The sequence below is a fragment of the Spermophilus citellus genome (genome assembly GCF_964194105.1).
Source record: "Spermophilus citellus genome assembly, chromosome: 7".
NCBI classification, from domain to species: Eukaryota; Metazoa; Chordata; class Mammalia; order Rodentia; family Sciuridae; genus Spermophilus; species Spermophilus citellus.
In genome coordinates this window covers 160,606,389-160,750,567 of record NC_138188.1, presented here as the reverse complement: position 1 = coordinate 160,750,567, position 144,179 = coordinate 160,606,389, and the positions used below count along the sequence as shown (strand labels likewise).

General features: G+C 50.6%; 1 protein-coding gene across 1 annotated transcript; it reads right to left on the bottom strand.

Moving 5' to 3' along the window:
- Positions 1 to 50,209: 50,209 nt before the first annotated feature.
- On the bottom strand, positions 50,210 to 87,686 carry IGSF5 (immunoglobulin superfamily member 5; the record flags this gene model as incomplete). The annotated part of the gene is given in 12 exon segments (XM_081302254.1): positions 50,210 to 50,305; positions 57,644 to 57,717; positions 59,218 to 59,318; positions 62,859 to 62,883; positions 64,927 to 65,067; positions 74,476 to 74,775; positions 79,604 to 79,924; positions 87,381 to 87,394; positions 87,396 to 87,482; positions 87,550 to 87,623; positions 87,627 to 87,644; positions 87,648 to 87,686. Coding segments are annotated over 12 exon segments (1,290 nt in total).
- Between the last annotated feature and the right edge of the window lie 56,493 nt (positions 87,687 to 144,179).

Below are 144,179 nucleotides of genomic sequence, written 5' to 3'. Positions count from 1 at the left end.
CGAGGGTCTCTGACACCCTCCCCCATGTCCCTCCTCCCTGTGCAGAGCAGTGCCCCATGCTGACCCGTCACCTGCCTCCTCTCCCCAGACAGGAGCGTGGGAACTCAAAGCAGAAGCTGGGTCTCTCCTGCGGCTCCCGTGGGAGTCAGTCCTCCTAACTCAGAGTTGCTCGTGGGCACTGAGTCTGTGCCTGAGCTCTGAGAAGAGGAGGCCAGGACACAGAGGATGACCAATGAGCACACAGCAGGAAGATGTAATCTGCAAGCCACGGAGTGAGGCCAGGAGGAAGCAGCCCTGAGACCCTGTGACCTCCCCCGGTGTCCTTAGTAGGTCCATCACTCCTGCTGGGCATGGGGAGCTGAGTCTGTGCTCGAGAACACACAGCAACATCAAGGGCGGCCACACAGTGGAGCCACACTGCCACGGGAGGTTGGTGGTCTGGGGTTACCTGCGAGACTGAGTGTACACCCCATGGCCCCCCACTGTGCTCCCAGGCAGGCTCCACCTGCAGGCTGGCCCCCAGCACACCTCCACCAGCTCCCCCGGGGGCTCTCAGGGCTATGGTGCCCCTCAAGCCCAGCCCTCAGTCCAGGGAATGAAGGACTCCCCAGGGACAAGGACAACAAATGGCTTTTAACTCTCCCATGTGGTTCCAAGAGGTCGAGTCTCAGAAGCACAGATGGAAGCAATGCTGAGACATGCATGCACACACACACACACACACACACACACACACACACACACACAGAGCTTGCTTTGCTCCTCCGAGCTCCACAGGCGTCACTCTCCTCCTGCCTCCTGCCCACTCCCCATCTCCCACCTCTCTTGGAGTCCCTTGGTATTATTCACTTTATATGCTGTGGTCCTTCAGTGTCCCAGAGGGGTGGGTTCTAGGATCCCTGTGGATACTAAAATCCCTTATATAACCTCTACACGTCCTCCCATAGACTTTAAGTCACCTCAGGATGACTTACATCACCTAATAAGGTAAATGCTGTGGGAACAGTTGTCATACTGTACTGTTTAAGAAAGAAGGGAAAGTCCGTACATGTTCAGCATGGACAGAATTTTATTCGAATCTTTTCAAACCTCAGTTGATTGAATTTTCAAATTTGGAACTGGTAGGTATAAAGGGTGGACTGTGTGTGTATGTGTGTATGTGTGTGTGTGTGTGTGTGTATGTGTGTATGTGTGTGTGTGTGTGTGTGTTTAATTTAAACAACTTCAACATGCCCCATAATCTGACGCCCATCAGATCATGCAAACAGTGTTACAGCAGATGGGATCGAGAACCAGAAACCTAGACCAGACGCTCACACAGGCAGAGTCTTATGCCTGAATTGACGCAGTCTCTCCCTTGCCCGGTGTCTGATTTCCTCCACTGGTAATACAGAAATATTAAACCCTGCATCTGCCAACCTCAGCAAAATATATGCTCCAAATATATTAAGCTGGGGAATAAATGCCGAAGGAACTTCAGGAGAATCAGATCTACGACTTCATCCATTAGATCTCACAGAATGCTTCACCCTCATTGAATTGAAATATAGACCTGTGGTCCTATAATTTATGAAAAAAGGTATATATAATAGGGACAGATTCCTTTCCTTTTCTTGCAGGCACCACACTGCCACAAGGGGCAGAGTTGGACCAGGCAATCTCTGGGAGGATTTCCAGCGACACTGTGCACTGATGGTCTAGGGCTCTCTTAAGACTTCTGTGTCAAATGCATCGTTTGTACATAGTTTGGGGACTAGGGGTGAAAAAGAACCCGCCTCCTTCTTCCTTCCTCTGCTTTGGAGCTTCAGATCTTCCTGATTTGTGGCCCCAGGTGCCCACCATGCAAGTGCTCAGTGTTGTCTTGAACGTGAACCAGAAGCCTCAGCACAGAGGATGTGGTCATTTTCCCTAGAACAGAGATCACGTGGCCCACCTTCCTGACTGCCTTCTCCTTCCTGCCCTCACTGACCCACAGCTGAGGGAAGCAACCTCTGGGTACCTATGGACCCCAAGTCCCAGCCTCCCCAACCCTATGGTGGAGCTGTGAACCCCTATCTTTGATTCTTCATCTTTCCTGCTGCCTTGAACTTCACCCCTTCCCCTGCCACCCACGGGGTGTCCAGGTTTTGCCTGCAGATGTGGAGACACAAATGACTCTAGCAGCCTCTCCCGGAAGCATCTATTTTAACAGCGCACTGATGGGTGCAGTGGTTTTCTCAGCTCTTGTCTCCCCTCCTGGACTTTAAGCCCTTGAAAGACCTACAACCACCTACAACCCTGGTCACTCTTTCACTGCCCATACCTGGCATGGTGCCAGCACAGAATTGTCACCCAAAACTACCCAGGGAACAGCATCCCAGTGATCACTACCATGACACCACGGTAGGAAAAAGAGTTCTCCTGCTTTATGACATGAGATTCACTTCAAACCCAACATGCAAAAATTTTCTCTTTTGAAAATGAGGAAAAGCATCTTTCAAAAATCTCTGCTGTCAAATTTGAATCCAGCTTTCTAAAATGTCAAAAAAAAAATTCTAACAAAATGAACGTGTTTTAAACTGAGATGATGGGGTTTTACTGACATTTTGAAGGAAAACCAGATGAGCATAAAGGTTGAGCTATGGCCTGGCGGGGTGTTAGCAAATGACACTGCTCACAGACCAGCTGCCCCACTCCCTGCCCACCCCTGCAGAGCTGTTGGCCACCTCATATAATAGAGGTGAACGTCTTATGTTCCTTGAAGTCATCGAGGTCACTCTTTCTCTTCAAAGGTACCAGCCAACAGAAGAGAAGGAAATGATTTGGAGACAGATGCAAACAATTCAAATCTATCCCATGGCTGGGTGGACCTCAGCCTCGTCTCCTCTCCTAATTTTAATGTTATAATCTTACCTGAAGCTGCTGTGCGCTTAAGCTTTAAATTTGTCTGTGTTTCTGGATGAAAAGGTCATTTTATAACATGCAGTTCCTTTCAGCCCAATTAACTGTCCAGGCCGGTCCACTGATAGGACTGTCTGAACCTTGAGGAAAAGCCCCGTGGGCACTTGTAGGCAAAGCCTGCTGGTGCTGAAGGCCACGCTGAGTACCTGCTGATAGGGCTTTCCACTCCAGCAGCCCTGACAGCTTTCCGAACTGCGCTTTGTGGAGTTCCTTAATTATTTTTCCTGTTCCCACTTTCAAACAGGCGAAGTCCTCCAATCCACTCTCCTCAGTGCTTTCCAGAATTGCCAATCCATGAGCCTTTCGGCAGAGCCTGCCTTCTCCCCAGGTGTTGTGGACTAAATTGTTTCCCCAACATTTCACGTGTTGAAGTCCTGACCCAACCTCACAGTGTTTGTTGATAGGGCCTTTGGAGAGGTAGTCAAGGTCAAAAGAGTTCACGGGGCGAGTCCCGGCCCAAATGACTGGTGTACTTATGAGGAGTTCTGGACGTCAAGATGCACAAAGAGGGGTGTGAGGACATGGGGGACAGAGGCCACCTACAGGCTCAGAAGAGAGGAGAGGCCTCAGGATCAGCTACGTGACACCTGGATCTTGAACTTGCAGTCTCTGGAATCTGGAGACCACAAATCTCTGCTGTTCAGCGCGCCCGTGTGGCGAGCTCTCTTACTCACCCAGGCTGACTAAGGCATCTGGACCAGAGCCAAGGTCGGTTCCACAGTGGACACAGGGTAGACCACCAAACCCGTCCTCTCAGGACTGAGGGGCTCATTCTCTCAATGATGGAGAATGTTGCTCATGGACACAGACGGCAACTTGTTGATAGAGAGACTGTTCTCAGCCTGAGGGAGCTGCCTGGCCCCAAGGTAGAGTGTTCCCTGGTCCTCGTGCAGGGACACTCCACAGTCACCCACCCTGACTCCAGAGCTTGCACGGTCAGCAGGCTGATTCATCTGTGAGAACCAGGGCCCAGCTCCTCCGGCTGTCCTGCCCGTTCACTCCCACGCGGGTCCTGCACGGCCTTCTCCAGGTTCACCCCACGGCCTCGTCTCCATCTGCCTCCAGGTGCTCTGACCTGCCCCGTGAGGCCCAGACCAGAGGGAGAAGCACACCTGGAGCTGGGCCCTGCTGGGTGGCCGTCCCCCTGGAGGCACCGTGGAGCGCAGCAGCCTGCAGTGCTCCAGTGTTCGCCTGGGGGAGTGGGTGGCACACCCAAGCATGGAGGGAAAGGAGGCCACTCCTGGAGAAGTAGGCGGGAAGGAGGAGGTAGAGGACCATGGGAAAACAAAGGCTGTGGAGAGAAATAAGGCAAGGCTGGGGTGACCATGGAGAATTCAAGGCCGAGGATGAAGTCTGGGGCCTCCGAGCCAAAGGTCATTTGCTGTGAGCCACAGGCAGACAAAGCTGAGGAAGGGCCAGCGCTTCTCCGTGGGCTCAGCAGAACCCAGAGAAAGCTGGATACTCAGAGTGGGGGGCGCTCTGCACCGTCAGGGTCTGATGGACAGGACATGCCCTAAGCCTTGAGCTCCCTGTCTCCCTGGGGCCTGTAGGACAGGTTCCTCCTCCTGCTGCAGGCCAGGCTCCCGCTGCACCGCGCGAGAGAAATGAAGGCTTCTGTCGAGGAAGACCATAGCTGGCCCAGGAGCTGCCCATCTCCCCTCCCGGCCACCAGGCCATCAGGAGGTTAGACCACTACATGCACTGGCTAAGCCTGACAAGGGAAGCTCATCAAGGGCTGTGCCCAAAAGAGCCGCAGGACTCGGCCAACAGATCCTGGCAGAAGCCAGGAGAATGGGACGGGGCTGGATGGTCAGGGTACTGGGTAGAGGCGGGGAGGCACTGGCAGGAGAGAACATAAAGTTGAACAAGAGAATGTCAATCAGCAGGGAAATCCCCCAGGACACGGGCTCAACTCTCTTGGAAAACCCTGGGGGATTTTGAGACACCTGCTCACCTGCCCAACCCAAAGAATAGGCTGAGAGACACAGGGTACAGCAAAAAGTTAGACTTTACTGACAGCATTGCAAGATCAGGTGTCCGGGGAGCGAGCACACCCCAGAGTGGTTACAATCAGTTTTATCCCCTAGAGCACAGCCCCCCCCCCCAGTTCCTCACTGACTGAGTACCATGGGGTGCATCTTCCCAAACATCACTTGGGCTTTACTGCCTCCTATTGGATTATTTAAAGTTGTGCACCTTCAGATTATTTAAAGTTGTATACCCCCCTCCCTTGCTCTCCTGGATTGAGAGCCTGTTGGTGCAGAGCAATGGTCCGGTGGGCCCTTCCCCCTCCCCTCCTTTTTATCAAGGGGATGTGAATTGTTCCCACTCTGGTGTTAACCTGCTTGTAACCTTCCTCTCTGCTCTCCCTTCCTGCTGCCTTCCCCAAGTAATTTTGCATTTTAGGCTAAATTCTGTTGGCTGAAATGGACTGTCTATTTCTCACAGAGATGACACCCACAATTGCCGCAGTGGCATTTGATCTCCCCGTGGTTGGGACAGGCCGAGGTAGCAATGGCTGCGGTAGAATTGCCAGAACCGCTATGGCGTGAAGTGAAGAGGGCTGAGGAAGGCGTGCTCCGGCACAGGCACACTCTGGGCCGTCGCAGGGAGGGCTTGGCCTGGGCTGAAGCAGTAAGGGGGCGTGCTGATGAGGGCCCAGCGTCCCTGAGAGGCCCCTTGTGTCTGCGCTCTGCAGCCAGGACTGGGGCGGGGGAAGGCATCACACAACTGGCTTCCTGAGAGCAACTGGACAGTAGGATCCAGAAATGACATCCAACCATCAAAAGGGAAGGTGAGGGCAATCACCAGGAAGAGCAGAAAGCACCGACAGAAGCCAGCAGGCTCACCTGCACAGCGCCATGGGCACAGGTGTGGTGAGCCATGGCACCACGGAGGAAAGCCAGAGGGTAAGCAGCACGGAGAGCCCTCCCTCCACTTGGTGGTTCTCCAAGAAGGAGCAGGGTGACGCCCTGTCCCCACCCCAGGAGACACCTAGGCAGATCAGGAGTCTTATGTAGGTCTAAGGCATCGAGACCAGGGGCGCTGCTAAACAGGCCACAGGGGGTAAGACTGCCCCTCATAGTACAGACTTATCTGGCTCAAAATGTAAGTTGTGCCAAGGTTGAGAAACCCTGGTCTATATAATCTCATCTACAGAGGAACCCATCTATCCTACACCAACACTGAAGTAGGATGATCAACGGGGTGGGTGCAGCCCTGTCAGTAGTAAGTCAAGGTTCCTTGCCCGGTTCTCAGAGTGGAGCTAGTTTTCAGACCCAGAAGCAGTTGACAGAAAGGGCAGCCAGGTCCCCAGGAGCAAGGATCTACCTCCATGAAGGCCACTGTGTGCAGTTATTTTCCCAGTTATTCCCCACGAGGACGCCTAACCATTAGCGTGAGTGTCAGTTACTGGGAAAGGAGAGCACCCGGATATTTTGAAAGTTGCTGATTACAGAGTCCCTGTGGAAACCGGGGACCCAAAGCATCAGCCTGTTGGGATGCAGGAGTGCAGAGGCCAGGTTCACCACACAAAGGGTCCACTGGAAATGGACACACTGGGCCATGGGCCAAGCCTCCACACTGGGTCCTTGGCCTGAGAGCTCACAGAGGGGAAGGTCGAGCAGAAGTTCTAAAACTGCCTCACTTCCATTGCAATCATCAATTTTAAAAATCAAGTCACATTCCAGTGGATGGGCAGAAAATAGTGCCATGCTCCAAGACCTAGAGGATGCTGGGGGTGGGAACGTCACTGACTTCTTTCACTCACTGTCTGCTCTCTACCTAACCCTAGAAGGCCCTGGAAGACATCCACAGGGAGCTTCACACTCAACCGAGTAGCAGCCCCCATTCACCTCCTGTGCCCGATGTGGTATCTCTTAGAGGAAAGCGACATGGAACACGCTCTGTGGTCACTGATCTGGGAAGTATCTCCTTCCCCTTCATCATCAGGGAGGACCAGAGGTGACCTGCTGATACAACTCCAGCCTCCAGGAGACCAGTGGGATACTGGGTTGCAAGATGAAGTCACTAGAACCCTTCGACCCAGAAGAGCATAATTCATCTTAACTGGAACTGACACATACTGTGGGTGAGCTCCTTTTCTTCTCCACCAGCTTCTGTCCATCCCATCCCTGAAGGCTTAGAGTATTTGGCCCACTGAAACAAGATATTGCGCAATATCACCTGGGACAAGGGCCCCATTTTGTGTCAACAGAAGTGTAACTGAGGCGGACATGCCATCTCATTCTGGAAGACGCAGCCAAGGAGTCACCCACACCTGGGCACCAGGGAGACTCAGGTCTGCAAGACTGAAGGGCGGAGGAAGGAGCTACAGAGAAAATTGCAGAGGCCTGTGAAGGAAGAATTCCCTGGAGTCTTTGGATACTGATCTATACAAGAAAATTCCCTGAAGCTAAAACCTCCCCAGGCCAGGAAAAAGTCCTGAATAATTTCCAGAGCTCCCATGGATCTGAAAATAATTCACAATGAAGCAACCTCGAAACACTCAGGCATTGAGTAAAGGCCCACATGCCCTGGTAACAGGAGCAATGATTCCCAGAATTAAGGCTGCTCTTGACTCAGCAAAACAAGGCCTAAGAGCAAGGCTTACCAGAACCGAACAGGTTCACAGGTCACTTGATGGCCTGCCAGAAAAATAAGCCAACCCCCTTTAAAGAAGAGCAATGAAGTGTAGCACCCAACAATATGACATTCACAATGTCTGACATCCAAAAACTGCCAGGCATGCAAAAAAAAAAAAAAAAAAAAAAAAGCAGGAAAAGATGACCTGTTTGTTTCCTAGAAATTAACGGCAGAGATGATGGGTCTTGTAAAGTCTTCCTCCTGTGCTTCTGCTCTGTGATCCTGACTCTCAGACTCTACAAATTACATTTCAGCTTGGCCAGCCACTTCCAGGCTCCTAAGAGGGTCCAGGGTGGAAATCCAGAAGGCTGGAGGAGGAAGGAGAAGCATCATCCCCACTGAAACTAATTGTGGTTTTCCCCACATTCACAGAACCAGCAACAGCCAAGACACCCAAAGATATCAGCACCAGCCAAGCTGCACCTGACTCAGAATTGGGAATTTTAGCTCCCTATGTCTTTCTATTAGATTATAAACTTTAATAACCCCAGTTCTTTCCTTTGTTTCCCAGTACAAAAGATGGTAGCTGCTCCCTGCAGTTGCTGGCTATGATAGTCAGGTCTCTGTTACTGTAACAAAATGCTGGATATAATCCATTTAAAAAGAGAAGGGGTTTTGTCTCACAGCTGGAGAGGATTCTGTTGTCTCCTTTGCTTTGAGCCTATGATTAGCATCTTGGCAAGAGCACAGGCTGAGCAAACTCTTTACTTCATGACTTGGAAGCAAAAGAAAGAAGGGCGTGGTAATCTCACAAGTCCTTCCAAGGGCTTACACCAAGCCCTGAAGACCCCCCACTGGACCCCACCTCCTTAAGGGGCCATGGGAAGTGTTTTTCAACACATGGGCCTTTGAAGGACATTCCAGATATAAACTGTAGCACAACCTCCGTGGAACTTTGAAGTTCTCTGTATCCCTTTGATTAACTAGTGGACAACTTTATACTTCATTATCAGTGATGGCATTGAATTGTGTCTGGTCCAAAGCTGGGGTGGCCTCTGCCTCCTGGTGGGCCTGTACACACTCCTGCACACGTTACTCTGGTGAGTGCTCCCAGAGCCCAACGAGGAAGCTGGGCCTAGTAACCTCGTTTTACAAATATTTTTAAACTGTGGTTTAGAGCAGTTAGTAACGGTCCCCTGGTCCCAGAGGTTTCCGGGAAGTGTTGTTATGAGAGAGGAGGCTCGCTCAGCTCCTACAGAGGAGAGAGTAGCTATCAGAAGTGACCCATGGCCACACAGCTTCCAAGAGACAGCAGCATGGCCTTGAGAAGCGTGTGTACTACAATCTCTGTCATGTGAGAAGCCCAGTGCAGCAGGTGGTCAGTGGCCGCCACTTGCAACTCCTGGCTCGGCCCGGCTCTTCCCCAGGGAAGCAGTCTATGTGGTCACGATGCAAAAACACCTGGTCCGGTTTCACTTTCTTGGTGTGTGAATATGATGGGATTGCTTTCTTTCATACTCCATGGGGGAGTCTCTTCCCCATGTTAGGAGCTAAGCCAGACAAATAAACAAGGGTGTGTGTGTGGAGTGGGCTGGAGGGTGGGGTAGACAGAAAGCAAACAGCCACAGGCCTCCCCAGCGGCCCCTCTGACTCCACTGACCTGTGCATCATCTAAGAGGGTCACAAAAGAACTCTAAGTAGCTGCCACTCTCTGGTCCTGTGCGTATGCCAAAGAAATGCTGGGAAACTATGTTACCATCTTTCAAAACAAAAGCAAACATGACACCCAAACAGATGTCCTACCAAACAGTGGCATCTTTTTAATCATTTCAAGACTGTAAAACATTAACATAAAAAGTGGTGAAGTAATTCCATTTAACAAGAATACTTGCTTTAAACAATTCCAAATACTAAATCCTACTGAAGATCTTATTACCAACAGAGCAATTTCAGGAAAGAAAAAAAAAAACTCAGTCAATTAAATTCAGTGAACTAAAAGTCTTTAGAAAAATTTAATTCCCTAATTAAGCAGCCGAGAGGTGGGGACGCAGTGAGCCCTCCAGAGCAGCGTTGGGGCTGGGGGCCTCGGAGCAGAGATGCTTCAGCTCAGGCGTGATCATGGAAAATGTAACTGAAGAATGCACAAACGTCATCACACAATAGGGACCCCACAGCCAGGGCCACTGGATCCAGTGGAAGAGCTGGCATCCTTCCTCTGAAGAGAGCTTTTGCAGCCAGGTACACTTTGGGTGGGAGCATTCTGTCACTGTCCCGATTTTGGCCTGAACATTCTAAGGATCAGAAATTCACCAACAGCATCATTCCTACCCAGGACATCAAACTGCCAAAGAGCTCACCACCAACTCCGACAGAGATGCAGGTCCCTTAACTGATCACAAGGCCCTTAATAAGATCCATAGGGATGGGAATCCAGTCCCGTGTGTTCCTTGTCTCCAGGGCCGAGGAAAAACACCTCATACTCCATAAGGAGCTAGAATTCTGCAGGGCCAGACGCAGGAGAACACCTACCATCTAGAGTATCAGGGACTGGATGAACAGCTGCAGGCAGGGGCCGTGCCCTCAGGAGAAGGGAGGACCCAGCACTGGAGAGAGGGGAGGCTCTGGAGGTCACTGGTACCCACCCTCTCCAGGGTTTGCACTGGGAGGACCCAGGCCTAGTGGGGGCTGGTGGGAGGGCGGGGTCAAGACATGCAAATGGACAAGGGCCTTGCACCTGTGCACAGAGACCACAGAAATGGAGGATGAGTCAAGAAACAGCTGTGGACAGATTGAGCATGTTTCTGGAAGGAAACGAAGTCGTTTCTTGAGAAGAACTTAAAGAAGGGCTTGACTTTCTTAGAGAAAGAAACAACAGAAAGTAAGTGAGAAGGTAAAGACATACAAGAACACCGCGAAGAGTCTCTCAGGAGTGTCTCATCAAAGACAGGTGAAGAGAGGAGTCAGGGGGTATCGAGAATGTGGGTGTGATTACAAATGCAATGTTCAGAAAGGGCCAGCGACTTCTTGATATCTACCAGGATGCAATGTCCTCTTGGACAGGGTTTTGCTTCATCCAATAAGTTTTGGCAAAAAAAAAAAAAAGAGGATACGCACACCGTGGCATGTATGAGATGACATGTGCATTGGGGCACTTTATTGAATACTTCCCTGAGAGTGGGTCTGGCCAGGTCAATCTGAGTGTGACCGACAGCTCCATCAGAATCTCTCTTCCTGATAATCAATCTTGCTGTCATCAGAATGTGGAACATATGTGCAGAGAGGACGAAAACAAAAACTAACCCAAAGCCAAGCCAAGCCAGGGACAGGCGGGAATGCCTGGGGCTCGGATAGTCTCCCTCACTTTCCCTCTCTAGTGTTCTATTTTGGAAGCAACATGATGGCTCGAGAGAAAGAGTCGTGGGAAGTGAAGAGCCCAGGGAGATTCCCAGGAAGGTGTCCCCAAGAACCACTGAGTGTAGGGGACGGAAAGCAGCCTGCAGATACGTTCCTCTCCAGTGTCCTGGGGCTCATGGCAGTGCCCTTGGTTGATGAGAAGTGAACTGTGCTTCAAGTGAGAGGCGTGGGCAGGGCTCAGCAGCACCAGGTCAGGAACCAGGCTGCATTGGAAGAGGGGAGCTGGAGGGAGGGGGGCAACTCTCTTCCAAGAAGTAAAGACCCTGGGCCATCCTCTAGGGCATGGAGAATTCTCACAGGAGAAAACTGGGCCCAAGGAGCAGGTTAACTGGGAGAGTACTCATGGGCACCACTACAGAGAGTTGCCCAGGGCCATCTGCCAGGATGAGTGGTCTGCAGCTGACCACCAGGTCTCTCTGGGTGTGGCATGGTGTGGCTATTGCATTGTGGTAGGACAGCTCTGGGTCCTCAGCCAGGAGCTCAGGAGAACCAGGGAGCAGACCAAGGGCAACCTCACTGGAGGAGCGGCCAGTGCCTAGCCATCTCAGTCCCTGCCTCCCTCTCAACAGGGCTTCATTTGTTCCCTTGTGTGTGCGGAGGGCCTGGGATTGAAGCTCAGGGGAATGAGGCCTTTTGTAGGGAAGAGGAAGAGAGGGTCCAGGAAAGCAGCTGGGATGTGAGTCTGTCCCTCTCTGGTCCCACACAGCTCTGATGGTCAGGGTGTGAGAACCAGGTACCCAGGGAGCTGTGCTGTCCTCCCCATGAGCTCGTGAAAGGATGTCCTGACCCTGGGCGAGTGGGAAGAACAGATTCTACTCAGCAGCTACCAGGGCAACGGGAAAGAGGGTCCGGCACGAACTCAGCTCCGTTTTGCCGACAGGATCACCAGGGGACTTCTCCAAGCCTGGAGTGTGCTAAGATGGGCTTTTCCGTGTGACTGGGCTGTGTGCGTGGGCTAACTGGTGCTTGTCCAGAGGTCAGATGAGCTCCTGGTGTCTTGATGACAGGAAGCAGTGGTAGGAGTCAGAGCAAGCCTCCAGGTCAGGCCTCAGCTCTGCCCCTGGTCCACTCTTCAAGCTGCAGCCCCCAGGGACTTACCCACCTAGCAACCTCGTCTTGCCTACTTGAGTTCTGACTGCAGAGGGAGCTAAGCCGGACAACAGCTCGGGCATCAGATACCAGGCCCTCAAAGCCACAGATTGGGCATCACGGTGACGCCTGATGGCCCCTGAGGCATCAAGGGAGAGGGGCTGTGGGGGTTCTGGTGGGCACACATCTTGCTTTTGTTTCTGAAACACATTCACATTTTGCCACTTGACATTTATCCTACCGTGATGGAGGCATAATTAGCCCATTTTAAATAGGAAAACCCCGTGAGGTTTCATGAACTGTCTCTGTCTGCGTTTCATAGGGCAACTCTAACAAACCAGCACGACTTAGGGTTTTAAAACACACAGATCTGTCATCATGCCGTCGGGGGTGTCGGAGGCTAACGTGGGTCGGCAAGGCTGCGTTCTGGAGGGCGCAGAACGGGACTCCTTTCCTGCCTCCCCAGCCTTTTGAGGCTGTCTGAGTTCTTCATCTGGTGCCCTTTGTCACCGCAACCTCGGCTTCTGCTGCCTCCTCTCCTCTCCTGACCCTCCTGCCCCCTCTTCTGTCTCTTAATAACACTCTTAATGACCCTGTACCCACCTCAAAATCCTTAATTGCACCTGCAAAGTCCCTTCTCACATGTATACCACGTTCGCGGGCTCTGAGGACTGGGACGTACAGGGGAAACCTTACTCCACTGACCACATGCCTGAGTCCCACAACTCAGAAGCAAGAGTGGGGGCCACTGTACCCGGGCTGGACACCTGGCTCTGGAGGGGAGATCTGCACTGGGATGTCTGCTGACAGGAGCTCAGGCAGCCCACCCGCCCTTCTCCTGTCTTTCTCCCCCCAGCTACACATGCATGTTCACCAACAGGTAGCTTTGGGTCATAGTTGGTTGAAAAGGAAAAATAAATGAATAAAGTGGATTCCTTCCCACATGAAAAATTCAGACCAAGGCCTGGGGTAGGCTGGGGCCTCTGCAGAAGCAGGTTAGGGTTCCAAAGCACTGTAAGTTATCCAGAATGTGGATGACTCACCTTGAAAGTCAACTCCGGCAAGAAAGTTTCTGGAAATTCTGCCATCTCAAAGAATTTCCCCAAGTGCCTAATGAGTTGAGAATCGGATTCTCATTGTGTAGCAGACACAATCCGTTTTTTTCCTAATAAATTAAGTGTATTATTTTTTCATAATGATGGGATCTAATACTTATAAAAATAAAAAGAGAGAAGCAGAGATGTCTAAAGCTGTCATGACTCCTTTTAGCTTCAGAGGATGGAACTTTTTTCATGTATAATTCTATTAGTCGATGCCAAAACTATCATTTTCAAATAATTCTGTAACTTTTATGAAGATAAAACCTTGAAGGTAATTAGACTGGGATAGTTAAGCAGTGACAATTCAAATACAAGAAAAATAGCTGCTCTCATTACCTTTGAAAAATACAGGGTATGAAAAGCAGTCCTGGTTATAGTTATTTGATGTAGAAAGTTCTCATGTTCTTACTTTAAAATATAGTTCAATTATGATAATGCATTTTCATTTTATTAGAATTAGCTGTACAATAAATAAGTAGATACCCGTTAGGTTTCAAGACAAATGACAAGACCAATTTCAAAGTAGGATCACAAGAAAAAGACTTGAAAAGTTGAGAAACCGGGAAACATTCCTACAGAAATTACTTTTAATTAACAAGACTTCCAGTTTCACAGACAACTTGCTTTTTTAATTACGGAAAATTGACCTTGAACAATGAAGCTCTGTTCTTCTGCTCTAAAAGCATTCATCCCCTGTGGAGTCAAATTGAGAGGGGCATCTCTACATTTGCACTAGGTTGGGTTTTCAGAGGAGGGTGGAAGCTCGCTCCCTCTCCGCACTCTCTCAAGGGCAAGGAGGAGGAGAGCTCAGGGTCTGCTTGGTGAACTCCTGTTCTAGTTTCAAAAACAACCCGCACACCCAGTTAGATGAAGCCAAAGAGAAGAGGGAGGTGGCCGGGGAGGCAGGGCAGCCTCCTGGAGGCCAAGGACAGGAAGCAGGTGGCCCTGGGAGGCCCTGGTGACCCTTCCCCATCACTCAGGCCACATGGCAGGTGACCACCCTCAACCCCTAAGTTTACGGCCGTGGATTCTGCATGCACACGTGGTCAGATTTCTCAGGAATCAGCCTAGCGTGGCGAGCTGCCCAGGGCCAGGTGACAGAGTATACCTGGGGTATGGGCACACGAGCATCCTAGACCAGGAGCAGGTCCTGAGCCTGAGGGGCCAAGCACAGCCTCCAGAAGGGCCACTCAGTGACCCATAGAAATAAGGTCCCACATTGGCTAGGAGCTGAGTGACAACTCTGGGCAATTCACTTCTACTGAAGACCATGAACCATGGTTCTAGAGAGGAAGAAACAGGCCCTTGAAACAGAGCCATGTTCTCACAGGACATCGCACACACTCCACAAGACACTCAGCACTGGTGCCCACATGGGGACGCCCACCAGCTCTCCCTCTCCATGTGCCCTCAGAGCACTGTGCTGCATCCTGGGGAAACGCACCCGGTTCTAGACCCACATGGGGTAGGCCCCAAGGCACAGAGCAAGGTGCCAGCCCACCAACCCGCCACCTTAGCAAACACCGCCACCTGCTGAACCTGGCTCCTCCCCATCCAGGAAAGGAGCAGAATGATCCTTCCCCAGAGACTGGGAGGAGGAGGTGAAGTCTACGAGCAGAGTGAACCACAAGAACGTCTGCTGTTGCAGGTAAACAGTTGACGGCCTTCAAGTTCACCCAGGTCAAGCTGGTACCCGTGGCTCTCCCACGGTGCCTGGTACCTAGTGAGAGCTCAGGAGTGGAGGTAGGCAGCACAGGATGTGAACAAGCCTGGGATGTGCAGAATACAATGCAAAAAACAGCTTCCACCTCAGAGTGCTGCGGCCCAGCACACCCTGACCTTGGACAGGAGACCACAGGCCACACCAAGACACAGGCAACGTGGGAGGAAGCTGTCCTTTGGGGAGATTTTAATTGCATGCCATCTGTGGCGGCTCAGAGAGAAGTTGCTGAATGATAACAGGAAGGGCGAAGAGGGGGTGTCCCTCCTGGGGAGCTGTGGAGCTGGGGAGCTGGAGAGCCGGTGGCCAAGCTGCCTTGGGCTGGCGGAAGGTGCTGGAGAAAGCCATCCTGTGCTGTGACTCACATCATCCCCGGGGAGAAGCAGCCTCACTCTTTAGCGAGGAATTGGAGGTGGGGACAGGGATCCAGCTGGAGGAGAGGTCCACTGTGGGGGTAATGGCTCTTAATTGCTTCAACTTTGCCTTTTGCATAAGAGAGATGGCTCTTACCCAAGCTCCCCAGGGCCCTGCGGCCACTTGTGCACAGGGCCACCCTCTGGTCCCACCTGGCTGGGTGCTGAACCCCTGCAGGCCTGGGAGGCACAGGGAGGGGAGCTGCCTGGGCACGGCACCGGCTCCGTCCTCAGTACTTTCCTCTGGCAGTTAACTTTTAATTAAAAGGGGAAAAAAGACATTAATTATCAGTTAACGAATTTCCATCTCTATGCAGACATGGGAATTAGTGTGTTTAAAAAAGGCCTCAATAATTATTTCTTAAAGTTTAGAAACTGGGTGGAGATGAAAGTACTTCTCTTCCCTCCACGCTCTTCTGTTTGGGGAAACAGGTGTGGGCACCAGCAACCCCAGCTCCCATGTGACAGGGCTCCCAGTGAAGGGCCACTTTATAAAGAACTCTAAAAGGAAGGGCATGTGGCCCTGCCCGAGGGAAGGGGTTTGCAGGCCAGTCACCTTGGAAGCCAGGGACCCACCCAAGACCCCCTCTGCAGTACACTCCTGCCTTGTCCCCCACAGACCTCCCAAGCACAGACAGCAGCTGCTCACCTCCAAGCCAAGATGGCTCTTCACACCCAAACTATGACAAACTGTAGTAATCCAGGGGCCGGATGCAGCTCAGTGGTAGGGCACTTGCCCAGCCCTGGCCCGGGCTTCCATCACCAGCACCACAAAAAGAAAGAAAGCAAGAAATGACAATGCATTGTATGTCTTCAAAGAGTCAGCAGCAGGATTCTGAATGTACTCACCAAAGAGCAATGATAAAGCCTAAAGGTGAGGAGTACACTAATCACCCTGTCAATACACGAATCAAAACACCATGCGGTATTTCATATATATGTCCACATATCATGTGTCAATCAAAAATTAAAATAATAAAACCAAACAAAAAGTCATTAGGGCTCAGAGAAAAATGTCCCCAAAAGGTGGGGACAGAGTCTCCCACCGCAGTCTAAGGCAGGTCATGTTAGTGGACGTTCTCAGCCACCCTCCGCCCCACCCCCGGCTTCTCCCGCTCTCGCCGGCTTATTTATACCCCACGAGATCTTTCTCCCCGAGACCTCATTCTCAGATATTCTCCCACTTTTTCCAGGACAGTCATTTTCTTTCTTTCCTTCCTTTCCTCAGAAAGAAAATTGAACTGGTGGTGCCTGCTTGAATTATTCAGCCACTGAGAGTGGAAAGTGGAGCAGATCAAGAGGCGGTAAACTCCAGGGATTAAGTCCTGCCCCAGACATCTGCGCCAGATGTGCTCTCCGGAGGGCAGCAGAGCGCACCGAAACCCGCGGCAAGCGGAGCAAGGAAAGCTTGTTTGTTTATTTCGGGGTTTTATTTTTATTTACTTATTTATTTATGTGTGTGTGTGTGTGTGTGTGTGTGTGTGTGTGTGTGTGTTTTCAGCCAAAAGACCCCAAAGTTGCTCTTCCAAAGATGCCACTGACCAAAAAAAAAAAAAAGATTCCACTGGCCATGAGCATCTTCTAAGGTCACACAGCCAAGGACTCACCAGGGCTCAAACCCTACAGGACAGAGAAGGTTACAGAACGCAGAGATAGTACTGACCCCTATCATCAAAGACACTCTGGCCTCACAAGGGGTGGGGGGCTGGCATTCCGAACTGCCCAGGGCCCTGTGGACACGAGGGCCTCCCGCAGCCTGGGGCTACTCTACCACGTGGCCTGCGCAGTGGTTTCATTAATGAGGTTCTAGGCATAAAGTTAGTTAGAAGAGATCAAAATAAAACACACAGACTAGTTACCTTATTTCTATTGCTAGGTCCGAGACGGCTCCCCTCTCTGGTTCCCACCTCTAGCCCCAGCAGGGCAGCGAGGATTACTCAGGGCTAGCAGGAGAGAGAGAGAGCGAACACGCCTGGGAGTAGCCTTTTATTGGGGAACAAGAGATTCAGGGGAGAATTCCATCCAATGAAGGTTGAGGGGGGGCTGCACTCCAAGGTCAGGGTCAGTGATTGGGTCCCCAGGGTCAGTGGTCAGGCACACCCCCACACGGATGGGCTCTCTCATCAGGAAAGGGTCGGGAAAGCTTCGACAGAGCCAAAGCACCTCAGGCCCTTAACGGGAGTCACCCAATCACGTGTTAGAATGGCTTCCCACAGGCTACCCTGGCCTGGTCCAGCTGTCCTCAAAACCTGCTGAGTGTCCTCCTGCCCCTCCCTAGCCACTGCCACCTCCTGGGAGGAGCCTGTACTGGGCCACCTTGCTGGGGCTCGAATCTGTGCCAGCCATCACCAGAGAGGCTTGCTTTCTGGGTTATAGACCTTCTCATGCTTTTACCCACACACTGCTGACCATGCTGTCCCCAGGAAGAGGGAGGATCAAACCTGGGCTCTGGGCTCTGTGTGACCTCTCTGAGCTCCAACTCCCTGTTCATATCAACCAGGACCAGAAATAGTGACCTCAAAGGAGAATCAATGGCTCCTCCGTGTGGGTGGTAAACACGGAGTGCCCTTCTTGCAAGACTCAGTCAAAGACTCGATGCTGAATATTTGATGCTGAGCGGGTCCCCTTGCCTCCGAGCATGTGGCCCATGATGTCAGCTTCTCCAGTCACCATGACGCCGACCAATGGCTGCACTGAGTGTCCCCAGACCTCTCCATCGAGAGGAGGAACTTCCGTTGTAATCAGTTCATAACCTGGGGACCCTGTGAGACTTGGGACCGTCCTGCTCCCCATGAGCTTCGCCCATCCCAGGCACAGGACGGTTTTCTCCTTCCTCATTTTCCATCTAATCCCATCTCTTCCTTTTGCCTTTGCCACTTGGACGTGAGGGAAGGGGAGGCTGTGTCTCCAGCAGAAGCCATGAAGGAAGCCGCAAGGAGGAGGGGGCCCTGGAGACGCACCAGACCCACCCTCCAGCTACACCCTACTTGCCCACTGATTGGGTCAGGGCTCTCAGAACCCAGGCGCTTCCCCTCTACAGTTTCTCACATTGTCTCCTGCATGAGCTTTGGGGGACATCCAATATGGAAATGGATGTCCACAAGGTGTCCTGACTGGGCTAGGCTTAGGTGGCCTTTGGTCCCCAGGTGTTTATTCATACCTGCTAGTTTGTGTGGATACCTGTGGGGAGTCACCCAGGAAGACACTAGGACTAGAATTGTGCCCACAGTTGAACCCACAGTCGGCTAGTGCCTGAGCAGCCCTGGTGTTCACCCTCACTCACGGGGTGCTTGATAAGCCTAGCGCTAAGTCTCATCCCTTGACACCACAGTGCTCATCTGGACGAGGGCCCCGTGTTGCTCAGACACAGAGCTGCTGGGTGAATGTGCTTGATCCCGCATCCCAGGGCACTGATATTCCTGAAGATAGATATTCTATAACAAAATAAGTAGAAATACAATCAGGATGCAAATTTCAGACAAAATGTGATGTAGAACTGTAAATTTCACAAGAATTTTGAGCATTTGGTAGGTCATTCTGGGCATTAGTGAGCACCCAGTAGCCCAGGGAAAGACACCGTCTACAGCAAAGAACACCCTGAGAATAACTTTGGAATAACACTGTCCAGAGCCAATGAGAGGTTGAGTGATCCACCAGCAGAAGACAGGAAAACAGATGACCACCTGGGACTGCACACAGGGCTGTGGAAAGGGGACTGGGTACTGACTTCCTGGGAATCAACAGGATAGCCAGGTGAAGGGAGAATGCTGGTGTAGATCTTCAAGAATGTCTCGTCTTATGCCGTCCTATTGATAGGCTTCTTAATGATCTCATTGACCACATTCCTATGGATAACCAGATACATGGGGTATGTTAGTAAAGCGAACCCAGAGTCTCTTTGTTAGAGTCTTTATTTGAGGGTTCAAATTCTATATTTTGCAAAGAAAGAAAGAGGGAGATTGAGATTCAATCTCATACAGTAAGAATTCCAGGGTCTTATCAGGGTTTGAAATCTGGCCCATCATTTCATTAAACATCAGAGAAAAATCGAGCCTTTAGATGGACAATAAAATCATTATTTTGATGGAATTTATAAAAATCCAAGCTCTGAAGGCTTGGCTTGAGTTGAGCCATTGGTAAACACAGCAGAAGAAACTAGAAACCAAAAAACCCTATAAATACACATTTTTCCAACTCATACTGTCAATTTTAATTCTGGGATCTCTTAAATATTTCCTTTATTGCCTCTTTGGAACCAAAGTCTCAGCAGCTGAAATTTTAATGATGTTGGAAAGTACATCCCGGGACGCCACACAGGCTGCAGTGACATGGTCAGAGGACACCAGGCACCCCTGGAGAGCAGCCTTCTGTAAGAACCGGGTCCTCTAATTCAGCGTGCAGAGCACTCAGCTGCTCAGGTCCTTCCCACCAGGGAGGGTGTCAGGGCGGTGCACCTCGAGGGGCTGCAGGGCAGTGATGCACCGTTCCACCCCCTCTTCACCCTCCAGTCCTTAAACCAGACTCGCGGCATCTGGGCACAGAGAGGAGCATGTGGTCTGACTGCGCCCCCGAGTCTCCCGCTCTCTCTCTCCCCACAGCACAGACATTGGTGGAGATGCCTGAAGTGCTCCTACCCAGAGTCCTTCAGCAGCCAAAGCAGCAAATGGGTTTAAATTCCAATGCCTCCTCTTGACTGGCTCCGTCCTCCTGAGTCCTGGGCCATGTGGGGAAAGGCCATCATCAATCAGAGATGTCCTCCAAGGTTCCTTATTCCATACTTTTGACAACCCTCCCTGTGGCGTTCCTCGAGACAAAGACACTCGGGGTCACTCCAGGGGAGCTGGGCTGCATGAAATAACCACACAAAAGACAGAGAGACCTTTTCCTTTGGGGTCCTGTGACGGCTCCTCTGACCTTAAGGGTCTGCAGAAAGAGAGAGAGAGAGTGTGTTAACCCCTTTTATTGAGGAGAGGCCATTCCAATGAGGGGTCAGGTTTCAGGGGGATGAGTCTAGCTTCATGATGTCCACTGTCAGCAGGTTGACTGACATCGAGGAAGGCCACACCCAAGGGCAGAGCAAGAGAAGGGGACACACAAAGAGCGTTTCCATGGAACATTCTATCCCAAACAGGGCAAGGGGTAATATCACAAAGGAGCAGGTGAGCGTAGCTCCATCCATGGGGCTACACACCTACGTCTGAAGATGCGTCCTCAACCTCCGGACCAGGCAATGTCCAGGTCACTATGTAGTGGTGGCCAGAGCCTCTCCACTCCAGGAAAGGGAATGCACATCGTTCAGACTGGCTCCCACACCTCCCTATGAGGGGGACATGGAGGTCGGGGGCCACTCCGTGCCTTCCTGTCACAATATTGGGCTTGCCGTGGGCGCTCAATCTGATTAGATGGACCAGTGGTGATGTCCACCTCATGAGGTTCGCACCATGCCCTCTGTCCACTCCGAGGCTTCTAAGGGAGGGCAATCACTTTGGGATGAGACATGCAGGACAAATGGCATCATGATTTGGATGTGAAGTGTCCCCCAAAAGCTCACGCGTGAGACAATGCAAGAAGGCTCAGAGGAGAAATGATGGCGTTTTAAGAGCCTTAACCCCATCAGTGAATTAATCCCTGATAGGGAGTAACTGAGTGGTAACTGAAGTGGTGGGTGGCTGGAGGAGGGGGGTCCCTGGGAGTGTGGCCTTGGGTACATATGTGTATCTGGAGAGTGGCGTCTCTCTCTGCTTCCTGATCATCGTGTGAGCTGCTTCCCTCTGCCACACTCTTCCACCATGATGTCCTGTCTCACCTCTGGTCCCGAGGAGTGGGACCTGCGGTCTATGGACTAAGATCTCTGAAACTGTGAGCCCCTAAATAAACTTTTCCTCCTCTACAATTGCTCTGCTCAGGTCCTTTACTCACAGCAGCAAAAAGCTGGCTGAAACAAATGGGCTTTTATCTGATTCTAACTAGTGACAATCCGACAGAGCAACTGCTGCAGAAGGTCCCCACAAAACTCAAGTGGAAGTGACCCCTACTGTAAGGGGTCAGGAGTCAAGGAGAAGTGGGACCTTGAAGAAGCGATTCACTTTGGAGGACTGTCCTCCACTCAATAGGTTAATGGAGCAACTAGAGAGTGGAGCAGTAATTAAAGTGAGTTTGACGCCGTCTCTTGCAGGAGCTCCTATTGCATGTAGTGCCCTGTGCCACCTCAGGACTCTGAAGAAGGTACCTGCCAGCAAGAAGACCCTGACTAGATGCATCCTCTTGACCTTGGACCTCCCAGCCTCCAGAACCATGACTGAATAAACCTTAATCCTTATAAACTGCTCATTCTCAGGTATTCTGTTTTAGCAACAAAAAACAGATCAATACACTGACATTTGTACGAGTCTTCTGATTTATGCAGTGCAGTCCAAGACATTTCTGACTTAAGTTATACCCAGTATTTTCTGTGCTCCCATAACCCACAGCCCTTACACACTGTTAGGATTATGCATTCATTCATTTGCAAGTTCTGTTAGGTCAGTGGTGATTTCTAACTCATGCTTTTCATTCACCCCAAGAACAGTGCTTGCTATATGAAATGTTCTTGTTAAATGCTAATTAAATAAATGAACTGGAAATCTTACACCAAGAAAATGGAAATGTTGACTTAACAATAGCAATTGCCAGATATTTGAGCCATGACTGACACCTTGGTTTTTCTGTATGTTCCAAAGTAGTAGAATTACTGAATTTGAAGAAAATGATAGGTTCGGCAAAAGAGAAAAGTGGTCAACTTTTCTCCAAAAATACCTCATTGTATACTTAAAAATTAATATTTTTCACTATAAGTGAAATGTATAGAAATTTTTACAGCCATGTATGCTCCTTTACCGCCCTTCCTATCTTTATGTTGAAGTTGCCACTTATTTCATATCTACATACATTGAAACCCCATTGGGCAGTTTTACGAGTTTTGCTTTCAGCATATTTTAAATAACTTAACAAAAATCTATTATTTTTGCCAAGGCATTTACCATTTCTCTTTCTCTATCTTCATTGCAAAGTTTCTGAGCGTCCCTCTGGGATCATTTCCTCTGCCTAAGACTTTCTTTTAGAGCATGCCTGCTGGGGACTTATTTCCTTTCACCTGAATATCTGTATATTTCTTTCATTGGTGAGAAATAATCTTGCTGGATATAGAATTCTGGGCTGACAGTTCTTCTCTTTGAGCATTTATAAAATGTTCCTTCATTGTCTCTGTCCCCCACGGTTTCTGATGAGAAATTTGCAGTTCACGCAGCTCTTCTGTGTGGAGTATGTCTTTGTTTTACTGAAGATTCCAAGACATTTTCTTTATCTTTAGTTCTCAGTAGTTTGAAAATGATGTATGTAAGTTCGATTTCCTTCAAGTGTATCCTTTTTGACATTCACAGAGCTTCTTGAATCTGTACATTTGTATTTTTACCACATATGGGAAGAATTTTTACCTTTGCATTTATTTCAAGAGTGCCGTCTCTGCTTCATGGCCATGTTCACAGCCGATTCAGACAGTGAGAGCATTTTTACACATGGGTCATCTGCATGTGGGTGTCTGTCGGTCATCTTTTCTCTCACAGGCCTCTGGGTTTTCTCTGTCGTTGTTGGAACAGTCCTAACTTGTGGTCTGGGCACTCTGGACGTCATTCAACCAGACTGGTCATCAGGATCCTCTGGACGGCATCGATCGTTCTGTTCTTGCAATCAGTCTGGTTAGGCTGGGCCACAGGTCCAGACCTGCCTCTCATGGGCGGTGATTCAGGGTGAGTTCAGAGCCTGGCAGGGTGTCTGTGTCCACCTCACACTTGAATCCCTCGGGTGCAGTCTTCGACCCTGGCGGAGGCCCGCCCCACAGCAGTTCTCAAAGCTCTTGGGTGGTTTCCACACCTGCCAGCTCAGGACGAGCCTGGAACTTGTACACAGCCTTCTGGATTCCCTCTCCTGGTCTCCTCCTTACCACCTTCCCTACACTCCTGGGGATCTGAGCACCCTTGCCCTGTCCTCCGCCCACAACGCAGGGCGTGAGCCTCCTTGCCCTTCTTCCTGTAACTGGTTCACCTCTGGGACAAAGCGACTCTTGCTGTCACTTCTGCTGCTGGAGCTGTTGCTGCTGCCACCTTGGAAGAGCAGCTGTGGGTCAGGATTCTGCCTTGGGGTCGACCAGGAGAAGGAAACTAAGATGGGGGCTTCGCCCATGCACTCCAGCCTCAGGGACCCTCTGGCCGCCCTGGTCAGGAAGGAGGGCCTCTCTTGGCTCTGCCTGAGGTGCTGCCCCAGGTTCTGGCTGCTTTGAGTCTAAGCAGGAGACACAGGAGGGGAAACAGGAACTCACCATGCATCTGTCCCTCCTCAAGCTTTGATTTCCCTTCAATCTGTCCGTTATCTTACTCTGGGTTCAGCGATGGGGTGAACTGAGGCCACTCTTGCTCTCTGTGCCGTTAGCCCTCCATATCCCAGGACTGACCAGCCAGAGCCCCTCAAAGAGCCAGCTCAGGGGTGCACTGACTAGACCTGGGCCAAAGCAGGCCGGGTGAGGACAGCTGCAGGTGGGTGGCGGGAGGTGGGCAGGAGGCAGGGAGCAGGTCCTGGTAGGAGGTCCTGGTTAAGTTCCAGTTTCAGGTAAGAAAGCAAACCATTTTTGGTGTATGTATGTCCCACATATCACACGGTGTCTTAGCTGGGGCTGCTGTGACAAGACCCTGTGGATTGGTGGCTTATCAACCGTGGGAACTTATTTCTGACAGTGCTGGAGACTGGAGTCCAGGGCTGGGCGCTGTGGGGCCAGTCCTGGTGAGGCCTCCTTCAGCCGCCTTCTCCCCGAGCACTGGCAAGAAGAGGGTGAGAGAGCTCTCTGGAGTCCCTTTTCAGGGATCCCCCCGCCCCCGCATGCCCTTATTATCTCCCAAAGGACCCCTAATACATGAACTTGGGGGTGAGAGTCCAACCTGTGAATCTCAGGGGACACAGACATTCAGTGCACAGCAGATGGACATTCTTGTTCTGGGAAGTCTGTGTCCTTTGCCTGAATTCAAGTCTACCTGGGCATCTGTGTGTCATCCAGAGCCCCCACGCGAGAGAGGAAATTGGGGGACAGGGGTTGGTGGCTTCTGGAGAGGGTCATCCACACAAGGCCTGCTCCGCCCTGTGCCTGAAGGCACCCTGCACAGCCCCGCAGTGTCACTCCTTCTCTTCGGCCCCACCAACAGGTCAAGCATCTACATTCAACATGACCTTCCAGCAGACCCAAGGCCAGCCGGTGACCTCTGCCTCCTCATGGCCCCTTCTGACTCCTTGCTCAGCAACACCACCAACCTCCAGACGCAGGGTGGCAACCTGCTCTAGGTCCCCCGTAGATCACCAAGTCCGGCCACATTGGTGAGTCCCATGGCCACCTCGCCAACCTGCCACCCACACACAGGGGCTCTAGACACAGTGATCACCTCCAGGCACATGGCGGGAGTCACGTCTGCATCCTACCAGTGGCCCTGTGGGATCCTGGGCCCTGGAGACGGGCAGACATCATCCCGCCCTCCACCTAGCTTCCTCTTCCTTCTTCCTCCTTCTTTTATCTTTTGATATATTTAAAATACAAAAGTCTTGAAGTGCTATTAAAAATTAAAGAACATAAAAGTACGTAGAAGGCACAGTAATCGTAGCATTAAACAAATAGTGACTGTCACATTCCACCACTAAAACACTCAGGGTCACTCCAGGTGAACTGGGCTGCATGAAATAATCACACAGAGACAGAGAAATACCTTTTTCTTTGGGTCCTGTAATGGCTCCTCTGACCTGAGAGGTCTGTGGAAAGAGAGAGGAGCACATGCTGAACTCTTTTATTGGGAAGAAGCCATTCAAATGAGGCAAGAGGTAGGATTACAAGGGAACAGGTGAGTGTAGCTCAGCACCTCTGGGTGCCACCTACTCCTAGGGCCACTCCCAGGGCTACACCTTATTATCTCAGGAAGGGAAAAGACTGAGTCACGAGTCACGAGTCATGGCACTACCTCGCCAGACTACAGTGATCTTTCAGCCCACCTGGTGCATCAGGACTTAAAGGTGCGTGCATTTGGAGTGTCTCCCCACAAGTGACAGCGGACGCAGCAGCCCAGGAGCCTTGGCACTTGACAGTCACCAATGTGCTGACAACAGCCTTGGCTACAAGGACAGGGAAAGAGGCACACCCCCACTCGGGCACTCTGCCTCTCCTTGCACAGTGATGCACACCCACACTCGAACAGGCTGCACACTCTCACGAGCACACACACACCTGACTGCCCAGTGGACCAGGTATGTCCACACCTGAACATGCTCACATGCATACACAGGGGCACATGTGCATATGCACGCTCTCACATCACACCATCACACACCCACACACGCACCCCCTTACTTTCTCCCTCACTGCGCTATGAGACCTGGAAACCAAGGCTCTGCCTCACACCACAGGCTCGCTGTCCTGTTGGGCTGCCAGCCTACACCTCCTGCCACCCTGGACTCCCCAGTCCCACATGTGTCCCTCCAGCTTGGGGTCCATCATGAACAAGACCTCCAGGCATGTGCTGCAACTGACCAGTAACCCCAACCAGTTTCAGAAGGAACTTGGGAAGAGCTGATTTCTGGAAATCTGGACACCACCAGGGGCAGCCTGGACACACGATGCAGGTCACCACCTGCATGGTGAGGCCATCGCCATGGTAGTGGCATCTCCCAACTCTCCAATCCTGGAAGCCCAGCAAGTTCTACAGGGCCATTCACTCTGGACACTGCGGGGCTGTGCAGGGTGCCTTCAGGCACAGGGCGGAGCAGGCCTTGTGTGGATGACCCTCTCCAGAAGCCACCAACCCCTGTCCCCCAGTTTCCTCTCTCGCGTGGGGGCTCTGGGTGACACACAGATGCCCAGGTAGACTTGAATTCAGGCAAAGGACACAGACTTCCCAGAACAAGAATGTCCATCTGCCGTGCACTGAATGTCTGTGTCCCCTGAGATTCACAGGTTGGACTCTCACCCCCAAGTTCATGTATTAGGGGTCCTTTGGGAGATAATAAGGGCATGCGGGGGCGGGGGGATCCCTGAAAAGGGACTCCAGAGAGCTCTCTCACCTTCTTGCCAATGCACAGGGAGAAGGCAGCTGAAGGAGGCCTCACCAGGACTGGCCCCACAGCGCCCAGCCCTGGACTCCAGTCTCCAGCACTGTCAGAAATAAGTCCCCACGGTTGATAAGCCACCAATCCACAGGGTCTTGTCACAGCAGCCCCAGCTAAGACACCGTGTGATATGTGGGACATACATACACCAAAAATGGTTTGCTTTCTTTTTTTTTTTTTTTTTTTTTTTTTAGAGAGAGTGAGAGGAGGGAGGGAGGGAGGGGGAGAGAGAGAGAGAGAGGGAGAGAGAGAGAGAGAGAGAGAGAGAGAGAGAGAATTTTTAATATTTATTTTTAGTTCTCAGCGGACACAACATCTTTGTTGGTATGTGGTGCTGAGGATCGAACCCGGGCCGCACGCATGCCAGGCGAGCGTGCTACCACTTGAGCCTCATCCCCAGCCCCATGGTTTGCTTTCTTACCTGAAACTGGAACTTAACCAGGACCTCCTGGTCCTGTCGGGGACTTGAAATGGCGGCCTCACCCTGCCCCACTTAGCCGCCCCTGTTGGCCTAGGCCTGGGAAGAGCCACCCTCAACCATCTAGGGTGGGGTGCAAGGGTGGCTGGGAGAGAGGGGAGCAGGCAGGGCTGGAGGGATGGAAATGGGCCTGAACATCACCCAGGACTGCACGGTTGCCTGGTGGCTCTGGACAAGGTCCGAGAAGCCTGAACGTTATGCAGGGGCCCAGTGTTGAGCAGACCACACAGCGGCCCAGTCCTGGGGGTTCCTGAAGTGGACCCCCCTCCTCCCCCCAGGCCACACAGCAGCACCCCAGCTCAGGTGACTCCTTGCCCACGACCCTGCCCCCAGGTCCCGGGACTGGATCCACAATGTCTGCTCCACAGCACAGACTCCCAGCAATCAGAGCCTGCCTTGGCCGTGGGCTCCCAGCTCTCCACTCCCCGGGGCCCAGGCACACTTTGCACACGTGTGCAGGAACATGGTCGACAACAGGCGTGACCTGAGCGTGTGCCCCACCTAGGGACGTCCCGGGGCTGCCTGGGCTCCTGTGGGCTGTCCCTTGAATCCTGCTCCTGTATTCTGTATTGCCATCACATTCCTGCAGGACTGTCCCCTGGGGTTATTTCCTGGGGGTTCCCTCCAAGGTCTGGGGTGATGAGCTACAAGAACTCGTCTCTGTTTAAATGTGGGCCTGCACCCCAGCCCCCTCACCCCACGCTGACATCCTAACACTCTCCTGGGGCTCTGGTCCCCTCTTCCCCCATGAAAACCAGGAAGGGAGTGGGCCGCAGCTCCAGCCAGCAGGAAGCCCTGCCCAGATCTGGGAGGGCCAGCTGGGGAAACTGAGGCAGTGCCCGGCCTCCTCCTCAGGGGGAAATTGGCTGCTGCAATGTCACTCACTGCTGGTCTTTGCCCTGACAGCAGCTTCCACTTGGCTGGGCCCAGGAAGCTCGGTGCCGACCTGACTTCCCGCGATGACCATGTCACCTGGAGGACAGTGCGTACAGTATCAGTGAGGAATCCTGGAGCACCCTCCTGCCTCAAGCGTCCTCTGAGGCCCCAGTCCTGTCAGGATGAGGGACAGGGACTCATAGAGAGGAAGCAGGTGTGGCCACAGGATGGGAGGCTTGGAGAGTGGCCACAGGATGGGAGGCTGGGAGAGTGGCCGCAGGATGGGAGGCTGGGAGAGTGGCCGCAGGATGGGAGGCTGGGGGAGTGGCCGCAGGATGGGAGGCTGGGGGAGTGGCTGCAGGACAGGGAGGCTGGGAGAGTGGCCACAGGACAGGGAGGCTGGGGGAGTGGCCGCAGGATGGGAGGCTGGGAGAGTGGCCGCAGGACAGGGAGGGCTGGGAGAGCGGCCGCAGGACAGGGAGGCTGGGAGAGTGGCTGCAGGATGGGAGGCTGGGAGAGTGGCCACAGGATGGGAGGCTGGGGGAGTGGCCACAGGACAGGGAGGCTGGCAGAGCATGAGGCAGGGCACGTATGGGCCCCTTTGCCAGCGTCTGGGTGCTTCCTTCCAACCTAAGTAACACTCAGGAGGAAACTTCCCGAAGCCCAGAACAGCAGGTTAGGTCTCTGGGGACCTGTGAGTGGTCAAGTTCCCCCCCCCTACAAACACAAGGATCCTGCAGGTGCCATCTCCCCATGCCCACCTGCCAGGCCTGTGACTGGGGCTGCACTCCTGCCCTGAGTCCCCTCTCTGCAGCCCCCTACCCAGGGCAGCTGGGCCCCGCCTGCCTTCCCCAGGGAGACTCACCAGGTTCAGGGTCCTTGTCCTGGACACAGACCCACCTCAGGGCCCATCTCCTGTCCAGGGCTCCATGTTCCCCCAATCACCCCAGTGTGGCTTCCCCTCCGCTCCCCTCCTCTCCTCTCCGACAGGCCCCTCCCTGCTGCCAGGGTCCCTCCTAGGGACGACCAGGGGCTGCTGAGAGAGAGGCCACAGAAACCAAGAGAAAAGCAGAGCTGGGGAGGCTGGAAGGGGCCAGCCCCGCTCTTCCTCCCTCCCGCAGGGGCCAGGTGCCTGGTCTGGGTCCCAGCCCTTCCACGGGTCTGAGTGATGAGCTAAGGACTCAGCTCTTTCTAAATCCTCAGCAGCGATGCTGAGGGTTTCTGGAGTCCTAAAATTTGGGGTGCTACCAAGATTTTAGTACAACTCAGGGGACCCCCAGCTGGAGCTCACAGACTCTGGGGCAGTCGGTAGGTAGAATTCAGGCGTCCTGAATAGGAAAGAGTGACATCTTAGGATCATGTGCTGTGCCTGAAACTGAGTGTCCCTCAGCTGTGCAAGTAGGTGCCACCATGGTGCACAGTGTGTCCCAGACCCTGCCCCCACTGGAGATCCCAGGTGTCCCCCAGCTCCACGTGGTGTGGACGCCCTCTGGGAGGGATCTCTTGCCACATGATCTCTTTGCCAGTGATTGACAAGAAGAGTGACACAACTGTATTGTTTTCTTAACTGTATCTCAATATAATTGGTTTTCCACATAATTCTGTCACTCTGTTCACTCACAAACCTTGTTCAGAGAAGGCTTTGTCCATGAGGATGGGCAGGGCCTGGGCTAGCACAGCACCCTTGGGGTCCAGGTCACTTGCCTCTACCAGGTTGCCTGAAGAGCTTGTCCCCAGCCTTGGGGGCCAGCTGTCTGACTGGACGCCCCTCTCCCCAGGACTACCCTACGGTGGCCCAGCTGGTACACACACCAGCTGAAAATAACATCCAGCCCATCTTTGCAGTGACCAAGAGGCTGGTGCAAACTTTTGAGGTCAGTGGGGCTGGGTCCTGGGCCACATGGGGTGAGGCACAGGCCATGTCAACAAGAGGATGACAGCCCAGCACTGCCACAGCGTCCCTGTGTCCTGCCTGTGCATGCTGATGTGGGGACAGGTGGCCTGGCTGGTGGCCACGGCTCCCTGGCCATGAACATGTCAGGGGAGGAACCTGGGCTCTGTCCTGGACACTGGGTATCAGAACCAGCAGACGTGGTGGTGGTTTCCTTTGTCCCCGGAACCCGAGGAGTCTCTCTGGTCTGCAGATCCAGTTCTTTACTTTGGGGGCTCTTCCTTGCTTTACAGCCACACGTGTGAACGTGTGTGAGACACGGCAGGAAAGGGGGAGACCTTGAGCACACAGTGTGGTGACCTCAGGAAGCATGGAGGACCAGGAGCCCCTGGAGAGCCCCGCCTGTCCCCCTGGGAGGTCCTCCTCCCTCCTGCTGGTCTCCGCTTCAGGGCCCCCATGTGTCCACGCTGGATGGCTCAATCCGTGGCCAGCGCCTCACTCTTGTGGGGGCTCCTTCTGTTCCTGGAGCCCTCTTCTCCGGTCTCTCCTTCCTCCCCTCTTGGCTACCCTGTGGGCCGCCTGAGTTCATTTGCTCCAGTTGAACCTGGGGGACCTGTGGGTGTGGACGGGGCGCATTCTCCTACTGTACCTCCTCTGAGTCCTGAGTCACCTTCTGCCTGTGGGGTGGCGCTCTTGCTGGGGAGGAGGCGCCCTCTGGGCCTTGGGCTTTTGCTTCATGCCCATGGCTTCCCCCTGAGCATACACCAGCACGACCCTGTCCCCCAGTGTGGCCCACAGCCAGGCCTGCCATCTGACACTAGGTGACTTGGAGGTGGAGCCTGGTTTCTGAGCCACTGGGCAGTTCGAGCCCACAGACCCGAGTGAGCTGGTGCTGCTTCTGTTGAGTTGTTTTCCATTTGGGGACAGGATTCTTCCTATAAAGTGCAAAGGTCAAATGATGTCACCAGGAAGCTCTTCCTTGCTCTGTGGTTCCAAGCTGGCCCCCGAGGGTCCAGAGCCCCTTGATGAAGCCTCCACATATAGCTCCAACCCTCACAGGGGTGAGGTCGGTGTGCCAGTAAATAGCAATGACTTGCCAGACCCTCTGCCAGGCTCCACAGAGCCGCACCGGCACCCTCAGGTACCCACCTGCATTGGGATGAGGATGCTAAGGTCGCAGGCAGAGCCGTTTGTTCCAGGACATGTCCCTGGTGGTCAGCAGAGCCAGGATTAGAGCCCTGAGCTGCTGTGGCTGTGACCAAAGCACTAGCAACTTCTTCCCCCCATGTCCCCCATCTGGGAGCAGCCAGCCTCTGATCAAGAGCTTTCCATGAAAATGACCGCTGTAGGTGGGCCTGGTCGAGGCAGGACCCATGGTGGTATTTCTTCCCTCAGTGGACACGCCACGTCTCTGGGGAGTTTGCCATTAACTTGGACTCCTCCACCAAGACAGGGTGGCAGAACTGAGGTGAGAGGTGACACAGCCACAAGCAGGTGGCTTCCAGGGATGACTGAATCAGGGCTGGGGACAGCCTTTCCACAAATGCCTCCATGAGCAGGAGCTCAAAACAAACAAACAGGAGACCCTGGGGCTTGGCATTGGCTTTGCAGCGGCCCACCCAGCCTGGGGAAGAAGCAGCCTTCCTGTCGACACCCTGTGTTTTTGCAGGTGCCTTGGAATCAGGCTTGATTTCTGCACCTAGCGAGTTCATTTCCACTCTACCAACACGGAAACCGAGGCCTTGGGAGGAAGATAGAATCTGACTCTTGTCATCAGGTGTCCTGGGCTCCTTCAGTGCACAAAGCAGTGACCTTGCCTCTGTCCACTCATCTTTGAAGAGAGTAACAAATTGATCTAGTGGTGTCCCAGCAAGAAGTGGCTGGGCTGCAGGACTGGACAGCTTCTCCAGTGGTCAGGGTGGCTCCCTGCAGTCCTCTCTGCTCTGCCTGTTGGCCTGTTCTGTCGGTACAGCAATCTGGCACTGGCCTTGCCAGGCTGACCAGTTCCCCATCCCACATTCCACTGCTGGAAATGTGGCTGGGTGCAGCCTGGCTTGAGAAGGCAGATGCACACCGGGGTGGCATCTCCAGGAGCCCAGCCAGTCCATGCAAGATGCCCAGGGGTTGCTGGGGCTCCCAGTTCAGGGATTTGGTAGATGGACTGCAAGAACTAGACTCACAGCCAACCTGTTGACTGCAGGATGCAGACTGAAACCAGCCCAGGTGAGAGGCGCACGGGGTGGAGTCTAGGAGACACCAGCAAGCTTCCAAGGCTCCCTCCCCACACAGGCGTGGGCAGTATTCAGTGCTCCCAGCAGCAGCATGTGACCACACACAGGGGGCCTTGCCACGCAGCCTAGTGCTCCCCAGAATTTTTATTCAGGTTGATTTTGATGACTGATGACTGACCTCCAGCCCCTTGGGAAACCAAGCCGATCCAACCTGGCCCAAGGTGCCCCTAAATCACACTGTTGGGCTGCCTGGAGTGGCCCCAGCCCAGACAAGACATTCTGGGGTCACCTCCCGGGGCCAGCCCTCTCCACAGTGTGCAGGGCGTGGGCAGCCCAGGCTCATGGAGGCAGAACTTCACCCCGAAGCAGGGATTGGGTACAAGGGGAAGTGCTGCACCTCACCCCTAGAGGCGCGCTCTGCTCCCAGCAGCTGCCCAGCACCTGGTCCTGAGGCCAGAAGGAGACGGTGCAGGAGCCTGAGCAGAGGAAGGTGGTCATCATACTTATACCGCCTAATGACCAGTTCTTCAGAGCGGACAGGCCCGGACGGCCGGCCTCAGATCGCAGCTCCGTTACCGCTGGGCCACCTGGGCCTGTTTGTTAGCATGAATCCTCAGCTTCCTCCCTGAGGGGTGATGATACCCACCTGGGAGGACCCTCACAGTCCTGAGCTCCCTCACCTATTGTCGACCTTATTAAGAACCTATCCTCGTAAGCAACCCGCTAAATTACCCAAAGTGTGTGTTCTTCCTGGGGAAAAAGCGCCCAGAACATTCTGTTGACCACAGTTCCATCCCCAAGCAGTCCTTGGGGTTCCAGGCTGCCCCTTTCAACCCTCTATCTCATCACCATCCCTTGCTGAATTTAAGCAGTCCTGGAAATGAGTTTCTTCTCAAGAACTTTCTACTCTATAAAAACAGTGGCCAAATCTCCCAGTCTGCAGAGTGACTCTTCATCTCACTTCCTCGATACCTGGTAATGATGAAGCTAAAAGTCTGCTTTTAACATCACTTAAATGTTTGCACAGTCTCTCGCTTCAGTAATCTGCTCTGTATTTTAGGCTTGAAAGAAGCCATAATTTACAGCTTTATTTTATATTGTGTCACACTAGGCAGATGTTACCATTTTTGTTTTTATGATGAAATAAAACATTGATGCTCTCCGTAAACATGGTCAGTGGTAGTCAGTGCCCTGACCACAATGTGCTTTGGTCTGCAGAGCAGGGAGTTGTGCTTTTTCCAAAGAGCAGACCTAAAGTTTGCATTGGGCAGATCCCTCTTGCACCTGCCCACATTTGCCCTGAGAAGATGAAGAATGTCAAGCACACGGCACACATTAACTTTAAGGCTGGTCGTTTCTGAGGGTCTGTAAGAGAAGAACCCCTTGGACCCCAGAGACAGTGGAAGAATGCTCCTCCGTCCCGTGGCTTCTTCATTAACTTGCTCTCCTAATTTATAAGCCAATTTCAAGAGCAGCTGCGAACACTACAGTTTCCCCACAGTTTGCCTGTAAACCAGGAAGATGTGGTCAATTCATGATGTCAGAGGTGGTTGCACTGCATCTGGGCTGTCAAATCTTCCTCTCTTCCCCTGACATGTTCCTGAACATGGAGTCAAGTAGGAAAAGGAAAAAGGAGGTGACATTCCCTGAAGCAGATGCCACGGACGCCCTGGGTCCACTCTGCGTTTGTCCACAGAGGCGGTGCAGGGTCCACAGAGAGAGACCCCTTTGCCCAGCGTAGCATCCCTCCCAGGCAGACACCGCCATCTTTCCTACTTGGCTGTGGGATCCTCTCTGTTATGGGGATATTACTCTTCCCCATCAGCGGAAGTGGGAGAAGGTGGGTAAACACTGCAGCCTCCCGTCCTTCAGCATGCCTTCAGGGGGCCCATGTTCCTAGCAGGGCCCTTCCTGTCCACAGCAGCAGCCCTGAGGCCTTACATCCTGCCCTATGACTTAGGCACTCTGCCATCGGCTCTTCCTTTCCCGTCTCTGTCTCCTGCTCCCTGGCTTCCTGGAATCACTCTTCTTTGTGAGGGAAGAAGCTCAAGCTAAAGCCCTCCCTACCCCCATCAGGGCTGCTGCTACTGGATCCTTGTCTAATCAGGACATTGGGAGGGGGGAACTGAATTTATAAGACAATTTCAATTTTAAGTGACAATTTGGGATCCTCTGAACATGTCACTAATATCTCAAAAAGACCTGACCTGTTCATTGACTGCAATATAACCAGACTTTGAATAAATGTACACAGACCCGAGAACCAAGGCTCATCAACCTTCCGGTAACAGTAGCTCCCATGAGACCTCAAAGACAAGTTCACGGGGGAGGGATTGGAAGTGTCATGGTTTGGATGTAAGGTGTCCCCAGAAGCTCACATGTGAAACAATACAAGAAGGTCAGAGGAGAAATGGTTGGGTTATAGGAGCCTTCACCCAATCCGTGAATTAACCCCCGATGGGTATTAACCCAGTGGTAACTGAAGATGGTGGGGTGTGGCTGGAGGAGGGGGGCCCCTGGGGACGTGGCCTTGGGGTATATATTGTATCTGGACAGAGGAGTCTGTCTGCTTTCCGATCATCACGTGAGCTGCTTCCCTCCGCCACACTCTTCTGCCATGATGTGCAGCCCCACTCGAGCCCCAAGGGATGGGCCTGTTGAGATATTAGTGACATGTTCAGATGGGCTGTCTATGGACGGGGACCTCTGAAACCGTGAGTCCCCAAATAAACTTTTCCTCCTCTGCAGTCGTCCTGGTCAGGATTTTAATCCCAGCTGCCAAAAAGCTGACTGAAACAGTAAGCCACAGTTAACCTTGAAACAGTTCAGACAGCGCCACAACTGAGAAGCTGTAAGGACAGAGCGTGCTACAAATGAGAAACAACTTGGTAAGGACAGAGCGTGTTCTTCACATCCTGAGGGACTTGGAAGACCAACAAGTGCTCATTGGCTGACTTCAAAGCCCCTACACCATCACAGAGCAGGGTCTGAAGCAAACTCGGCCTCCGTGAGCACGAGGCTTCTGTGGTCCCAGCAGGGCCACCCCCACCCTGGGCCAGACCCCCCAGCTGCAGCAGCCCCCTTCTTTGTTTTTGATTTTTTATAGCTTTTATCACAGAATTTGCTGACTCACATGACAGAAAGGCCCTTTATTGTAGTTTTCCTCTCTATTTTCTATTTCTAAGCCACACAAATCATCCACCGGCAGGTATTCATAGAACACTCCTGTCTATTAAGATACATGATAAAAATGCTCTGGGAAATGTATTTAAAGGGGTTTGGCGTGAATTTCTATAGGTTCTGGAGGTGTTTTTAGCTGGGGTCTTGGTTTTGGTTGATTGGGGTTTGTTATTGCTTGGTCATTTTTACTTTGTGTTTCCTGATACGTGAGGGATAACTTTTTAAAAACTGTCTGTGTTATTGACAGGCTTAAAGACACAAAATTCATGATTTTGCATTACTAGATATCAGTGCTAGGATCTGACATGTAGCTTCATAAATTATTGAAGTGAGAGTACAGTGGAATCTCTTAAGTTTACAGATGAGAGAAAAATCGATTTAGAAAGGGCAGGCACAGAAAAGCTTATATAAGCATCCAGAAAAAAGGCTGTGTGCCTTTACCCCTGGCACAGAAGGCTGATGCCCTCATGGGTAGTCAAAGCATGAGCATCACAGGGTACACGGGTCTGCTCCTCGGCCATACAAAATACTGTGGACGGGGCAGCTTAACAATAGAAATGTGTTTTCTCACAGTCAAGTTCAACAGCAAGATGTCATCAAACTCAGTTCCTGGTGAGGGCCCTCCTGGCCTGAAGAGGGCACCTTCTTGCTGCATTCTCATGTGGTAACAGGAACTCTGGGGGGCACCTCCCCCTCCTCTTATAAGGACATCAGTTCCATTGAATTAGCCACTGCGCCCCTCTCCCCTGCCACTCACTAAACTCTAATTGCCTTCCAAAGCCCCCCAACTCCAAATACCATCACACTGGGGGCTAGGGCTTCAGCATACAAATGTTGCAAGGGAGACATTTTAGCCCATAAAGGGAACATACTCTTAGATGCAAGCATTTCTCTTTTTAGCATCTATTTTTAGAGAATATTCCCAACCATGAAACAACATGTGCATAAAGATTTTTCCTTGCAGGAAAAGAAAACAATGAAACCTGAAATGTGCAACAATAGGAAAGGCATAAGTAAAATATGATAAATTCACTTAAATAAATATTATATGGTCATTAAAAATGGCAGCTGTGAGGACTATGCATCAATAGGAAAGATACTTACAATGATAGGTGATATTTAAAGGGGGCAAATTGAGTAAATCTGGTTAGGATCAAACTGGTTTGGGGTTTTTGTCTAGCTATGTGTTATCGTTAATTAGAATTGCCAACTTGATTTTGAATTGTCAACAATAAGAGATGCCAAGGATTAGAGGATTATGGTTTTGTCAATGAGGCCGTGTCTAGGAGTGATTGGCATCTGTGATAGCGAACTGAAGTGGAGACTCTCCCTAAATGTGGGCAGCACTGGCCAATAGGATGGTGGCTTGGATGGAATAAATGGTGGAAGAACAAGGGAGCGGCAGCAGATGCAAGCTCCATTCTTCTTGAACGGGTCCTTGATTGCTGCTGTGATCCTCTGAGGATGTAGGACTTTCCCTTCTTCTCTTCCAAAGGGGACTCTTCAGTGATTCTCTAGGAGGCTTAGGTCACAGACAAGTGGCACCATTGATCCCTCCTGTTCTGGGGCTTCAGCCTCTTGGACTGCGCAGCTACTGGTTCCTCCAGCTCTCCAGCCTGCAGACGGCCACTGTGGACTGTCCAGCTTCTGGTCACGTGAGCCAGCCTAATAAGTCCCCCTGCTATAATCATCCTTCCTGTTGATCTCTCCCTCTAGAGAGCCCTGACCCATACACTATGGTTTCTGTTATGGACTGAATTATGTCTGTTCAAGTCGCATGTCAAAGCCTTGAGCAACAAACTGGCTACATCTGAGATGGAATCGCTAAAGGTTCAGTGAGGCCATAAGGGCGGGGCCTTCATCCCACCCAACAAGGATGTTTTTAATAAGAGGCGAGGCCGCAGAGATGAACAAGGCATCCCCGGCCCAGAAAAGCCACATAAGGACATAGCTAGAGGGTGGCCATCTGCAAGCCCAGGAGAGAGGCCTCAGAGGAAATCAACCCCACTGACAAGTGCTGTCTCCAGAACTGCAAAACAACGGGCGTCCATTGTTTAAGCTCCCGTGGTTCTTCAGTACGGCAGCCCTAGAAAAGGATTTCAGTGGCCTTTACTGAACCAAAGGCTGCACCTCCCACTACTGATGCTGTGACTCAGAGTGGGAGGTGCAGGGCCCAGAGACCTTCCTCAAAGCTCCTGCTCCACCTCGGCTGTTTCTCAGAGCTTGGCCCCTGACTCCATAGGATGCTTCCACCAGCTCTTCTCCCTCCCCAGCCATAGAGGCTGAGCTTAGTACTCAGTGCTTCCTAGGCTGGTGGGAGTTTGTATGCAGACTCTGTTTTCATGGGCCAGGATCTGCCTTAGGTTGTCCTCATGTGCTTGGGACTTAAGGGTTGAAAAAATAAAGGTTGAAAAGGGGGTTGAAGTGTGGTTTGGTGGTAGAGTACTTGCCTTGCAGATACTAGGCCCTGGGTTTGATCCAATACCAAATAATTATGATGATGATGGTGTCAAATAGGTGCATAAGATAAAATTGAAAAGAGCAAAAAACCTTTCCCAACCCTTAGAGATTTACGGACAGGAGTCAAATTGCCATGAAGAAATAATGTTACTGGATCCAACTCCACCTGCTCACCACGCAAAAGCCTATACCAGAGAGATGAGAATGAGAAGCAAATCAGCTTGTTCAAGAGCTGGAATCCTGAAAAATGGGAGGGAAGCTATTGTCCACAAAACAAAGAGCAGCTTGGGGGCTCAGGCAGGCAAAAGGCTTTTGTGGGAAGAAAAGTAGCAGCCCGGTTCATTGAGCAGAAAGGGCACTTGCTTTATCATCCTGGGTCTGAGTTTTTCTTTCTCCTCTGCCAGAATAGCCAAAAGATACGCAAATCCATGGCCCACACCTCAATGTCATCTGAAAACCATCAGGTGACCCAGGCTAGGGGAGGATTACCAGCTGGGGCTCTGGGGCCACTGTTTACCTAGCTCCTCTGCCTGCAATAGTTGACTCCAACAGTTAGTGTCTCAATCATTCAAAGATAGTTTTTTTTTTTTTGGTTTTTTGTTTGTTTGTTTTTAAATTTACAGCACTGGGAAAGAGGGTGGGGTGCAGATAAAGAATAACTTTTCAAGGGACAATATGCAAAGTAGAGCTCATCTAAACAGGCAGCACCAGACACATGGGTGCTGCCATGATTTGTGTTAAAATCTTGCCAGGAACTGGATCCACCAGAGGGAACAATTTCCTGTGACTTAACAGTACCTTGCAAGGTTTGAGAAATATGAGAGTCACCGAGTTTGCCACTTGACCCGGACAATCCAATGGATGTACAGAAGTGACCATCACCCTTATGGGCAGCAGTTTCTCACCACTGGCCTTGGTGCATCGCAAGTTGCTTTCACCTGACTGAATTCTGCTCAACTGCTTCAGCCCCACCACGCCTGTGTTTCCTGTAGCAAGTCTGTACACCCACAAGATCTTCCCTTGCTTTTATTTTAACCTCTTTTTTTTTTTATCTCTTTGCTTATGGAAGAATCTTCCCTAGATTCAACAGCTGGACCTTAAGAATGGAACGGACAAAAGACAAATTAACAAGAGAAAAGGATTAATTCCAAAAGCATGCACAGGAGTTCACAAAGAGTGTGTGGAGCCTCAAGGAAGAGGCAGCCAGATGGCTGTGGTTTAGAAAAAGTGGTCTGGAGCTTCTGGGGGGGCAGGAGGCAGCAAGTTCAAGGAAGGTGCCCAAGAGGAGCACAGCAAATAAGGGCTACTGCGCAGATCTGTGAGGGAGAGTCAGGCAGCGCCTCCCCCATTGACAGGGGCCCTTGAGCATCCTCCTCTGCAGGGTGTGATGTGGGAGGGAGAGGGAAACACCTTCACAGATGGAAATTTCCTTTACCAACGTCAATTTTCTTTAGAAAAGGAGGCTTTGCTATGTTCAGAGTTTTTTCTGCATCTTCTGGTTCTTCTTAGTCCTTAACCCCCCAAAATCCATGTGCTGAAGAGGCAAGTTTGGGGTGACATACTCGGGTCCCCCGGGATCTCCCCGAGAGCCTGCCCCTCCGGCCTGTGAAAGCCCTGTGCTCAGTGAGGTTTCCTCCGCAGGGACAGGACGTCCAAGCAGCCATGCTGCAGGATTCTGACCCTGGGCCTTGTCGCCCTCTCCAGGGAGGAGGGTTTTCTTCTGGCCACCATAGGGTGTATGCCTGCGCCTTGCTGGGGACACATTCTGCAGCACCTCTCCCAGCAGTTTGAGCTTTTCCTATGCAGGAAGGAACAGATGAGTGGGCTTCCTGATCCATCCTCCCCACCAGCCTCACCCCCATCACGGCCCCCAGACCTACACTGACCAGGACGCTCCCCCAGCCTCCCACTGGGTCTTCCTGGTGGGCTCCTGGGAGAATCCACAGAAGAGTCTGTGAGTGAGTGGGAATCCCCGTGCCAGACTGTCCCCCTAGGCCTTTGCCGCTTGAGGAAACTGTGGCTGGTTTCTTCAAAGCCCTTTCATGGCAAGGCACCTCCCTGTGGTGCTGGTGCTGTCACTCCCTCCCCACTTAGATTTCCTGCTCGCTGATTGCTGCATGATCTCAGCTCTCTGAGGGTCAAGAAAAACCACGGTTGGGTAGTTTATCCTCAAAGTCTGTGACGTTCCTTCCAGCTTCCCACATTAGGCGGAAGCGGAACCCATCTCCCTTCTTAAATGACGAGTTTGTTTGTGTGTAAATGCTGAATCCAGCCCAAATGTATTCTGCAACCCATTCGAGGCCCAGCACAGTGCTGCAGTCCCCGTGCCACTTGGTGTCACGGATCCTCCTCACTAAACCACCAGGAGCCACAGAAGAAAAGAGGAGAGACCTGAACCCGCTGTGAGTCATTTCTTCTCCTCCCTGTTTGCCAGGCCTCTTGTTCAGGTCAGATGGGGCATTGAGGAAGGAGAAAATGCAGAAATGTTTTAAAGCTCAAAGGACATTTGCAATTGGATGGTCTCTGGGCCCCAAACCCTTTCCGTTTTGAATGACGATTAACTTTCAATGCTCATTTTACTAACCCAAAATTAAATTCACAGATCATTTAACTTACCTATACATCCAAACTTCAAGAGAAAAACGTCATCGGAATACCCTGCGTGTGATCTGAAGAAGTTGTTTTTGAGGTAGTACTCTGCGAACGCAGTACTCTGCAGGACCACAGCACAGGACACGAGAAGTCATCGAATCTGCACTGAGAATCACCGGAAATGCAGCAGGAAAGGACCCAGTGAACCTCTGCGTCTCCTGTAGCCACTCAGGGACTGTGAGGGGTAGGGGTGTTGGTCACCATTTCCCAAAATGTCCTTGTTGCAGTTCCTAACAAAACGAGCTTCCATCTTTCAAGACAGTCACGTTCATGGAAACTTCAGAGCTCCTTACATACATGACCAGCAGACTGTCTATTTCATATATAGTGAAATAATTATAGTGACACGTAGGGCAGGTGACGTGTAGGACAGGTGACCAGGCTCATCCTTTACATCTATGTCTCTGGGACTTTTGGAAGATTCCCAGGCCTTTTCCAGGTATGGTGGGACATCAGCTTGGAGTCAATAGCGCACCTTAACCTTTGAGAAACGTGAGCACTCACAGGCACCCTGGGAAGAGAATCAGAGCTCTCACTCACGAGCGCCTTGCTCATATGAGTCAGGTGACCCACCTTCATGAGACCACACAGCAAGTCGGGCCCAGGCTCTGAGTCTTCTTTCCAGGATTTTCCCTCCACAACATGTTTCTGGGGCTTCCAGACTCCAAACCAGGAAAAATCCAACTCTGCAGTGACCCCCGTCCAGAAAAACCTCAAGGTGATTACCCTAAGGGGCGTCTTCCAGGCACAGGTGGATGCTCCTGTACCCTGGCTTGAGATGCTTGGCACCGAGGGCAGCCAACAAGTGGAAATTGGCCACTGCTGGACTTTGGTCAACAGGCCTGGACAGCCCAGAGATCCTGAAAACAATGTTAGCAGCCGTCTAGAAGCGAAATCCGTCTTCATGTCTCGTCTCTGCTTTTGCCATAAACCATTCGTTCTACAAGTATTCACTGAGCATGAGGAACGTGCCTGTCCCCATCTGAGTAGCGTCCGGCAGGCAGAGCTGGCCCCCTTTCCCAGACTCAAATGGGAAACAGGCACCAAAGACCTACTGAGACAACAGCTAGCTCACTAGTGGCAGCTCGTGAGGGAGAAGTCCCAGGGGACATTAACACAGCAGAGGCACGAAGCCAGCCTGGGAGCTGGCAGGGCACAGGGAGGGTGTGATGTTAGGGTCCCCTTAGGGAAGTGATACAAGTGGCCCTTTTATAGGAATTAGACGTCACCCCATCAAGTCACCCCATTCAAGGACACGCTGGGAAATAAAGTATCAGAGGGAAGGACCAGAGGTCAATGAAAAGTCTCTAACCAGGAGGTAGGACGGGCGGCTGATGGGAAGCGCAGGCTGTTCCCACCTCTGATCTAGAGAGGGGCCTGTCGTCACTGGTGGCCACAAAGGAACACTGAGCACAAAGCAGGAACCTCAAACTGGAGCCCCTGCATTTGTCCCAGATTTCCTAACCCTGGTGACACAAGCAGTGGCAGAGTCAGCACCCCGCCACTGAGCTGCCCTCCCAACCGCCCAGGTCCCAGTCCAGCAGAGGAGCTCAGGCGAGCCAGCGGGTTGGCCACCTGCACACAGGAGCAGCACTGTGTCTGGTGCTGCACGACCCTCCGTGCGTAAAGTCGGGAGGCCTCAGCTCTGCCTCTTGGCTTTACTTCACCACAGCCAACTCCCACCCAGAACCACAGGGGAAAGAGCAGCCCATGTAGAGGAGAAACTTCCAGATGTCTTCGCCCAACAGAATCTGAAAGTCCCCAGCTGGTGCTGGGCAGAGTAGTCAGGAAGGGCCACGTCGTGGTGTTCTGAGCAGGAGCCAGCACGTGCCAAGGCCCTGGGAGAGCAGGGCGGCAGACCCTCCCGCCCCCCAGGACTAGAGTGGGATTCATAAGGAGGGAGCCGCGCATGGCCCATGGAGGGTGGGCCAGTGTCACTGTGTGAGGAAGAAGACACACCCTGCTCTGGAGTCAGAAAGACCCGTCAGAAGATCTGCCACAGCTGCAGGCTCCACAGCTCACCTGTTCCCAGGCCAAGTGGAGACGGAGCCATCGCTGCACTGGGTGAGAATTCAGTGAGAACCCATGAAAGGGGGCCGTGGGGGATCCCAGGGCTCAGCACACTTTTGTTCTACAAAAGGCACAGTCATCAATATTTTAGACTTTATGGGCCACACGGTCTCTGTCAATCGTGTTGCAAGACAGTAGCCACGGGCATCCGTGAGTGAGCTCTTCCTGCCTCCAGTGACCTCACCTGTGGGGCGCTGCATGAGAACTCCATCCCATTTCCACATCTTGAAACAGTCTTCACTCAATATTTTTCCACCACTTAAAAATGCAAAATCCACTCTCAGTTGGCAAGTCATAAAATATGAACAGCAGACTGGATTCGGTTCACAGCCTATAGTTTGCTATTCCTGAAGAGCCAACCCCCTTCCTGCACTCTTTACCCAAGCACAAATCTGTGGATGCACACAGTGCACACAGACATCAGCTCTGGCAAACATACACACACATCCTCCAAATAAACACACACCGTATACGTAGGCATGTTCACACACACACACACACACACACACACACGCATAACCACGCAGCACACATGGCACATGGAGATTCACACACAACATGCCAGACATGCCATAGGCACACGCTAGTGCACACCCCCGGCACATACCTGTGAAGAGGCAGAGGGCAGCGGAACCTTCCATTGGCTGCTACTGCCCAACAGGAGCCTCCAGTGCACCTAACCTGTCCAATTTGCACTTCCTGAGAAAATAAAGTACTCCATCGACTGTAGTGTTCAAAATTAGTTTTTTATTTAGACAATAATTTGTAATTATTTGAACCACCACAGCCTTTATTACCCATGAAATTGAAGCATATTATCCAATTGTTCCCAAATTAAGTTACCTGGTGAAATACCATACGTTCTTAAGGTTTCTAAAGAGAAATGGAATCAATATATTCTGCGCTCCATTTCATCAAAGAACCTACTGGAACCCTACCAACTTTCTGCTGTGTCAACTCCATATTATCACAAGGCAGGCATAAATCCCTCCGCCTGCAGCCATGGGTCTATCCCTTTTACCAACCCTGCCTGTCCCTGCAGGCTCAGGGTTCTCTGTGTTTTTAGAAATGACGGGCACCTCCCAGGAGAGGGAAGGTGACCCTGGGCTGCCGCGACCTCTGTGTTCAGAAGGAGCACCTGCTTCATAAATATTGCAGAGTGAGGTCCCCAAGGCCATCACCGCCTGTGGCGTGAATTACAGGCTGTGCCGGGTGAGAATTAAATATTTACCATCTGCAAAAACACAGCTCCCTCCATGCTGCAGGCCTGAGGGGTGGCCGCACATCCGCAGATGGAGCAGTGCAGTCCTGAGCACTGGCCACACTGGTGAGGGCACAGGCAGACTGTGCCCGTACACATGCATGAGCAGCTCTGCAGAGACCTCAGCGGTCTGCCATTTGGACCCTGCATCCTATTGATTTGGAAATGGGCACCAAAGCTCTGAGCGGCTCAAGCTCAAGGCAGCCCAATTCCTCCTCCCAATAATGTCCTCTCTGTGTAGGTGGCCTCACCCATCAGGCAGGGAAGTGGGGGACCGCCACCAGGCGGAATGTCTTCCCCTCTGACCCGCAAACATGCCCTCCTTGCCGGGAACCTGCTTCCTAATGTCCTGCCTGCCCCTCCACATCCACTGTCCACCCTTCATCCGCTAGCTGCTCTCCAGGACTGACCCCTGCAGGCCACATCAGCGGACTCTGGGGGCGTCTGGCTTCTGGTCAGGTCTGGTCAGGGGGAGGCACCAGCCGGAGACTGAGAGGAGAGACTGGGAGGCTGGAGTCCACGCACTCTGGCTCCCTCCCTGCAAGGTCTCCAAGACTTGGCTGTGTCCCTACTTAGCAACGGCTGGGAGTCTGCTCCATAGGGGTCCAACCTCTGCCCACCCTGTCAGCCTGAGGGTGGCAACAGCTTTTCCACCTACGATACTGCTGCAGTGTTGTGCATCAGCCTTGTCTCGACTGTCCTCGCAGTGCACCTTGTCCTGGGCCCTGCCAGCTGGCTCCTTGCTTAATGGGACCTTGCTTACCTGGGTCCTTGCTGACCTGGACCTTTGCTTACCTGGGTCTTTACTTAACTGGACTCTAATTCCCTGTGTCCTTGCTTCCCTGAGCTTTTGCTCACCTGGATCCTTGCTCACCTGGGTCCTTGCTCACCTGGGTCCTTGCCCACCTGGGTCCTTGCCCACCTGGGTCCTTGCTCACCTGGATCCTTGCTCACCTGGGTCCTTGCCCACCTGGGTCCTTGCCCACCTGGGTCCTTGCCCACCTGGATCCTTGCTCACCTGGGGCCTTGTCCACCTGGGTCCTTGCTCACCTGGGTCCTTGCTCACCTGGGTCCTTGCCCACCTGGGTCCTTGCTCACCTGGGTCCTTGCTCACCTGGGTCCTTGCCCACCTGGGTCCTTGCCCACCTGGGTTCTTGCTCACCTGGATCCTTGCTCACCTGGGTCCTTGCCCACCTGGGCCTTGCCCACCTGGATCCTTGCCCACCTGGATCCTTGCTCACCTGGGTCCTTGCTCACCTGGGTCCTTGCTCACCTGGATCCTTGCCCACCTGGGCCTTGCCCACCTGGGTCCTTGCCCACCTGGGTCCTTGCCCACCTGGATCCTTGCCCACCTGGATCCTTGCTCACCTGGGCCTTGCCCACATGGGTCCTTGCCCACCTGGGTCCTTGCCCACCTGGGTCCTTGCCCACCTGGGTCCTTGCTCACCTGGGTCCTTGCTCACCTGGATCCTTGCTCACCTGGGTCCTTGCTCACCTGGGTCCTTGCCCACCTGGGTCCTTGCCCACCTGGGCCTTGCCCACCTGGGTCCTTGCCCACCTGGGTCCTTGCCCACCTGGATCCTTGCCCACCTGGGCCTTGCCCACCTGGGTCCTTGCCCACCTGGGTCCTTGCCCACCTGGGTCCTTGCCCACCTGGGTCCTTGCCCACCTGGATCCTTGCTCACCTGGATCCTTGCTCACCTGGGGCCTTGCCCACCTGGGCCTTGCCCACCTGGGCCTTGCCCACCTGGATCCTTGCCCACCTGGATCCTTGCTCACCTGGGTCCTTGCTCACCTGGGTCCTTGCTCACCTGGATCCTTGCCCACCTGGGCCTTGCCCACCTGGGTCCTTGCCCACCTGGATCCTTGCTCACCTGGGGCCTTGCCCACCTGGGTCCTTGCTCACCTGGGTCCTTGCTCACCTGGGCCTTGCCCACCTGGGCCTTGCCCACCTGGGTCCTTGCCCACCTGGGTCCTTGCTCACCTGGATCCTTGCTCACCTGGATCCTTGCCCACCTGGGTCCTTGCCCACCTGGGTCCTTGCTCACCTGGGCCTTGCCCACCTGGGTCCTTGCCCACCTGGGTCCTTGCTCACCTGGGTCCTTGCTCACCTGGGCCTTGCCCACCTGGGTCCTTGCCCACCTGGGTCCTTGCCCACCTGGGTCCTTGCCCACCTGGGTCCTTGCTCACCTGGGTCCTTGCTCACCTGGATCCTTGCCCACCTGGATCCTTGCCCACCTGGGCCTTGCCCACCTGGGTCCTTGCCCACCTGGGTCCTTGCCCACCTGGGTCCTTGCCCACCTGGGTCCTTGCTCACCTGGATCCTTGCCCACCTGGATCCTTGCCCACCTGGATCCTTGCCCACCTGGGTCCTTGCTCACCTGGGTCCTTGCTCACCTGGGTCCTTGCCCACCTGGGCCTTGCTTCTCTGGGCCTTGCTTCCCTGGACCCTTGCTCACCATCTTGTTCTCATCTTCTTCCCCACTTGGGGTTCTCCAAGTTCTCACCTGGGTCACGGAGAGCATGCTCTCCATCTTTTCACAGGATGGACTCAGTCCCCAAGATATCATAGGCATCTAAACTGGAGCATGTCCCTGTGCCCCACGACCACCACGCACCTTTTATGCCATCCAACCCCTAGAAACATGCAGCCAGGCTCCCTGCCTGCATTAGCCCACTTTTCCTTGCTGTGACCAAAATACCCAAAAAGGACAGCTTAGAAGAGGGACTGGGTATTTGGGCCCATGGTGCGAGAGGTCTGGTCCACAGTGAGCCAGCTCCTTTGCTCTGGTCTGAGGTGAGGGAACATCGTGGAGGAAGGGCGTGACAGCAGAGTGCTGCTCCTCTCATGGAGGTCAGGGAGCAGAGGCGGGGAAGGGGTCACAGGGAGATGCACCCTCCAGGGCCTCCCCAGCAACCGCCCCTCCACACCCACTGCCTACAGCTACCACCCGGTCAGTCCATTCAAACTAGCGTGGACTGACTGGGTCACAGCCCTCACAGTCCGGTCCCTTCCCCTCTGAACATTCCTGCGTTAACACAGGGCTTTCAGGGGACACCTCGAATCTAAACCACACACTGCCCATGACAGTATTCCAAGGCCAGGAGGTCCCAGGGGGAAGGACTTCGCTCCAAGTTTCCCACTTACCTCCAGCATATTGACATGGACTTGAGTTCTACTCTAAATAAACCATAGACGATCCTCACTTGTGGGAAAGATTGGGAATCTGGCCGACTAGCCAGGAGGACAGATGGGGTGGCTTCCCTGGCTAGAATTTATGACTGGATTTGAGGGACATTTAAATAAATGTTGAGCCTCATCAGCCATTTATTAGGAGTGGCCCTCATCAATCTTTCTGAGAAACAACCTTGACCATAACGTTCTGCTGTGACTGAGTCACCTCAGCCCCCTGAGCCTGCCCCAGCTCTCAGTTTTGCAAAGTGAGAGATGATTTTACCACATCAGCAGAACACCAATTTCAGTTGAGAGCTGCCCTGGGGTTTGCAGAATTCCTAAATAGAAACTGGCGAGTGCCGTCATAATGCTGAAGAAAACACAGATTGTATGTTTGTGTAGCTGAGCCGTCCTTGACACATCAAGGTCACTCCCAAGGTGGTGTCTCCAGGTCAGAACTGTAGCAGAACTCTCAGAAACACTAGAAACCTATCATCTCCACTGTTCAACCAGTGCCCCCTGGCCACATGTGGTTATTGAGCACTTGAAACGTGGCTAACGCAACTTAGAAAATGGATCTTATATTTTATTTAGTCTAAATAATTTAAACTCAAATAGTCCCTTGTGGCTTTGATATGGTTTTAGAGAGTTCTATTCAAATAATATATCTATCTCTTGTGAAATAAAAGCTAGCCAGGGGACTCCTTTGAGAAACTCCACTCTTGGGATAAGAAGATAGAGTAAGAATGTGCTCCTGGGGACTGTACTAATCTGGTTTTTGTTGTTTTATTATTGTTGATGTTATAATAAAGTACATGTAGCTAGTTATTTTATAAAGAAAACAGGTTTATTTGCTCACAGTTTGGGAGGATAGAAATCCAAACAGCATGGCACAATCTCTGGCCAAGGTCATCCTTGGCTGCATCACGTCATGGAGGGAGTACATGTGTGTCTGTGTGGACTATTTCCCTCTTCTTAGCCACCAAGATTCAATCATGGAGACTCCGTTCTAATGACCTCATCTGATCTAATTACAACACAAAGGCCTTACTTCTAGACATTATGTAGGAATGAAGTTTTTACCCTCTTTATACCTTTAATATAAGAACCTGGGGATTAAGCTCCTGCATGATTTCAGGGGAACAAAACATCTTCAAGAAAGAGCAGTGATACTAACACAGCTCCCACAATCTGAGAAACTGGAAGATACTATGAGAACAAGACAACAAACAAGCTCAACATTGGAACAACGGCCGCACAAACCACTTGGCATCGTCCTCCTGAGTCAGAGCCTGAAGTTCGATTGTATTCTTGGGCGCAACCTCTCTGATTCCTAAAACAGCCACAGAAATGTGATTCGCAGGCTGGTGGGAGATGCTCACTATGGTCAAGATACTGCCCTTCTCAGTACTGACCCGTTGGTGTCCTAGTTACAGAACACTGTGTGTAGCAGGTGCTGCGGAAGCTTCAAAAGCCACAAAGCACAGGGGACTTGTTTTGTCTCTGGGGTCTGGATCCTAGGATGGCTTAGGGAGGGTAACTATTAGGTGATAAATACCAAGTTCACTCACTAGCTCTGCAGAAAGGGTCTCAAGACCTTTTTGTCTCTCTCTTCTCCTGAACCCATTCAAGAATGGTAGGGAGAGACCCAACCACACCAGCAAGGAGTAAATAAATCAGTATAATACACAGGAGCACCATTTTTAAGCAATTAAATCAGAAGTTTTTCCATAGAAAGGGTTCTTAGGAACATGCTAGAGCAATATTCAAGGATATTTGAGAGTTTGCATTCTAGTTCTACTCTCAAAAAATAGACATATTGTGTGCATGTGCAAATATGTAACAAATTCCACTATTATGTGTAATTATAATGTATACCAAAAAAAAGTTTTAAAAAATAGGCAGCCAATTCTCCCACATTGGGTCAGTATTGGAAGAGATGATGTTTTTCCAGAATCCTCTAAGCTATGGTAATATTTAAAAAAGATATCTGACAATTAGTAAGGTACTAACACCACCCAATCAGCATAGATACTGTACAGGCACTGATCAATCAGAATGGACCCTGTATGGACACCAGCCAATCAGAATGGAGCCTATATGGACACCAGCCAATCAAAATGAATCCTGTACAAGCAACAGCCAATCAGAACACAAACCTGCCATAGTGCTAGGGGATAGTTCTTGGGCTAATCTTTGGCTCATGGAAGAAGGTCCAGAGTAGGAGCTGAATGTGAGTTAAGATCATAAAAGTAATTAATAAATCATGAGGGTGTCATACTTGTCAGCCAATTACAGGATTAACAAGCAGAGTGTTGCGTGATGAGAAACCTCATCATGATGAATTTGCATCTTTTAGTAACTTTGAGGAACTTGCTAAAATCATGACGTACTTAAGAAGTCAAGTTCTACTTTAGCACTAACATTTGGGGGTATGGGAGCCTCCGAGCAGTGGCTAATTGCCAACTGGCATGGAAATCTGTACCGGCCAGTTCAGAGCTCAGGAAAATAGTAGTCCTGCCTCTAGGTTACATCTGAAGAGGCCGAGCAGGTGGTGACATTCACTGAACACCCCAGAGGGAAAGGGACCTCTGGGAAAGGCAGACCCTCCATTTCTAGTCACAACATTCCCGTTGACTTTGAGTGGGACAAAGACACAGAAGCAAAGGGCAAGCGTGAAGATGAGAATTCTTTCCAAAAGTCCCTGTGTTCCTTCTTGGAAAAGCTTAATTTCTAACTATGTGACTCTTTAAAACAGCACCCAAATAGTAAAGCTTCAAGAAAGGCAATACGAGATTTTGGTATTTTCTTTTTCGTTTATTAAAGAACACGTAATCACTTCCGTGATGGTTGCATGTGTGAGCTTTGCCCCCAACAGGCAGAATCCACATGTGACTCACTGGAGGAGTGGGAGGAGTCTTCAGAGAACAGACAGACAGGACCGCGGTCTTGTAACATTCAACCCTGAGAGACTTTCAAACCTACTGAGCTCCAGTGTGCCAGTGGATTCAGAGTTCTGAGTGATCCTAATCATTCTCTTCTTACTTCTCTGATCATTTGCAATAATTCCCTGCTAAACACACATAAATACCATCTTATGAACAATAAAAATATTTTAAAAGTTGTGGTACCTTCTGAATTATAAATAACGTATTATTGTAATCTTTAGATCTTATTAAAAATTCTATGATAAACAAAACAAAAAAATGTTGTGGTAGAATAGAGTCCAGTGCCATTTATTAGATGAGCAAGTGCAAGTGGGAGTGACAATAAATATTAACATGATACATTGAGGGTTTTGCTTGGAAACTTTAAGGCATTCGATAAAACCATGAAACATTTCAGAAGCCACATTCTCCATGGCATCTGGGAAAACAGACTGCTCCTGTCACCATAAGATACCCGCTCCAACTGTCCGACGGGGCCAGGTGATGCTGGCAGACGGATGGAGGCCCCGTGATGTCACTTGTCAGCAGGTACAAAACAGGTCCCAAGAGAAGCCTTCACTATACTAAAGTCGCGCTCCTGACCTTCTGAGGACTGGCAATATTAAAAGAAACCTGTGGACGGCTTGCTGGGGCTGGCTGTTGTTTTCTGGGTTCCTGGCAACAGAGGAAAAAGAATGGATTTAATCGGTTGAGTTCACTGTGAATGGAACCTTGAGAAGGAACCGCCGCTCCCCGAGGAGATGGCATTAGGCTGCAGAGGGGAGCACGGTGTGGAAACGTGCTCTTCCTTGACTCCGTTATTCCCCACAATACACACTCTAGGGAGTTTCCAAGTCCAGGGTCCAAGAGCAATCCCAAAATCCAAGATTCATTCAGTTGAAGGTAAATTATAAATGCAAAGATTGCCTGGTTTGTTTTATTTTTCCATCTTCCTATAGAAGTTCCTGCTTTACCAGATGGCTTTTTTATGAACACATAAAATATTTCTAAACTTCTTCAAATAACATACATCCCTTCTAAAAGAGAGGGGACAAGATTGAACTGACTCTAAATAGGTTCCCCCATCTGTCTCCCTTGGCAGTGGGTGTCACTGGCTCCTATCAGGAAGGAGCCCCCTCTTTGCTATTCATATTCAGAAACATTCACAAACAAATGGTGGAATCCTGCCTATGGGGGCCTGTGCCTGGTAGGATCGCCCTATAAAAATGCACTACCACGTGTTTCCCCTGCCAGCCGGAGGATGCTGGCTCAGATTCCAAGGCTCGGTAGCTGCATTTAACATCGTAAATAATGTAGCTGGGCAGGATAAATTATTCAGGCTGCATTGGGATGTGAGTGAGTCCTGAGCCTGCAGCCACTCTGGCTCCTGGCTTTAGTGTATGGACCCCCAACAGCAGGAGGAACCTGGGAACGGACGGGACTATTTCAGCAGAGCTCTCAGGATGGTGCCTTCAGCGAGAACACGCTGAGATGTTTATGGTCTATGGCCTTTGTCTCCACTGCTGGCTGCATAGATGTGTTGCTGTTTTCTAAATGTAGAGACTTCTCAGAAGAGGGTATACAACCAATCAACAAATATATTAAAAGATGTTCATCATCACTAGCAATTAGAGAAATGCAAATCAAAACCACTCTAAGATATCATCTCACTCCAGTCAGAATGGCAGCTATTATGAAGACAAACAGCAGTAAGTGTTGGCAAGGATGTGGGGGGGAAAGGCACACTCACACATTGCTGGTGGGACTGCAAATTGGTGCAGACAATATGGAAAGCAATATGGAGATTCCTTAGAAAACTTGGAATGGAACCACCATTTGAACCAGCTATCCCACTCCTCGGACTATACCCAAAGGACTTAAAAACAGCATACTCCAGGGACACAACCACATCAATGTTTATAGCAGCACAATTCACAATACCTAAACTGTGGAACCAACCTAGATGGCCTTCAATAGATGAATGGATAAAAAAAAGATGTAGCTTATACACACAATGGACTATTACTCAGCAATAAAAGGGAATAAAATCATGGCATTTGCAGGTAAATAGATGGAGTTAGAGAAGATAATGCTAAGTGAAGTTAGCCAATTCCCAAAAAACAAATGCTGAATGTTTTCTCTGATATAAGGAGGCTGATTCATCGTGGGGTAGGGAGAGAGAGCATAGGAGGAATAGATAACTCTAGATAGGGCAGAGGGGTGGGAGGGGAAGGAAGGGGGCAGGGGATTAGCAAGGATGGTAGAATGTGATAGACATCATTATCCAAAGTACCTGTATGAACACACGAAATGGTGTGTGAATATACTTTGTATACAACAGAGATATGAAAAATTGTGCTCTATATGTATAATAAGAATTGTAATGCATTCCACTGTCATATGTAAATTTTAAAAATTAATTAAAAAATAAATGTATCACCAGTTTATTTATTTATCTCAACAGGAGGAGGGATTGAGGGGAAGGCTTGATCTAAGCTTTGAGACAATTACATGTCACCCTCCAAAATGACAGAGAAAGAGAAAAAACATCTAATATAACCGGAAGAATTAACAGATCAGGAATGGAGGCAGAGAAAGGGGAGAGGAGAAGATAGGCACCTGTTTTAAAACCTCATCAAGATGCAAAACATTTTCACACCCCATGGCTTCATGTCAAAATGAAGAGAACTTGCCTTTCCTGTTAACAGCAAGTTTTATTAAAAATTTCAAATTTATTCACCATCTTTGTCCTAACACATTTCAGCCACAGTGATGTGGGCCACTCCACTTCAGCAGCAGAAAGTCCTGTCTAGAGAAGAGCGTTGGTCGGGTCTGGACCTCCCAATGGTGGATTCCGCCAGACCAGAAGCAGTCATAAAGCCATGTCCGTGGTTTGGTATCTGTTTTGAAATCAATCTCTATTTCCCTTCTGACCCTTCCTAGAATTTAATGCATGGCCTGAGGTCTCTATAGCCTAAAACCCCATTGTTTTTACTCACATTGGGTACAGTGTGCCTCAGGATCCACAGAAGGTTTAACGAGGGCACAGACTTGTGGAAGCGAAAGCATTTCAGTGTCATGACCTTGCACTTGGTCTTGTTCCCTGCACTCCTGAAAGCATCTCAAACTTCTTTGTGCTTTGGAGCAAGCTTGGTGCTATGGACACGTGAGGCTCAGTGATTCCAAATGCATTGTTCTAAGAAAATCCCAAGAATTCAGAGAGTCCTCTCCCTTAGAAATGATGCTACCCATGTCTATGAAAATATTTTCCTCAAAGTAGATCCCGGGGGAACATGATTTAAAATGCCAGAACATGATTAAGAATGTTGTCCAGAGAAAATGCCCACAAAGTCTGCAAGAGCCCCAAGAATTTGCACTTTAATAAATTCCCCAAATGCCTCTGCTGTATTGAGATGGTGCCAAGCCATATGCTACAGGGATGGAGAGGTGCCAGGGCACCCACATGGGCAGAGCACCATGTACCACAGGGATGGAGAAGTGCCAGGGCACCCACATGGGCAGAGCACCACGCACCACAGGGATGGAGAGGTGCCAGGGTGCACGTGCACACATGCACACATACCCACCTCTGTGGACCAAGCAATCTTTGGGAGGTCAGGCATCCAGCATCCAGGAAAACATGTCCCTGGTTTCTACCTGATCATGGAAGGAATAAGGTCGGCCCATCCCTCAAATAAAACTTCCTACATTCAGGGCAGACCCGGAAGGGAACAGGGGTAGCAGGGAGGGAGCCTTAGGAAGCCTGGGGGCCAGGCACCCTGGGAACCTGTGCCTTGTCCCACTGTCCTCACCCAGCATCGTCTGTGGCCCTGACCTACACCAGCCACCCTGCCCATGTGGCTTTGGGCCACCGTGGCTGACTTCTGTGGGGCAAATGTCCAGCCACAGCCTGTCACTTACAATGCTGTCCCTGAGACAAGCCCCCCACGTCTACAGTTTTCCAGGGATGGCCACATTGAAAGCATCAGGAGATACTATAGGTCTGACAAGACAGGGACCTTGCTATAGCTCGTCCTGCTCTTCTCCATGATGGCTTAGCTTCTGGCATTGTGGATCTCAACCCAAAGCAATGGGCAAGAGTTACAGGATGCTGGCGCCTACCCCTTCCCAAATAGCAACATTTTTAGTTAGCTGAGTAGAGGCTGTAACTGAAATTGGGCCTGAGGTCCATGACAAAGGGTCACGGGTCCCCAGCAACACCATCTGCTTCTTGTCCTGCTGTGTGCAGCCCTGAGCTGGGGACTCCAAACTCACGGACCCAGTGTTTAGACCCTCTTCTAGTTGCAGGGGTGTCCACATGACTCTTGGCAGAGAGGACAAGAGTACAAGCACCGTCAACCCCTGGGAGAGGTCACAGTTAGCACAGGGCACTGTGAACGCCTTGGGACAGTGAGCCAACCGTCAGGATGGAGCCCCCGACAGGCAGGGCCAAGTTACAAAGGGGGTGAGCTGGTGTTTGGCGACTGGCCGCTCTTCCCTTCCAGCCACCCTCTTCCCATGTTGCTGTAAGGTAACCAGGTAGGGTCTCCCTCAGCTGGTAGGAGCCACACCAGGCTGTTCTAGACAGCAGAGGTGCCCAGGTGCCTCCCCAGCCTTCTGAGCCAGGAGGCCCAGAGGTGGGACCAAGAGTTTGAGCTTCCCCAAGGCCTCACTGATGAGTCCTGTGGGTGACCTGGGCACTTCAGGCTGCTCCTGATTTAAATATGGGGTTCTCCAAAATAAATAAATAAATAGGGGGTTTTTGAAGAAAGCTGTAATGTCCCCGACCCCAGGAGAGTGGAGCAGCAATGTGACACGGAGTCATTGAACATCGGCAGTGACCCCAACCTTCATGTCACTTTTAAGGTGGGTCCTAGTGATGCTGCTTATCGCCACAGCTTGTGACTCACAGTGAAGGGACTGTCCCTGCACACATGCTCCTCATAGAGCCCTGCTGTGACAGTACAGAGCTGTTCTAGATAGGGTGGACCACAACCATCCCTCGGTTAACACCTGAAAATCCCAGGTCCACGGATCACCCAGGTGTGCAGAGGAAGGCACCGGCCTGAACAGAGAGGGCACTCGTAGTTGGGCAGCTGCTGCTGCTTACAAAGCCAGGCTCGCCCTGCCCCAGGCCTCCTAGAGCAGAGCAGGCGGCTCCACCCAGCGCTGGTGGGCACGCATCTCTCCATGGATGGGCCACTTATCTGGCCCAGTGAGCTCCCCAGTAGCTGCCATTAGGAAGAACTGAGGCTGCAGCCAGGTCACAGCTGGAGGTCTACAGCTGTTCAGGCTTAGTGAGGGTCTCTGCAAAGTAGTGCAATCTGCAGTCCACAACCCTGCACTGGGGCAGGAGGCTGCTGGGTGCCAGCAGGGGCCAGAGAGGGCCCACAGAAACGCCCAGCAGCACGGGAGCTCTGTGACAAATTGGAGTCACCCTGAGGAGGGCAGAGAGGAGGCTTAAAGGACACAGAGACAGGCTCTGGACTCTCCCGGCTGCCCATCCTGGCCCACAGAAAGATGGCTAGCTGCAGAATGGGGGAGGGCCTGGGGAAGAGGGCATGGGATGTGCTGTCTACAGTGGATTAAAGAGCTCTGAGGTCACCTCCACAGCAAGGACGCAGCCACAACCTGGGAGCTCTTACAGGGGCCTCTGTGCTCAGGACCACCTTGACCTGTGGCTGTAAGCTATGTCTCCGTCAAGTGGCAGCTCCCAAGTGACCCTGTGGACAACACTGAAGACTGTGTCTTCTCTGGACCAAGAAGGGAACTATGTGCTTCCAATTCCAGTCCCTCCAGTATGCATCTGGCACGCTCTCTCCTCCTGTAAGTGTGACTTAGCTCTTTAAAACACCTTCCCAGTTTCTAGCCCAGAGAAGACGGTCCCTCTGGGGTCCTGACTTGTTTCTAAGGACCACGATGCCCTCTGCTGAGGTGCTGGGCTCCCGAAGCCTTGTGCACACCTGGAAAACCTAAGGGCATGTTACCACCCACCCCCCTCCGCCGGCACAGCCCCTCCACAACTGCTGCTCTTTTTCCACCAGTTAATTATTTAGCTGGTTGCATGTCTCATTAGCAGAAACCTCTTAAATTTCTCTCCTGTGTATTCTCAAGACAGCACTTCAAGCTTGCAGAAACATCCACTCGGAACTCTGAAACTTCACTCTCCATTGCTGCTTCCAGACTTATCCGGAGTTCCCCTTTCCCTGTTCACACCACCTGCCTTTAGAGGAGAATTGTCTGGTGCAACCCAATCCTGATCTCCTCCCAAGCACCGGGCCTGGCAGTGCAGACGCGCTTGACAGAAGGTGGCCACAGGCAGCTGTGGAAATAATGGCTGCTGAAACGTGCTCTTGGAATGTCTGTGCCTGGCTCCGGGTGGTGGAGCCCCTCAGCAAGGCGTACCCCTTCACAGCCACTCCTCCCTGCCCTGGGGAGTCCACACAGCATCCCTCAGAGCCGACTCTTCCCTTACTGCCACCTCTCCATCGGCAGATTGGAGCTTCTAGAGGAAACCTGTGCGCAGCCCTTCCGGAGTCATCTCTCAGATTAAATGCATCAGCAGATACATGTGCCAAGGAGATGGACCTTGATGGAAAGAACTGACTTCTCTATTTTCCTGCCATGCAGCCAAGGACATCGCTAGAGCTGGTGCCGGGAACTAGCGGTCTGTCACTAGGCCCAGCATCTTTGGTGCCACGGCCCCCTCGTATGCCTTCCTGTGTGGCCACCTGGGTCACCACTAATGACATGGCTGAAGTCCTCCTGATACACAGGAGCATCTGTCAGCACTCCCTTCCTCCCCCAGGGCCTGGAAGGCGAGGTCCCCGGCAGGATGGATGTGGAGAGCTGAATCCTGATTGCAGGAGGAAAATTACAGCCTGGCTGCCTAGCAATCCAATAAGGAGCTACGCAGAAAAGAGTGATCCTCTGCCAGGGCCCACGCGGGCGCCATCCCTGCAGGCTAACGAACCCTCCGCTGCAGAACAAACCAGGACCGCTCAGTGCAGTGCACCGTCTGCAGCCCAGCCGTGGGGTCGCTCTCCCGAGAGCTGCAGGGGAGAACACCATGCGCCCTGGGCCCCGCGAGGAACACTCCAGACACTCCTCAGCTGAGGTTGCATTTGTCCAGGTCAGAGAAGGGCGCCGGTTACGCCCAACGTGATTTTAGAAATAAATCTCATTTTCTGCATATTAGCTCTAGTTCATTCATGGGAATAACAAGTGCCAAGGACTCTCCATCGGAGGTAGCTCACTGTGCTCCCTGGGTCCCAGCTGGCCCGTCCCGAGGATGCCATCCCAGCTGTGTTCAACATCCAACAGTAGCCTCAGCATGTGACGTGCCCTGGAAGCCACGCTTATGAATTCAGCTGCACACCCAACGGATTCTCATGCACATCTAAGTGAGACCTCAGAATCTGCAAGCTCTAAATGTCTGCTCTTTCCCCCCAAAACCCACTCTGCCAGCAACATCCCTCCTCTCAGTAAGAGCAGCTCGAGAGTCCTGTGGTCCTGGCTGGATTTATCGTAGCCCCTCTGCTCTCCCCTCAACCCTAGTCCCACCAGGGCCTCCCCAGCTCCCCAGCTCCTGTCACAGATCTCTCATGCACAGACAGACGCTTTTACTATGTCTTGCACCCAGCACCCAGCACCCAGCATCCTTCCGTGAGCCAAGTACCCTTGGTCCAAGTACAGATGTGCCTCCTGTGGGGCCAGGTAATCAGGTCAGCAGGGCTGACTTAAGTCCTGGGGAATGTGGCTCAACAAGAACGCAGGGCAAGCTGTGTGCATTTGTGATTTTGCTGGCCCTGCTGGTACGTCCCCCAGCCAAGTCACCTTCTCTCAAAACGGGCTCATGGACAACTGCACACATCAGCTTTGGTGTTGGAGCACTGCTGGAGGGACAGGAGATACTCAAGGTCGCCCCCCCGTTCCCTCCAGCATGGACGTTCAACAGGCTCCATTTTAGAATCTCACACTGCAGGGTGATAGAGAAAGAAACGTCCAGGTCACCTGGGGAGGAGGGCTGCTGCTCGGCTGTCCCTGGGCACGGGCTTCCCTGGACTTGGGAGGGAGAGGAGCCGTCTCTGCAATAGAAGAATGAGTTCAGTGTGTTTGGTGATTAAAAAATAAACCGAGTTACATGCACTGAAGGCTGTGATGTATAAGGAGATGTGCCTGCTCCTATGGAGAGCCCCAGAACCCAATAACCCTAGCCATTGCTACAGTTTCAGTCTGGGTGTGCCCTGGTGGCCCGTGTGTTAAAGGCCTGGTCCTCAGCATGGCTCTGTGGGGAGGTGGGAGAACCATTAAGAGACGGGGCCTTTGGAAGGAAGAGACATCATTAGAGATGGGTCCTTGAAGGGGATATTGAGACCCTGGCCCCTTTCTGTCTCTCTTGCTTCCTGGCTGCCATGAGATGAGGCACTGTGCTCTGTCATGTGCTCCCCTCCCAGATGTGCTGCTTCACCAAAGTGATAGGACAAATCCAATGTAGACTGAAGCTTCTGAAATTGTGAACAAAATTAAAACCTTTCCTCTTTATAAGCTTTTCATCTCGGGCATTTTGTTATAGTGACGGAAAGCTAATACAACCATAAATACTGTTTTTAAAAATTCCTTTGAGATTATATAATTTTAGAACTGTATTCTTTTAGTAAAATAAAAATATTTTAAAAACTGACTTAAAATCAATTCCTTTCTTGACATAATAGCCTCGTCTAGAGACAAGATGAATAGCTGACCAAGAAAAATATGCACAGGGCAAATGGGGGGAAAGAAACAGAGGTTTAGATTCCAGCCAAGATTTTCATCAAGATGCTTGATGAATGGCTCAAAGTACTAATGAATAAACATTCACAAGAAACTGCAGGAAGTTGTGGTTACACTATAAATGGAAGCTATTTGTGCTTTGTAGAATTAAATTTAAGATCTGAAGCCTACTATTTGGAATGGGGGTTTCTGAAGATAGAGTTCCAATTTTAGGAAAAAAGAATAAAAATCCTCATCGAGGGTTGATGGGCTGAAAATCTTCCCGTGGGATTTGTTCTGCTGGGTCTTCCTCGAAGACTGCTGGGGTGGGATTTGTTCTGACTTTCCTTATCATCAGCCTTACAAATCCTACTGTCCGGAGGCAGCCTTCAAAGATTCTGCCACCCATTAGCCTCTGTGAAAATGAGATAATCAGAAAGATGCTTCAGAAGTGGAGGGGGTCTCCCGTTCTCCAACACCCTGCCCAACCAACGGGCACAGATTACTTGCCAAGTGTCAGTGTGGCGGGGTCTGGTAGAGTTTGGAGAAAACTTCCTGCAAAGGATTAAAATGCCTCCCCACACTTTTTAAAGCAGAAGGCTTTATAGAAAAATCCTGGGGAAAGAACCCAAAAGACGAGTTACAGATAAACAGGTGGATTTTACTAATAACCGAGTCCTAGAATATTCCTGATTCTAGACTTTCTCCTTCTAAACATTATCCAAGAACTCGCTACCGCTATGGCTGCTGTCCTCCCCAGGAGCGGCGGCCGGCCGGCCAGCCCTACGTCAGCACGGTCTCCTGGCTGCCTCTCTCCTGCCCCACCAGCTACTCACGTGTGGTCCTTGGTTCATCTGAACTGAATGCATAGTTTTCATTTTCGTTTTTTAACTTTGTCTCAGAAGTTCCTTTCTTTGTGTTGTCCTTTTCAGAATTCCTAGAAGTAGAACATTTTACAAAGTCACATGTTAGTCGGCCACGGAGACCCGGGTTGCTTGGCTACCCCTCAGCCTCCCATGCGGTCCCGCCCCAGAAAAGCTTCAGCCAGGTGCCTAGCTCACAGTGCAGGTGTGCACGGTCCACAAGTTCACGTCCTCAGGACGGGAGGGATGGAACCTGTTCACCAGAGCCCCATGGGCCTCATGAGACCCACCTGGTGCTCCACTCTCAGGAACCACTGATCAAGCAGGGGTCAGTAACAGCAGTGACCAGCTGCTGTTATAAATGAAGTTTTGTTGGAACACGGCCACACCTGTGCACAGGCCACCGTGTGGTCTGGGGCTGCTCTCGTGTTACAACAGCAGAGTTGGATGTTGTGACAAAGACCAGATGGCTGGCAGAACCAAACCGCTTACAATGCAGCCCTTTATGGAAACCCTGCGCCAACCTCGGAAATACAGCAAGGGGGGGCAGCATGCTGGGAACGACGTCTGGCAAGGTTTAGAGGGAGAATTAGAAATACTGAGCTTCAGAAGTTTGGAATAAGTTACTCAATGTCTAAGAATTAGTTCTAGAAAGAGTATTCCTCGTGGGCTATGTATACTAGCAATACCCACAAACAGCCCAGGTGGCCAGCAGCAGGAACTTGGTAAAATGAATGACGAGTGTCTCTAGGACATGTCTCCACGCTGCTGCAAAACTCACGACAGATGAGGACATTCGAAAGCTGCTGGGGGCCCTATGCCCTGGAGCAGCTCCTTTGGAGACTGTGGCGGAAGTCAGGCCTACCCTGTGGCCCAGGGCTCTCTGCTAGAGGTGCGCCCGACAGAAGGACAAACAGGAGTGGGCACTTAGGTTCACAAAAGGACGTATGAGCAGCTCAGAGAGGGGCCATTCCATTCAGAACGGCCCCAACCTGGAAACTACCCAAACGCCCACTTAAAGCCATGAGGAAAAATAAATTGCACACCGTGACATTGTGGTGACATTGTGTAACTGTCACGCCATCAACATCTGCGTGCCAGTGTGGCTCAGCCCAAGTGAGGAGCTCAAGCAGGAAGACGTACATGAGTACACGTGACATGAGTCCACTCTGTGACAGTTACAGGAGTCTAGTGTCTGGGGATGTGGGGACAGGTGCCAGAGAATGCTGCCGTTGGTGACAAGGGGCAGACAACAATTTGATGGGGTCTGAGCTGCACTTTCGGGACACTGAGGATGTTCCAGCTCAGAATTTCAGCAGCCAAGCCCTGGCACAAGTGCCCTGTGAACACCAGCCAAGCCACACGAGCATGGTCTGTACCCTTTTCTGTAGTCATACGACCATTTAAGACTTCATCAAACAAACAAGAATGCTGTGGGCAAGCCCAGGGCAGAGGACACCCTGTAACCCTGCACCAGGAGGCTGGGGCAGGAGGATCATCACCCTCAGCAATTTAGTTAGGCCACAGAAGATTAGCAAGACCCTGCCTCAAAATAAAACATAAAAAGGGCTGGGGATGTGGCTCAGTGGTTAAGTGCCCTTAGGTTCAATCCCTGGTACAAAAATATAAATATATATAAATATAAATATATATATATATATATATATATATATATATATATATATATATGGTGGACAAATAATTGTTGATAGAAAATTGACTTCCGGACGGAGTCAAATGAAAAGAGCAAGTTATAAAATAACTGTGTGCGTGTGTGTGTGCGTGTGTGTGTGAACACACATGTGCATATGTGAACACGTGTGCCCGTAGGTACACACATGCGTAGAGGACATGATTACCCTGGGTCGTGGAGCTGTAAGGGATTTGAACACCAATTCTTATACCTATATTTAGAAAATTGACTTCCGGATGGAGTCAAATGAAAAGAACAAGTTATAAAATAACTGTGCGCGTGTGTGTGTGAACACACGTGTGCATATGTGAACACGTGTGCCCGTAGGTACACACATGCGTAGAGGACATGATTACCCTGGGTCATGGAGCTGTAAGGGATTTGAACACCAATTCTTATACCTATATTTGTTTAATTGTTGTCTACAATAAACGTGCACTGATTCTATTAAAAAATTTTTAAAACGCACATGTGATTTTGATGCAAAGGATGACGTGCATGGCAGGAGTCAGCCCCAGGGACAACTGGAAGGAGACCCAGGTCAGCGAGCGAGCTACCCTGTCCTCACCTCCGGACAGGGAGCCTGGTCCAGCACGGGAGCAGCACACACAGGACGGACCTGAGCCCTGAAACAGGCGGCCCTGTTCACATTCCCACCCTCCCCCGCCCACAGGGGACATGTCAGGAATTTTGCTTAACCTCTCTAGCTCAGGGTCCTCATTTATGAAATGGAAAAAAATGGCCTCATAAAGTCACTGTGAGAATCCAGACTGCAAAGCTCCACAGGGCTTAGGTCAGAAGCTGACGTGCGTGGGACGCCCTCAGCTAAGGCCAGCTGTCCCGTCAACCACGGTCACTGCACTGTGGCTGTTGCTGCTCTCTGCCCAGGACCCTCAATGGCTCTTGATCATCTTACTATGCTTTGAGGTCACCTAAGGTCCCCAAACAGACACCAAAGATGTGGCCATGGTCAACAACAGTGAAGCCAGCCTCCATGCTGTGGTCCTGCTGAGGGGTAGAGTCGAAAAGAGGCCAGAAAGGTTATCAGCGTGGTGTCCCTTCCTCCTCCCTCCCCTAAGTCAGGCCCCATGGGGACCTGTCTTCAGATGCTCCACAGTGGCATCCTCAGAAGACGGCGCCTCTCAGAACCGCATTATCACCAGCTGTGGGGGGAGATGGATATCACCTGTCCCTTCCTGAGGACACACATTTGTCCACTGTACTGAGTGTAGCCAGGGATAGTTTAGATCTTAGCATTTCAGATTAACAGGTGAATAGCGACAGCTAGCCATGGCCGTCAGGGCCCCCGCAGGGAAGCCACCCATGTCCACAGCGCCCCCCTCGGAGCACTGCTGCCTGCCCAAGTGCTGCGTCCACACTGGTGGGCACTGCTCTGGTGGGTCTCGACACGGCCACCTTTACAGTGCTTGCAGCTACTGCTGGACAGTGTGGGCAGGAGGGAGTCTCTGCCCTGCCTCCTGTGGTGCAAGGAGCGGCGAATGCTGCCTCCTCTGTCCTCCTGAGCAGGGCCTCCTGCAGCTCTTCGAGGCCTGGCTTTCCAACGCCCCAGAAATCCCAGCGTACCCTCTCTGGTGTCCCCATCCTCAGCAGAGAACAGGAGGGACAGTCCTGGTGCACAGTGTCCTCTTGTGGAAGGAGCTGCAAATGCCAGGCACCAACACATCTGCTCCAGCCCTAAGCAGCCAGAGCAAGTCAGGCAGCCGTCGTCCACCCTGGGCTAGTCCCCGAGGGCCACCCCGTGAGTCTGTGGCTGGCACATGTGCTCTGCAGTATCGCCTATTTTCAGGACTTAATTTTGAGTAACACAAACCCTCAAATGGCACAATTATGGGTATGTGTGCTGTTGGTGGTGGTGGTAGTTCGCTTGGTTTTCAAAAAACTGACATGATTTCAAACTTACCTTATTTTAATTTGATAAACAGACTCTGCAAAAAAAAAAAAACATTAGAAAAATCAAAATACTAGTTTTAAAAACAAAATCTCATTGATTGTTACAGATGCTCAGATTCTACTAACCCTCACATTAGTATTGGTGACCCAGCAGGTATTAAGAAGTGACCCCCACACCAAATCATCCAAAGGCTTCCAAGAATAAGGAAAGTAGAATTCACTCTTAACCAATAGAAAAATAAGTAAACCTAAGGAACCTAAAAGATAGTGGGTATCCAATTAGTATTTAGTGATTCTGAGTTTGATTACCAATATTATAAAAGACTCCTTCAACAAGAAGTGCTGGCACCGCCAATCACCACTGTCATTCATCAGTATTGACAGTGTATGAGCCCCAGGGCAGAACTGTACAAAGCATCACCTCATTTAATTGTTGCAACAACCCAAGAGTAGTTATTAGTGTCACCAAATTTAATAGACTAGATATTACCATAGTAGCATTACCCTCTCACGTTATTCTAAGATACATTTTCTATCAGTTTCATTTGTGCCAATGGTAGATACGGTTGGTATATACACACATACCCCCAAAGCTGTCATTAAATTGCTAATATCTCTAATCAATGGATCCTTGAACTACAGTGAATCCAGAATCTGAAGACGGGGAGTCACAAGCCACAGATCGAGTCCCCACGCCTGTCTCTCAAGCCTGTATTCTTTAGGACTCTGCTGGGTCCCTCTCAGTCACTCCACTGTCAACCACTTGGCACAGGGAGAATTCTGCAGGTACCAGTCGAGTACCAAAAAATACTTTTGGGGGGAAAAATTATATTTAGTCATTTGAAGCATTGAAATCATCCTCATGGGGAAATCCAGACTGTAACAGGAGACCTTATTTTTCTTTCTACCAATACATTAATATTTTCCTGCAAAGGGAAATTTAACTTCACACAACAGGAAACAACTTTCTGATGTGCCCAAAAGGGTAGGTTTTATCCTTAAAAAAACTACAGCATTCAATGACGCATCACAGTAGCTACATACCCTTTAAAATAAGCACAAAGTTCAAATAATCTGTGTCTGGTGAGAAAGGCACTGCCTCTTTGGCTTCCCGGCAGAGGGAAGACCCCACAGCTCCTACAGATCAGCTCCTTTCCAGACGACCCTCAGCTTCCCCGGGGATCTCTCCAGCTCCTTCCAAGGGCTTTGGAGTCAAGGGCTCTTCTGTTTTGGGTTTTGTCTCATTTTTTGTTACTGTTTTCCCAACTTTATTAAGTATAACTGATATCGATCTATTATAGATACATCGGTTTTATATGTGTTAAAATTGTACATACTTCCAGCGTGTGGTATGACGTTTTGACATGTGTGCATCGTGAACTGATTAAAGACTATTCAATACATCCATCGCCTCTTACGTTTAATCACCTTTTTATGGTGAGAACATTTGGAACCTCTTCTCGTAGTAATTTCCAAGCACACAATGCAGTATGATGAGCACAGACACCCTGCTTTGCAATGGATCTCCATAACTTATCCGTCCTGGCTGACTGAAACCTTGTCTGCTTGGACCTACGTGCCCCCATCCCCTCAGCCCCAACCTGGCAGCTGCCCTTTGACTCTGTGTAAGTTTGCGTGTGTGATAGCTCACACTTTCTTTCTCCATTCCTCAATGGATGGACATTTGGACGGTTTCCCCTTGGCTAACAATAGTGCTGCCATGAACGTGGAGAGCAGGCATCTCTTGGACATTCCGATTCCGCTTTCTTTGGGTACATACCCAGTAGTGGGGTTGCTGGATCACCCAGTGGCCCTGGGCTTCATTTTGTCTGAGCGCCCCCCCACTGTTCCGATAATGGCCCCTCCTATTTGCATTCCCACCAGTGGTCAAGGCCCCCTCTCTCCACACTTTCTCCAATACTGGCCATCTGTCTTTTTGACAATAGCCACTCTTGCAGGTGGGAAGCTCTATCCGCTCGCCCTCAGTGGGTCATTTAAAAGAGCTCACGAGCTCATCAGCTTCATCTGCTTACACCAAACTTCAAAACTACATAAAAATTTACACAGGAAAAAGTTACCTTTTTTCCTTCTCCGAGAGGAACAACAGCAACAGAAAACGATGATCAGAACAACTATCAGGATAAACACCGACGCGCATAACACTGCGAGCAGAGCGATGGCCCAGGTGGGCAACGATGCACCTGACTTTTCCTTGTTGTCTGCAGGGTTGAAAGGAAAGGAGACATTTGAGTAAGCTTTGCCTCGGATCGTGGACTCTGCCTCGCTCTATGTTACAGTCTGTTTTCCACTAATGCCAACAGGGAGCCTGCTGTGGCCGGGCACCAGAGGCCAGCATCCCTTCCGTGAGTTCAGTTAGTCAGCGCTGGTCAGCATCTCCATCCTCATATTTATTGTTATCCATAAATAACTGCTGAGGAACCCAGCCCAGGTGTGAGTCAGGAGCACCTGACGCCCTGAGAGGCGAAAGCCTGGGCCCGGGGCGGAGGACCCTCATCACACCCGCACCTTCTGTGTTCACCCAAGAATCATCCTCAAGCAGCTGCTGCCGGGCAAGACTGGAGAATGATGAGGGTCTCGCTCCTGGGGGCCTCTCTGAGGTTCCAGAGCCAACAGGAACAGAGCCGGTCACTGCTAAGGAAGCCAGGTGCAGGGCTTTCTCGGCAGCCCCACCCAGACCCCTGCAGGATCTAGTTCTCAGGCTGAAATTGCTTTCCCATAACTCTCAGGAGCCGCCCTCCTCGGGGACTGCTTTGCCCTCTGAGTGTACCAGGCAGTCAGGGGGTCACAAGAGAAAAATGGCCAGCCGAGGAGGAACGGGCAGGAAGTTAAAGGAAGCGGGCAGAGCAGGAAAGAGAGAAAAAGGCTATTTTGAGTTTTTGCTGCCGCGTTTCAGAGCTCTCCAATCCCGGCTTTTTATGTTGTTATTCAAATTCAAATTTTAATTAATTCAAATTAGGTGTATTAACTACTCAGTGCCTCTGTTACTGTCCCATTTTCAGTGCTTGGTTACCACAGCTATGGGATCCCTCTGTCATGACAGAAAGTCCTAATGGGCAGCATGGCCGGGCCATGGTTGGTGGGAACAACACTGGTGTTCCCAGGAGGGTCTCGTCCGGCATTTCGCTTCTCCCTGCCAAGCCACATGGAAGCCAAACCACCACTGTCCGACTGTGAATTGCTCTAGACAAACAATTGTCACTCAGCCCTGAGTGAGTGAGTTGCCTCTTGATGTAAACATGTGCTACTTTATTAGAGGCTAGACATCAGAAAATACTAAAACAGAGGCTTCCTCTGAAGGAACATGGAGTTGGCTTTGAAATTAATGGTCATTCAGCACTTTGGAACCAAAGGCCAGAGTTGAAAATCACTCTTGGATGTTCTTCCTTAGAGCTTTCCTTGAAAATTGACCTTGCAATTATAGTTTGCCATTCCCATGTCTGTGCCAAATGTTCAGAACGAGTGTGGCATTGCTAGAGATGATCACTTGTGCCTTGTGTCTAACACCTCAAACACCTGGAGGCTGACTCATGGGCAGGTCAGGATCCAGTATCTTGTCTAAAAACAAGAGCTGAAATTCTGGGAACTCTATACATTGAAGAATTATATAATATAAAAAAAATGTGTCTTGCCTTCCTACACAAAGATTCTCTGCTTTGTCTGTAAATGATTTTTTTAAATTTTTCTTCTAGGAAATTGAGAAATATTAAAATAATTTTGACAGTTTCTCTTTTGAACACCTCACATTTACTGTCATATCAAACATTGAGGAATTCAACTGTTGCTTCCATTTCTTCTTATATATCTTATGATGTCCAAACAGGACTTACCTTTCTCAAGGTCAAGGACTGACTTATTTTGATTATACTCCAAGCACTTGGAACATATGAGGCATGATGGATGGATGGATGGATGGATGGATGGCTAAGATGCTGAGTTCCCTTCTGTCTCCACACAGAGAAGTCAGGCAGCTGGCTGTAGCCAAGTCATACCTAGAACTCACCTTTCTGTCCATATTAGGATGCTCAGAACAGAATTGTAGGAATGTAGAGAAAGTCAACTATTTTTCTAATGTCATCTATCTCCACCTTACTCATTATCTTTCTGAAATGAGATAGGACAGAAAAAGACAAGAAAAGGGCCCCAAAAAATTGTGATGGGGAGAGAATAGAATTATAGCCTTTTCTACCATACCTCCCACCCCCAGACTTGGAACACTAACACAAGCTCCTCATTTTCAGAGAGCAAGCTTATTATCCCCTCGTTCCACAGATGGAAGAACCCCAAGAACCCTCTGTAATGCTTTTTGAATGTGCGGAATCAAGGGATTTGGAATAGTGTCCCAAGTGATTGAGATGCAGGTGGCTGAGGACCCACACTCTGAGAATCCCTGGTATGTGACAAAAATGTAAACACTGCCCAAGAGTAACTCCATTCATTAGAGGGTGCTCCCCTATGCCCCCTCCCACAAATCAATAAGAATAGGATTAAGTCAAGAACTTCATCAAGCTATTCTCAATCTGGAGTTGAAAATCAGCACTGTGGGGAAGGTTTATGACTGACAAGAGCTTCGGACTTCTCTTGGGGCCTGACTTAGGGTAGCCAGTCAGTCTCATGCCACTGTGTACCTGCTATGTCCCCTTTGGCCTCCATCTCACTCACCAGTAACAATTCTTGCCCAGAGACTCAAAAAATGTGTGGGAAAGTTCTGAGGAGGCTCTAAGTTCCAATGCACATGTCTGAGATTGCCACTGTCACCCTGCATCCAGTTTGATGGGCTCTTACAAAACTCAGCTTGCAAATATGACAAGTTTTCACAATAAGGGAGCTGGCTCAGGTTAAACAGTAAGGTCTGGCTCAGTATGTCAGCAATCGGCAGGATCCCTCACCTGCTAAGACATCATGCCGTGGCCTTTCCCACCCTCCTGCCAGCTCAGTCTTGACCTGACAGCCTTTCCTCTGACCTAGAAGCCACTGCCTGCTGTGTCCTTGGGAGTGCCCTTAGGCGTGCCTGTTTGCAGGAGGGGAAGCAGCCTTGCAGAGACTGGTGACAGAGTCAAGGAGGAGAGTGGACCATATTGGCATTACCCACTTCCTTGTTCCTTAACTCACCAGTCAGCCAGGCGATGCCTGCCCAAAAGCCCCCAACTCTGACCAAATGGCAACTGGCCCCAGGAACCAGAAGGCTCTTCCTCTGCTCTCTACTGGTGGTGACCACATGCTGTTGGAAGTCTACACCTGGGAGAGATTTGAGCTCTAGTCTCCCTCTAACTCAGGGGAGGACAAAGCCTTGTACATGAGCCAGGGTGGGGAGGATTTAGTCCTGGAGCTCCACAGGTTAACCTCTTTTGTTTTAATAATGATTTTATTTTTCATATGTTACACACATGTGTATACATATGTGTGTGTTTGTGTATGTACACATGTATCATATACACACTGGATATTTTTGTTCGGTATAAGGCCAATTTTTAAAATGGATACAATTATGGTAGATTGAAAAAACTAAATAATAACAGTCATATATTGATAAATCAAAAAATCATAAAGGTGCACAGAAAACACAGAGTCTTGGAATGGTCTTATCCAGGATAAGACACAGGAGAGCCTCGCCCTTCAGCCCGCACCCTGCCATGAGTTACCCCAATCCCCCTGGGGAGTCACCACCCAGGCCTGACGTGAAATAAACACGTCTTTAAGAAGTCTGGGGTGTGTCTGCTTCCAGGTGTGGTAGGTTCGCTGGCAGAGAGGTGCCATACCTGAGTGACCACAGATGGGGCCTGAGAGGCCATCTCCCGGTCAGCACCGCCTCCCTCCCTACGGTCTTCACACCACGGTGGGGGCTGCATAACTGACCTAAGGCGGGCTTTACTCAGCCTCAAGAGTGTCCTTTTCCTTTCTTTCCATCTTTGAAGACAAGGAAGATGTGTCCCCCAGGTGCTCTCAAAGGAAGGTGCAGTTGTAAAAGGCTGCGTAGAATTTCTTGAAGCCAACTGTGTTGGTACAAAATCTCACCACCACCATGTACAAAGCACGCTTCTTGGTGAACCGGAGGGACCCAGGGGATCACTGGACCAGTGAGACACCAGCCCTGGCTCTGCGTCCCGCCTGGGAAGGCCACCCCCGTGCTGCAGGCGCTTCAGCCCACCCCCTCTACCACCAACAGCAGCCACTTGTCTAGTGAGTGAGCCGGAGCAGCCCCTGTCTGATGATCAAACCTGCATGGATCACAACTCCTGAAGGCTAGGTGGAAGGTGGGGACCTGGAGATTTTTTTTTAGAACAGTGTCCCAAAATCCTAGCTGCCCAACAGATGGTTTGGGAACTTTAAAATCCTAATTTCCAGGCTCCAAGAAGACCAGTTAAACCAGAGCCTCTGGGGAGAGGCCTGAGCCTCAGTGTCTGCGTCCAGGCTCCTCTGGTGACCGACACACAGAGGAAGGGAGAACCGCTCTGCTCTTCTCCTGCCCTTGTCACAGGTGAGACAACGGAGCCAAGAATCACACCATTATTGCAGAGTGAAGGGACTGCCACGCCTACCACCCTTCTCTGCCCCTGAATTTCCGTGGACATGCACCGTGGACAGGAGTCACGCCCTCCTACGAGGGCGGTCAGGTGTCACCGCCATCCTTTCCCAAGCTGCATACAGACACATGCAAAGAAAACAGCCCAGAGATTCAAATGTATGACATGTCAAGATCATTGTACTGTAAAGTGTATCTAATTAAAACAAATTTAAAAAAAGAAAACAACCCAGAGTGGCATGAAGGCCCACAGCGTCTCAAGACAGGGGCGAGAGGGCTGTTGCTTGCTAGTCTCAGGGATGCCTGTGATCCTCTAAGTTTCTGTTTCTTCTGTCAGCAAGAAAATCAGCTTTTATAGAACAGTTCTGAAGGTGAGCCTTCACCCTGCAATTCACTTTTCTTGAGGAAGGCTTTTGGGCTACCCACCAGTAGGAAGAACTCCGTGCAATGTGGCCTGACCTGCTCCCACCTCCTCTGCTGCCACTGTCCTTCCCTCAGTGACTGACAGGGATCACTCCATGAATGAGAACAGATTTCTTGTGCTTTGGGAAGTGGCATCAGGACTGATGCCGACCAGATCCCTGAAGAGGCCTGACAGGCAGAGCTGATCCCTCTCGGCTCCCTGGAAACCTGGCTCTGCCACTTGCAGCCTCAGGCCAGCTGCACCAGCCAAGGCTGGGACGGAGACTTCCGCCAATAAAACTTGCACAAAACACACAACACACTGCCAGCACCAGCTGCTCCAGACCTGGATGAATAATTTAGAAACTAATGACCCTTTTCCAAATGAGTCCAACAAGGACAGACTCACTGCCGCCCACCCACTAAACCTCCTACCCAGCCGTCCTGCCTCTAGCCACTGAAGGTAAAGCACTCGTTTGGTCCCTGCAGAATTCCACTGAGTCAACCTACAAGGGACATTAAGTGCCCTCCCTCTGCCCTGCCCCTATAGCAGGAAAAAAACTGCTGGCTACCTAATCTCTAAAATCCCTTTCTATAGGGTCCTGCAAGAGCTCCTGGCTGCCCTGCTACCCTGCAAACTACGTGCTTCAACAGACACTTCTTTACAGAATACAGAAGGCTTATGCATTTTTTTCAGTCTTCCTTTCAAAGCCTGGACCAGACTTCATCATGTTTAAGTAGCGTAAAGGCAAGCTGGTCAGCTCCATGCCGACGTGGCCGATTCCAGGCTGGGACACAGAGGTGCAGAGTGAGTCTGGAACACTGACTGGACCAAGTGCTTAGAAAGTAAGAGAGAAACATCAAAAAGACACCAAGACAGCTTGAAAGGACTCCTGCAGGCCACCCTGGGACCAAGCTGAGCATCAAAAGGAAGAGTGGAATACAATGGATTGGGAAAAATGAGTCCATACCAAAACAGGAAGGAAAGGAGAGACGAAAGGAAGAAAAGAAGGTCTCTTCTTTACAAAAGAATGCCAACAACTAAATATAGAAAGGCTGGTTTGCAGCCAGCATAGAAATAACACATTCCAGCAGGGACTTAGCAGTAAATGCAAGAGTTATTAGGTGGAAGGCTGTAGAGAAACAGCGCCTTCCCACAGTGTGCATGGATCCGATGTGAATTATTAAGGCAAAAGGGTAGCTTTTCACTGGAGAGATCCAGGAGATGCCACAGACATACTCATTACCAATGATAGAGAACACTGTCCTCGTGTGCCCATGTGGCATTACCTACATCTTGCAAGATTATATTTAGCCTACTGCAAAGTATGCTGGGAAAAAAATAGGAAAAAAATTCAAATTGGGGAGAATCCTTCAGAAGTAGACTGAACCCTTCAAAAATGTTTAGACCCTGAGAGGCAAAAAGTTAGGGGAGCCATTTGAACTTCAAGGAGACTGAAGCCCTGACACCCAAAGCTAACTCCAGTTTGGGGGAAACCACTCACTACATATTACATTATCAGAGATACTGGAAGTACAGACCCCATCCTGTGCAATGGTCCTGGATGAAGGTTAAGCTTTCTGGTAGCCATCCATGTGGGGTCATGTGGGAGAGTGGCCTCCCTGTATGACAGACCTCTGAGGCATTTCAGGACACAGTGTCATCCCATCTCCAGGTGACTCTCAAATACTCTGGGGGAAGGTCGAGGGACAGAAAAGGAGGGAGGCGAGCATGACAAGCATCTAGGGAACATTTAGTGACCCAGATGAAGAAACATGGGTATTCCCTATACTGTCCTCACAACTGTTGTAAAGGTTTTATAATTGTTCAAAGTAAGGTGGAGAAAGAAAAGCAAACTAGGTTTGGATCCGAGCTTATCCTCACATACTGTCTTGGGAGGGAAAAGCTAGATCTCCTTGAATTTAATCAGATAGAATAAGCGAGCCTTGACTTAAGTTCCAAGAAACACAAGGTTCACGTCCCGGCCCTAACACTGCCTCCACCAGAACCAGGCCTAAGCAACCCAGAGTGACATCCCACAGCCAGCTCAGGAAGAGCTGGAGTGTGTGCACCAAAACAAGCAGGAGGGGAGACAGCTGCCCCAGTGAGCCGCTCTCCTGCTCTTTCTTATTCCAGAACCTTCTAGATGAGGGAAAAGGAGGAGGGATCTTTGTAATAGACTTCTGCTCCTTGGAATTTGGAAAATAAGAGCTACAAGTTAGTTCTCTTGGAGATAAATTTTGACTCTGCGGTACCATTTTCCTAGTCCACAGACCTCAGAGGGACAGAGTGAGGGCCTGTTTAAACAGGGAGACATCACACAGGGCTGGGGGATGGACAGCACAAGGCCCCTTACGGTTATTGTGTTTGCTTAGCCTACAGAGTTACAAAATGGTTTAAGAAGCTACAACATTCAAAAGCCACAGAAATTCACATAAAATTCCAGATTTCTACCTTGTCATGGATTACTTAGGGCTGGCAGTACTGGGTCCACATACCCTCAGCAACAATCAGCTGGAGCTGGTGTGAGCTGCTCTGTGTGGAGGGGGGAAGAATGATCTGGATCCCCCCTCCCCTACCACTCCATCCTCTAGCTGATGCATATATTCATTTCTGTGTTCATTTTTGTTGTCTGCCTGGTCTCTGGGGACAGCCGAATTGGAAACAAGAAGGCTTACATCAGGGAAGTGAGCAAACACTGCCCTGGGGATCAATCCACGTAGCATGGAGTACAGATGGTGGGTGCTTACAACAGGTTAGGCTCAGAAGAGTTTTTGATAGGTTCAGAGATTCCTGTTATGGGATGAACTGTGCCCCAAAATAGCTCACGTTGAATCCCTCAGAATGTGAACTTATTTTGAAAGAGAAGCATTGCAAATGTAAGTTGAGGTCATTCTGGAGTAAGACAACTCCCTGATCCAATATGACTGGGGGGTCTGGTCACAGGGAGAACACAATGGGAAGATGAAGGCAGAGTTCCATCAAGATGGCTAAAGACACATGGCCAAAGACCACCAGCCAACACCAGAAATGAAGGGAAAGCAGCAGAACAGATTCTCCCTCCCAGCCCTCAGGAGGAACACCTTGACCTGAGACTGCAGCCTCCAGAAGGACCAGACAGTGACTTCCTGCTTTTGGTCCTTCCAGCCCCCACCTGTCATCTGCAACACCTCATACAGCGGCCACAGGAAGCCCTTACACAATTCAGTGGCATCACACGGTGGTGGGTGGAGTGGGTGGTCAGATCCTAGGGACAGACTGCCAGGGCTGCCCTGCTGTCTACTGTCTCTATGGCCTGGTCAAAATCCTGTCAATACTGTCCCTGTCACCTCACCTTACAGCAACTAGGGTTGCTGTGCAGGTGAACCTGGTTCATATTTGATGTTCTGTTTGGATGTGAGGTGTCCCCCAAAAATGTATGAGAAAATGCAAGAAAGTTTGGAGGTGAAATGACCGGGTTAGAGAGCCTCCACCCAGTCAGTGAATCAATCCCCTGATAGTTCCCGGTGGGAACTGTAGGCAGACAGGGTATGGCTGGAGGAGCCGGGTCACTGAGAGCATGCCTTCGGGTATATATTTAGTCCTCTCTACTTCCTGATCACCACGTCCTGAGCCACTTTCCTCCACCACACATTTCCGCCGTGACGTTCTGCCTCCTCTTAGGCCCCAAGGAGTGGTATTGGACTTTTATGGACTGAGACTTCTGAAATCATGAGCCCCCAAATAAATTTTTCCTCCTCTAATTGTTCTTGTCAGGTCTTTTGGTCACAGTGGTGAAAATACTTGGGAAGTGCTTGGGACAGTGCCTCTTTATTTTGGTTGGAAAGTGTTGTTTATTATTGGATTGTTATTATTATTTTGCTTTGGCTAGAGCTTTGTTCTGACCTTTGAAAACCCTCAAGTAATGGTGGTTGCATGGTGGGAAAAGCTTTGGACCAAGAGAAAAACTCTCCTTAGCTTCCAGGACTCACTCTGCCCCACCCAGCTAGTGCTCCTGATGAGAGCAGAACACTTTTCCAGACCTCCCTGTCTTCTGTGAAACAAAGGCATTAAAGAGAATCTCCAGGCTGAGCACCCAAAACCCCACCGCCCCTGCACTCCCATCCACCCACAGCACTTGGAGCTCATAGGCTCTGCAAGTTGCTGGTTAGGGTCTCTGGCCTGTCAAGGACCCCATGTAGATCCCACTGAAGGATCTAGACTTGAAAGTCATATCCCTCAGTCCAGCTAAACAGTCGATGGAAACATGGCGCATCGTGGATTTGCTGGGCAAACTAGATCAAATTCTCCTAAGGCAACCCGAACACCCTCCCCAACACTGGGACCTGCTTCCTCTCCTCAGGAATGGGACCGACCTGGAACAGTGTCAGTAGAGGCTAGAGGAAATATTCAATCCATGTATCTGTCTCTGAATCCAATGCTCTTTTATGATCATTGATTAGCAAGACTTCTGAATGGTTTTCATGTGCAATTCAGGGGAAAAAAAAACTTAAGATGAATTTTAAGTGCAGAAGAGATCACAGGATCTTTAAGCCAACAGCACAAGATGTTTGTCTTCATTACCATCCCCAGCTAGAAACCAAGGTCCCCTGTGATTTTCTCAGGCATTATTTTAGCCCCACACAGAAAACAGAAGCTTGAAGGCACAATTCCCTGGACATGAAGCAGAAAGTCTTCACTCACCAGACGGAGACTGGACCACCGTGAGGTTGACAGCCACGGCCTTGTGGGCCTGCACACTCCTCAGGTTGGCCACACAAGTCAGGGTCCCGTTGCCCTGTGGCGTGAGAGCCAGGACGCTCACCGTACTGCGGGGCTCGCCGGGCTCCAGGAAGGAGTAATAGCTCGACTGGCTTACGGGGACGGCGACCTCCCAGGAAATATTCGGGAGTGGGCTCCAGCCCAGTGCGCGGCAAGTGACAGTACAAGGCTCGTCCTCAGTGACTACAATGCTGTCATTGGGAATGTACAGCGCTCCCATGACTGAGGAAGAGAAGAGAGAAAGTCGGAGAATCGGCAGTGGCTGTCAGTGCCAGCTCCTCTTCTCCTGCGGCAATTCGTGTTCCCAATCACAGGGCCGGAGACTTTCTTCCCAAAGCCCTGAGGCTGTGTCTGTCCTGGGAGACCCCAGCTCAGGTTTCACCTGTGTCCCTTTCTATACCTGCCAGATTCTCAAGAAAGGATGAGATCGCCCACGATGCTCTGGGGAACCGTTTTATGGGGAAGAGAAAACAGATGCATGGCCACAGAATCACTGCAGTGAGCCACAGGATTGTCCTGGGCCACCCCAGGAGCAAAAGCAGGAAGGGAAACAGCCTCCAGATTCTTTTTAAGGTGGCCCGATTCTGGAGCCTCCCGGGAAACAGGCCTCTCCTTGACGTAGGGTCAACCACATTTGTTTCATTTATTGTGGGGTTCACAAATGCTGAGACATTATTACTATCTTCAACATGGCCTTTAAAATATGATTGTAGCCATATGTTAAACAAAAAAATCAAATCTGAGGTAATGATAGAAATAATGAATCCAAATCATGTATCAAAATGGTTTACTCGGATAAATTATTTTTAAAATTTTATCGAGAACCCGTTTGCCTATACCAGCATTCACAATATAAATAATCCATGGGAAAATATTGCTTATTTTTGCTGATATTGCTAATACAACCTGAGTGTTGGCTCCAGCAAAGACACAGCCTTAGCAAAATACACATGCATTGAAATATTCAAATTGCACATGCTGAAACTCCCCTCCACGTAATGTAATGGAAAGAACACTGGACTAAGAATCAAAGGCTCTGCCCTCGCTCCTGGCTCTGCTGAAAAATTGCCATCACCTCAAAAAAAGACCGAAATCCTAGTGCTGTTTTCCTCCTGTCAATCAGATGATTTGACCAGGTCAGCGGTTCTCAGTTTGGTTTCAGTATCTTTTAACTCTTGAAAATCTCTGAGGACTCCAAAGACCTTTCATTTATATGGATTCTACTGATAGTTAACATATTTAAAATTTAGATTAAATATTTATTTTAACATATTTATTCAAAAATAATAGCCTATTCCATGCCAACATAGATCAACATATCTCATTAAAAATAACTTAATTTTTAAACCAATAAAAATTAGTAAGGGTGACGTTGTTTCCTACTTATACAAAATCTCGGTGTCTGGCCAGGAACTCACATCTGCTTCTTCCTTCCATCTGCTGCAATATATTGCTTTGTTTGAAAGATGTAAAGACTCTCTCACTTCACACTGAAATGTAATTGCAATAGTGCGGAGAACATCCTGCTCTTCTTTGATACCAGACCAAAGCTCAACAGCTGAGCTTTCTTCAAGGCTGGTGGCACCATGAACTCTGAAGCTGTACCAAGGGACTTTCCTCCTCTCCAGTGGGCACTTGGGGTCTTTTGTCCTCGCGTGACTTTGTACCATTGTCCCTATTCACTTGGGGAAAGCGCGGGCCTGCTGAGCCCTGTAGACCTTCCCAGTGCCCAGCCGAAAGCTCCCTGTGCACTTGCCAGACGGAAAGCAGAAATTCAGCCCCCATCTGGGAACTCTGAGAGCGCCAGTGGTTTCACTGACGCCCTGGAGAGGTCCTGGGTGCTGAGCAGTCCCAGGCCACACGAACCAGACCAGCTCTGCCTGACCCACCCACTCTGAGACTTCCAACTACTCCGTTCCTGAATATTCCCTGGAGTAAGGAGGCACCTTTGCTAATTCAAGGGCCATTGTAAATGCGATGAGAGCAGGGAAAGGACTTGTCCCTTATGTCCACAGGGTTTTGCACTTGTCCTGTGTCTGTCCGTTGTTTGTTTGATGGAGAGGGGTCTTAAGATGCAGACTCTGGAAGGAACAGTATTGCCTCAGACAAGATCAGAGGACCTTGAACTCTGGGCCAAGCGGTCCTCAAAACACCAGGGCCGTTTGGTAAGGGGTTAAGTGGTAGACGGCTGATGAAAGGACCCACACAGCAATCTGGAGCATTTTCTTTGTGCCCAGCTGGACTTCCACTTTCCCCGCTGGCTTCACGGAGCTTATCCAGCAGCAGGACACACTCTGTCCACAAGAGGATGACTACAGAGCTCCCACAGAGTTTGCATGACTCAAACTGGAGCTCCATCCACTCTTTGTGCTCCTTAATGATACGTGTAGGAAAAATGAGCATCGTTGGGTAATTGGTGGGCATATCCTCTCTTTTCTCAAGATGCCTTTCTCCCTCGAGGAGACCTTGTTGCTCAGAAAACATTTGTTCCTTCAACGACAAAGTGCCACCCAGATCCATGGAGCCATGGTGAAATGATGGCACGCAGCCCCAACCCTGTGGGTTCCCTCTGCACGACCCTGGAGAAAGTTCTGCCTCCCCTAGAAACTTCTTCTTTCATTTGTATTAAAACCAAAAATGACAGCAATTACCACACAGAACGATGTGCACTGGGCGTATTCAGACAACCCTGTGGACTTGCGGCTTTGGGAGAGGAGCCAGGCCTTCATGCTCCACTCCCCATCCAGACTCCCTCCTCCTCTCTCGCTCCTGCTTCCAGGTCCGCGGACCTCCCAGGCACACCTCTCAGACGAAGCTTTCTCTGGGAAGTTGCTCTGGGAGAGTGGCAGAGCCTGTCACCTCCTTCCCTGTGGGTCCCCAATCTTGTCCTCCTTCCCTCACAGCTGCCAGCACCTGTGTGGCCACTTGCCTCTCCCTGGTCTTGTCTGGCTCCTGAGGACAGGAACTGTGTCTTCCTCTTTTCATCTTGAGTCGCACAGAAACACCTGCTCTTTTTAGGAACCCAATAAATATGAAGCAAATGTCCTTGGGCCACGCTGAGCCCAGCGCTGTGCTGAAGACCTTCCACAGACCCCCCTTTGAGATGCCATGATGAAGCAGACTGGGTACCCCCACCCAAAAGACCCCACACACACACACCAGAATTAAGCTTCTCCTCTTGTCAGAAAGATTTTTACAAAGAGCGCCAACAGGATTTCACAGGAGATCTGCAGAGAGCTCACTGTGGTTCAAAGCTTCCTCTTTCTTGTAAATGCCAGGTTTGCAGACACAAGGCGTGAAGCCCCTGTCTAGCCTACAAGTATGAGACAAAGAGTAACTGTCATGTTCCCACTGATGCCACTGTCTAATCTAAAGGAATTTCCAGACTCTGGGAAATCCAGAGATTTATAGGCATGAGCCCCTCTGGACCACTGCAGCCTAAGTAAACCTGCTTCCTGAAAATTCCTTGGGTGTCCAGCCTTATCCATCCTACATCAATGACAGCCCTGTGGCAAAGGAACTAGGGCACAAGGTCACTGGACGCCATGTCCTGGGTCACACCAGGGGTTAGCCATAGAGCTGAACAGTGACCCCAGGCAGTGAGGCCTCAAGTCACAATAATGTGTGGCACTGTGGCCCTGGCTCTGCTGTCATCTATTGAAGGGAAGGGACTTTGGAGTCCCCAAACTATCCTGAGTCATTTGTGCACCTGGTCTTCACAGCAAGCCTAGGATGTGGGCAGGGAAGCCTCATCCTGGTTTTTAAAAGACGAGATAGCTGTCTCCTGGGAGACAAAGCCACGCAGGGCTCATGCCTTTGACGCTCTCCTCCTGTGTTCTTTCCATTATACCACAAGTCATCATCGCAAGAAGCTGGTCGTGCAAAAGGCCAGCGGTCCTAGGTGGCCTCAGAGGATCACTTACTTAGAAAATGTCATTGAACTCTCATTAAACCACACAAAATGAATGACACACTGCAGTAGCTCACCAATTTCTACAGTAAAAAAATCATTTAAAAAAGCAAATAGAAATAGACATGTCTCTCCATCGAATATTATGAAATCTGATATGTCAGCAACATGAACATAGACAGAATCTTTGGGAATTTCCCTGAGGCAAATATGTAAATGGATGTAGGAAATCATTTCAAAGATACGGCACAGTGTCTTGTAAGTAGTGCTAATGTGGAAACCCAGAACACCACTAGTTCCTGTGCCTCTATAAACAGTACATAAATATACTGCGAAAGACTACAAAGGGATTGAACTTGGATCAGAATATTCTAGATCCTTGGCAAAGCATCCCTTTACTTTTTTCCCCAGTATGTAACATGATCTTCAGAATCTCAGCATTACCTTTAAGAATAGAAAAGAAGTTATCATCATTACACATTATGTTTACGTCCCTTCTCTCTCAGAGGCTCGGTATATCTGATGAACACACACCTTTGACTGTAATAACCACTGCAGTAGGGGCGGGGAGAGGACGAGGTGGGGGAACTTCAGCCAGGAAGAAAAGGAACTTAAAGCATGTTCAAAGTTGGTCAATAATGTATGCAAAGAAAGACGGTGACGTAGGGAAAACCAGAGAAGGGACCGTGATCGTCACACATCTCCGCAGCAGAGAGAGCGCCTGTCCCTGATCCTGCAGGATGCAGGGATGGGGTCCAGAAAGGCCGGGAGATACAGGAAGGGACCAGAATGACAAAGCCCATCCCAACAGTCTTTTTTAAAAAGCAGAGGAAGGAGAAAGGGGAAGAAGAAGGAAAGGGAGAGGTGAGGGAGGGAGGAGAGAGACGAAGAACAAACAGTAAATATTAGTTCTGGGCGATTCTACACCCTGCAAACTGAAGGCCGGGCTGTATGGGACGGGGGAGGGAGGGAGGGAGGACAGTGACAAACACCACATTCTCCAAGGGCAAGGGTGACACCAGCCGAAGGCAGAACAGGGCCACCCTGTGTAGCCTCGACTTCATAAGGCCCCTTCTGACCCTCCGATGGCCAACCCAGTGGACCGCAGCTTCCCGGTGTGGGGGCCACCTGGACACACACCTTGGACAGCAAGGAAAGCCAGTCCTTCCCGGTCACTGTTCTGGAGGCTGCATTTGACCCACCCCGAGTCACTGGGCTGCGCGTCGTGGATTATCATCTCCGAGATGAAGTTCCCACCCCCGTCCTCGTAACTCTCGGAGGTGAAGCGGTCGTTGGTGATGATGGGCTCCCTGGGGGTGACGCTCAGGACCACCGTGCCTTTGAGAGCCCACATGATGAGCTTCCATCCCGGGGACACGGTGCAGTTGAAGCGAGCCTCCGAGCCCTCCAGGACGGTCGCATTGTGGGGACCTTCTATGATCTGATAACCGGATCCAGGAGCTGGAAAACAACCGATATTCAAGGTGGTAACCTAAGTCGACCCTGTAGTGTAACCCTCTATATTACCAGTTGTGCCCCCCAATGGACGTCCACCCAATAGCTCAGACCCCATCTTACTGGTCCTGACTCCAGGGTGCCCCCAGGAGACCAGGAGCTCCCCGTGGACACAAGGCCACCACCGCATCCTCCTTTCCAGTCTCCTCCCCTCCCCGGGCTGCACTGTGTGGAATACTGTCCCCTAAAAGTCCATGTCCACCTCAGAATGTGACCTTTTTAAATAAGGCCTTCACAGATGTAATGAGTTAAGGATCTCCAGATGAAATCAGCCTGGATTTAAGGCAGACCTTAAGTCCAATCATAGGTGCCCCTATAAGAGAAAGGACAGAGGGCCACCCAATGAAGATAGAGGCCGAAAATGGAGCCCTGGGCTTCCAAGCAAGAGACACCCATGGTCACTGGTACCCACTGGGAGCGGAGAGGTGTGAACAGGTCCTCCCTGACACTGCAGAGGAGCCAGCCCTGTCCACCAGCAACACCTCGGCACTCGCAGTCACAGTGGTGGACCTGGGCCAGCTCGGACCTTCCCACTCTGAATCCCCTGCTCTTTGCCTCTGAAGCCACTAGAGGAAGAGCCTGGCCCGGGGCGCACCCCAAACCCTAGTTTCTCTCCATCAAGACTTTCCTGTTGCCTTTTGGTGTCCTAGGAACCACCCCCAGTCAGCCAGGTGGCCTGCCGTGTGCACTGGGTGTCCCAGGTGGAGTGAGCTCCCCTCCTTCCTTCAGACGTGGTAAAGGTCAACTGTCGGGCAGGTTCTAGAGGAGTCTCCCTGCGGCCCTGCAGCTCCTGGGGAAGAGCCACACTGAAGGACACACGTTGCCACGGGCACCTCACTGAGCACCCAGAAGGCACTGTGGGGACAGCGCTGCCTCCTGCAAGAACCACGCGAGGGAGGGAAGCGCTGCAGGCCAGGCAAGGAGACCAGGAGGACCTGCTGGCCAAGGGCAGAGCTGGGGCAGAGCTGGGGCAGGTCAGGGCCCAGGAAGCTCATCCAGGGTCCGGGAAAACAGTCACCATTCTTTGTTTTGACGGGAGCATGACAGAAAAAGAGACAAAGCGTGACTTTAAACACTTAGGTCGGATCTCCTCCCTGACCTGGGCAAGACGCTCAGCCCACAGCTTTGATCTTCAGCTACAGAAGTGAAAAGCCACAAGAGCAGGAATCAGACATGAGTGCCAGGGAAGCCACGCGGGAGCCCACTGCTCCCCTGAGCCCTGAACCACACTTCAAGGACAGGCAGACTTACCCCAAGGGAAGAAGCAAGCTCAGCCCCAGCTCCACACTCTGATGACAGGCATCCTGACCTCACCTGGCCAGGTAGACGAGGGATGGACGTGCCCAGTGAGGCTAGGGATCCGAGCCTGCCCCCTCCCCGGGGAGCCCAGCAGGCAATTCCAAGCAAGCCCATCTGAACCCAGACCTCCTCCCAGCCCTGGGCCCGGGGTGAGCACATCATTTCACTCCAAAGTCAGCCTGCACCGCGATGAAGAACCCAGCACCCAGGGGTGAGGCTTCCGGTGCAGCTGGGGAGATGGGAGGGGGGAAGGGGATGGGGAGAGGGGGAAGGGGGTCTGTGTGGGATGGAAACCCCTTGGGTTTGATGGGCCTTTAAATCACAAACAGGAGGAACCAAATGCTCAGCACCAAATTCCCCTGACAGTTCCGCAGTCCTGCTAGAACCCTAAGCCACCACCCCGGGCCAGGCCTCCTGAGTCAGAAGCTGTTTTTCTGGTCATGGCCTCGTATCTTAACTGCAGCTGAGTGTGAGAGCCTGCCCCACGGGGATGAGTGGGAGAAAACTGTAAATAAGACCTTTAACCAACAGAACCTCTGCTCAGAACCTTCCCCTTCCCTTGGCTGGCCCTCTCCCCTAAGAGCAAAGAGAAACTGGGAAAGACCAGGCACCCGCCCGAGAGCCCAGCTGCGGCTGTTAGCAACGCCAGCTCCTGGCTCCGTCCGCAGCAGCTATCCTCCTGGAAGCTTCTCCCCTGGGCTCTTCAATTCCCAGCTCCCAGCCCCGGCCCCTTTGCTGCTCTCCTGCTCTGCTGCCACCCAAGAGTGACCTGATTCCCCGCCCTCTCACCCCGGCCTGGCACCCTCCAGGTGAAACACTCAGGGGCAGCACGCTCGCAGCCTCTGTGGCTCCCGCTTGTCCTCCACAAAGGGACGCTCAACTCCGCATCACTCCTGCGGAGGGAGGCCTTTCCTCGGCTCCCTGGAGGGGCCGTCAGCCCCCTCCCTGGCTCAGGTTGTGGGAGCCTGTGGACCTCCCTCCATCTTCCCAGGCTCCTCTTCTCTGGCTCTTTGCCACACCTGCAGCCCCTTCGTCCCCTCTTCTACTTAAAACGTGGGATGGATGGGAAAGCAGGGCTGGAGGTGGGGCTCCCCCCAGGAGGAGCAGGGGACAGACAGGGGCGGGCAGAGAGAGCGCTGCTTTGGGACGCAGCTCTGGAAGGCGAGAAAGGAGCCAGAACAAGGAGACGTGAAGGAGGGCCCCGGGCAGGTGAGCTCCCAGCTCAGTCCCTGGGATAGGTCCCCAGGAAGAGTCGAGATCACCCGTAGACCACCAGTCCCCGCAAAGCTGCTGTCCATGCTGCAGTCATGCATCTGATTGGGCAACCCTGCCCCACCTCCCACTCCACACCCCAGACTTGGTTTCAGTGATTCTCTCCTCTTAGGACAGACCAACTAATGCTGAAGACTGAACTCACAGTCCCACAGCAGCTTCAGTTCGCCCCAACTCCACCTCGGGCCACTGGACCTTCAGTTTATCAGACTCATCAATTCTTTCCAGCCCCAGGGCCTTCACACATGCTGACCACCCTGGAACACCAGTCTCACTTGCTCCTCAGTTCCACACCCAGATGTTACCTCCTCAGGGAAACCTTCAGAATACCCAATTTAGGCTAAATGATCCTATCACAGGATCTCAAACACTGTTCCTCTACTAGACTCTAAGCTCTGTGTTAACAAGGATTATGCCTGGCTATACCTGGCCATACTCCCAGTGCCTGAAACAAGTGGCACACAACAAAAGTTCTGCACATAGTTACTAGTGAATAAATCAAGTGGTCAAGTTCCGTATCAGGAGAGCTACCACAGGCAAGGTGGAGAGGGAGGATTGGGTGTCCCCAGTGGCTGCCCCCAGGTGTTCAGAGGTCTCTGCAGGTGAAGAGGACTGTACCCCAAGCCTAAGTGAAGCGTCGGCAACACATTTCCAAATTTTTTTTTTAAAGAGAGAGTGAGAGAGGAGAGAGAGAGAGAGAGAGAGAGAGAGAGAGAGAGAGAGAGAGAGAGAGAGAAAGTTTTTTAATATTTATTATTTTTTAGTTCTCGGCGGACACAACATCTTTGTTGGTATGTGGTGCTGAGGATCGAACCCGGGCCGCACGCATGCCAGGCGAGCGTGCTACCGCTTGAGCCACATCCCCAGCCCCACATTTCCAAATTTGTATTCATCACCAGTTTAAGGATGCCCCCCCCTCCCCAGGGCTCTAGAATTAGCCCACGATATTCGGCCCTCCTAGATAAGACATTAACCAGATTCCCCCGCCTCAACCCAGTGCACGAGGCTCAGCAACACCAGGAAAAAAATCTCTAAGAAAATCCAAACCAGAGTTCATCACTGCCTGACAAACCTTTGAAGAGTTTTGCGGCCATGGCTAGAAGAGGCCCACACAGTGCTGTGTCCCTGCAATGAGTCCTGAGGGTGGCTGGCCAGCCCTGGGCTCAGCCCGCAGGGGGCTTTCTTCCCCCCTCCACTCTGCAGACAAACGTCTAGCAAGCACCTTCCGACCAACTCACCCTCACGCCATAGGACAGGGTCTCCCGGTCCCTGTGCCCCGAGTACGTTCCCCACCACAGTCTGGAGCCCCTAGGCTTCACATGCAAATCATCCCCCAATCAAGCCTCTCGCAGTGCCCCTGCTGCGTGGAACACACCCGATGTTTCCTGTTCTGTTTTATCCCCCCCCCCCTTTTTTTTTTTTTTTTTTGATGCTGACATGACCAGATTTTTTGAAGGCTGTGTCTAGCATCCAAAATAGAGAACACAGGGACCTAAAAAACAGCCACAACTGTCCGTGCAGTGACAGGTCAGAACAGCGGCCACTTTGGGGAGGAGCGAAGGGAGGCCAGAGAGGGGGCTGCCCAGGGGAGGCCCCATTCCCAGCACGGACGGCACAGAGGCGCAAGCCCTGAAAGCCCTCGCTCTGCACCTGGACACGCACTGTCCTTCTGCATGACGCCTGCAAGTCCTGCAGTAGGGATGCCGAGGGACATCTGACCAGTCAGGGAGACAAGCTGAAGCCCTACGGGAGCCGCGGAGCCAGACAAGACCAGCTAGACCAAAGCGGAGCGTGCAGACTCAAGTGAGCAAGAGGGAGGCTGGGCCTCAACCCGAGTCCGCTCCACCTGGGCGTGTCCACCATGTCCCGGAGCAGCCACACCCAGGGGGCACTGTCACACAATGGACCTCACCTGGGGATGCGTGGCAGCCGGGGCACCCACCCTGGAAACCACAGGCACCCTGAGGCAGTGACACCTGGGCCCCCTTCCTTGAAAGCCAGGTAGACACTGACAGGGGTGAGAGAGACATCTCAGCAGTACCGTTGCTTCGGGAAGATCCCTGATGTGGTCCCCCACTCTCAGCCACAGCCCCGACGTGGGCCGTGATGTCAGTTCCCAGCAGGAACAGCATCCCACCGAGAGGGAGGCCCAGGGACAGCCGTACACTGGGAGGTGCCCTCGGGCAGCTGTGTGCCCGCAACCCTGCCTGCAACAGACAGTGACCAGTCCACAGCCCTGTGACCCCTACCTGCGAGCCCAGCCAGGACCACCAGCACAGCCAGCACCTCTTTCCAGCCGCCCTCCATCTCCGCATGCTCTTCCTCACCCTGGAATAGAAAGGCAAGTGGGTGACACCCCACGCCAAGAGGCACCTGCCACCCAGAGACAGCCTGAGCCCTAACAGCTCCTGGCGTCCATGCAGAAACAGAAGGCTCACAGGGGACTTGACAGGAAGGCACATTCTCGGGTCCACTCACCCCGCTGGACCAGCTGTTCAGGGGTGCCCCCAGCCACCTGCGTCCACACAAGCCCCCGGGGCTCTGACGCAGCTCAGGTTTGAGAGTCGCTGGATGAATAGAGCAACCCTACCCCAGCCCTCCCATAAATGATGGGGTGCAGATGGTGCAGCCTGAGCCCTGCACATCCCACTGAGAGGTACAGTGTGGCTTCCTACCCTCCCTGTCAGTCACTGAGAAAAAAGTCCTGCCCACCAGCAGCTTACACTCTCACAAAGGAAGAGAAGACAAAACAGATCAATCAACCGACTCATCTCCTGAAGGTGCAAGAGGTGAGGAGAAAACAGGATGGGCAGGGGTGTGCGGGGGGCGGGGTCTAGCTATCATCTTCGCCAGCTGCGCAGGCTCCGAAGAGGAGAGTGAGCAAGGCAACCTCTGTGTGCACTTCTGCAGGAGCAGCTCCCCTGACAGGGGGAACAGCAGGTACAAAGGCCCTGGGGTGGGCAGGGCCAGGCATGCTGAGAGAGAGCCTAGAGCTCTGTGGCTGAGTGAGGGGTACCTTCAGGGTCCAGGAGGTCAGGGTCGACTAAGCCGCACTCCAGGCCCCACATGTACACCCCTCGACCCTTCCTCCAAGTCCCCCTTCTCCCTGATGGCCTCCTTGTTCACCCCCCACCTGCTTCTTTGCCTTTGCTGTTTCCTTCTCCAGGCACCTGCCAGAACTGTGGGTCCCTCAGGGCAGTTGAAGGCTAGCACACCTGGGCAGGAATGCACCCTGCAGGAGCGTAACCCTGTGCCTGGGGCTAGGGTGTTCCCAGCCCTCCTCCCCACCCTCACAGGTGTTCGAGAGAGGCAGCTGGTTCTCACTCAGCTTTAGCACCCACGGGACTCCACAGCCTGTCCCTCCAAAACGTGAGGTGCCAGGTCCCACCAGAGACCCCGTGGTGGGACCTTGTAGTGTGTGGGCACAGCAGGCCAGGGCTGGCCTAGGAAGGCAGACCCCACAGCCGACCCAGAGGCAGGAATACAAGACCCCAAGCAGGCCCGCCTGCGCTGCGACGGCTGTGCTTTGCCCAGGGTCCGTGTGCCTGGCAGCCAAGCGGCTCCAGCCCGGGACTCAGTGAACATTTCATCTCACGACAGGTCCTCAGAGCTCCCGAGAAGGAATGGGGGTCTCGGCCTTATATGTCTCTGCTCTCTTCAGAAAGAAAACTGCAACTACTCCTACCCTTAATTTAAGGTTCAAACATCTTCCCCGGCAGGAGCCGGCCCCCTGCGCTGGCCTCAAACAGACCCAGCAAATGTCTTAGCACCAAATCTCGCCTCGGCCAGGCACAAACCAGAATGAAATCACAGCTCTGAGATCACTCCAACACCTCAGCCACCCAGCGCCCCATCAATCATTTACCAGTTGTCAAGGGTCAATTAGCGCAACTGGACAGCTGATGGCTTGACAGTCACCTGGAATGCAAGGCCCGGCACAGAATGAGGAGAAATCGACCCTCCCAGTTACAGAAGTGAGATGTTTTTATCAAAAGCAGTCACTGTGGAGGTGGCCCAGAGTTACGGAAACCGCAGCAACGGATTAAGGTCCCCTGGGAGATGCTGTCCCCCTCTCTTGCTCTCCACCCCAGAAAATGGCTGTCTCATGCTCCAGCAAGGTCTGGGGTGGGCAGTGCAGGGGATGGTGGGAGTCCAAGAGCAGGACCAGTGCAGTCACTACAGTCATGGGCTTGTGAGGACACACAGGGCTCAAAGGCTGGGTTCAGTGGGGGCAGGACCACACAGCGGATTTCAAGTGCAACTTAAATCAGACAAGTTGCTTGGGGGAGTTTGAGCAGCCCTGAGGCGTGACTTCTCATTCATCCCACTATGGAAGGATCAGTCTTGCATTGACAGGCCGTTTAGGCAGGGCGTGACCCCTGCCCCTTCCTTACTGGCCAGAGGAGCCCTGGGAAAACTCTGGCAGGCACCGCCAAGCTGCCTTCAGAGGTCTGAGCCGGCCTTTCCCTCTAGGGATTGGGAGGAGTTGGATGTCGTAACATCCAAAAGCACCTGCGAACATCCTGGTCTAGGCAGCTCCAGAAAGCCCGACCCCAGCAGAACTGAGTGGGGCCTGGCAGGGAGGAGTGCGCACTCAACCACCCCCGCGGCAGGGACCGCCTCTCCCTGGGCCCTGTGGACTGCAGCTCTGCGGGCCCCTAAGCCGGGGCCCAGCTTCTTAGAAAGTCAAGACATCAAAACGTGGGCCTTCTCGCTGGGGAGCCATGGCCTCTCCAAGTGCCCAAGGAACCGCTTCCCTGGGACCTTCCCAAGTCCGGGCAGAGGGGCCCTCCACACTCCCAAGAGCAGCTCCCGTGACAGGGACACTCACCGAGTACTGAGGGATCCCGACTCCTCCGAGCAGGCCTGTCCTTTAATTTTTAACTCCGTGGAGGCTGGAAAGCAAACATGAGGTGGGGTGAACGTCCAGGCTCTGATGGGAGACCCAGGAGAGACCCCGGCAGACCTGGGTCAACTGCAACGCCAGCGCAGTGTCCTACCTCGGGCTGCCAGGAAGGTTCCTTTCCCGGACTGCTGGCCTCTCTACGGGGCGCGGGAGCTGATCCTCTGGCGGTCACAGAACTCCGATTTCTCCTCACCAGCTGACAGGAAGTTCCTCCTGAAATGACCCCGTCATGTCACAGGCGGGGCCACACGCACACAGGTGAGCGCCCCACCTTCTGCTTTAATCATTAGACAACTGCTCGCAGGCACGGCTGGGCCTAGGATCCAGAGGCTCTGGCCTCTTCACTCCCCTCCTCCCAGCCCTCCCAGCCTCTCAGGCCAAAGCCTGGGTCCTGGTGCTTTTCCACCAGCCCGAGGCTGTCAGCCCCCTTCCCCCAGACTCCGAGGACCTTGGCTGGCCACCACCTTGCTCCTCCCGGCCTCACAGAAGCCCAGGCGCTGGTGAAACCGGTTCCTGCTCCTGCAGGCACCTCGCATCCAACACAGAGCAGCTAGATTGGGGGAAAATAAAATCTAGAGTGACATGAGGTGGCACATGACAGCCCTTAGGAATGAGGCACAGTGTCCCTGGAGCATTTGCCTGAGAACCAAGTCCACCTCAGCCTGCAACCTCACCAGCCCCCAGGGACTAGGACACACCTGGGCCTCCATCCCACCGGGCTCCTCAGAAGTACACAAAACCCTTGCCTTTTCAGAGCACTGTGACATTTCTAAAGAAGACCACACTCTACACAGTATTGAACCATCTGCCTACAGAAAAGTTTTTGTGACTATCTGATCTTGTCTTTCCTACTGTAGTTTAATATTCCCAGGGGACGCAGAATTCAGGCTGTGTGCACATAGTAGGCCCCAAGGGGTAGAAAGCACATATTAAAGAAAGACACACATGCAAATAAGTGGGGAGAAGGGGCAGGGTGCTGTTCCTTATTGTTGAAGGGGATCCGACGTGTCACTTTGACTTCAAGATCATTTTAAGTGGAAGACGCTGGAGATTCAACCTTATGCAGAAGGAAAGAAGGAGGGCGGGCAGGCTGGCCTTCCCTTTTCTGACTCAGAGCAGAAATCCTAGAAACACCTTTCCCTTTCACAAACAAGACATTGTTTTCTAGCTGCTGTGGACTGAAGTGTGTGTGTGTGTGAGAGAGAGAGAGAGAGAGAGAGAGAGAGACATAAAATCATATGTTGGAGTCCTAATTCCTCAAGTGGAGCTTTTGGCCACAGTGAACTCCCCAGGATGGCACGCCTGAGGTGGGTAGTGTCCTATGAGGACGTGAGATCTCCATCCCCATGCCTCTCCTCCCACGTGCACCAGGAAGGGCCACCTACAAGCCAGGAAGACCTTTGGCCCTGGATCAGAGGCTGCTAGCCTCCAGAACTGTGGGAAGAGTCTGTCTGTCCTCGAGCCGTGGTGTGTGGCCTTTTGCTGTAGCCATGCACACTGACCGTGACCCTAGCCCTTTCTTCTGGCACAGAGAATGACCACATCTGACGCCTGCATTCCGACTGGTGCAATCGCAGTCTAAATCCTGAGCACGTTATCGTCCAGTGCTGTAGTATTGAAGTCCTGCTCCCTGGTGGCCTTGTCCTGGGCACCAGCATGTGCCTGGAAATGTCACACATTCAAACGTGTCTAGGTCAACCTCATCAGGAAAAGGATACAGTGTGAATCCACTTGGAAAACACACTAAGCGCAGAAGTTAGGTTCAGGATCTAAACTTCTCACTTCTATTCATTTGAAATCATACACCCACCCATTTTTTTTTTTAAAGTGAATTGGGTTTTTTTTTTGAGAGAGAGAGAGAATTTTTTAATATTGATTTTTTTAGTTTTCGGCAGACACAACATCTTTATTTTATTTGTATGTGGTGCTGAGGATAGAACCCAGAGTCGCGCGAATGCCAGGCAAGCGCACTACCACTTGAGCCACATCCCCAGCCCAAAATCACACACCCACCCATTTTTATACCCAGCTCTTGACTTCCTCCAGTGTTGTCGACTTCTGGATTAACAGGTGGGGTCCTCTGCCTGTTCCGTGGTTTGTTCATGCAGAAAATAAATTTCCATAACCCTTATCAATGTGCAGGTAACTTCCTCCTTCTCTAGTAATTAATCTAATACATAGTTCTGCTACTCAGTGTCTCAGAAAGCCTCCCCTTCAGAGTCTTAGCAAGTCCAGTCCAGAGTTTCCAAAACCCATGGGCCACGTGGCCACTGCAGACGTATCACCCACCAAATATCATGCAGTAAACATTTAGAAGTATCTAGTATTTCCCTGACAGTCCTCTAGGCACAGGAGGGTGGCTCGTGTCCCCACGACATGTCCCCTCTGGTGGGATGACATGAGGCCTACTCACTGGGCCTCAGCCCTGGGTCTCACAGGCAGCCTCTGCTTCCCAAGGCTGCTCCTGTCAGCAAGGCTGGGGAACAGTGTCACTTGCTTGCAGGGTGGAGAGGGGTGTGGTAACACTGGTGACACCCGGCCATCTCGATGATGTAGTTACCAGTCATGGCAGCAGCCACGGCCAACATGGGACACTTACGGCGCGCTCAGTCTTCAGTCAAAGAGTTCATAGTGAAGAGGACAGGACTCAGTAAAACCCTCAGACAGTCACGGCAATGGGACCCAATTGAGGCTAGTTTGTTTTTGTTTTTGTTTTTGTTTGTTTGTTTTGGTTTGGTTTGGTTTGGTTTGGTTTGTTTGGGGCATTTGGGGGGTTTGTTGTTGCATTGTGTTGTCTTTTTGTTTGTTTGGGGTTCCGGGGATTGAACCCAGGGGTGCCTAGCCACTTAGTTACACCCCCAGGCCTTCTTATTTTTTACTTTGAGACAGGGTCTCACTATGCTGCTGACGCTAGCCTCAAACTTGGGATCCTCCTGCCTCGGCCTCCCTGTCCCTGGGATAATAAGTGTGAGCCACCGCACCAATTAGGGCTCCATGAAATGTCCCTGGAGAAACATCCCAAATGCTCCAGCCACGCCTTGGTCCCAGAGAAGAGATAAAATGGCCGTTTGTCCTGGAGTGATGGGAGAGCAGAAGTAGAGACACATCTAAATAGAGGCTACAGGAAAGTCCAAACTCAAGGCCTAGGGAAGTCACAGCCAATCAGAAGGTCAGGGCCGAACCCATAGCCCTGACGCTCTTCTAATACCTGGTTAGCACAGATGGGCCAAGGACTCCACCCAGCAGCCATATTACCGCCTAGACCAGCACGCCTCCATGAAACCTGCCGCCAGGCCCCTCGCTCCTGCTGCAAGAGCCCCGCTTCTGTTTTATCACTGGAATAAATCCTCCTCTTTTACACTCAGCCCTCATTTCCTGTGGATTTCATTCCTCAAATTCATAAGAGAAGAAACCAGAAAGAAACCAGCGAGGCCTGCAACTTACCCAGACCCACCTGCCCGCAGCAGCAGAGAACCTAGCTCAGTCTCCCACTTGGTTTCAGCAGCGCCTCCCGGGGCCCCTGAGGCTGGCTGCACTGTAGGGACAGGACTGGGGCCAGAGAACCCCTGCAGAAAAGCCCTCTGAGCAGACACGTTGTTTTTAATACTAACATTTATCACTTTTTTGTTAACTCAGAATCTATTTGGAGCTCTAGATTGAAGGGGATAGAATATGGAATATGCCACCCCAAAATACGCATTTGTTACAAAGATGATTTTGTGTTGAAGGCAGTTAAGAAAAAAAACAGATACAGGAAAAGCTCTCTGCCTCCCCCTGTCGGCCTAAAAGCAGAATACACATTTCCTTGTCACCGTGACCCCTGTCTCTCGTGACCTTGATCACCAGAGACAGTGCCAAGACAAGTTGGCTGAGACAGAGCCTTCCTAAAACCCCTTTCTTCTGTTACTTTCAAACATATAATTGCCTTCCAATACTTTATCACCCATAGAAGCCCAGATACCTTTTCCTTTGTCTCATCCCATCTGCACATCTCAGCTCTGAGTTTCCCCACTTATCCGGGACCCCACTTTCTATGAAGGCCTCTATGCCCATAGAAATCAAAATAGTAACATCAAGCAAAATTGCCATTTCTAAAGGGGAAAAAATGGAGCGTCTGGGGAGTCAAATAATCACAGAGATATCACACAGGGTTTGCGTCTTATTGATGAGCTGTGGCCTAACATGATTCAGAACTCAATTCCGGAACAATGTGCCACAGGAGTGTAAAACTCAGGCCAGCCTGGCACGTTCTTGTCCTCGCCGGCTCTTTTCTCCTCTTGGCCTCCCTCTACCATTTTGAACATCAGTTGGCACCAGGAGTCTTGAGGACTGGCCTTCCAAACTCAGTGTCAACAAGATTCCCGGTCCCAGCCCTAACCCCAGCAGCGCTACCAGAGAACACCACGAGAGCCTCTAGGAGAACTCTCACAACAGTGAGCACCATAGCACACCTGTGTAGTATGTACACCTGATGACCATACTCAGAGGTCCCACAGCAAGGGCCGGGGCCCCGGGTGGCCTGGGGCCTGGACTGCACCTGTTCACTAGCTGCTGAGAGGCCACCAGAGGCAGGACCTGCAGACAGGCTCGCAGGTCTTTGGAAAGGTAGCTAGCAAAGTGTGGCCCCGAGTGACTTTTTTTTTTCTTTTAAGTTTGGAGACTTGCATTATTTCCAAATTTGAGCACAAAGAGATTTTACTGATATTTTTAGCCTTTGCTATTTTAAAATTGCAAAGTTCAAATTTACATAACGCAAATTCATGTGGCAATTCAGATTGCAATGGAGGCCTGGGAGGCCTGGGATAGCCCAGGAGACCCTGGGGAAGTGGGGCTGAGCTGGCTGTCAGGTAGGTAGGAAGCTGTGAGGTGGGACAGCAACCTCAGTGCAGAGGGGACTGTGTGCAAGAGGCCGCAGAGCAGAGCAGGTGGCCCTGAAGTGGGAGAGGCTGGTGGGGACTGAGTGCAGAGAGGAGCCAGCGGTGGGTGGCCTTAGATGCGAGGCCAGACCAAAGGGTAGCCAAAGGTTTGGGTTTTACCTTCCCCTATAGAAAGGAAAGTGGGAAATGCCATGGAGAAATGTGGATGGAGCCAAGGTTGTGAGGCTGTGGCTAACAGGGCCTGAGCTGTCCTTGAGCCCTGGCTCTGAGAAACTGAAAGTAAAACAGATGATTGCTGGACGCAGAAATGCAAATGACCCCTGTCTAGTGGGAATCCCTGGACTTTGGCTCTGTGGAGAGTGACACGTTCTAACTGTGAAGTCCCCCATCACTCACTGTGGCACACGTGTGCATGTTCCTGGGTTCTCCCCGAATTTGCTGTTACCTCCTGCTGGTTCCCTCCCTGGTGAATGAACTCAGTACAGTCCTTGACACTGTACATTGTAGATTTGTAGGAGAGCCATGATTTCAACTTTAAAAACATCGTCTTGAGGAATTCAGGTATATAAGGAATTCAAGCACGTGACTTCTTGAAGACCATAGAGAAAGCAGTGAATAAGAGGGCCAATATTTAACCTCATCTTCAGAAAAAAGCAATTTCATATTGGTTCAATTTAATATAAAGAAGAAAATAAAAACCATCTGTAATCTCAATAGAGGCACCATGAATTTTTAATAACTGGATTCAATTGTTTTCCTTATGAAAAAAGCAATGACATACTGGCTATAGAAAAATTAGAAAATACAGGAAAGCAAAAGGGGGGAAAGTTTCTAAACAGAATGCACTTAAGGCCACCATGCAGGGACAGCACCGTCAACAGGTCAACTGCGTGGCCTGAGTGTTTTCATGTCCATGCTGAGCCTACTGTTTCACAGCAGGATTGATTCACCTGTAGGTTACAAACCTCTGCCGCTCCCCGTGACTACACACACACTTCTCGGTGACCCTGCCAGCTGAGGCCACCTCTCTCAGGGGGTGGCCTCCTGCTGCTGGGCTTCAGCAGCTTGGTATAGTAAGTGGTGAACTTTGTCACAGCCCACCAGAGAGGAGGCCACAGCCGGGGATCAATTCTGGAAAATGCAATTGCTGTTATGCAAAAAGCTCAGCGGCTGCTAGGAGTTAGGGGAGAGGAGAGTTAGGGGAGAGGGCCTTTCAGGGCATGCAGCGAGCTCCTCTGTGTAACGCTGTAGTGGACTCACATCACTGCACACTTGGACACGCCCACAGAAGGTACAGCATCAAGAGCCACCCCCAGTGCACACCGTGGATGCTGGGGGTGGGTACCTGGCCGGTGGGGGTCAACCCACTGTGACAAAGGGACCTGCAGGGGGGGTGTCGATGTGCAGAGGCCATGCGTGTGTGGGTTGGGACATGACAGCCGTCTGCACCTTCTCCTCTTTTTACTGCAAACATAAAACTGCTCTAAAAAGCAGTCTGTTTTTTTTTTATGAACTCGCTGGGTCAGAGGCCACACACACCTCAAGCAGTCTGCAGTGTAGCCAGGCCTCTGCAAGATGGTCACTGTCCCCCTGCAGGGAATGACCAGGGCACTCAACACCATCAGCTATTGTATTTTTGACAACTTGGCAAAAAAAATCATCAGCATTTTAATTACAAAGGTTGTGTGTTATCAATGTAGAAAATTCATAAAATTCCAAAAAATACATAGGGGTCATGAAGCAGAATCCACAGCTTTTCGGCCCAGAAAGCCCCCCAGGAAAGTGTTCATTACCCAGCCTTCACCCCTTTGCCTGTGTGCAAGCACACACACGTGTGTGCACACCCATGTGCCTGTGAGTGTGTTGTGCTTCATTTTTAACTTTTGATTGAAGTATGACATGGAATTTCATATTGAAATTCTACTTCTTTCACTTCATCCCCTGTACCGGGTCGAAGAGTCCACCCAGAACCCCCAAGTGGGGGGTTATTTGATCAAAGGGTCTTGCAGATGTAAAGAGTTCACTTAAGATGAGGTCACCCTGAAGTCAGGGTGGGAATTCCATCCCGTATGACAGGGTCCTTGTAGGGAGAGACAGGTGTGTGTGCAGAGACAGAGGGAGGTGTGAGTCCCCAGGAGAAGCCACAGGGAGATGAAAGCAGAGAGGCCAGAGTGAGGACCACAAGGACCACCAGCCTCGGCCAGCGCTGGGAGGGGTGAAGAAGGCTCCTCCCAAGGCCCTGCTGACACTCAGTTGCAGACCTCAGGGCTCCAGAACCTTGCATAAGGAACCAGGGTTGCGTTAAGACGGCTGATCTGCGGCTCTTTCCAGTGGCTTCCCAGGGGAACGAACATACCCGCTTGAGCAAGTGGCCTAACTGGGTTTCCGTACATTTCTGCTTGTTATAATTTTAAGGGGCTAAATGCTATTATGTTCTATGGATGTACCAAGTTATTTAAAGAATTCTTCATTATTGAATATTAAATTGTGCTGGTGTCTTAACTCTTAGGGATTGAATCCGGCGACCATACGTATTTTCACATATTATATAGTAGAATATAAAGTTGTACATAAAATTTTGCATCTTTTTAAATTTTACACTGTACGATGCACATTGCTCCATATCATTAAAAACCACTCGTGAACATGGTTTTAATGGCTTCATAATAACATGCTACACGATGATGCACAATATCATAATAATGTATCATAAGGACTGAAAGAATACCCACTCCGTCAGGCCGCCTGCGCTGCTAGCTTTGAGAGCTAGAGGAAGACAGATGCGCTCCTGCACGCAGGGCTGTTATTACTTTCCCCAGCATTGGGCAGTCTGATCTCTTTAATTCACTGCAGACATCCAGTCACGGATCACTTTGAAATCAGAGATGGAGTCCAATCGGCTCCCAGAACTTTGCCTCTCACCACCCACGTGCAGAGTCTGAGATGGCTCCTGTCCCCAAGCCCTCGGCAGCATGAATGCTGTCCTTTTCCTGAGTGTGGCATACTTGGGCACAACGTTGACAACTCCCTCTATCCATAAGAATAAGTGTCCTTCAAGCCTCAGGGGCTGATTCTCCCCTCGGGTCGGAGTGTCGCATGTACCATCTTGAATGGCTCTGCTCAAGTTATCTTCATCTCGACTCATCCTCAGAGACAGAGAGCAAGAAGCAAAAATGTGTTCTACTTACAGCACCCCAAACTTGGTGGTTCCAAACACCCAGCATCTATTTGGTGTTCTGGCCGGGCTCCCCACACCGGCTGGGACAGGGGCAGTGGGGCTGGACGGTCACCCCCAAGGAGGCTCGCACACAGACCCGGGAAGTTGGTCCTGGCCATGGTCAGGAGCTCGGCTGGGCTGGCTGAGGGGCTCCACCACCCATAGGGGCCTCTCCAGAGGGCAGCTGGAGCCGCCTCATGGGACAGGGCCCCGGAGCCAGAAATGGAAGCTGCCAGTCTTGTACAGCAGGGACCTGGAAGCAGCACATGTCACAGTATTGCTTTTCTGCAAACAGAGGGACGTGAACATTGCTCGCTCATCTCCCTTAGTTCTGAGGTGGGAAGCCCTAAGCTCTCTGCTTAGGGCCTCGCGAGACCAGAATCAAGGGTCAGCCAAGATGGCTCCTCTGCTGTGGGCTGTGGGGAGGCAGAGCCTCGTGGCAGAGCACACGGCAGAGCAAAGCTGTCACCTCACGGCAGCTGGGAAGCAAGAAGAGAAGAGCCCCCAACACCCCCAGAGCACCCCCAGATGGCCCAACTCCTTCCACTAGGCCCCGCCTCCTCACGGTGCCTCTGCCTCCAGGTAGAGCGGTGGGGGACAAGGCCTTCCACGCATGGCCTTAGGGACACTTCAGACCCAAACCACAGCCGGGTTCAAGGCCTGGCAGTGGCATCAGCTCAATCTCTGGGGACTCAAGAGGTATGGCCCAGCAGCCAGAAGGAGCATGTTTGGGAGAAAGAGATCACAACTCAAACAGAAAGCCAGAGGGATGGGGACCCCACAGTCCCTCCTGAGGCCACTCCAGTGGACCCTCCGGAAGGTCCCGCACCACTCGACACCAGCACATGGAGGACCAAGCCTGGACTCGTGCACCCTTGGGAGACAAAGCACAGCCAAAGCATACCCGGCGATCTCCTCCACCCGGGCCTGGGGCCTCGGTTGTCAGCTGGAGGTGACAAGAAGCCCCATGGGGACAGTCGGGTGCTGTGCATGGGGAAGTGGTGTTTGCTGGTGGGTGAGAGGGTTAAAATGTGCAGCCTTTTCAAAGCACTCATTGATCAGTCGGGGCCTTCCATTGGCACCAAGCCACCGGCCACGAGTCCCCCAGCTTGGCTGCTGACCTGTGCCTCACGCGGTTCACAAAAGGCTGAACAAAAAGCAAAATAAAAGTGGTCCTTGAAAGTGAACTGAAATTCTCAAACACAAAAGTGTGTTTTGAAAACGAAGCATAGGAAATATAAATTGCCTTTGGGACATCATGATTTGATTCTATTTTTACTGACAGATTCCTGTCCTGGGCATGTCAGAAGCCCCGCCTCCTCGTAGGTGCGCACAGGGGACGAGGAGCCACGAGTCCTTTTTTGGCAATCCATTCGTGCACAGGGGCTGCTAGTTGCTCACGAAACAAAACTCCCTGCATGTTTTGTTAGCTTTAGAGGGCAGTCTTCCTGTGCCGAGAGAAAGGTGTAAATGTACTTTGGCTTCAGATATGAACGTCCATCAAGCAAGCCATCATAGGTTGAGCCGTGTCCCCAGCAACACCTGCTGGAGCCTCACCTCCGGCACCTGTGCGTGTGGCCTTATGTGGAGACCAGCCCTCCACTGGTGAGTCAAGTTAGGACGGGGACACTAGAGGAGCCGACTCCAGGCTCACTGTCATCCTCTCAAGAAGGAAAATGTGGACACAGAGACACACAAAGACACATGAAGGGACAAGGACAAGCCAGGAGACGTGGAGGAGAGACGGGGTCAACCGGCCACTGGGATAACTAGCCAAGGGGCCCCCAGAAGCAGGGATGGGCCAGGACGGAGCCCTCCCCTGAAGGTCTGAGGGAACCTGACCCTGCTGACACCCGACCTCTGACATCAGCTTCCACCCAGCAGCCAGGAGGAGCTGGTGACAGCGTGGGCTGCCTGCAGCCTCTTCCTCCAGCTGCTCAGGTCCCAGAAGACCAATGTCCGGCTGGCATTGTCTGCTCTCACTCCAGCTCACCCTGCTCTGTTCACCTGGTCCTTCCTTCCAAGGTCAAGGTGGAGGGCGTGGGGCAGTGGGACTCTTGGGGCTTTGTTTGCTTGTTTTGCCTTAGCGATCTGCACCAAGTCCTGGACAGGCTGACCCCCTTCCTCTCCCTCTACTTCCTCCCTTGTGCATTCTGGGCAGCCTCCTGCTCGGGGCCTGCCGGCTCATCACAGGGACATCACTGTCTGCCTTATTGTGCTCCCACCGTCACACAGACCCACTGACCATCTCTTCTGCTGGGGAAATTCTGCCTTCATCACGTGCCTTTTCTGAGCTGAAGGATCAGGTGCGTTTGTGTGCATGTCCCTGCCACCAGCACAGGGCCCAAGAGCACCCCCGCTGGCTTGTCTCCACACCCCCTTCCCCCCATTCTATGGCAACGTCTAGGCACAAATACACGCTGCATGTCCCAGCCTGCCCCCCTTCTTGTATCTAAGTGTGACCATGGGACAGAATTCCCATCGATAGCAGGTGAGTCAGCTTTCCATTGTTGTGACAAAACACCAGAGAGAACCAAGTTAAAAGCAAAGTTTAATTTGGCTCACAATTTGGGAGTTTCAGCCCACAGCTGGTGGGCGCCACTGTTTAGGGCCCATGGGGAGACAGTGCATCACGGCAGAGAGCACGTGGGGAACAGAGCTGCTCACCTCACGGTGAGCAAAGAGAGGAGGGGGCTGGGGTCCCCATACCCCCTTAAAGGCATGACCAAACGACCCAACTTCCTACCACAGGCCTAAAGCTTCCACCACCTCCCAACAGTGCCACAGGACTGAGCCTCCAACCCGTGGCCTTTGGGGGCATTCAAGATCCAAGGAATGTGCGTAGCTCCTGCTGGGAAGAGTCCCGTCTCCTCTTTCCCTGTGCCCTCCCTACCCCTGGCTGCAGGTGGCTTGGCAATGCGTGCTGTAACTGCACCCCATGTGGCCGAGCATGCAGGTGGCAGGAATCAGAGTCCTCAGGGGCTCCCAGAGCCGAAGCGCCCCACGGGTAGCTTGCTGGTAATTAAGCCACTGATACTGGGTCTCTGTCAAACAACTGATACACACAAATAGCACAGGTGGACGCTAGATAGAACCTGACGTCCGTGGAGAAACGACTGGGCAGCATTTGGGTGCTGGGTAGTCAGATCATCCAGGGTCCCAAGGGGTGCAAGCTACTCAGGCTCAGTCAGACCCAGGCTCCCCCTTGCTGAAAGGAGAGGTCATGATGGTGCTATCCACTACGGGGGTCGTGAACAATTTGACTCGTTTGTGAAGTACCAAGCACAGAACAGGTGGGCAAAAACTGGACAGGATGGTTCCACTTACTGTTGTAACAAAATGAGTGTTCATTGGGGACTTGGGACTCCGTGGACACTCTCTGCACAGCACGGGGTGCCTCCGCTTGGCTCCTGAAGGAAGGCCTGGTGGAAAGACCCGTGAGCAGGCGGTTTATTTGGGAGGTGATGCGGGCAGCAAGGAGAGGAAGTGAGACATGAGCACGTTGGTCTCTCAGGGCTCTGCAGCCACACACCAGGTGTCCAGCAGCAGACTCTCTTCCCTCATGTCCTGGCGGCAGTACGTCCCCGTCACGGTGCCGCAGAGCCACGCACCCCGAACCCTGCAGGAGAGATCCCTCCCTGCCCCTCCGTCCTCCATGTGCCTCGGCTTGTGGCCATGTCTCCTTGCTGCCTCTGTCCTCACGTGGGCTTCTCCTCTGGCTGGACCTCGCCCTCCTCTCAGGACACGAGGCGCACTGGAGTAGAGGCCCACCTTCCTCCCACGTGGTCTCCTCGCAACCTGCTCATCTGCAAAGGCCTGGTTCCCAAATGAAGCCCCAATACAGGTGCCGGGGTCAGGACTGAACGGATCGTTTGGGGAGACACCACTCGACCTATAACAGGAGTCAGGACAGGAAGAAGGACCACGTGGCCGCGGAGGCTGCTGGGGCAGTGGGGCTGGAGGATGTCCAGGCCTCCTGAGAAACGAAGCTGCCCTAGATCTGCTCACCTGAAGGACGGGAGGCCTGCGCATTCACCCTCCAGCCTTTTCTCCAGAGGAACTAACTCCCCACAGTCAAGGGCTTCCCCATCTACCATCAGAGGAGTCCAAAGAAGAAGGAAAAGCCTGCACCCCAGGCTCCGGCTGGGGCTTGAAGGGAACTGTTATCAGCAGGAGGCATCTCGTGCTGGTAACCGAACAGCAATGCAGAAATCAGAGAGAAACCGCCGAAATCAGAGCTCAGGGGAGGCCACTCAGCGCTCAGGTGAGGCCACAGGTCATTCTTGCTCCAAGGCAGTTCCACTGTCACCCTGATCGTGGCCAGCCACAGTTTCAACGGAAGACTCCAGGCACAGGGTGAAGTAAACAAGCCACCTGCAGTTCCTCAGGGCCAGGGGTGGTGTGGTCACTCCTCCCTCCGCCACCCTGGAGCTCTGAGCTCACGGTTACCTGGCCTTCGCCAGGCCACGGCTGCTGCAGATAACCAGCCACCCTGTCACCAGGCTGGAAGCACAACGAGGAGCCCAGGCATCTCTCTCGAGTCCCAGCCACGCCTCAGCAACACGGCAGTGGCCGTGTGGGGGTCAGTGGCTGCCTGGTGGAGTAGCTGCTCCACTCCCAGGGGGATGCCCAGGGTGCCCAGGCGGAGGCCACACTCAGGGGAAGCTGCCCCACTCTACCCCCACAATGGTTCTCCAGATCTGCAGAACATGAGGCTTCAGTCCCACCAGGAGGCCCAGGAGCACCTGTGAGGGTAGCCAGCCCTGCTCCTGGGCTTAGTCCACAGACCTGCCTACTCTGATGGTCAGTGACGAGGCGTCACCTACTGGTGGCAGGCACAGCACCTGAACTGGCCATGCTGGAGGGCACCAGCAGGGCCCACCCCAGGGCGCATCAGCCCTGGGCTGGAACTATCACCGAGCCTGGTGGGGACATTTTCACTGTTTCATGCTGACTGCTTCTGGGTGATGCAGGGCCGGGTAATGACAGTGGACCCCGGGGCTGGGCCTTCATGACACGCCTCCTGACGGTAAATGGGTCTGCTTTCGTCAGCTTTTTCACTTCTCTGATGAAAGGACCCACCCAGATCAACAGCAGGGGAGGGAAGTTTCTCTCGGGCCCACAGTTTCAAAGGTCTCAATCCATACACAGCAGACTCCATTCCTTGGGGCTCAAGGGGAGGCTGAACATCATGGAGGGAGAGTGTGGCAGAGGGAAGCAGCTCACCGATGATCAGGCAGCAGAGAGAGACTCTACTGGCCAGGTACAAATATATGCCCCAAAGCCACATCCCAGTGCCCCACCTACTATGCCCACACCCCACCTGCCTTCAGGTACCTCTCAATTAAATCCATCAGGTGATTAATTCACTGATTGGCCAAGACTCTCACCACCCAATCATCTCTCCTCTGAACCGTCTTGCACTGTCTCACAGGTGAGCTTTTGGGGACACCTCACGGATGTGAGCCATAACACTGCTTAAGGTCCTTGACTTACGGTCCTTGGCTGATGCTGTGCAGGCTCCTGATGGAGAAGCCCTTCATCCCAGAGGCCCTCCAATGGTGGCACTAACCAAATCTGACTTAGAAGCAGGTGTCAGTTCCAGTAATGAAAGATTACCTCCCCTGTAGTTGAAATAAACCTTTCAGGTGACTCTGCTCCCCAGGCCCAGCCACACGGGAAACACGGCGGGCATTCAGCAGAAGCAGGAACCGCTTCAGAGTGAGAAGCTACCCGCCATCTTGGCCACCCCCCGCCCCGCCGTTGCATGAGCAGTGAGTGCCCAAGAGTGGGGCCAGCTGGCACTTCCAGGCCAGTCTCCTAGTACCCTGGAGTCTCCTAGAGGACACCAGCATGAGGCCCAGGATCTCCTGCCACTCCCAGAAAAACCAGCCCCTCACCTCTCCCTGCTGCTTAGTCTGATTTTCAAACCCTGTTCCTGCAGCCTCCACTAGAGGGCCCTCCAGCTTCTAAACTGCTTAAGGTTTTAAATTGCTCCAGACCCCAAGTTAAGTAAGAGAAATGTCCTTTTCAAAGTCCAAACAATGAATCAAGATCTTTCTTCATGGTCTCTCATCCTGCTCTGGCCCTGTTCTGTTGTCGGGAGGTGAACACACACACACACACACACACACACACACACAGATAGTGGCTGTGGTGCAAGGGAGTCAGGAAGCACACAACACACAGTGCAGGCTCTGTCTCCAGCACCACAAATACAGTGGCCATGCTTACCTCCTGCAGTCTTACCCTGAGTGACAAGACCCGTGAACTTATTAACCATGAGCTAGTCCTGGTTTTCCCTAATACACATCCAGACAAAATCCTAATGGTTAAGATCCAAACCGTGTGTCTCCTAGGTCATGTGTGTCCGCCTGTGGGAAGAGCTGTCCTCCATTCTGAAGCCGGGTCCTGTAGACGGAGCCCTGTTCAGTCTCTGGAGCCGGGAACCAGGCTTCTTTTGGACCCATGGAGGTGTGGAAGCCCTGGATTTCTGGTTCCCATTTTGAGGTTGTCAGTAACACTTATTTTTAGTGCATTGAGAAGAAAGGGTCCCTGGCTGCTTCCAAAATCTGAAACCCTCTGGGGCTCTGCACTGTTAACAAACGACCTGATTTTACACGAAAAGAAGAAAGGTGCTGTCCCCTGTGTAGAGCCACTGGCACTGAGGAGTGTTTACCAGCCGCTCCCTGTCCTGCCCCAGCCGTGTCTTATGGTTTCCCAAAAGCGCTAGGAGCACGTCGCACATCTCCACATTCATGGGAAACAGCGTGGGTTTACATTTTGGGGTTTCACATGGCCGATGAGTGAAGCTGAGTGTAACACCCCACGGGGCAAGGGACCCTGATCCACTTATTTGGGCCATGGGTCGTCACAGAGGATAAGTCAGGCACGTGTGGCAGAGAACAGAGGCAGGCAGTGGGACCTGCCCAGCACCTGCCTGATTCACAGCTGCCCAGGTGGCCACAGGTCCTTGGTGCCACTCTGTGGGCTAACAGTGCCTCTTGCGTCAGGGTTAGTCCAGCAACACACAGTCCAAAAACACATAAGAGAAAACAAAATAAAATACGGGCCACACACATAGGGCTTATTCTACTGTACAAAGGGGCCTGAGGCCAGCAGTCCTGGGCCAGTTCACAAAGTCTCAGGGCACAGGCCCCTTCACCCCTCTCAGCCAAAATACATGAAGATTGGTTCTCAGAATCCTGCACTGCCAAGATGGAGCTGACCAGGAAGAGGGACAGCCGCAAATGCTGGATGCTCATCCCTTGCTGTGGGGACTCTTCCTGGGAGCCCCACGTGACAAAGTGGCTAGACTGTGCCAGATGTTCACACCACTGCCACCAAGGATGAGAAATGTCTTCTTTAACTGTACACGTTGTCACCCCCAGATAGAAGCTCAGGATGAAGAGGGATGGGACAGAAATATTTCCACCAGCTTCTGTCCACCAGGATCAGGAATGCACTACACCAGAGGAACCAGGTCGTCCCAGGTCCAAGCAGTTTGGTGATTTCATGCAAATAGCAGCCAATTTCTCTTTTAAAGGAAGACTTAAAGTTCCGTCCTCATAAAAGAGAGAGAGAGAGGCCAAGAGAGAATGTGTATTCAGTCAGGAGCCCAATTCAGACCCTGATGGGAACAAAATTCCCGTTCTCGCCTCAGGGCACACCCCACTGCTTTCTGACCCCTGACACCTGAAGTGCTCCAAGGCCTCCTCAGGTTCAGCCTGGAGAGCAAGGTCATGAGAGAAAGTCTGCTGACTCCAACGATATAACTCAGAATCTTAAAAACATGAGTGTGACCCTTCACTCAGTAATTCCCATTGCTAGGGAAATAATCATAAAAGGAGCATAATTTATATAAAAGAGTATCCAGTAAAGAGTATCTGGAGAGATAATAGAGAACAGACAGATGACAGATGACAGATAGGGTGAGGGAGTCGGTCAGCTCTCTATGACGCCTGGCCAGCCTCTAGGCCCCACTATTCCACCAGGCACTAGCTAGTGTCCTGGGCAGGCATTTGTGAGGGGCCATATTAGTTTTATTTATTTATTTATTCTATCTTAGGTCTCTAATGGCCTTGGCTCCACCTGTCGAAAGTCCTGGAGAACAGGGGGGCTTCCGGGGAGAACCCCACCTGCGGACGGCAGCCTCCCTTGGTGGCCCGTCCGTGGACCTCAGAGGCCCTAGTGGAGGATTGCTGTCCTGGGCACATGCTAGTATTAACCAGAGCCAGGCTTCACTCCAGGCTCTCCAGGTTTCCCTGATGTCCCTTCCTTTCCCGAATCCCGTTCAGGACACCACATCACACTTGGTGGCCCTGTTTCCGTGGCCCACTCAGCTTCCCAGACTTGCCTTGCCTGCTGCCAACCCGATGGAGGGATGAGCCATGAAACAAGCCCAGCAGCAGATGCAGAGTCCACGCCGGGGACGGGCGGGGACTGACCCCTCCAGGGAGGAGTTTGCACTGAGGACTGACTGGTCACAGGGCAGGGCTCTTCAAGGCCTGGATGGTGCTTGTCCCAGACTATGGTAGACTCTGGGTGCTGCTGGGCTCCTTAACCACACAGCACAGACAGATCTGAGGATGCTCACTGCAAGACTGACATACGGGTGGAAAGGGGCCTGTGTTCACCTTTGGTCAGTAGCCAGAATCAGGAATCCAGTGTGTGTCATTTCTAGAAAAATGCCAACTCCCGAGTTCTCCCCACAAGCCCCTCTTCACCAGTCCAGGATGACAGGCACCTGCTGCTATCCATCACACCACACAATGGCCCTCAAGAGCTCAGCCATTGACATGCCACCTCCAGCCCTGGGAAGAGGCTGGCTTGGCCCTCAGGCCCCTCTCCAGAGCTCCAGGGAAGCTCCGAGTGTCCCATCTTAGAGCAGATGTCCGGCTCAAGGGCAATCACAGTGGCCTGTCCAGCAAGTCGTGAGAGGGGATGGCAGCTCCACATTGGTCGGGGCAGTGAGCAGGAAGTGCCCGGGCAAGGGGAGAGGTGCAGGCTGAGCCCAGGCCCAGGCCCACTGAGGTCAGCCTGCAGTTCTGCCCTGGCTGACTACGGGCCCAGGGATGTGACCTCGTGTTCTCTGACTCTCATGGCTACGGTCCCTCTCCTATCCAGGGACCTTCCGAACCCCCTGGGGTCCCCCAATCTGCTGCAGCTTCACGAGACCCCAGGAGGCTACCACAGACCCCCTCCATCCTGGCCCCAGCTGGCCATGGGTGGTGACAGAATTCGTAGCCTTGCCCTCTGAGACAGATGCTGGCCAGCCCATAGACAGGGACACCCAGGAGGACAGGAGGACAGACAGCAGGCACAGCAGGAATGTGACAGAGCATCCTGGCTGAAGGCATGGGTTATGCAGGGGCAGCCAGGCAGGGCCTGAGGGAGGGCCCTGTGGCCTGGCCCCTCCTTGGGGGTACACTGGGAACAGTTCCGAAGCCAGGTTACAGTATCCACCTACAGGGAGTCCAGTCCCAGGCAAGCAGTCTCCAGAGAGCTGTTTGGGGTACATCTGTGATGCACAGGGTTTCTGTGTCAGGAATAAAAGAGGAAGGGGGTGCCCCTGGCCATGAGCCAGGATGCTGGTGATGCTGGTGTCACACAGATGGGGAGCAGAGGGGCTGCTGGGGCTGCGGGAGGCCGAGGGGTCTCAGGAGCTCCAGAACTAGACACTCAGCGGGACTGCAGGCTCCAGACTGCAGCTGGGGCCGGGTTCTGTGTGCTGACGGGCCACAGGGGCTCCGCTTCTCCTTCAGATTCCTTCTCGGCCTCTCTCACACGTCCTCCTCTCCCTCCTCCTCCCCAGCTCCCTGCCATCAGGCCCTCCCAGCTCCCGGGTTTTCATGCCCACCACAGTTCACTAGTGCCTCGGACTCTGATCCCAAGTTCCCAGAGGATGGGCTCTGATTGGTCCTCCTCGGTCTGGTGATCCCACAACCACCTGCTATTGTGGCCTTGGGGACAAGCCACAAAGTTCAAAGATGGCTTCCAGGACCCCTCTTTGGTAGGAGGGCAGGTGTCAGAAGAGGACTGTGGACCACAAGACCCCTCAAAGCCCATGTTAGAGTTGGCGTCTCACCTCTGCCCTGGTCAGATAAGCTTCCCCTTGCTGGGGGTGGGAAGGGGTTTCCATGGTCGACTTCTATGACTCCACTTTGGCACACAAGCCTGGGAGTCTCCCGGGGGTCCCCAAGTTCCTCCACACTCAAGTCTCTGAGCTCTGGGTACAGTGCTGCCTGTGCTTCGCCGGCACAGCCCCCAGAGGCTGGCATGGCTGGCGCTCAAAGTTCCACGAGAGAATCTCACATTTGCTAGTACCTTCCAGTGCCTGGGTCTAGTCTCTTTTATGTCCCAGATGCACCGTCTCACAGGTTTCTGTGCAGTTCACTAAATTAAAACAAGCTGTGCTGTTGGTCATCACAGTCCTCCCTGCGCACACTGTTGGTACAGGGAACAGCTCGGCCTCCACCACAAACTGCTCTTCTGGCCCAGGTGGGGACCATGGTCTCCAGAGATAACCACACCATTAAGAGCCTGAGCGTCATTCTAAGAGCGAGCTGGCTTCAAACGCCAGCACTGTCTTTATTAGCTCTATCGTCTTCAGCCCCTGCACCTAACCTCTCCCGTCTAGGGCTTCCAGATTCAGGAGAAAACAGAGTAAAAGATCTTCCCCTGAATTGAATTTGAATATCAGATAAACAGCCAGCAATTTTTAAAATATTTTTTCTAGCTGTAGATGGACACCATATCTTTATTTTTATGTATTTATTTTTATGTGGTGCTGAGGATTGAACCCAGCACCTCACTTGTGAGAGGCAAGTACTCTAACACTGAGCCACAACCCCAGCTCCATGCCAACAGTTTTTTATATGAATATACCCCAAATTTGCATAGGACATACTTATACTAAAAGGTATAAGTATGTCCTATGCAAATTATCTGAATATTTGAGACACACTTATTCAAAAATATGATTGCTGATTTTCTGAAATTAACTGGCTGTCCTCCATTTATCTGGAAACCCTACAAGTTCCACATCTTCATCAGTAAAAAGATGGTAAGTCTTAAACTTGCCTTCCACACCTAAGTCCTTGCTGCCTCATGAATGTCGAAGGGAATTTTTACTCTTCCATCTAGGGTAAGTTTGACTTTGAGGGTCTTGGTTTATGCTTGCTGCTCTGGGAAGTTACGCATAGCTCCCATTCTACATACAAGGTTTGGATGATAAGTGGTGGTCATCACAGGTGCAGGGACCCAACATTTCTGTCATCAGTGAGAGTTGCATGTAGTTCATCATTGGTACCACCAGGTGGCACTGCAGGGTGATAAACTGAGTGAGCAGGATCCTGGTAGAATTTTACTTCAATAACATCCACATACACCCGCAGTTCATTTTATTCAGTGAGACTGTGTGTCTCAGGCATCTATGAATGCTCATCCTAAAGTTGGAACACAGATAAAGAAGACTGTAAATTACAACTAAGTATAAAATCCATGAATGATTATCTTCCAGTCAGGTTTTATTTTTTAATAGAAAGAAATTGTATTTTTACTGTCAAAATTCAGGCTAAAATTACCAGGACACTCTTTGTGTTCTACAGTAGCAGGATCCTATTTTCTGTCTTCTTTATAGTGTCTCTTTAGTATCTGGTGCTGTGGGTTGGATGAGCATCCACATACGTCCCTGTGGCAAGCTTAGTCTCCCGGGTTGGTGGTAGATATTGGAAGGTCTGTGGACTGTTGGGAAGCAGGGCCTTAGGTCATTGGGGCTCTCAAGAAGAACCAAGAGACCCCCGTCTCTCCCTCTCTCTTCTTCCTGGCTCCTGATATACCTCCTTTTCCAGAGGACCAAACAGATGGGGTCACCCAATGTTGCAGCTGAGCCTCCAGGACCATGAACCAAAGGAAGCCTCTCTTATGGCCACAAGTGGCCTGTGATGGGTATGTCATTGTAGTGGCAAAGCCGAGTCACACACTGGTCATCCCTTTAAGTGTCATAGGTAGAAGCTCAATTGATTCTGGAGGGAGGGATGGATGGATGAGTGGATGAATGCATAAGTGGGTAGATGGATGGGTAGGTAGATGGGAAATGGCTGGATGGATGGATAGATGGGTTGATGGATAGATAAATGGATGGGTAGGTAGATGGGTGGAGGATGGATGAATGGATGGATGGTGGATATATAGATGGGTAGATGTATGGATAGATATATGGATGAGTAGGAAGATGGGTGGACAGATGGATGGGTGGATGGATGGATGGATGGATGGATAGATGAGTGGATGGATAGATGAGTGGATGGATGGGTGGGTAGGTATATGGGAGAATGGATGGATGGATAGATGGATAGATGGATGGATGGGTAGGTAGATAGGTGGGTGGGTGGGTGGATGGATGGATGGATGGATAGATGGATGGATGGGTAGGTAGATAGGTGGGTGGGTGGATGGGTGGATGGATTGATGGATGGATGGATGGGAGATGGATCAGTGAGTGGATAGATGGGTTGATGGATGGGTGGATACATGCCAGGGATGAGCATTAAGAAAATAAACATGTGGACCTTTATTGCTTAGGATTAAAACTTTCTGGAAGTTGGAATGACATCCAATTGAAAACAAGCATGTATTTATTTATGTTTAGGAAAAGGTCTTCACAGCATCAGAAAATATTAATTTTCTTCAAAGAGAGAATCAAATGTTCTTCTTGGGTTAAAAAAAGAATAAGATAAATGGTTAAAATTATTAGCAGCTTCATTTTTGCTTATTCTTCCCTGATATGAAAATGAAAGTTTCATTTCCCTTTCAGTAGATAGAAAAACACATTTGAGGGAGATTTTTATTAAAACTCAGCATTCAGAGAACAGTATGTACCAAGCTACAAACTGATCAAAGATAAAAATCTTTTTCCAGGCCAGGACATTGAGAAAAATGGTATTCTTTCCTTTCCAGTTCTATCAATAAATAAGACGCACATACAAAGCAGAGCGACAAACGTCAGCCAGCAAAACAGAAGAAGACAGAAAAGCACTTCAAACACTCTTCTTTTGAATTTTGACAGAAATTTTCACATGAGAATCATGTGGGTAGTTTTTAATGAAAAAGAAAAATGTGATGATAATAACACAGTTCACTGTCCCAGGAATATCCATAATAACTTCCCCATGGCATCTAAGAAAGTCAACACTGATGGAAATGCACTTTAAACTCCAAGCTCAGCGCCAACACTGCCTCGTATTGATGCCTGAATAGTAGTTTTTATAATCAAATGAATAATGTATCATCAAAGCTGAAGTGCTTCATGGGGATGCTTGTCCATCCATGATGACTTCCCCCAGTCTGAATCTCTGTTTTGAGAAAACTTGCCTCGCTCACTCCCTTCGCCGGATCAGCAACGTGTTTTCTACCAAACCACCTGGGATCAGTGAAGGAAGGCCCCACACACCCAGAGTCTCAGGGCCCTCGCACCGAGAACTCGGGGTGCACTCCAAGCCAGCATGCCAATAGCTGGTGGCTGGGAGGCCGTCCAGGGCTGCCTTCTGCTCTATAGGTGTGGCTCCCTTTGGCCATCAGAAGCATCAGCATCTGACCCTGAGTCACAGAAAATGTGGGGAGATTCTGGGAAGCTCCAAGAATGGAAGTTCCTGGAGAAGGAGACTTGAGGGGGGGACCCAGGCAGGAGTCCTTCTGCCCTCCAGCCCAACCCCACTTCCCTGGAAGGAGTGAACCCACAACCTTTTCTCATTGTGCTGTGACTCCTGTTGAAATGTAAATCCCCACCTGGCCGAGTTTGGGCCACTCATTTGCCTGCTTGCCTGCCCATGGACTAGCTTGATTGACAGCTGCGGCAAGGCCACACTAGGCCCAAGCACTTCTCCAACACAGAGGACGGTGTTTGTAAGAAGTCAGAATGGACTCTCCAAACGACTGTCCACAGTGGTTACACTAATTTGCAGATCCATCAACAGTGTATGAGTGAACACTTTTCCCCACGTCCTTGCCAGGATTTATTATTATTGGTATTCTTGATGATTACCATTCTAATTGAAGTGAGATGAAATATCAGAGTAGTTTTGATTTGCATTTCCCTGATTTCTAAGGACCTTGAACTTTTTTTTCATATATTTATTGGCCATTTGTATTTCTTCTTTTGAGAAATGTCTGTTTGGGTCATTTGCCCATTTAATGATTGGATTATTCGGGTTTTTCTATTGTTGTTTTTGTGTTAAGGTTTTTGAGTTCTTAATCTATTCGGGGTATTTCTCTCCCATTCTGTATGCTTTCTCTTCAAGTTCTTAATTGTTTCCTCTGCTGTGCAAAGCTTTTTCACTGATGCCATCCCACTTATTGATTCTTGGTTTTATTTCTTCCACTTTAGGAGTCCTTTTAAGGAAGTCAGTGTCTGTGCCAGTATGTTGCAGTGTTGACCCTGTGTTCTCTCTTCTAGCAGTTGCAGTGTCTCTGGTCTAATGCCTAGGTCTAGATCCATGTCGAGTTTCCGATCTGTGGTATTTATCCAAAAGAACTAATATCAGCATCCTATTGTGATATAGGCACACCAATGTCTATAGCAGCTTGGTGCACAGTGCTCAGTTATGGAACCAGCCCAGGTGCCCATCAACAGACAATTGAATAAAGAAAACGTGAGGGCTGGGGATGTGGCTCAAGCGGTAGTGTGCTCGCCTGGCATGCGTGCGGCCCGGGTTCGATCCTCAGCACCACATACCAACAAAGATGTTGTGTCCGCCGAAAACTAAAAAATATTTTAAAAATTCTTTCTCTTCTCTCTCTCTCTCTTTAAAAAAAAAAGAAAGAAAGAAAACGTGAACTGTGTGTATGTGTGTGTGAGAGAGAGAGAATTTACTCAGTTATAAGAAGAATGAAATCATGTCATTTGTTGGTAAATGGGTGGAGCTGGAGAACATCATTCTAAGTGAAACAAGCCAGACTCAGGAAGTCAGGAGTCAGAATTTTCTCTCATATGCAGACACTAGAGACAAAGAAGGGATTAAAAAGCAGGAGTAGAATCTCATGAAAACAAAAGGGAAGAACAGAGGAGCAGAGGGGTGGGGTGGGGGAAGAGGAAAGGGAAGGAGCTGCAGGATGACATCAACCCAATTATGTTCTTGTGAATAAATCACAATGAATTCCACTCTGTGTATAGCTATACTACATTGCACTGACTTAAAAACCAATAAACAAACAGAAGAATACCAATAAGTAGAAGAGGGAGACCATGCAGGGAGGGGAAGTACTGGGGATTGAAATGGAGCAAACTGTTATGAGCACTTATGAATATGTCAAAAAGAATCCCATCAGCCAGGCGCAGTGGTGCTGAGTAGGCTGAGGCAGGAGGATCACGCGCTCAAAGCCAGCCTCAGCAGTTTAGCAAAGCCCTAGCAACTCAGCAAAACCTTGCCTCAAAATCTAAAAAAAAATATAAAAATTAAAAATTAAAGGGCTGGGGATATGGCTCAGTGGTTAAGCTTCCTTGTGTTCAATCCCTGGTACAAAATTTAAAAAAAGAATTCACTATTGTGATGACTGTAACACACGAACTTATTTTACGTGGCAAAAAACAAGTCAGAATGGATGTGGGCTGATGAAAACATCATCACGGCACCATGACAGAGGACCTCCTTCCCTTCTCCCCATCTCCCCCTCTTCCGGGAGCACAGCCCTCCCCTCACAGAAGCACCCAGGAGGCACTGCTCCTCTGTCCCCACCTCTCCCCATCTTCCTCCCTGGGAGTGGCAGACCAGGCAGAGAAGGCGGACCAAGCGAGACACTTCCAGGCAGGCCTGACCCCGGCACCTGGGTGCCCTGCACATTCCTGTCCTCTCTCAGAGAGGCCTCCTGGACAGGAGTCAGGCCGACGCCCCTGGCACGCGGGAGCAGCTCTGACAGGCAGGGCCGCAGGCGCCACAGGCCCCTTCCCGGGACTGGACAGGAAAGGTCATTTTCCATGCCTGCCTCTGTCCTAAGACCATGGTGCACATTGCACTGAGCTGCCCAGAGCCCCCTCCAGAACCAAGGCCTTCACATGGCCCGCCCCCAGGACTGCGGTCTGCATGGCTCCTGGTTGAGTTTGACCCCAGGAACAAACTGAGCTAAAGCCCAGCCTGCACTCAGCCTCCGGGGAAGCCCAGGCCCATGACCATCAGTGTGGCAGCAGAGCGGCCCGCCCCTGGCTACCTCTGAGGGGCCACCCAGCTCCCAGCTCCCACAGGCCAGCTGAGGCCTGTCACGCCGCTGCTCCCTTTCTCCCTCAGCCAACCCGTGTCCCCACCCACTATCATCCCGTCCCGCTACCCACCCAGTGAAGTCAGCATGCAAATCCCGTCAGCCACTGAGGATGCCAGTTGGTGCCAGTGCTGGACTGAGAATCTTGGCTCTGAGACAGAGCTGAGTGTGAGTCCTCACGGCCCGGCAAGTCCCAAGGACTTGACCCCATCGTTCCAGGGTGGCTCCCTGTACTTGGACAGCTCCATTCCAGGTGCAGTGTGACGTCTTCCCAGGGATGAACCAGGTCAGGGAAGCAGGGGGCTTGGGACACAGTCACATTAGGACTGCGGGTTTGCAGGCTGTGGGTGGTGCAACGGATGCACAGGAAAGCCAGTGGGTGAGCGAAGCCAGAACGGAGAGCCAGAGGGACTCCCTGCAGTAATCAAGAGACTCACATCCCCGGCAGCTGCAGGGTGGAACAAGCCGAGCACCAGGCCCAAAAACTCAGTTAGGGGAACAGAGCTCCAAGGAAGGCCAACAGCTCAGCCCTGCAAGCCTATGCCCAGAGAAGGGCCCCAAAGGGCCAAGACTCAGGGCTGGGATGGTGACAGCAGGCTCAGTACAACTGAAATCCTAAGCCCTCTGGGCCTGTTCAAGTGGCTTATGCTCCCCTGACTAAGGCGTCCCTTCAACCTTGCTCACAGGCACTGCATGGTCCCTGCCGTGGGATAAAATATGACTCCAGCCCCGTCCCAGGATCAAGCCCAACCTCACCAGCAGGCCAGGAACCGGGACCAACGTGCACCAGGAAACTGCTGGACGAGCGTTGGGTTGGCTAAGAGACAAGGGCCTCTACCCCTCCAGAGCTCGGGAGCAACAGACGTGCCAGCAGGAGCCGGGCACTGTATGGAACTTGTCCCCAAGAGTGCTGGACCAAGGGAGGGTGCCCCGTAGATTACCACCTTCCAGTGATGTGGAATTCAACACCCAGAAGGCCTCCAGGAGCCATGCCAACGGGGATGGCTCCTGGGAACTTGGAGAGAGCAAGGCCACACCAAGCCAGGCAGAGACTTTAGAACTGCAGGGACAAGGGGGAGGATCAGAAAGCACATGGAGTGTGCACACCAACAAGTATACACACCCAAGTCCCAGAAGTGATCAGCACCTGTGTCACATGGAAGGACCTGCAGACACTGTTTACATGGTGGTAGATGCCACCAGCACTGTCGGGCAGTTAGGTGGTGGCCGCCAGTGGGGAACGTGTGGCAGGGCTGGGCTCTCCGACAGCAGCAGGGAGCAGAAACCCAGACAAATCCAGGCCAGGTGGCAGCGTGTCGCCATCAGCGGCCAGGAGGGTACGATTATTGTCACAGGTGCAAGACTGGAGGGGCAGCCAGAGGAGCTGACCCGCAGACAGTGCTGGAGACGGTGCCAGAACAGTGCTCCCTGGAGAGGAGCAGCCAACAAGCTCACGGCCCTAGCTACACCATCAGCCCAAAGCAAGGGCGGATGAGCAGGAGGCCAGGCTGCCACTCCAATGGGAAGTCACAACGGGCTGCCCAGTCTCTGTACCTGAGCCAGTCCTGCACCCGAGCACTGAAGGAGAGGGACCATTCTCAGGAAGAAGGACCTGCAGCACCACCGCAAATTCTTCTGGTAGTTATCCCCCTGAGGGTTCTCCAGACACTTACAGGGGACTGCACTCCCAGGGAAGGGGACACCAGCCGGCCTGATAATGCTGAACCCTAGAACTCAGGTCCCACGCAGCCTCCTGGCACCCCACAGAGTGGGGACACATCAGGACTAGGTAAGAGTCCCAGCCCAGATCCATCGGATCCCGAGACTCACCCAGTGATATTTCCCACCCGCTCCTGTAACTGGAATGGACAAACATGGTACATGTGATTGTGACTTGTGCGTCCCCAAAATTCATACATTGAAGTCCCAGTCCTCTACTTCAGAATGTGAACTTACTTGGAAACGGGGTCATTATAGATGTAATAAGGTCACGAGGGAGGGTCCTAATCAATAGAACTGGTGTCCTTATAAAAGAGAGAAATTGGGACACAGAGCCACCCAGAGACAGTGCCATGTGAAGATGAAGGCAAAGTCAGGCTGACCCTCCTACCCGCCAAGGAACACCACAGATTGCCAGCAACCACCAGCAGGGGGCATCCTGGGCGGGTTCCTCCTCGCCGCCCAGAAGGAACCAGCCCTGCTGACGTTGGGATCTCAGAGTTATGGCCCCAGCTCTGTAAGATGTGTGTTGTTGAAGCCACCAGGTGAGATACTGTGTCACGTCAGCCCTGGTAAGCTAATGGACCACAAGGAGGTCCCTTGTTCTGTGGGTCATACTATCACAGTGGGAAAATGATAAATGAAATGATAAATCAAAACCAAAATTGCATCCCCAGGGAAACAGCAGACCCATAAAGACTAGAGCAGGGGATGGATTCCATCTTCTCCCCACTTCCCTCAACAAGTGGGTTTCCTCCAACCATAGACATCGTAGACGGTGAAAATGAACTGCTGCAGACTCCATAGGAGCCCCAAATCCAACACTTCCCTAGACTCTAGCCCAGATCTGCTGTGCAGCCATTGACCTGCCCAAGGCACGGCTCGCCCCAGGAGCAAGGGCTGGAAGCAACTCACGGTCCCCTGGTGGACAGCAGTGCTTATTCATGTCCCAGGGCCATGTTCTTTGTTCTGCTTGTCATATGTCCAAAGAGACCCAAACCACCCGAGCATGCCACAGAACATGACGTTGGTCCCCTCTGAGGGTGACATGTTAAGTAGACTCCACGAACCACAGTGGTAAGTGGCGGAGGTCTTCCTAAGACGCGGTGCTCCGGGAGGTGGAGAAAAATCCATGGAACTCAGGAACCCAGGCTGCAAGCAAGCCTTTAAGAACCCTGAGACGGCGCACGGCCTCAGAAGGAAAAGATACACCGTTGTGCCGCCTGCCTCCCAGCTCTAAGAAGGAAGCAAACCCTGGGACACACTGGGTTGAGGTGGCAGCCTATTCCACACTTGGGGACATTGCTCAACCAATCGTGTTCACCATAGGACATGAAAGGAACCCCAACACGCCCACCTCCCATTTGCCAGTTGTGTTATCTAGAGGATGTTGCTTGACTCTCCTGCGATCCTCATCTAAAACAATGAAGCAGTCCCCAACGGCCGAGTCTGTTGTAACTGAAACGGTCCGACAGGTGTCAATGACTGAGCACAAGTCCTGGAGAACGGCAGGGGCTCTAGAGGCACCAGCGTCTCCATCTACAGAGCTCAGGTGGGCAGCCCCTTATTTGGATGTGTTTCCTGTGTGTAAATTTAATTTCTGTTTGAGCCCTCCCAGCCCCTCCTAGCAGATATCCCACACCCATCACTGAAGGTCAGCCCTGTTGTCTCCTGCAAGCTCAGTCAACCAGGGGTTAATGGTCTGCCAGCTCACACCCGGGTGGAATCCAATAGCCACAGGTCTTAGACAGCATACTGGGAGCAGGGAGCCAGGGGCTTGGGTGTCACTGCCAGGGCTGGCATCTGCTGGGACACACAATGCCCACTGTCTGTGGCCAGCATCACCCAAGGTGTCTGCGTCCCCTCTGGTCTCTGACAGTTTGAGCCGTTGCTTCCTGAGGGCGGATTCACTGCTTTAGAAACCAGGCTTTGGGGCTGTCTGAGCCCTGCCGTTACTGTGAGATTGGGGATCATCGATTTTAACTCCCTAGTTTTAGATTCCTTATTGGTAAAGGTTGTCTGGACGGAAGAGATGACGAAGGAAGGCAGCTAGCCCCACAGGCAGACGTCACCGGCATGAGCCCTCGGCTTCGGCCCTGGGTGCTTGTCGTGGTTGATTTTAACTGGTGCGCTTCCTCGTGGATATGCACGTGTCTGTGGCTCTGCTGTGACCCCTCATCTCCAGCCAGCCAAGGGCACCAGAGACAGTGCCCCTCTCCTGCACCAGCACCCAGGAGTGAGCACGCCCCAGTCCTCAGCATCTGCTTGTGGCGACACTGGGCTATCTGGGGTCTGCATTCTACAGTGGCACCCGTTTCAGCCTTAGCTTCCTGGCTGGCACTGCAGGAGCATGTGACCCAGAGACCAAGGTGCAAGTGATCTTAATAAACCATGTTCTTGTCTTGATTCAGCGTGTCCCTCAGAGGTACCTCTCAAGGTCATAGAAGCAAGAGGAGCCAGCAATGAGTTCAGTGCCCCCGTGGTCCTCCCGGCCCTGCTGTCTCTCGGAGCCTGGTGGGAGTGAACGGCTCCCCTTCCATGGCTTTGTAGTGATGTAAGAAAGTCCTCTCCTGACATCAGCCTCTGATCAGCAAGCCCGATCCCTCAGAGCCTCCCCAGACCACGCGCATCACCAGACGACCGCAAGGCTGGGGCGCCAAGCTGCTGAACCAGCCGGCAGCTGTGCGGACGCAGGATGCAGACACGGGCAGGGCCGTGTGCAAAGGCTAGGGTGCCCGAGTGTGTCTAGAAGCCCAAGTGTGTCCTTTGTCTCCCTGGGCGCCTCGGTCTCTGTTTCTCCTTCAACTTCTTGACAGTCTGGGCATCTCTGCCTCTGCCACGTGATCTGCCTTTTGTTCTTTAAAGTTATTATCAATCATACTAATAATAGTTAATAATGATCAATAATGTTATTAGTAACACTTCGAATGCAGTCTCACAGCTTAAAATCCAGACTCTTTAAAAAATATCCAGACACTTAGATAAGGCGGAGGGGCCCTCTGTTCACCACTTCTGTTATGGTTTGAATCCAAAGTGTCCCCCGAGATCTCAAGTGTTGAAGGATTGTCCCCAGTGCAGCCAGGTCCAAGGTGGGGCTTTGGGGAAGTGAGGGGGTCTCGAGGGCTCGGAGCCAACGGGTGAATCCACTGAGAGATGAATGGACCACTAGGCGGTGGGATGGAGGCAGATGGGCATGGTTGGAGGAGTAGGTCACTAGCAGTGTGCCCTTGGGGAGGGTATCTTGTCCCTGGTCCCTTCCTTTATCTCTGCCTGCTTCTTAGCTGCCGTGAGCTACGTGACTTTCCTTCTGCACGTTCTTCCAGCATGATCTTCTCCCAAGCAATGGAGCCAACTTGACTGAAACCCGTAAAACCTGAGGCCAGATGAACTTTTCTTCCTTTAAGTCGTTCTTTGTATTGTGAACGCAGAGACGAAAATCTGAACCGCTCTGATATAGTAACGGCTCACATCTGTGTCTACACTGTGTCAGCACCTTCACGCCCTGCATGCGTATTAAATTCACTATGTTAGAGAAGCGTAAGGCCCAGATTATCCAAAGTCACACAGCCAACAGGAGGCTAAGCTGGGATTGAGCCTCCAGGGGATGCTCCAGAAGCCATGTCTTAAGAGAAGATAACATTTGTCCTCAGATTTGTCCCTTCCTGAGAGGGCCACTTAAAACAACCACATGGTGTGATTCTCTTCAGACCTCTTCCTCCACATTTACTCACGTCACGGGGCCTATGAAAATGCAGAGCTCCATCACGAGATCGTTTCCTCCCAAGGATGTTCCACTCAATCCCAGTAAATGCTGCAGAGTTCCACGCACGGTTACACCTGTTGATCTGACCTCCACACATTGGCAAACACTGACGTGGAAACCTGTTTTTAGCTTTAAGAATAACACTCCACTAGAACATCACTGTATGCACACGTGTGCACGGACGCGTGTGTCATGTGAGCTGGAACCGCAGGGTCCAATGTTTGCTGTTTTGACTTAATAGAGCCATGCTCTTCACCCCATGGTCTGCTCTGGTCCCTCCTCTTCCCTCCAGCAGAGCAGCTTGTGCTGAGTCACCAACAGACTCCTGGGTGTTGATGACATCTACTCTCTTGTCCTATCAAGTGACAGTGGAAAAAGCGCTCCCCCTCCCTAAGCCCCTGTTGGCTTCTGGGGTGCCACAGTGGCCAGCGTCCTCCATCTCTTCTTCCCAGGCTTTGGTGAGCACAGAATCACTGGAGAGCTTAAGAGATGCAGAATCCAGGCCTCCGCCCTGAGAAATCACAATTAAGGTCTTTGTGAGGATAAGGAAGGTGCCGTTCAACAAGTTCAGAGGAAAACCTGTGTAGAGCAAGATGATCCTGTGATTCTGTGCATAAGGTGCACATTCCCTGAATTCCCAGGTAAGGTGTGGCACGGCCGTCCATCCTGTCCCACAAGGAACTCAACTCAATGACATGCACGCTGGAACCCCCCCCACAGTGGAGTGTGCCATTCCCCTTCAGAGATGGTATGTGCATGAGAATTGTATGTACATGACCAGCAGAAGAGAGGGGCACTGCACCCCTGAGGAAAGCTGAAGATCCCATGAGTTATTCTACCAAATTCAAGGCTTCAAGTTCAGCTCCCTTTTAGAGTCTAAGCGCCAAGAGGTCACTGTGTCCCTCGCCTTACTTGATTTTTCACCTGAAGCTACAGGAAGAGCGGTGCCAAAAGTGTCCATCGGCTTTAATAATGAGCCTCCCCTTCTCTGAAGTTCACAATAAAACACACTTATTTGAAGTGTACATTTTAGTGAATTTTGACAAATTCATACATCTTATTTAAAATCATTGCACACTATAATAATAATTAGAGTGACCAATTTCCTGTGTCTATGGCAATTTTCTTTGTAGGATATAAATCATTTAAATCTCTGAAAACAGCCTAGTGACAATATGCGAAGGAAGAATTGACGCTCTTTTTCTTCAAAAAGTCGCTTTCACTGAGGTGTGCATAGACTCACTGTGTCTGTGGGCTCCACGTCTGCAGATCCCCTGCAGTGGATTGAACATGTAAGAACAAATGTGTCTGTACCGGACATGAACAGACTTTCTCTTGTTATTCTGTAAAGCAACTATTTACAATAGCAAGTACATTGCATTAGTGATTATAAGTAATCTAGATGTGGTTTAAAGTATCCACCAAGGTTATGTGCAAATACTGGGCCATCTTGTGTAAGTGACTTGAACATCTGCAGGGAGTCCTAGAATGCATCCTCCATAGATACCCAGGGATGACTGTAATTTATAACAATAAAACGCACTTATTTGAAGTGTACATTTTAGTGAATTTTGACAAATTCATACAACAACTAGAAAATATTCCCTGAAGGGGCTGAGGTTGTGGCTCAGCAGTAGAGCATTTACCTAGCACGAGCAGGACCCTGGGTTCAATCCTCAGCACCACATATAAATAAATAAACAAAATAAAGGTTTTTGTCCATCTATAACTAAACAAAAATAAATTTAAAAAAAGAAAGAAAATATTCCCTGAAGATGCCCAAGCCTTAATCCTCAGAACATGAGGCATGGCTGGGCGTGAGGGTAAACCAGATGGCCCTCCCAGAGAGCATAGATGCAGGTTCAAAGAGCGAGTTCAAGTCAAAAGGGATTATTCCTGTACCTTGAAACTTAATGGAGCTTCCCTGCTAAATTCCAGAATTGCTTGGGAGCAGTGACTCTTTTTTTTCCTTTAATTTTCTCCCCTTTGGAATATAATTATTATCACATTATTGTATAACATAATAATATGTAATATATTATAACAATATAATATGTAATATTATAATATTTTATTATAATTATAGTTATGATTATTATAGTATTATTATTGTATATATTATCTAACATCTAATAATTATATAAGTTATTATAATAACTAATAATATAATAGCTAATATAATAATATTATTATTATAGAATAATATTATATTCTTTGCCTGTCCCACCTTAGTATTTGGGAAGCAGAGAATTTCCTTTCTAGTTTCACATTGCACAGATGGAGAAGGATTGTGCCCCGGGAATGATCACCCCAGAGTTTCACCATCCCTGATGGCAGTGATTCAGACAATGAGATGTGAGACTTTAGAGTGAGGAGTCACCAATGAGATTTTGACTAGGGTTGATATGATAATGGTTAAGAATCTGGGGGACTGTGGCTGCGGCAGCTCCATTCTGCATGTGGGGAGGACATGAATCTTCAGGAGCCTGGAGGTAAATGTGTCCACCTCCCAAAGGCCTGCCCAGTGTTACATTGTATGAACCACCAAAAATCTGCATACTCATTTTCCTAGCAATGGATATTCAAACTGTTTCTAATTTAGGCTTCTGTGAGTAAAGACTGTGGTGCACACTCCTGTCCAGGTCTTGGAGTGGATAGATAAGTGCTTCCCTAAATGTAAGAAAAATGAACAGAAGCAAATTGATCAGAAGTCATCCACATTTAAATTGCAACCATATACAATATTGTACCTCTTTTTTTAAGTCTAACAGGATATAGAATATAGCCCTTATAGAATATAATTAGTGTGTCTGGAAACACTCTCTGAAACGCACACAAAGCTGTGGTTGGCACAAGTTGGGGTAAAGTCATACGGATCTAGATTACAGAATAAGGAGAAAGGGAACCTGGCTCTTATGGTTTCTGGGTGTATAAAGTGACAAGAAATCTTGACAAAGAAGAGCTTGAACAAGCAGAGCACATTTTTGTTATGTAACATGAAGTTTAATGCTAAACTTCATTTTTCCAAAATTCATGTTATACTTTTACCCCCCAAAATCATTTCTGCAAAGACTTTATGACTTCATGGTCATGGTCTTTTGCCTCAGAGAGGAAAGGAAGGCTGCTGCTCCCCAGCCATTGCATCTGCATTTGGGATGACAGAAGAGGGGAAACGCGGGACTGTCCCGGGGAGCCAGAAGTCCACAAACAGCCCGCTAGCTGCAAAGACTCTGGATAAATTAATATGTATATCTTACAGCCTCTAGCCTAGAGCAAGAGAAGGTGGAAAGGGAACAGAATGAACGTCCCAACCCTCACTCAGCTCTCACCGCCTCTGGAAATCAGGTTCAGAATTATCTTCATGGATTCAGCGTCTGTAGAGCACCGTGTTGAAGACTCACCGCAGATTCACCCCCAAAACCTTGAAGACGAAGCCTACCACAGGGAGCCCAGGTGAAGGACATGGTTGCAAAAAGAAGGTGCCTGCACGCAGGCTCAGGGAATCCCTGAATAACTTTAATGGCAACGACTGCACATCACCAGGGAAGTCGGTTCACAAGAACACAAGGCTCCGTGGTGGGGACCACAGGGTGAAAGCAGGCCCCGAGAATCCGGTGCGGCACGAAGATCAGTTCAACAGAACCCCCCCCACACCCGCTCCGTGTCTAAATAACAAAACAGTCTTAGAAAGAGCAGCAGCACATTCAAGTCCAATTATTCCCAAAGAGGATAGATGTTTTAAACCCCTCCCTGGAGTGAAACAGCAGAATGTCAGACGGCTTGGGGTGGGGAGGTCTTAAAGCAGTTAGAATGGTTGCCGGCTTCTCAGAAGCAACAATGGACGCCAAAGCAGGCTGGAATTAAACCCTTTTGTTCTTAAAGAAAATAACTGCCAGCTTCAGAGTATGCCCGCATTTTAAAGGGTGGGCCTGGGCAGAAGGAAAGGGACGCCAGAGGGACGGTGTGAGCTCCTGAGAGCAAGAAGACATCAGCCTCAGAGAGACAGAGACAACTAGTGGACGTTAACGTGAGCAGCGGGAATGTGAGGTCAAGGGGTGACTCCAGGAACGGGCCCACCCTGCTGACCCCCACATGCTTTCTTTTAAAAAGCAATTTACCTGCCAGGTCTAGGTCAATAGGCTGTGCTGCATCCCTCAGCAAACCACCTGTCACCTGCAGGAGAAAAGCAGGCCAAAAGTGCTGATGAAAAGAACACAAATCACCCCTGAAGTGCAGGGACTTTTGTGACAGTTATGCAAACCAGACCCCAGGACCCAGGGAGCCAAGAATGATTCCCGTTAACCATAAATCTGTAAGAAGAGGCTCCAGTTAGAAGTGGCCAGCATGGGCCATGGTGACTTAGAGTGGTCACACACAGTGATGTCATCCTGCTGCCAGTCAAAAGTCAAGAGGTGGATCCGGCGGGATTTTCTGGAAACTTCTCTGGGATCCCCAATAAAACTGGACACAGGAGCCACACGCCATCCTTCTGCTCTCTGAGAGGAGCCACACTCCCCCTTGAGAGTGTCCCCTTTTCCTTTTTCATATCCCTCCTAATAAGCTCCTGTCTGCACTCGGAGCAGCACGTGTGAAGTGGCTTGGTCGTGAGAACCCGTGAGGAAGGGACTGCGAAGGCCGACTCAGCTCCGCCTCAGGCCTCGTGGTCTCCAGGGTCACCGCCAAAACCACAGGATCAGGTTTTTCACTCCCAAACTACTCAAGGGGTAAAAACAATCAAGTCCAAAGCAAAGCAAGAGAGGAGACAAACAGAAAGAGAACGGTACAAAAGAGCTCCGATGGGAAAACCCAGATGTATTATATTAAATAAAAACAAATGCTCCAACTAAAAGGCATAAAGCTCATTTTAAAAACCCAATTGTGCTACCTACAAAAGATGCAGGTAAGATATAAGGATACAGCAGAACCTAGAATAAATACATTATTGTGCAGAAAACAGGATAGATAAAGGTGCTACGACTCTTAAAATCAACAAAGGAGTGTAAGGTAAAAGCATTTCGAGAGTTGGAGATGGTTCCCTCACAATAGTGCAGCTCCACAGACCGGGATGATGCAGCAATTTGTAACTAATGTGTCTCTAGTACCTTGGCCTCCCACCATGCAAAGCAAAACCACGGAATGGTGAAATTCTAACAGTCTTCTTTCAGGAACTGGTAGAACTGGCAGTCCAAAAAAATGGTAGAAATAAATATCATGAAGAGGGAATGTAATCCCAGATCTAAATGTGACCCAGGAAATCCTCCTAAGTAAACCTGGTAATATGCTGAGCTGAAAGTTTATGGGAAGCACTACATATTGAAATTTATGGGTTGCAACTGAAGGTGTTCATATAAAGAAACATGTATCCTAAATACATATATAAAAGACAATGGCTAAAAATTAATGAGCTAAGAATCTATCTCAAGGATTAAGAAAAGGAACAGAAAATTAAACTGAAGGAAAAAAAAAAAAAGCCAACCGCCGTACTCTGGTGCAATAGAAACCATTGTAGCTTCTTAGCCTTTCTATTAATTCAGGAAACTTAAATTAGAACTCCAAGGAGATACGATTACTCGCTGACCATATTGGTAAATACTGAAGAGCTTGCTTATACCGAGTGCAAGGGGGGTATTTAAACCATGAGCGCTCTCATGCATGACCTATAGGACTGAATTAGTGCAACCCATCTGGAAATCAAGCTGACCTTTCCTATTAGAGTTGAAAATATGAATTGCTCAGCAACTCCATGCTAGTAGTATATACACTAAAGAAATGGACCCTGGAGGACAAAATCAAGAGTGTCCACAGCACAGAATTGGTGACAGTCAATGGATGCAAACAATAGAAACATCCTCAATAGTAGGGAGGGTCCACGGCAAATTCACACAGTAGAGCAGCCACTGCGAAGGAAATAATTAAACCTGGTTATAAAGCTGAAAAACCAGGCAAACTCAGCAATATCATTCAGAAATACATACATAGGCACTCAACTATAAAGAAAACCAAGCTGGGCTCCATAGTGCCTGCCTATAATCGAAGTAGCTCGGGAGACTGAGGCAGGAGGATCTCGAGTTCAAAGCCAGCCTCAGCAACTTAGTGAGGACCTAACCAATTCAGTGAGCCCCATCTCAAAATAAAAAACAAAAAAAGGCTGGGGATGTGGCTCCATGGTAAAGCATTCCTGGGCTCAATCCCTGGTACAAAGAAAAAAAGAAAGTCGAGAAATTGATCATCTAAAGAATCAAGGAATTCCTCGGGGATGCCCCAGAGACTTTCCCAGAGCAGATTCTGTTTCTTGAGTTCGCTTTGAAATCAGGTGAGAGGCCAAGAACATACACCAGAAACTCAATGATAATCAAACCTGGGAGCATTTAACCTGCGTGACTTTGGTGAGCAGAAATAAAAACCAAGAAGCACCAGTTAGTAAAGAGCTGATCCTGCTCTACAGCGAGGAGACCCACACCAGAACAGGAACCGCGGCCAAGGCCGGGGAGGACGTGGAGCGGCAGGAGCTCTCGTCCACTGCTGGAGTAGTTCTGACGGCCCAGCCCCTGGACAGCACGGACGGCAGGTGCTCCCAAGATCAGCAGGCTCTTACAGCCATCCAGCAGAGACCTCGGGATGCTCCTCCCACAGGCCCCCCCAGGGCTGTGCTCCTCTTATTCACCCAAAGGAGCGGGAAACCTCTGTCCACAGAACAACCTGCCCACAACCGAACAGCTCTATTCACAATTGTGAAACCTTGGAAGCAACCAGATGTCCTTCAGGTGAATGGGTAAATAATCTGTGGCATCTTCCAACAGGGAAATTTTATTCATCACGAACAGAAAGAAGGAGAGAGAGGAAGGAAGGGCGGGCGGGGGAAGCTAACAAGCCTCAGAGGCAGGGAGGTGACCTAAGTGCCTGTCTCTAGTGAAGGGAGCCCTTGACACCCGGAAAAGGCTGCACGCTGAGATCATGACACCCGGAAAAGGCAGAGGTATGCAGACAATAAAAGATGAGAGGTTGCCAGGGCTGGGGGGGGGGGAGGCAGGGGCAGAGCACAGAGGACTTCCAGGGCAGCGGAAGTGCTCTCCTGGACATTACCACGGTGGACACACATTGTAGCCACTTGTCCCTAACCAACAGTGGACACCAGGCGACACTCACTGTAGATGCAGGACACCAGTTACAGCAAGGGCACTGGGGGGCAGAAGATGTGCGGAGGGGAGGCTGTGGGGACAGCGGGTCTGGGAACTCTGCATTTGGGGCTCATTTTGCTGTGAACTTAAGACTTCTCTAAAGACCAAAGTCTATCAAATGGCAAAAAACTAATGAAGAATCTATACTGTTCAATAAATAAAGCATCTGAAGATGACCGCATCCAGAAAGATCACCAGTGATCAGAGACCAACGAGGACCTCTTCCACTTCCCATCCCTGAGGGTCAGCGGCCGCCCCAGAGCAGCGATTCTGGGCTGGACGAACGTGAGAGCCACCTGCGAGCTCGCAAAGCCCCACCTCCCAGGCGCTGGCCAGGCCACCACGGCAGAACCGCGGGAGACACAGGAGCCCTGGGCCTCGGGCCCTGGGGGACCAGCTCCCTCCCACAGGTCTAGGCAGTCACGGGAATTCAGGTCGCTCTGTGTGTCTGTGCCCACAGAAGGCTCCTTATTGGCCAATTTTCAACAATTATTGAGAAATGCAGGGAAAAAAATACTAAAGAATATGAAGATTACCTCTACCTAGGGAAGAGGGGTGGGAGGGAAAGGGAGGGACAAAGGGAATTGCATGGATGGTGGAAGGAGACCCTCATCGTTATACAAAACACATGTATGAAGATGTGAGGGAAAAAAAGAATAGTGTTACCTTAGATTAGGTAGAGAGAAGTGATGGGAGGGGAGGGGAGGGGTTGGGGGGTAGGAAGGACGGTAGAATAAAATAGTCATTATTATCACTGTGTGTATATGTGACTCATGACCAATGTGATTCTGCAACCTGTACACTCAGAAAATGAGAGACTACATCCCATCTGATTCAAATGAATGAAAAGTCAAGGTCTTTGCACTGTCATGTGTAACTCATTAAAACAAATTTTTAAAAAAAAGAATATTTGTAAAACTAAATATACAAGCCTGGGAACAAGGCTGAAGACTTTTTAGAATCAAAGATGAATCACAAAAACAGATTTTCACACACCCTGAGGTGGTGTGACATGATGTCATTGCAGTTAAGCCCTCGGCCAATGCCACCTTCGTTGCTTTACACTGTCCTTTGAGAGGCTGTCCTTGTGCACAGTTCCATTCTGTGGAAAGTCCAAGAAAAGCCCAGGGAAACAAGCTGGCTGGAGGGTGTCCAGACGGAGCCTGAGCGGTGGGTCGCATTTCAGACCCAGACAAACGGCCGACAGCAACATGAATAAGCCCAAGGCGTTTCCAAGCAAGCGAGTCCTTCCATCTGAAGGTGGCTTAGTTCTGGCCACACTCATGCAGAGACACAGCTGCCAATGGCACATACCAGGTGGCGGTGGGGCCTCCAAGAGGTGTGGGGAGGTGGTCATTCATGCTTTCCTGGAGGACGGGGTCAGCTCTCTCGGGAGTCCAGCCCCCTCTCCTCTCTTCCAAACGAGCCATAACATTTTCCCACCGTGTTATGATGCACGAGGCTGTAGCCAGATTCTGCTGCCTGATCTTGAACTTCCCAGCCGTCAGAATCCTGAGCTAAACCAACCTTTTTTTTTATAACTCAATCTCAGGTATTCTGTTACAGCAACAGAAAATAGACTAAGACCAACTGATATCAAAAATTTCACCTTTCATGTACACTTTGCTCTGGAGTCACCCATATTCGAGTGTAAACCAAGAAGAAGGAATATAGGAGCCAGGTTGCCAGCGGGCAGCAAGCCTGAAGACCCAGCCAGCAGGCCCAAGAGCTCCTCAAGAGGCCTCCAGCTCAGTACCTCAGAAGAATTATCCATAACCTTTGGCCACATAGAAAGCAGACCAGACAGGCGGTTGAATAGGAGGGGAGAACTATTGACGGCTACATTTAAAAAAAAAGACAAGCAAATCAAAAATAGACAAGTATCAGCTTCAGCAGGATAGGAGGAAATTTCACAGGAACAAAGACGTAACCATGGTACATCACTTTTCCTGAGTATTAGTATTTACACGATCATAAACAGCAGATTCAGATTTAACCCCAAAATCGTGAGACACGGGGTGGCGAGGGGTACAGAGAGAGTACTGTCAGGAACACGGGGCACACCACAGGGTGGCATTTGGGTTGGTGGCAGGCCACATCACTGCAGCGCCCCTGGGATTTCAATGGAGCAGAACCCAGAAACAAGAGTCACGGCCACGCCCTGCTCAGGCACACCCTCCACACACGTGCTCACGGAGGCACCAAGGTGACAGTTTATTGTGTCTCTTAATTGTGGCACAAGCCACATCGAGTGTTGGGCCACACCAGTGGGTGTGTGTGAGTACACCTGTGATGTTTACCAGCAGAAAGATGACGCGGTTCCCAGAACTCATCCCCATCATGACGCCCCACGTGACCACAGAAGACCGGGCGGAGGGGGTCAGGCCCAAGGAGAGAGGGCCCGGGAGAGGACCACCACCCATCTCTGATGCCACATAGCCCCCGGGATACTCGACCCTGGGTATATGTTTTATTGGGTCTCAAATGGTTAACTTTTAAAGTTCTGCAAATAGAAAAAATCATGTAAATTTAAAAGTATAAATTTAAAAACTCCTTTACTTAAAAACTCATTTAATTGAACTCATTTAATTAAAATTGATACAAATTTAAAATTGTAAAGTTAATTTGTATCCAATTTAAAATTAAGCAAACGCACTTCCTGCCAGTATCCGGCGTAGGTGCTGGGAACACGTCCCTGGACATTCATCTTGTCTTCCAAGGCGCTGGCCTCAGGGCTGTAAACTGGACGGATGACTGAATAGCGGTCCCTCCGTGGCACCCGCGAGGGACTGCAGGTCACCTGTGTCTTCTCAGGCCCTCGGCTCTGACCGGCCACAGTGGCTCGGCATCCCAGTCCCAGGGTGGCGATGTCTCAGCAGGCTTTGGCAAACACCTCTTCATGGTGCCCCAGGAGGGTGGAGGAGAATGGTTTTATGACGCAGGAAAGGACACCTCACCAGGAAGCGCAGGAGCACACTGTGTTCCACGGTGCCACATGTCACACTCTCTTCTCACAGGAGGCAAGTCCCGAGGAGGTCATGGGCCACACTGCCAACCCAAGGTCACCCCCACAGAGAGGACAGACCCGACCACCTTCCATCTTGGCCAGGAGGAGCTGGTCCCAGGACACCTGCAGGGACAGCTGGAGGCATTAGCACACTGGCCACAGGAGAGCCACCAGGGTCCCCTGCCAAGGGACACACAGGAGGTTGTGAGGGAGCCAGGAGGGGGAAGCAGGCATCTCCCCACCCCCAAGGAAACATGCATCTGCCCACCTGCATCACCCAGAGGCACGCAGAGGAAGGCGCTCTGTGACCCTTTAACAGAACGCACACTCGACATCGGCCTGCCGTAGGTCAAGGTGCGTGCGCTTGCCAAACCCAAGCTCTGTACCCGCACCAAGTGCCGGCATGTGGCGTTATTGCTGGGGAATTTCCTTATCATCACGTTTTTACAAAGGCTTTGACTGAAGGGTAGGAAGTAGAACGGCCGACTGAAGAGAGCCTCCGTCGGGTGGCCCAGTGGAAGGGTGGCGGCCACCTGTCTCTTCTAGGGCTCTCATCCTTCCCTGGGGGACCCCAGTCAAAACGGGGCTGCCTGTCATGACTCACATCATGTCCAACCACACCGCTGACAAGTAGCACCCCATCTTTCCCGGTTATATGATTAGGATTTGGCCCCATTTTTATAATTCTCGAAAGCTACAAATATTGTTTAGCCTTGTTCTTTGTGATCTTTGCCATGCATTGATTCTTTAATGGTGATAAGGGTCAACACCCTAAGAAGGGTCAGCACACCAGCTGCCGGGTTGTAGAGCAGAAATGTCCAACTGGTCTGGCCTGAGGCTGTGCCTGGAGGATTCGCACTCGGCAGAGGAAACACACACAGTGTCAGGACCGCTCTGGTTACAGTGTCCACACCTCCCACAGAGCTGTGAAGTAGTCTCCGAGGGTTCCCTGAGACCGGGGCCACTTCTACTTGGGGCTCCCCCATGTCAACAAGCGACCTCGGGAATCACCACCAAGGTGAAGACAAGGCACGGAGAACCCACCTTGGGCACAACGCCTCAACCCAAAACCAGGCCCAGCTTCTGCTTGAGGCCCATGGGTAGAACTGCTCACCTGGCCTCTACACCTGTGGGTAGCCGTCAGTCACCCTCTCCTGTCCTACCAGGAAGAGAAAAGCAGATGGGATTCGGTGAGGAACTGAAGCTTCCCTGGGGAACACAGATGTGCAGAGCTGAAGCAAATCTGCAGAGCCCCAAGCCAGTGACTATTAACTGATGCTTTCAACGTCACACCTGATGTGCGCAGAGCCCCTTTAGTGTGGATTTACCTCATCTTCACCTGAACAGTCTTCTGAGCACAGTGTGGCTCTGCCCAGGGGCTGAGGAGGCTTGGTACAGTGCACTCAGAAGACCCAACTTCAGGGGCTAAGATGCACCCGTCTGTCCAGCTCCAGGCTGCTGTGAGGTGCAGAGCAAATGAGCACAAATGCTGTCTTAGATGCTTCTTTTTCTCTGATACAACACACCACCACACCACAGTTTTTCAATGAAAATAAGTCCACAGAGTAGACAGACCAATTTTTCCCTGGGGCATTAATTTTAGTGGCTCATCTTGCTCCTTAATGCTCTAGAACCAACAACCTAGGGATGAGAACACAAAATCTGCCTTCCCCCGACCCCCGGGGTTCTGTAACAGCCAATCAGGGTCCTCACATAATTAGTCTACGTTCAGCTGAAACTTTGCTTCCGCTCCACACCTAATTGGTCCTCCTGCTCACTCAAAAACACAGTCCAAAGAAACAGTGAAGGACATTTTTTCTTCAGGGTTTTTTTCTATTTATTATGGACAATGTCTAACACGGTGTGAGGTAGGCTGAAGGGGGCCCCGAAGTGTCCAGAGCCTAATTCCTGGGGCCTGTGGGTATGTTGAGTCACATGGTGAGGGGCAATCGCGGTGCTGATCGGCCGACCCTGAGCTGGGACCCTGAGTCCTGGATGACCCCGTGGCCCAGGCACGCGCTGGAGCTTTAGCCCAGGTAGAGGGCATCTCATGATGGCCAGAGGCAGAGAGGTGGAGCGAGCGGAAGGCTCCACCTGCCTCGAGGCTTTGAGGACAAAGAAAGGGGTCCCAGCTAGAATAGAGACCGTCTCTGGAGCAGGGAGAGGTGAGAGAACAGCCCCCCAGGGCCTCCAGCAATGAGGACCAGCAATGAGGACCAGCAATGAAGGCCAGCAATGAAGGCCAGCAATGAGGACCAGCAATGAGGACCAGCAATGAGGACCAGCAATGAGGACCAGCAATGAAGGCCAGCAATGAGGACCAGCAATGAGGACCAGCAATGAGGACCAGCAATGAGGACCAGCAATGAAGGCCAGCAATGAGGACCAGCAATGAGGACCAGCAATGAAGGCCAGCAATGAGGACCAGCAATGAGGACCAGCAATGAGGACCAGCAATGAAGACCAGCAATGAGGACCAGCAATGAGGACCAGCAATGAAGACCAGCACCCAGCCGCTGCTAAGATCTGAATGAGTCCCCCCAAAGCAAGCGTCAGAAGCTTAGTCCCCAACATTAGGAGGTGGGCCAAAGGGGAGCTTTAGAGTCAGCATGGATCATGCCAATTATAAAGGGTTCAGTTGTTTCTTGTTCTCTTACCAATCTTGCCCTTAAATCTTCCGCCACTGAATGACTCAGCCAGAAGGCCCTTGGACGCCCCGGTCCCCAGAGCTGTAAGAAGTAGATTTCTGTTCATTATAAGTTAGTCAGTCTCAGGTATTCTGTTATAGCAGCACTGCAGGGACCCACACACCACAGACGCCCTGATTTCTCTCCAGTGAGACCCTCGTTAGACTTGGGACCGATAGAACTACAACATGATCTGCATTGTCTTAAGTCTTCAGAGGTGGTGTCAATCACCCTTATCCGAAAGCCCTTAGTATCTCTGTGATTGATATCAGTAGCCAGTTATCTTTATGGTTTTGCTCAATGGTTTGCTCAATGGTTTGTTCTATTATTTGTATTAAGGCTGCAATTGGCTAGCACTTCTTCTTTCACTGTACTTAATGTGGTTCCTAAAGGACAGCTCCCCTCCTCCGCGATGGGTGCCCTGAGACAGGGGTTAACTCTAGGACCACATGGGAAACGGTTTTGGCTTTGTGGGTCACAAATCCAAACAAACAATGGACGTGCTGGGTTCCAATTAAACATTGTTAACAAAAGCCCGGGTTTTCTGACCCCAGCTGAAAACTGTATTTTGTACAGAAAAAGAATGAATGCTCTCATCTTTCCCTTTGTGTACCAGTTCCCAAAACAGTGACATTTTCTAAATGTGAGCACTCTGCACGGGTGTGTGTTTCGTATCATTATTAATAGATGTCAGAGTGGTCACTGATCTTATTACAGTTCACTGCTGTTGGCTCCTGGGTCTTTTTGTTGTTGTTGTTGGATACTGGGGATTGAACTCAGGGACACTGGGCCACCGAGTCACACTCCCACCTTATTTTGTATTTTATTTAGAGACAAGGTCTCACTGAGTTGCTTAGCACCTTGCTTTTGCTGAGGCTGGCTTTGAACTTGCGATCCTCCTGCCTCAGCCTCTGAGCCGCTGGGATTACAGGCGGGTGCCAGTGCACCTGGCTCCTGGGTCTTTTTGACGCTGTCCCAGTGGTACCCGGCTGCAAACCTGCTTTCTGGTACAGTCCATAGTTCAGGCTCCTCTTCTCTATCTTCTACTTCTGATCTGCAATCAGGTTCTCTTTGAGGATCTCTAATTGCTTTTTTTCTTCTTCTTTTTAAGAGACCACACTGTGGATAGTGAGGGTCTTCATTGCCAAAGGACTCTCCACTATTCACTGTTTCTTGGCTTTTAGCCTAGACAAAAATCAAGGAAATGCTTTTAAGAGAGAGAGGAGTTGAGCCTGATATTTCCAAATGAAATTCAGAACAAAAAAGCTTCCATCAGACCTCATGGATCTTAAATTGACATCTCCCTTCAGCATCGCTAAAAGTTCCTGGGCTTCATTTCACCCACATCGACACCACCTCCAAATAAGGTCACCAAAAGCATTTTCTTTTCCCTCCCCATCCCCAATCTCGCATGATTTGTTTTAAGGGTTTATCCCAGTGAGGATGAATAGTCAAATTACTGGGTTTTCAAGTTACTTGAAGTCGGGTAATAGCACGTTACTACAAAAATCTACCCACGGCCAAGTGCATTTGTTTCCTTTTCTCTTCAATTTTTGAAATTACATCTTCATTATATTTTAGTACATAGTTAAATTTATTCATATGGTTATAAAGCTAAAAAACGGGGCTTTCTGTGAAGTTAGATTCTCTGTCTCCTAACTTGTGGGAGTTCACTCCTTAGCAGTTCCTAAAGACACTTCCCATGTGTCTGACAGGTGCACAGTGCTCCATGGTTTATTCGTGATTCCTTTTCCATGAAAGTAGTACCATCTTCAATATTTTACTATAACAAATATCGCTACAAAATCAACCCCGCAAAGTTCTTGTCACAACTTATTGCTGTAACAGGGCTTAGCCCAGTGAGAACAAATGGTCAAATCACTGGATCTTAAAGCACTTGGTCACTCTGTACTCTCCAGAACAGCTCCAGAACCAGGGGCTCCAGATCAAAGGACAATGACAATATAATTTTGCCAGACATCGACAGGTCGCCCTTCACAGGTGGCTTGTTGTCAGTTTTCATCCCTGTGACAAGAAGAACTTTGAGGGGGAAACGTTTATTTTGGCTCATGGTTTCAGAAGTTTCAGCACAACAGTCGGCTGGCTCCATAGCTCAGGGCTCAAGGTGAGGCAGACCGTCATGGCAGAAGGGCATGAAGGAGGACAGCTGCTCAGGACAGGGCGGCCAGGACGCTGTGAGAGGGAGAGGCCCCAGTGGCCTACTTCCTCCAGCTAGGTACCACTCCTCCATGTGGGAGGACGCTCAGATTCACCCTTTAACAGGTGGTCTCCAGGACAGGGCTTCCCAGTTAGGATATCCAGAGTGGTTTCCATAGTGCCATCCTGGCCAAACCAGAGTCTGTTTCCTACAACTCCTTTCCCTGCGTGGTTCCAGGTTAGAGCTATCTAAACCGGAATCCGTACCAACGTTGGAAGATAAGCAGAGCAGTCTGTTCTGCTGGCTTCCGGCCTGTGGTCAGCGACAGTAACAACAGCCACAGACCTGCTGTTGGGCTTCTCTCCTCCATGCCCCTCCACAGGCCGAGCCACAAACACACCTACAGCGGCTTCCCGCCACATTGCCTGTCCCAGGTCCCCACCCAGCTGACCTGCCCAGTTTCTGAGACTGGCAGCTGGTGGCCCTTCTCTAATTGGCAGCTCTGTCTCTCCAGCGCCCCCACAGCAGGGGGCGGGGGGTGTGATCCCTCCAGTGAACCTCTGTGTTCATCACAGTTCCACCTTCCTGCTCAGTGACTCTGGAACTTCAGTCCAAAGTTCCTTTACTCCCAGAGAAAGGAGAAGTGGAGGGTGGGAGCGGATCCATTCCCCGCTGCAGATGGCCAGGTGGTTGGGAGTGAGAGAGCCCTGACCTCTGTCCACTGCAGGTCGGGTGCCCTTGTTACCAAAATTGGGTCTGGGGATCAAGAGTTGGGGAAACAAACCCTGGATTACAAAGAATCTGGGCACAGACAAGGCTTTGCTGGGGACTCCTGCCTGAGCCAGGAGGGCAGAAATCCAGGCTGACTCAGCACAGCAGGAGGAGGGTGGCTTCTCTGGCATCTGCAGGGTGGGCAGGAGCTGGGTCTCTTCATGTCGCCCCCTATAGACGTGGGACTTGGCTGCGCCTATGCTGTTCCTTGTCCCTGTTCCTCGTCCTGCCTCCTCCTGCCTCGCCTGTCCCACCAGCATCTGGAGTCTCCACCTGGGGTGCACCTGGCTGTGAAGGTAAGGTGAAGGCCACGGGGTCTCTCTGTGGCCCTTCTCACTTGTGTCTCCCCTCACCCCCGCAGCCCTTTGCATCTGGTGAAGCCTCTGCGTTATTTTCAGAATACAGCAAATTGGGTCCATCGGCCTGCAGCTGGCGCTTCTGCTCAGAAGCTGAGCCAACCTTCCAGCCTCCCCTCTCCTGGCCTTGAAGACCCTAAGACTGACAGCTCCGTTTCCCAAGAGGTGTTCAGCCGTCAATCCTAAGGGGGACCTCTTGCTCATGGGGGTTCCTGACAGTGTTGTTACCCTCTAGGTGTGGTAGGGACAGACAGGCAGGGCACCCAAGACAGCAGGAGACATTTTATTTGGCTGAAGCCAGGTTCAGAGGGCACAGCCTTTGCTGTAATCCATCAGTCCCCTGAACCCCGAGTTCAGGGAGTTTCAGAGTTTTATACCCGGCATGTAAGGGGAGGGGCCCAAAGTTCACAGTCTGCAGAAGCTCACATGAAATTAGCTTTTTCTCTCACTGTTCTGGGCAAGTTAACTCACAAGGACCACACCTGAGAAGGGGAGAGCTTCTTCTCCCCTCTCTTTCCTCCCCTGCCAGCTATTACCACGGAGCCCAATTGTAACTTATCTTAGAAATGTTGACATCTCTGTGAAGCCCAGCTCAAGGCCAGAGGCCTTGTTTGCACATTTCTACAAACTACTATACTGGATACATGTTTGTGAAAAGCTAGTAAGGGGTGTCCAGCACCTGGATGCTGGTATCTCCCAGGCCAGTGGCCAAGTAAACAGGGCAACATGAAAATAGGAAGTTTATCTACACTGGACTCTTTTGCTGACAGTCCTAAAATCAGCCATGGTGAAGATTTCTGGAGAGGCCCAGTTAAGACTTTTTTGTGGAGGAGGGGCTCTGGGTTCCTTGTCTCAACTCAGCAACGAACTGAAGGACACAGAGGCAGCAGCGAGACGCAGGTTTATTAAAAAGCGACAGAGAGGCCGGGGGAGACTTCTCTGGAGAGAAGGGCCCAGAGCTGGGAGTCTGCTGGGGAGTTGGACCTGTTCCTTCTATGGTCTCTGGAGTTTCCTCCCGTGCTTCTCTCCTCCCTGTCCACGCGCTCCTCATTGTTATAGGTTGCTGTCCCCCGTATCCCTGTGACTGTTTTAGTTTTTCTGTTGGGTCTCCCACTTAGGAGCATGAGTGTGGAAGGGTCCATCTGATTGGGTCCCCACCATGCCCACGAGCACTTTCATCAAGCAGGAAGGTGGCCTCATCAGAAGACCCCCTCTGTGCTCCTGTGTCCTGGCCCTGCCCCGACCTCTCCCTCGCCATCTGGCCCTGGCTGCCTGGGACCTGCTACGTCTCCCTCAGGGTCACCCTTGGCTGGGTTGGAAGCTCCCACTAGGAAGGAAACAGCACCCTGCTCAGTCCTCACCGCAGATTGCTGTGTGGAGGATCCACCCTGCAAGGGGGCCGCCCTTCCCAGAGTCTGGGGTACAGAAGCCTGGGGCAGGGAGAAGAGGGCGGGGTCAACAGTTTCTGCTACTACCTTGTGGCCAGAAGGGCTAGAGGGATGCTTTTTCTAGTTTAGAACAAACACATTCATTTCTCAAAATGCATTTAAAACATTGGTAAAACAGTATCCTTGGGGTGAATTTGAAAAGTGTCCAAATAGAGCCTAGCGGCTGACCAGGACAAAATACCTGGTACATAGATGACAGACAGACAGACAGAAAACCCAGCCAAGTGCAGACCTAGCTGGACCACACGGCCTCTTCCCCCACCAGTGGCAATCGCCATTTATCCAAGGTTCCATTCAGGCTCAGCTCCCCCCAAAAATCAAAAACCCATCTCATGCCCTCTCAGTCCCCTGCTTTTGACAATCCCTTACATGAGGCAAGCCATTTTGCAGGCGAAAAGTGAACAGTTAAATATCAACAACTTCCTATGATCCTGGCCACTGCCTGCACACTGGCTCACAGCTATTCACACACACCACCTCGGAGTTCTCCCAGGACGCTCCTGAATCCCCTGCCTCTGCATCTCCTCATGGCCTCCATGGCTCCCTCCCTGTGAGTGGGGGCTGAACCTGGTGATTTACTTCTAAGGGATAGGATAGAAGAGTGACAAAATGTCACTTCAGGGATCAGGTTACAAAGGACAGTGACTTGGGTCTTGCTTGGGCTCTGCCGCGGTTTGGGTAAGTGTCCCCCCAAGGCCCATTTGTTAAGGGCTTAGTCACCATCCTGTGGCACTACCGGGGGGAGGTGGGGTCTAATGGGAGGAAGTTGGCTCAGGGGTGTGCCCTTAAAGGGGCGTCAGGACCCCTTTGCCTCCCAGCCACCCTCCCTCCCACCAGGATGCACACCCCCCCCCCTGCGCCCACCGCAGGCTCAGAAGAAAGCCAGGACTTGAGGCCTGGAGGACCAGGAATCTCCTTGCCCCTGCTTGGCCCCTGTCCCTCTGTCCCCGTCTCCCTGCTCTTGCATTCCATGAAGTCCTAGAGGGAATCGTCCTTTACGGTCATTTAGAGGAGCTTCTGTCTCTTGTAACCAAAACAGACCTACCTTCAGTGACACTGTCTGGTCCAGTAGCAACCTCCTAAAATTGAGATCGTGTCTGGAAAGCGTTTTAGAAACTGTGAAACAGCCTCTCGGGTTTTTAACATTTGCCCATTTGTTTCACGTATCTCCTCCCCCTTTGGCTTGACTAGTTTTGCACAGAACACGGAGGTGTTTTCCCAGCTGTCTAAGCAGTACCTCTCCCCCGTACAGTCACCTCGGGCACAACCGCCTGCCTTGTTCCGCCTAGAAAAGTCAACCACAGCTCTTCAACATCCTCTGGCCCTCAGTCCACATGCCAAACCCGAGGTGTCACAGATGTCTTCTCCCAGTTGGTTGACTCAGACTTGTGACACCCGGGTCCATGTGACACACCGGCTTGTCCCGCTCTCTGGGACGCTGACTTGGATCTGAGTTATCAGCCTGACCTCTGCGGTCTAAAATTCCCCTTCAGTTGGTCTCCTAGGGGCTTTAGTGAGCAGTGATAATTTTTTATCCTGTGGTTTTACCTCAGATGGCAAAATGGTAGTTTCCCAATTCTTTGTTTCCGTTCTATACCTCCAACCGGGAATTCTATAGAGAGCTTCCACTCACACTCTTTGGTCCCTGAAATAGAGTTCATGCATCCAAGTCATGATCCTTGTTCCTAACACGCTTTTGTCAGTTTTCAGACTCTACTAACTTCCAATGGAAATTGAGAAGATTCCCATTAAACTGTCAAAATAAATACGTGAACTTCCATAGATTTGATGTGTTTTAAGCCAATACAATTAAAATTCTCACCAGAGGCAGGGGACTGTGTCCTTAGATGGGACCCTGCAGTCTTCCACAGCCTCCAGAGACATATGCATGTCTTCCTTTTTTAAAAATTCATTCTAATTAGTATATGAGATAGCAGAATGTATTTTGACATATTATATATTTACAGAGTATGACTTCTCATTCTTCTGGTTGTACATGATATAGTATTAAATTGGTCGTGTAATCATATATGCACCTAGGACAGTAATGTCCAATTCATTTTATTACCTTTCCATTCCCATTCCTCCTCCCTTCCCTTCATTCCCCTTTGTCTAATCCAAAGTACCTTTATTATTCCCTAATACTCTGCTTTATTTTGAATTAGCATCCACATATCAGAGAAAAGATTCAACCTTTGGTTTTTTGGAATTGGCTTATTTCACTTAGCATGAGAGTCTCCAGTTCCATCCATTTATTAGCAAATGCCATAATTTCATTTTTCTGAGTAATATTCCATTGTGTGTGTATGTATGTGTATGAATGTATGTATGTATGTGTGTATACACACACACACACACACACACACACACACACACATTTTCTTTATCCATTCATAATTTGTGGTGCAACCACTCTGGAAAGCAATATGGAGATTCCTCTGAAAACTTGGGATGGAACCACCATTTGACCAGTTATCCCACTCCTCTGTTTATACCTAAAGGACTTAAAATCAGCATACTACAATGACACAGCCACATCAATGTTTACAGCAGCTCAATTCACAATAGCTAAACTATGGGACCAACCCAGGTGACCTTCAACAGATGAATGGATAAAGAAAATGCATGTCTTCTTTGAGACGTATTGATTTAGATATTTTGCCCATTTCTTTATTGGTTTAGGTATCTCCTCCCATTCTGTAGACTGTCTCTCTTCTCTTATGGAAATCTTGGTTTCTAATAATATATTATTTTCTTTAACCTAATAAACATATAACTCCACAATAATATCATTACTAGTAACAATAAGACAACCAAATAGAGATTAAGATTTACTTGCTCTTCTTTCAATCCCAAGAATATCTTAATCTGGGATGTAGAGTCAAAATACTGGGTTTTAAAATCACACCAAGAAGTCTTTGTCTCTATGATTATGCCTCAACTTGATAGGGAGAGGGTCAAGTGCTCCACTTGTTCTCAATTTTCAGGAATTGCTTTTTATTTCACTTTGGTTTAATTTGTTAGACGGTGTAAAACACGGTCATAGAGTAAAACTATCTATCAAGTCTATATAATGAAATATAATTCTACAATGTCCTTCTGCTCCTGTCTTCTTCCTTCCTTCCCCTTTTGGTGGTGTTAAGGCAAGATGGCAAGAAGTCACCGAGTTGATCTTAAAGCAGGAGATGGAAACTGTATTCACCCGCCGGCCGGCCGGATCCACCAGGCCAGGGGGAGGCTGCACGTCTCCACCCTTCGACCCCCTCCTGTTGAATACACCTCTTACAGTCCAAAACCATATTAAAACACAAGTGGCTGTTACTATGAATCAAAACCATAAACAAACGTCACGAGATCTAAAATCCTAAGCAGAAAAAAGAGTGGGTCACAACGTCCCTAGTTGTGTACAAGTTAAAGAGTTTGTACTTTAATTCTTTACTAACATCTAGACCATCAATCTCTGACAGGGTACCTTGTGCAAGAAAACCAGGAACCAGAGAGAGAGCACTTTTACATTGTATAAGATGCCATTCTGGGTGGCCAACCTTGCTGTACCAAGCAACGGTGGATGGGCACAGCGGTGGGCTTTCCCAGGGAGAAGCTTTTCTTACATGCCAAGATGTCCCCATGGTCCGTCCAGCTGTCCAGCCTCGGGTCCTCGGCTCCGCACCCTCCACACTCCCTCACTCCCTGGCCCCCTCCGGTGGCCTCTGAGTCAGGCTCTTGGTCTCCTCCTACTCCTTCGTCCATTTGTGTGCTTTGTTACAATCCAACTTCCAGGTTTAGGTATCCAGTCCAGGGGGCTCCTCTGGGCCCCCCACGGTGGATCCATTTCCCCTCGGGGTCTTCATTACCGGTCTCCATCCAGAACAGACTTCAGGCCTCACCCACAACTGATGCCTCTCTTTCAAATGCCAGTCGGCCTGTGCTCCCTATCCCAGAAAATGGACCAACATCGACCAAGTTTCCAACCCCAGGAGGCTGGGCACCGCGCTGTCCTCCTCTCACCATCCACCAGTTACCAGCCCTGAGAGGCTGGGATCACCCCGTTCTCTCACCATCCACAGGTTACCATTACTGAGAGGCTGGGCACCACCCTTTCCTCCTTCTCTTGTCCCCATATTTGATCGTCACCACGGTTTGTACACCTCTTCTTGCATATTTCCCAACTCTGTAGGATTTGAACTGGTGTCATTCCTCTTGTACAGATTGCTACCCTGCATTTCCCTGCTTCCAGTTTTATGTGACTTTAATCCAATCTGTGTAGAAAAGCAAGGTTCTCTTTTTATTTGTTTTAGAATTAGAAAATACCCTGAGAGAGACCCTCCTCATGACCTACAGCTGTGCTTTAGAACATTACGGAAGAACCTTTTCTTCTCCTCCTTCCCCTGATCCCCGCATCTCCTGTTCTACTTTTTCAAAGAACTTCTTTTTAAATATAGACTTGCAAAAATCACCCAGGGAATATTACTTTTTAAGTGATTGTTTCAGGATGTTATCGAGTCATGTATATTGACTTTGTATCTAGTGACCTTGATGAGCTGATCATGGCTTTATTAGTGGTTCTCGATATCATCTGCAGAGATCCAGTCCTATTATTTTTGTCCATTCAGTCCTATTATCTTTTCTTTACCACTTGTCTAGTTGGGCTGTCTGGAACTTCCAGTCTCATGTGGGGGAGGGACAGAAATCAAGCCTCCTCATGCTGTTGCTCACTTCACGGCGGGGTTCTCCGTCTCAGCACTGTGGATGCTCTGGGCTGGACCACTGCTCGCTGTGAGGGGCCATCCTGTGCACTGCACTGAAGGTTAGCAGCCTGTAGGCCCCCAACCACCAGATGCCCTGCTGCAACCCACTCCCCAGGTGGAGACAATCCAAAAGATCTCTGGGTGTTGCCAAATAACTCCTGGGAAGCAAAACCGGCCCTGGTTCAGAGAGGCCGCTGTAAAAGTCGTGCTTCTAACATTTCCCCATGAAGCCTGATTTTTGCTACAAGCTTTCTGTAGATGTCAATTAGAGTTTATGGTTACAATCCACAGGAAATGACTCAGACCAAACTTATAACACCAGCGACAACAGAATGATATCAGGTTGCTGACAGAATCGATGCACACTCAGAGCAGCTCAGAGAGTAGACGTGGGCCAAGGGCGGCCACTGCGGAGCCCAGAGCAGAGGGAACATCCAAGAACAGCCCCGGAGGCTCTGGCCAGGAGCTTCTGCTGCTGCCTCCAGAGAGGAGCCCAGACACCGTCTTCTTTGTGAACCCACCCCCAGTCAGTCACTGGTGTAGAAGCTGGGGGCGAGACTCACTCACACGTTGGCCAGGGAGTAAACTGGGGGTCCTGGAGTGAGAGCAGGGACGAGACCCCCCTGAGACTCAGAAAAGCCCCTTCCCCAAGGGAAAGGAGGAGATTCCGATGCCCGCAGCCTTGAATCTTGTAAAACTGTGGACACATAGGAGACCCGAATGCCCCGTAATCCCTTCACCAGATTAAGGACCTACTCTCCAGCCCTCATTTGCTTTTTCAGCCTGAAGGATACGGCGGTTAGTTTGATATGTCCGTTTAGCTAGACAAGAGGCCGTTATCCACCAACCACTAATCTAGGTGTTGCTGCAGAGGTGTTGATTTTATTTTTTTTTAATTTTTATTTTTTTTATTGGTTGTTCACAACATTACAAAGCTCTTGACATATCATATTTCATACATTTGATTCAAGTGGGTTATGAACCCCCAATTTTACCCCAAATGCAGATTGCAGAATCACGTCGGTTACACATCCACAATTTTACATAATGCCCTATTAGTAATTGTTGTATTCTGCTACCTTTCCTATCCCCTACTATCCCCCCTCCCCTGCCCTCCCATCTTCTCTCTCTACCCCATCTACTGTAATTCATTTCTCTCCTTGTTTATTTTCCCATTCCCCTCACAACCTCTTATATGTAATTTTGTATAGCAATGAGGGTCTCCCTTCATTTCCATGCAATTTCCCTTTTCTCTCCCTTTCCCTCCCATCTCATGTCTCTGTTTAATGTTAATCTTTTCTTCCTGCTCTTCCTCCCTGCTCTGTTCATAGTTGCTCTCATTATATCAAAGAAGACATTTGGTATTTGTTTTTTAGGGATTGGCTAGTTTCACTAAGCATAATCTGCTCTAGTGCCATCCATTTCCCTGCAAATTCTATGATTTTGTCATTTTTTATTGCTGCATAGTACTCCATTGTGTATAGATGCCACAGTTTTTTTATCCATTCATCTATTGAAGGGCATCTGGGTTGGTTCCACAGTCTAGCTATTGTGAATTGTGCTGCTATGAACATCGATGTGGCATATCCCTGTAGCATGCTCTTTTAAGGTCTTCAGGGAATAGTCTGAAAAGGGCAATAGCAGGGTCAAATGGTGGTTCCATTCCCATCTTTCCCAGGAACCTCCAAACTGCTTTCCAAATTGGCCGCACCAATTTGCAGTCCAACCAGCAATGTACAAGTGTACCCTTTTCTCCACATCCTCGCCAGCACTTGTTGTTGTTTGACTTCATAGTGGCTGCCAATCTTACTGGAGTGAGATGGTATCTTAGGGTGGTTTTGATTTGCATTTCTCTGACTGCTAGAGATGGTGAGCATTTTTTCATGTACTTGTTGATTGATTGTATGTCCTCCTCTGAGAAGTGTCTGTTCAGGTCCTTGGCCCATTTGTTGATTGGGTTATTTGTTATCTTATTGTCTAATTTTTTGAGTTCTTTGTATACTCTGGATATTAGGGCTCTATCTGAAGTGTGAGGAGTAAAAATTTGTTCCCAGGATGTAGGCTCCCTATTTACCTCTCTTATTGTTTCTCTTGCTGAGAAAAAACTTTTCAGTTTAAGTAAGTCCCATTTGTTGATTCTTGTTATTAACTCTTGTGCTATGGGTGTCCTATTAAGGAATTTGGAGCCCGACCCCACAATATGTAGATCGGAGCCAACTTTTTCTTCTATCAGACGCAGAGTCTCTGATTTGATATCAAGCTCCTTGATCCATTTTGAGTTAACTTTTGTGCATGGCGAGAGAAAGGGATTCAGTTTCATTTTGTTGCATATGGATTTCCAGTTTTCCCAACAACATTTGTTGAAGATGCTATCCTTCCTCCATTGCATGCTTTTAGCCCCTTTATCAAATATAAGATAGTTGTAACTTTGTGGATTAGTCTCTGTGTCCTCTATTCTATACCATTGGTCCACCCGCCTGTTTTGGTACCAGTACCATGCTGTTTTTGTCACTATTGCTCTGTAATATAGTTTGAAATCTGGTATCGCTATACCGCCTGATTCACACTTCCTGCTTAGAATTGCTTTTGCTATTCTGGGTCTTTTATTTTTCCATATGAATTTCATGATTGCTTTATCTATTTCTACAAGAAATGCCGTTGGGATTTTGATTGGCATTGCATTAAACCTATAGAGAACTTTTGGTAATATCGCCATTTTGATGATGTTAGTTCTGCGTATCCATGAACAGTGTATATTTTTCCATCTTCTAAGATCTTCTTCTACTTCTCTCTTTAGGGTTCTGTAGTTTTCACTGTATAAATCTTTCACCTCTTTTGTTAGGTTGATTCCCAACTATTTTATTTTTTTTGAGGATATTGTGAATGGAGTGTTTTTCCTCATTTCTGTTTCAGAAGTTTTGTCGCTGATATACAGAAATGCCTTTGATTTATGCGTGTTGATTTTATATCCTGCCACTTTGCTGAATTCATTTATTAGTCCTAGTAATTTCTTTGTAGACCCTTTTGGGTCTTCTAGGTATAGAATCATGTCATCTGCAAATAGTGATAATTTAAGTTCTTCTTTTACAATTTTTATGCCTTTAATTTCTTTCGTCTGTCTAATTGCTCTGGCCAGTGTTTCGAGAACTATATTGAATAGAAGTGGTGAGAGAGGGCATCCCTGTCTTGTTCCAGATTTTAGAGGGAATGCCTTTAACTTTTGTCCATTCAGAATGATGCTAGCCTGAGGCTTAGCATAGATAGCTTTTACAATGTCAAGGTAAGTTCCTGTTATCCCTAGTTTTTCTAATGTTTTGAACATAAAGGGATGCTGTACTTTGTTGAATGCTTTCTCTGCGTCTATCGAGATGATCATATGGTTCTTATCTTTAAGTCTATTGATGTGGTGAATAACATTTATTGATTTCCTTATATTGAACCATCCTTGCATCCCAGGGATGAATCCTACTTGATCATGGTGTACAATTTTTTTGATGTGTTTTTGTATTCAATTCGCCAGAATTTTATTGAGGATTTTTGCATCTAGGTTCATCAGAGATATTGGTCTGTAGTTTTCTTTCTTTGAGGTGTCTTTGTCTGGTTTCGGAATCAGGGTGATGTTGGCCTCATAGAATGAATTTGGAAGAGCTCCCTCTTTTTCTATTTCCTGAAATAACTTGAAAAGTATTGGTATTAATTCTTCTTTAAAGGTTTTGTAAAACTCCGCTGTATACCCATCCGGTCCTGGGCTTTTCTTGGTTGGTAGTCTTTTGATGGTTTCTTCAATTTCATCCATTGATATTGGTCTATTCAAATTGTGTGTATCCTCCTGACTCAGTCTAGGCAAATCATATGACTTAAGAAATTTATCGATGTCTTCACTACCTTCTATTTTATTGGAATATAGGTTTTCAAAATAATTTCTAATTGTCTTCTGTATTTTTGTAGCATCTGTTGTGATATTGCCTTTTTCATCCCGTATGTTAGTAATTTGAGTTCTCTCTCTTCTTCTCTTCGTTAGCATGGCTAAAGGTCTGTCGATCTTATTTATTTTTTTGAAGAACCAACTTTTTGTTTTGTTAATTTTTTCAATAGTTTCTTTTGTTTCAATTTCATTGATTTCCGCTCTGATTTTAATTATTTCTTGCCTTATGCTACATTTGCTGTTGTTTTGCTCTTCCTTTTCTAGGGCTTTGAGATGAAGTGTGAGCTCATTTATTTGTTGGTTTTTTTCTTTTTTTGAGGAATGACCATCAGGCGATGAATTTTCCTCTTAAAACTGCTTTCATTGTGTCCCATAGATTCCGATATGTTGTGTCTGTATTTTCATTTATCTCTAAGAATTTTTTGATTTCCTCCTTTATGTCTTCTGTAACCCATTGATCCTTCAGTAACATATTGTTCATTTTCCATGTGATGTAGAATTTTTCCTTCCTTCTTTTATCATTGATTTCCAGTTTCATTCCATTATGATCAGATAAAATGCAAGGTATTATCTCCACCCCTTTATATTTACTGAGGGTTGCCCTATGGCATAATATATG